The sequence below is a fragment of the Cryptomeria japonica genome, chromosome 5 (assembly GCF_030272615.1).
Source record: "Cryptomeria japonica chromosome 5, Sugi_1.0, whole genome shotgun sequence".
In the NCBI taxonomy this organism is placed as follows: domain Eukaryota; kingdom Viridiplantae; phylum Streptophyta; class Pinopsida; order Cupressales; family Cupressaceae; genus Cryptomeria; species Cryptomeria japonica.
In genome coordinates this window covers 725,708,864-725,835,321 of record NC_081409.1, presented here as the reverse complement: position 1 = coordinate 725,835,321, position 126,458 = coordinate 725,708,864, and the positions used below count along the sequence as shown (strand labels likewise).

At 35.9% G+C, this 126,458-nt stretch overlaps 2 protein-coding genes across 7 annotated transcripts; one reads left to right on the top strand and one right to left on the bottom strand.

Moving 5' to 3' along the window:
• Window positions 1-25,473: 25,473 nt before the first annotated feature.
• Window positions 25,474-27,601, bottom strand: LOC131032834 (probable UDP-arabinopyranose mutase 5). Of its 2 annotated transcripts, none has more exons than XM_057963879.2 (3): window positions 27,346-27,601; window positions 27,089-27,254; window positions 25,474-26,896 (listed from the first exon to the last, which is right to left on the bottom strand). In XM_057963879.2, exon 3 carries the CDS (start codon window positions 26,893-26,895, stop codon window positions 25,843-25,845), a length of 1,053 nt encoding a protein of 350 aa, XP_057819862.2. In that variant the 5' UTR covers window position 26,896; window positions 27,089-27,254; window positions 27,346-27,601; the 3' UTR covers window positions 25,474-25,842. The 2 variants fall into 2 exon arrangements, with proteins under 2 accessions (XP_057819862.2, XP_057819863.2); XM_057963880.2 differs by having other exon boundaries at window positions 27,089-27,272; window positions 27,346-27,592.
• Window positions 27,602-41,352: 13,751 nt separating this feature from the next.
• On the top strand, window positions 41,353-118,447 carry LOC131032842 (3-hydroxyisobutyryl-CoA hydrolase-like protein 1, mitochondrial). Of its 5 annotated transcripts, XM_057963912.2 has the most exons (14): window positions 41,353-41,678; window positions 43,720-43,788; window positions 44,001-44,067; window positions 44,155-44,234; window positions 54,270-54,353; window positions 64,890-64,974; window positions 94,389-94,474; window positions 94,578-94,699; window positions 117,007-117,067; window positions 117,371-117,469; window positions 117,555-117,656; window positions 117,744-117,785; window positions 118,068-118,202; window positions 118,312-118,447. In XM_057963912.2, the coding sequence occupies exons 1-13, from the start codon at window positions 41,478-41,480 to the stop codon at window positions 118,185-118,187; spliced, it is 1,218 nt and encodes a 405-aa protein (XP_057819895.2). In that variant the 5' UTR covers window positions 41,353-41,477; the 3' UTR covers window positions 118,188-118,202; window positions 118,312-118,447. The 5 variants fall into 5 exon arrangements, with proteins under 5 accessions (XP_057819895.2, XP_057819897.2, XP_057819896.2 ...); XM_057963914.2 differs by having other exon boundaries at window positions 43,720-43,746; window positions 118,068-118,447; XM_057963913.2 differs by having other exon boundaries at window positions 118,068-118,447.
• Window positions 118,448-126,458: the final 8,011 nt, after the last annotated feature.

Sequence of the window (126,458 nt, the reverse complement as noted above, 5' to 3'; positions counted from 1 at the left end):
ATCAGCCCTTCGTCATACCTCAGAGGCCTTGGGAATGTTTGAGCATGGATTTTGTGTTAGGCTTGCCTAGGACACCGAGAGAATTTGATAGTGTGTATGTGGTAGTAGATAGGTTCAACAAAATGGCACATTTCATACCTTGCAAGAGTACCAATGATGCCACCTATATTGTAGGCCTCTTCTTCAAGGAGATAGTCAGAATTCATGGTCTTCCAATCAGCATTGTGAGTGATAGAGATGTAAAGTTTTTGAGCCACTTTTGGAGGACACTTTGGAGGAAGTTGGGCACCAAATTATCTTTTTCATCTTCCTATCATCCTCAATCAGATGGACAGACAAAAGTAGTCAACCGATCATTGGGTAACTTACTAAGATGTCTTACCAAGCAACATGGGCAAACTTAGGATCTAGTACTTGGACAGGCAGAATATGCATATAATGACTCGGTGAACCATAGCACCGGTAAAAGTCCTTTTGAGATAGTGTATGGATTATATCCTAGAGGCATATTAGAGCTCAGAGATCTCAATTCAATGTCACCCAAGAGTGCACAAGGGGAGAACTTTGCAGAAGGCATTAAAGAGGTGCATGATAAGGTAAGGCAGTCCTTACAACAAAAATCCCAGCAGTACAAGGTTCAAGATGATAAAACAAGGAGGAAGCTACAATTTCAAGTAGGAGACCTAGTGTTGGAATACCTCAGGAAGGAGAGACTTCCAAAAGGGCAGCCTATCAAGCTCATGATGAAGAAAATTGGACCTCTCAAGGTGGTGCACAAGTATGGGTAGAATGCCTATGAGGTTGAACTTCCACCTACCTTGGGGATATCTCCTCTCTTTAATGTATGTGATCTCTATCCATAAAAGGGAGAGTCACCAATAAATCAGAAAGACATGCCATCACTGCTTCATGAAGATTGGGTAAAGGAATTGCCACCTAGTCAACCAATTGAGTTAAAGAGTATCTTGGATACCAAGAAAGTTAAAAAACAAGGAAGGGAGTTTACAAGAACTATCTTGTTAAGTGGAAAGGATTACCAGATTTAGATGCCATGTGGATGTTAGAGGTAGATATACTTCAGCATGGAGTTGAGATTCTAGACCTTATAACTTAAGGGACTTGAGTTCTTTGACCCAGGGGAGTATGGTGCAGGGCACCTAGCACTTCAAGAATGCAAGCTTTGATTTTATTTTAGTTTGTGTGTTAGTGTGCGATTTAATAATGGTCCAACCATTGAGAACTCAGTAGAGCCATGGTTGAGTTGTCCAAATTTTGGTTTGAGTCAATTGTGCTCAGGATGTTGTTAACCTAAGAAGTGAGATGCTTAGGTAGTTCACAGGCAAAATACTTCAGTTGAATGTATTTATGAATTAGGAGTCAATTGAGTTGTGTTTATGTCTTGTAAGGTGTTTGAGGACCTTCAAGAGTCCTAGAATGCAATAGAATGCAAAACTGCATCCTGGAGAAAAAGTTGTCAAAAGTTGTTGAGCAACATTTTGCAATTTCTTGTAAAAGTTGCATTTTTGGTTATGGGCATTAGGTAGTTGGTTGAACCGACTGAAATAAGTGGATATAAGAAAAATTTCACTTCATTGTACGGGTGGGTGGATTGGAAATGCAAGAGAAAGTTTTTGGTTTGTGAAAACAATCCAGTTTTCATCAGGTTTTTTATAGTTTTGTCTTGTTTTCATTGCTTGTACGGTCCAGTACGAACTAGATGGTGTAAAATCATTGCCATATCTATATGTTCATTGTATTTTATTTCAATAAGGTTGATTTGCAAGTTTGATTGTTCCAGGTTGTGAAGATTTCTCTCATTCTTTACAACTAGGAGCAAAACCCTTGCAAGTAGGGTTTAAGAGCAAGAAATGGCTCTAGCCTAGGCATTCTTTGAAAGCACTTGTTGAAATCATTAAGAATGCTAGGTTAGGGTCTATATAGTTTTGGAATAGAGTGTGTGATGTTTCAGGTCCAGGTTGAGGAGAAACAATGAAGACCTAGGCTCACCGCTGGGAGTAGGTGAGTTAGGACAGTCGGCAAAGTACGATTTGTGAGCACATGGATATTGATGCATTCCCAAGTGGAATATGTATGGAAATCCCTCAGAGTGTACTTGAATTTTCCAAATGTTTTTAGAGAATTATTTTTGACTAGTGAAAGGTTCTAGACCAAGTTTGTCAATCCATCGATTAAGCCTAAAAACCCACAAAATAGTGCAGCATTGGAAACCACACCTATACGGATAACCCATATGCACTTTTTCAGTATTGTCTACAACTTCCAAAAGGGTATCTGAATCCATTATTTATTCCTAGGCTTGTTTGGGACGTTTGCAAGTTAAACCGCTTAAGGAGGGCTAATGCAATTAGGCCTATTTAGGTGGCGGTAGAGACCTAGAAGGCTTGAGAAACCATGGCAATGGAGTTGGGGAGTCCTAAACTTCAAAACACAATGAATACACCTTATTAATTCATTGGGAAACCATAAGAAGAGTTGGTGTGTTAAGATCCTAGCAGGAGTGGTTGGAGCCCAGGAGAGGTGAGTGTGAGTAACTGAGGTGACAACCTCAAGTGGTGGATTTGATTGTCCATAAACCATTGGCTATACCTACTAGGCAAGTCAAGAAGGTTCAGACCTTGGAGGTCTCATTGTCATAACCCTTACCAAGTGCCATAGGGAGGACTTGAGTAGTAGTAGGGTTGAGTAGGACAAGTCACTCAAGAAGGTGAAACCAACAAGGCTCCAAGACTCTCTGCATCACTGCCCTTGTTGATCACTCCTCTTCAACCAAACACCACATTTGTCTTGAAAACACTAAGATCTTATTCAAAGAAGACAACTTTGTCAAGAGGAAGCTCAAAGAAGCCATAGAAATCTATAATCACCCCTCAAACCTTAACCGAGATGATGGGTGGAGCCTCAGTCTCTCTTGGCATCCTTTGTTGTCCAACCTCAATAGGCATCGTCCCCCCTCCCCCCTCTCCCCTTCCCAGGTGTTCTGGTCATCTCCCCCTCTGAGCTACCTCTGCCTCTTTTTGTGTGGTTATGTTTTATTTACTTTGGTTATTTTTCCTTTCTTTGGCTCCCTTTCCTTTCATTTTCTCTCTTGTCATTTGGTTTTATTCTTTAATTGTTACATGCTTTTGTTGACTTTTAAAATCTCTCTTTCTTAAATATGTTTCATCTTGGTTGTTGTTGTTTTTATCTTCTATTATTCCCTTTTTATATTTTTTACCACCATCATCATCATCACCATCACCATCACCGTCACAGTCACCATCACCATCACCATCAACAGTATTTATTTTTCTTTATTTATATTTTTTTGCTAGTTTTTAGACATTTAATCTTTTCTTATGATTAGTAAGTATTATTCTTTCTGCTTTATACCCAATTGGTGAATTTTTCTTTCTTAATTTCCTCCTTATTGAGTTTCATTTTGTTTTTATATTTTTAGATCTTTAAATATATATATATATATACTTTTATTTAACTTATATTCTTTATAGCTTTATATATTCTTATATAACTTATTTTTATATTCTTATAACTTTTATTATATTTTTATAGTTTTATAACTTTTATTTATTTTGATATTCTTATTTTTATTTTTGTTATTGTTGTTCCTTCTTCTTTCTATCCTCCCTTGGGTTATGTGTGCAGCATCTACTCTCTCCCCTCCTCCCCTCCTTTTTAGTCAGTCTAGGCCTGCTACTAACCATTTTTTTTCTCCCTATGCACTTTTTCATCCTGATGTTGGGTCATGGAGTGTGATCTGAAACATTGATGCAAAAAACTATCACACGATCAAATCCAGAAGCAATTATAAATAATAGGTGCTAAAGGAGGTCAGTTTTGATATTGGTAAAATTACTCTAGAGGAGGGAAGAAGGTTGGTATAGAACAATGGATTGCTCTTGTTGCTAGATTAGGACATATCCTTTGAAATTGTCTTAGACACAATAAGAAAACAAGATGAGGACATATTTTCAATAGAGGAGCAAGATGAGAAAGCTTTGTTTGGGTTTGAATTCGATACGAAATTTGAGACCTTGATTATTTGGGCAACAATAAAAAACACAAATAAGTCCCCAAAGTTGTTGATAAAGTGCAAGATTTGACAGGGAGCCTAAGTTTGAAAAGGTTGTCTAATACTAGTGCATCTTAGTTTGCATCCCTGGGTGTAAACATAACTCTATTCAATGAAGGAGTAGCTAAGAAGCTTCGGGTAGATTTTGGTTTGTTGCAAGATTAGTACAAGAAGGTTGTTCTTGAGCTAAATCAAGTGAAATATATCTTACCTTCACCTTCAACATTTGTTGTGGTAACTATTGTTTGCACTCCTCCCATCTTTGTAGATTTATCAACATAAAAAAGGGATGCCATGTTCTCAATGATGAAAGAGTTGAAAGAGCATGTATAAGTAGCACAATTTTGAAGTCTCCAACCATGCTCAAACCGTCTAACAGATTTTGGCCTTATTTTAGCTTAAGTGACAAAGGTTGACATCTTCTCCAACCCACTCAATGATTATCAAGGGAATCTACAACAATTTCAATAGCTTATGAAGCACATCTCTCTCAAGCACAAAGAATGTTTTTTGCATTAAATGGGATGGTTATGCATTAATAACATATTATTGTTGTAACGATGGTCAAACAAAAATAAGGCATGTGTAGAAGGCTTTAAGCTTTTTTTCTCCCTTTTTTAGATATAAAATGGAATTTAGAGCCTCGTATTAGGATTCTAGAAATTTTATTTTGGACAAGTTATAGAGTAGAGTAGTCAGTCATTTTGATAATAGAAGATTATGGTATGCAAATGAAAAATTTATGTATGGTTAGTTTCAATTTAGGTTACAATATGAATAGACACATTGCAATTGTCTCTAAAATGTACTCTCAAAGTTCAAGGGCTTTTAAGTTCATCTCTACAATTTTCTTATAGTGTATGTTTCATGCTTCTTTCCAAGGAAAGGATTAAATGCTTTGAACAAGACATAGAAAATTTTAAGGATCTAAAAGAAGATTTGAGATAAATTATAGTTGTAGGATGCATTACTATAAGACATTAATGCTAATAACCCACTAAATTGAGTTAAGTTGCTAGAAGGAAGCATTTGCATGACCTAATTTGACTTTGGTATCCTAATAAGGCATTGGTCTTTTGTCTTTTGTTTCTTGACGTATATTTGTGTTTGTTAAGTTGTATTTGAATGACCCTTGTTGCTTTGTTAGCACAAGGATTGAAAGGGATAAACTCTATCGTAACATTTCTCTATTTGTATCATCATTATTCTATATGTCATATATACATGTTATGTCATAAATGTGCTTTTGTAGTAAATGTTCTTTTGTGTTGTCTTTTAGGGACAATGCAAAGCATTGAGATCTTTTTGGTCTCTTCCATGTTCACCCAAAAATACTTTTTGTTCATCTTATGTACTCTTATTCCATTGTGGTTGTAGTTCCACTACGCTTGAGTGATGAGGTCAATATAAAATAATCATACACGATATACATGATTTATTTGATGTGCATACTTATCCCAAATAGTGGAACACTTATGTGCCCTTTCATGTCTTGTGACCATCAACTTTGATTTGGCTATGTTTGGGGGTATATCATTGTTGTGACATGCTTGTCTTTTGGATGTATGTATGCTACCTTTCATCAATTGCTCCCAATCAGACATACATAATGTCTTTAATGTGGGGCCATACACTCCACTATATGTTACACTTTGTGCACACACCACAAGATTGGTTTTATACTTTGACAACACACCATGATTTTCTTGGTGTACAGTGCAACACCAATTTTGTAGTCGCATTTTTAGTTTATCTCGCAAACACAGGTTTTTCTTTGTAATCTTCCTTAGCATGAGTCAACTAGCATTACACACCTTGCTAGGCCTATTTGACTCTTCCTTCTCTAACATGACTCATAGTAAGCATTCCTTATTAGTCCTAGATGTCATGTCTCTTTCTTTATGACTCCTAGCAAGTTTCATATGGATCCTTACTATATATACGAGCATGTTCTACCCTTATTTGTTATTTCATTCTTTGTGTGTAGTTGTTACCTATACTAATCATGTTGCTCCTTTTATATTGATATTTTAGACTAATAAGATCCTAAACCCTTGGGGATTGGTGTCATCTTGTCAGTTTAATGCCTTGATGATCTAGTTTCTATGGTATCCTATACTTTACCAAGAGTATGAGTGTAAGGTGATACTCCCACTAAAATAAAGGCTAAATGTAGTGTTGTAACTTGTATCCCTCTACAATTTAACTCATTTTGGGCTCACTTTAGTAGTTGTGACTCATGCCACTAATTCATGCCTAATTTTGCTCATCCCATGGCCATGTTTGGAATATCATCACAATCCTTTTCTCACTAACCCTAATTTCAATCTAGAATGCCAACACTATGACACCTAGCACTGTGGTCTAGCCATTGTGGGCCCAAATTTGAAATCATAATAGTCAATATTTTGAATAGTAGGAAAGTGTTACTCAACATCGACCTTCTTTGAGAATTAAACCTAGAAAAGGTGTAAGTTGTGTATAAATACAACTCACTTCCTCCTTCAAACTCCTATCCTATCTACATCTCTCAAATTATCATTCCAATTGAGCATCCAATCAAGCATCTTCGAGGCAATTGAGGAAAAATCTGAAGTCAAGCATTCAAGCATTCAAGTTCACCAATCATGATCAAGTTATGTGTTCCTCCATGATGAAGGCATTCATTAACTCCTATCAAGCAATGTCAATCTTTGTGTGAGGCTTTAAGGGAGGAAATTTATATCAAAGGTACCATTCTTGAATTCAAGCATTACCTTAAGGTTTTTAGCCTCTACCTTAATAGGTATAATCTCTCTTCCATCCAACAATGTTGCAGTGGAGGTGGAAACACCAACATGGGGTTCGACTTAGGCAAGCCCCTAAGCAGCACATCATTTTCCCTCTCTCTATGTGCAGTTCATAGATCTAATTGTTAAAGGTGACCAAATTGTGTAGAGCAGATTAAGACACAATTCCAGGTTTCAAATAAATGAAAACCCTAGGATTGATCCAATTAGTTGCATACTATGATGCTTTTAGGATAAAGATTGGAGAGAGTGACCTATAAGGCATCCTCATTTGAGATATGCTGCCTCAATTAACAAAGAAACTTGTAGGACTATAGTTCCTATCTCCATATTTTGGCATTTTTCGGGCTTAGATTCTAGATACAGGTTCCTCTTGACATCTTATTTCTAGATCTATACTTTTGAGTCGAATTCTAATTATATATCTATCTATTTATGTTAAATATTGTCAATTTTGCATCATTTCTCATCATAATCATATCCAATCACAATCATTCAAATAGAAAAAGAGGAACAATTGATCATAGTGCTCAACCCTCCTTGAGGACTAAATTTGAGCCTAATTATTTGTTCCCTAATGAAATAATATCCACAATTGGAAATGGTTCCCAGTTTGCACTTCAAGGCTAAAGACAACCATTTCCATCATTTCAAGTGTCACATTGAATGTTACTTCTACCACACCCAGCATTGATGTCACTTCGTATAGATAGTTGGTGGACAAGCTCTTGTATTTGATGCACACACATCTTGATATCACCTTTGTTCTTGGGCTCGTCTCTCATTTATCCATGACTTGCATGAAAGTCAATGGAAGGTAGCCAAGAACATTTTGAGATATATTTGGGCCACTTCACAATTTGGCATTCAGTGCACAATAGGAGCTTCAAATATAGTAGGCTTCATCGACTCAACTTGGACAAGTGATGTTGAGTCATGAAAGTCCACTTTTGAGGTTTTTTGGCTTGATTCTTATTTATTTGTTTGGTCTTGTTAGAATAAAATCATTATTGCATTATCATCCACCAAAATAAGTATTGAAGTGTAGTTCTTGCTATCTATAAGGTTTTGTGGCTTTGATAGATTATGACAAAGTTTGGTCTACCACTTTATAGTCCAACACTTCTTTGGTGTCCTCACTAAACCTTTAGCATCACCTCATTATCTTCAATTGCAATCAATTCTTGGGGTGAATGAATTTGTACTTGTGGGATCTTCTTGATTCTTCCTTCACATTTTACATCTATTTTTTCCCCCTAAGGTTTTCTTCTTTTCTCTCACTGTTTCGAGAGATTTTTCATTTGTATCTGGATACCTCATCAAGCCTAGTTTGTGGGACCCATTTCCTTCTTTATTATACATTGATCTATTTCCTCCCCAAATTGCACTTAAGGGAAGTTTTGGTTTGAATATGGTACCTTATCTAAACACTTAGACTTTAGGACCTACTCACACCTTTAGTCTTAAGCTTACTTATGTTATTTTTTATCGTCTCTATTCACAAGAGTGAGACACTTGATACAATTTTGTTAGCTTTAGTGATTTTCTGTTGTTGATAAAGAAAGATTGTTTTCTTTAGTTTTATTATTATGTAACTACTTTTTCTGAGTTATAGTAGAATTTTCTCTCTGTAGCTCCCAACTATGAAAGTTTTTTTGGCTTTTTCTAATAGATTATTACACCTGGGGTTTCATCAATTCTCCAATAGTTTCAAGGCATCAAACATGGAAAATTTGAATTGTTAGCACTAGAAATATATTATATAACTCATGTAGAAAGGAACTTTGATATGTAACATCTTCATGTAATGGTATGTCTCCATAGAAATTTATAATGATTCAAGGAGCTTTATAGTCGCAGTTGTGTATTTCCTCTTACCACATTTACTTGTAAGAATTTAATAAGGATTTGATGTATGTGTGGCATGTAATATGTTGCAATACTATTAAGCTAGTCATTCCTTTTGTACATGTGAGTTATTAAAATTCTAAGATAGATTTTTAATTATTCTATTCATGAAATATAATCTTTAATATGTACATAAATGCTTATCTGATTTTAATTAATGTTTTACTAGTTGTATTTCCTCCTTCCTTGTTGTTATTGAATTTATTGTTCAATGGATTAGGCACTAATCCATATTGTTGAAGGACCAAACATTCATCATTTAAAGAAACCTCTATCCTTTATATAATAACTAATAGATTATATTTAGTTAAGTATGCATGTTGTTCATTATTTATAAATACAAACTAGGCAACAATCTCAAGCAAAACTAATCAACTAAATTATTAGTGAAACATGTCATGCATTTTCACACATTTCCGTTATGTATGTAATGTCAAATTAGATCATATAAAGGTATTAAAACACTTTTTATTTATATGTGTGCATGTAAAAGGTTTGTTATTAGCCTTATAAGAGGTTTTATGCAGTTATTTTGTCTTGACCTAGTGACAAATATAGGGGTCAAGTGTTCATTAGACATAGTTATTATTGTTGCAATTATTCTACTATTTAATTGGTTTATAACTATGTTAAGAATACCTTAAGGAATATCCTCCTAATTCTAAGATGAGCCTAAAGTGAAAGAGAGACTACCCACTCTCATCAATTGACTTTGAACACTACTTAATCTATTAATGAACCTCATTTTCTCCTTTTTCCCTTCTTGATGAAATCTCCTAACCTCGAAGGTGAAACTAATTTCTAGGATTGTGGAACAATGATTTTAGGACCTAATAGGTCATGGGAAGGTAAAAACTTAATGATGGTAGAGTTAAGACATTTTTTTATATATTCAATATTCTAGAGTTAGCTAGAGATCTCTTTTTTGTTTCTCAAATGAATGGCAACGGTATGTATATTACTTTGACAAATATAGTTATAAAATTACAATGTGGAATTTAGTTTTATCAAAGGATATTCAATTAGTAATATTATTTAACATGAATGTTGGTACTTTGTCATAGCTCCCACAAACGTAACTAATGAAAAGTCAATGTTGTGATATTAGAGAATATATTTTATAGGAGAGAAGGGCATGAAATTTTTTTAAAATAAAGATATGGTTGAGGATCTTGTCAATTATTCTTTTGAAATTGTTTTTTGTGATCACTATGTTTGGCAAACAAAATAGAATTATATTTTCTTCTAGCAACACTACAATAACTAAAACTTTAGAATTGATAAAAAGTGATGTTATTGGTCTAGTGGATGTACAACTTCTTGGGAAATATCTCTATTATGTTTCCTTCATAGATGGTTTTCTAAAAGAACTTGGTTTTATTTTCAAAATCATAAATATGATATTTTAATAAATTAAAATAATTTAAGGTACTTGTTCAATATAAAAAAGATGGAAAATTAAGTCTTGAGAACGAATAATGGGGGAAATTTTGCAATAAGGACTTTGATGAATTTTACAAACAAAATGGCATAAATAAATATAGAATAAATTTGTATGCACCAAAATAAAATGATGTTGCTAGAAGAATGAATGAAAAACTGATGAAAATACCTATAATTTAATTCTTAGTGGTGTTAAATTAGAACAAAAAAAAAAGGATTGATGTTATTAGTTTTACTTTTATTTAATAAATAAGCCTCCCACTTCTACTCTTGTTGAAAAAATCCCACAAGAATTTTAGATATGTAAAAATCATTTTCTTGTACATCTTAGAGTTCTTTACTATCAAAATTTGGTTCATGTTTCGTGGGAAAAATTATCTAAGTTAGATTTCAAGAAAAAAGATGTATATTGATTGGTCATGGTTGGCATGTAAAAGCTTATAAGCTTTCAAATCCATTAACATGGAAAATAATTTACTTTGATAGGGCATTTTGTTAGGAGGGTTCCACCCAAAAAGTATGCTTCATGGTTGGGTCCCCAATACCTAGGCCCCTCATGGGGTTCGTCTTGATGGCATTCAGAATCTCACCAAAGGCTTTTTTTTGTTTCACTTTGCTAAGTCTAATCATGTTCAAGCCATTCTCCAATATGGGTCTTTGTATGTCCAATCACGTTTGCTTGTTTCTCAATCATGGTCAAGAGACTTCTTCGTCTTTGATGACAAGAAGCTTAAGGTCCCAGTTTGGATTGAACTTTTTGATCTCCCTTAAAATTGTTGGTTGTTTTTGCAAACCATTCCCCAGTCCATTGACCAGTTTATCTATGTTGAGCTTGACCAGTTTTACCATGCTCGCCCTCAAAAGGGTCTATGTGGAAGTTGATTTGTCTCGAGACCTCAAAGAGACTATTGATATTTAGATAGGAGGTCTCTATTGCTTACAACGAGTGATCTATCTAAATCTACCCAATACTTGTTTTCGGTGCTAGTATTCAAAGCACAAGATTAAGGATTGCCCTCCAGCCGCTTCGCAAGTTAAGACTTCCCCCAAGGAGTCAAAACCTTCACACTTTTTTGAGAACCCTAAAGTCGAGGAGGGTTGGACAACAATTGCTTGTAAAGGCAAGAATTCCTCATCTACTTCAACTTCTCATAAGCAACAAGGTTATGTTGCCCTGTAGTTGTAGCCTCAACCACAGCCACAATCACAACCCACTATTTCAAACCCTTTAGCTAAGGGGAAAGAGTCTTCTACTCCTGCAGTTGGTGATGGTGTTGTTCACACTACTTGGGTTTGAATTCCTTAGCTTGCCTCATTGTTAACCTCTCAACCAAACTAAATATGTCGCTCTTGTAGCCCTTTGAGGTGTGTGAAGCTTCGAGATGGAGCTCCTAAAAAGCACATGGTTTCTTATTCTAGCTTCTACATGGTATCTGATTTTTTGTAGAATATTAGTTTCTCCTCTCTTGGGGATGAGGATACCATGTATGAATTTGAATCATGAATTGTATGTCATGAAATGTCTGAAATCTTATTGACCTCACCAAGAAGTAATTTGTGCAAGATACTCAACAAAATATCCTAGTTTAGATGGTTTTTTCCTTCGGGAAATCAACATTGCTTCATTCATGCTTGTTTTTGCATGTCAGATTATTTAACCAGTGGGCTTGGTTTTCGCCTCCAATCATGAGGCAAGGTCGGGAGTTTTCGTCACTCTCCTTACACCACGTTGGTAGTCTTTTGTTTTGGCTCATGGGTTAGATCCTACTCAGTGGCTAGTTTGGATCCTTATGACGATGGACAATCATTCCTTTGGGATAATTAATGTTTATGCTCCCAGTGATGTTGTTGAGTGATCTTTTCTGTGGCAGTAGATTGCAAATTCATGACGACTAGGTACTTGGGTATTGTGTGATGATTTTAACATGGTTGAGGTTGCCTATGACAAAGAAGGCTTAATTCTCTTTTGATGGACAACTGGTGAGAGGGAAGCGTTGTTTTACATGCATAATAAATTGGGGGTCTTTGATCCCAACATTGACCATTGCCATCCCCATTGTGTTTGGCATAAGTGGAGTAATTTTTGAGTTGAATTGACAAAGTTTTTAAATGGCTTAATCATGCTATGATAACGACACATTCTTTTTTCTCTTTTGGGGATTGTCAAGATCTCCCAATTTTACCTCTCTTTGAGATTACCCTACCAGACCACTATCCCATCAAGTTCAACATTGAATGGCAAGTGGGTTGTGTACGACCATCCAAGAGTCATTTTTTTTAAACACTTCTTTGATGAGTCATTAGCCCACATTTAGTGAGTTTGGAATTTAGAGATTTGTTAGACTCGGCAAGTTGGGTGGACTACTTGGTGGAATGGTTCTATTTAGTGTACAACTCGCTTTCTTCGAATTTATGATTGGCAACTAGCCATGTACTAGCGGTGATCATATGAGGCTACCACCCTGGATCTTCATCACACAACAAAGGAACTTGCCAATCCTTTCTCTCCCACCCTGCAAGTTACAATTGCTCAACTCTGGCATCAGAAGCATATTATTAATAGCCATGTTGTTGGTGGTGCCTAGATCAAAGCTAGGCTTCACTGGCTTAAGGTTGGGGATCATGCTTGTAAAGAATTCTTCTTGGCTATTTATGCACGTCACTCCTCACCAAGCATCAAAGGAATCAAGGAAGGTTATATGGTTCTCTCTAAGCTATATGACATTTTCTAGGCGTTTATTCGCCATCATGAGAAATACCTCACTACTCAAGAAGCTTTGCCTAAGTGAGATAGAGCTCTGCGAGAGTTGTTCCAACTCGACTCTCTAGAACCCAAAAGTTTTTTTGTGATCAATTACTCACCATTAAGTACCTCAAGGAAGTTTCATTCTCCATGGTCGATAACAAGGCCCTTGGGTGTGATGGTTTTCCTTGTGAATTTTACAAAGTTTTTCAGCCTTGTGTGGGACCTGATTTGCATAAGGTCTACTTGGAAGCCTTTCATTCTCAATCTCTTGGTTAGTTAATTAACAAAGGGAACATCAAGTTCATACCTAAGGTGAGTGACCCTGAAGACATTTGGAACTGGTGTCCTATTACCTTACTCATTGTCTCCTATAAGATTATTACCAAGGCCATGGCTCTAAAGATTCGTCATCTTCTTCCATAAATTGTCTGCCCTAAGTAAACTGGTTTCATTAAGTCTATATTAATCCCAGATAACATCATTATGGTGTGGGAAGATATGGAATAGGCCCGTTGGTCTAAATATAGTGTTATATTTGTCAAGATCGACTTTGCCAAAGCATACAATCGGATAGAGTGGCCTTTCATTCTCTTCATGATGGGAGCTCTTGGTTTTGGCACCCAACTCATCCAATTTGTGAAGATACTATTTGGGGATGCATTTGCTTGCATCACCATCAATGATCGCCAATATTTGGCCTTTGGGTTGTTCAAATTTATTCACCACAATTGCCCTTCGGCTCTTTCCTTAGATGTTTTGGCTGGTATGGGCTTTGTCTATTTACTTGCTAACTCTTTTTAGAAGTACAGTTGTCATTGCACCAAAAGATTGACCTTTTAATGCCCGATACAACCACTACACTTATAGAATCCACAAGAGGTGGTTAAGCCATGTCACAAACTTGAGCGTTGCACCGCACAACACAAGGAGACCAAGGGCACACACCTTGCTTTGTATATTTGCTTGCTAACTCTTGTTAGAAGCATGGTTGCCATTGCACCAAAAGATCCACCTTTTAATACCCAATACAACCACAAGAGGTGGTTAAGCCATGTCACAAACCCAAGCGCTATGTTGCACAACACAAGGAGACCAAAGGCACACACCCTGCAACAATCCCCCCCAACTTAAGAAAGGGGGTTTGAACCTGTGACCCAGGCTTTGATGCCACTTCTTAGAAGTACGGTTGTCATTGCACCAAAAGACCGACCTTTTAATGCTCAATACAACCACTAGACTTATTGAATCCATAAGAGGCGGCTAAGCCATGTCACAAACTCGAGCGCTACATTGCACGGCACAAGGAGACCAAGGGCACACACCTTGCAACAACTCTATCTCCACTGGGTGGGTTAGGGGAATCTCCTTGCCTAAGTCACCTTCACAACGTGTAAATAGTCATTTTATGGTTGACTCTTTTCTCACCCTCATTGAAGATGAGCACAATGTCCAGGAGGCTCTCCAATGTCTTGACACTTTTTGTTTGGCTTCTAGGTTGGTGATTCAATGGCACAAAACCCATTCTTATTAGCAATTATTTCTCTCGACTCCTAAGTGGATGCTCTAGTATGGGTGGAAGTGGATAGGTCATAGTAAAATATTTTGCTTTCTAGGTATCCCTTTTTCTTTCCAAGGCTCTCCTATGGACCTCTAAAATGCGGTCCATGCCAGAATCAAGAAAAGGTTGGTTTACTATCTCACCAAGTCACTCTCTTTAGTTGATAAATTTTAGATATACTTTAAGATTCTTACGGCCACTCATGTTTATTATACTCATCTTGTCGGGCTCCTTCCAAATCTTAGGAAGATATGAGAACCTAGTTCCATCTTAGTAGACTAGATCGATAGACAATTGGCACTATCGTGTTTAATCTACCTCTAAATATGCTACACAAGGTGAGTATTCATTCTATGAAGCCCTGGTGGAAAGATTGGTGTTGGTTCCCCAATACCTCTTTTTGCAGTTACAAACCTCAGGTCAAGTACCATTGGCTCTCTCTACACCTTCGTATGGTGCCTACCTTAAATTTTCAGTGGCATTTTCAGCCCTCCTAAGCAGTTTAGAGTCGCAAATTCCATAATATTTGGTCTACTATCCTTGAACCCAAGCTCCTGCATTTTGCTTAGTGTATTCTTTTCCAAGGATTGTCTCTAGGCTCTTGCCTAAGGCATATGGGTATTCTTGATCCGTGTTGCCCTTTCTGTGGACCACTTGAAACTTTCATACACTTCTTTTGGTTCTACCGCCATGCTCAAAATTTGTGGAGTTGGATTCATGATTTCTTTCAGCCTTTATGGCCAAAGCCCTTTGCTTGAAATATGGCCTTTCTGGGGGATTCACCTTGCATCCGCTTCAAATTTACCCAAATTTGGCATTCTTTCAAAGTGGAAATCCTCTTTGCAATGTGGAAAGATAGAAATGCTATTTTGTTTTCTCACCACTCAATTGATATTCATGTTTCACTTTTACTAAAGCATGTATATGCAATAATGTGATGCTTCATATTCAAGTGCAAGCCAACAAGGTTGTGTTGGAGGTGGCCCACTTTAGACCCTTCTGGAGCATTGGGGAAATGTTCCTGGTATAGTTGTCAGAGTGCCTCCAAATCCTTCTATCGGTACCTTTATTGGTCCTTCTACCTCTCGTGATCAATTTTTGTCATGCGACCGCCGACATGGACGTAGCTCTTCTGCTTGTTATTCCCAGACCCCACAATCTCAAGCTCCCCACCACTCGTATAATAGGCCATTAGTAGAAAATTTGCATGCAATCTTGATTTGGACATTGACTTGCATATTTAGTAAAGTTCTAACAAAAAAACCTTGTTTAAAATTTGGCAAAAAAAGTTATTGACTTGGAGGGGAAAATGGTTATGTTTGGTTGGACATTGACTCTCATTAAAGAAAATTTGCATGCAATCTTGATTTGCACATTCTCAATCCTCCCTATCCCTTCTAGTGCTCTAGATAAACTTAATAAAACTTGTATGGAATTCTTCTAGAATGACATTTCTAAGGTGAAATTCTCATTGGTGAAATGGGAGAAATTTTGTGGTTCACTCTCCCAAGGCAAAGAGATACTAAAAATCTTTGTAATTCATAATAGATCTCTTGGTACTAAGTTGGCTTGGAGGTTTCTAGTGGAGTAGGATCATTCATGGTGTAATTTTTCTAGAAGAAAGTACATAGCAACTACTCTTTTCAAAGACGCTTTGCCTCAACGTGGTTCCAATTTTTGGGTTGTGTAAAAATGGTAAGTAATAATTTATCTCAATGCATGATAATATTGCTTCTTTTGGATTTTGGGAACACTTGTGGCTTGAGAATGCATTGATAGATGCTTCCTTGACCTTGGCAAAGATAAAGGTTGGCATTTGGAGCATTAGGGATCTAAAGTATTAACTACTTTGTGGGAAAAAATTGCAAGGGATCTCTCTTTAACATCCTGGTTTTTACAACTCAACAAAACTTGCTTCAAAAAGTGTTCATAAAATTTTGAATCCCTTCCTTAATGCAAGGTGGTAGGTTGGTGTGGACTAGTAATCCACATGGTACATATTAGTATGCCTTGTTAGGAGCTAACATTCTTCTATAACTCCCAATGTGTTGATTGAGTTTGTTTGGGGAAGTGATGCTCCTCCAAAGAGTTGTGTTTGTATAACTAGGTGGGAGCAATAGAATTTTGACATACGATAATTTGCAAAAATGTTGCTTTGTGGGTTCTTCTAGATGTTCCTTGTGCTTGGGTGTCAATGAGACCATTAGTCATGTACTCTTGCAACACAGGTTTTCTTAAAGAATCTGGTTCAACATTTTACACTTCATGAAAATGAATTGGGCTCTCCCAAAAAAAATTAGTGAGCATTTTTATCAATGGCCATAAGCTTCTAGTTGGACATCTACCTATGGCAAATTTTCTTCTATTGTATTGTTTTGGGGTTATGGATTGAAAGAAACAATTGTCATTTTCAAAATTTGGCTTCATCATGAGGTCATTGTCAAAATAAAATTCATTTGACAATTTAATGCCACTCCATGATTACACTTATGAAAGTGAATTCTTCGTTTTCTATCAAGGAGCTAATTATCCTAAAAAATTGGTAAATTGTTCTATAGTCAAAGAGGCTAGGATGTTTGGGGAAAGCTTATAAGGATTGTGAAACTCGACAATAGCCCCTCAAGTATGGTTATTTCAATTTAAACATTGGTAATTCTCTGTAAATAACCTAGGGCTAGTTGGGACAAGGGTGGGATTTGAGATAGTTTTGATTTTTTTTGTTTAGGGTAGCTCTTTTTTTTCTTGCAATTCAAATATAATAACAAAGTTGAAGCTTCATACTAGTATTCGGGTTTCTTTCCATCATGGCAGTCTCGATCCCCGGTTAAGGGAAAAACCACGGTGGGAACCTACCCACAATAAGATGATACTCTGCAGTAGTATGTGAAAATAGTTACAATGGGGAATGCACCAAAATTCAAGCACACTGCCTAGAGCTTATAGCTCGAGATACAATAACTTAGAAGGCTACAACCCTCAGAGAAGTCTCACTGACTTACAACAAGATTCGGACTACAATCCAGAAGGAGTGAACTGAAAGAGTAGCCTCTGCAAATGCCTGATGACAATTCCGGTTAAGTACATTTATTTGCTCTGCAACACCAATCTCTGCTCAATACAGCACACCAAAAGATGAACCCCTTGTTCGCACATACATCTCTTTCTGATAATGCAGACACAACCCTTAATTCCCAAATTACATTTGTGCTTTAGTTTTTATTACTTCTTTACCATTGAGATGATTATTCCATTATTGTTTGTTGGATATGACTTCTTATGTGCTTTAATTTTTATCACTTCTTTCCCATTGGGATGACTAGTTTGTTAGATATGACTTCTTATTTATTTGTGCTTTAGTTTTTATTACTTCTTTACCATTGAGATGATTATTTCATTATTGTTTGTTGGATATGACTTCTTATGTGCTTCAATTTTTATCACTTCTTTTTCATTGGGATGATGGATGATTGTTCCATTCTTGTTTGTTGGAAACATGTTATCCGTAACTTTATAATTGAACAATTAACCTCCCAATTTCATTTTTTCTATAGAAATGGGTCCAACAAAATCCTTTTCTTCTCAAAAAAAAAACCATTTAGTAATTATCAATCAAACTCTCCCTCATGGGTGGTAGCTTGAGAATGGATTACCACATATGAGAAGTGGTTATAGTCATGACCAGAAAAGAGGCATGTCTACGATGATTAATGGTCAGTGATTACAGCAATTCAGTACATCAATATCCTTATTAACATGCTAATTAGGATGGGAACTAGGTCCAAAATGTAGAAACATTCAAACAAAAATGATTTAGTGCATGCACCGATCCGCGTTCAAACTAAATGTTCCTAACAAAATTCCAATTAGATGAGTTTCCAATCTCCATACATTGTTGTCCACAATAAAGAAGAACTACAAAACCCACAACAATATGTCGATGTTTTTTAATGTTCCTCAACCTGAAGAAATTTGAAGAGATTAAATTTATCATTTCTGTATTTTGGATATGCTGGATACTACAGAATATCCAGAATGCAGTTTCGGTCAAAAACAAGTAGACAAATCAAAAATCGCTTGTTTGATTACATTGGGGAAACTGAGGTCTATATTAGAGAATCTACCCTAAAAAAACCTTTAGAAATGACAAAAGTTTTAATTTTGTTTTTGTTTTACCCTAATTATATTTTGTTTTATCAAAACAAATATTTAAACTAATCTTAAATAATTAAGAAAAAAATACATTTATTTTAAATATTACAATTTTAAAAATAAAAATAAACAGTCATTCTTGTTATTTCAGTCAACTCTGGAGTGAATTCAGAGGTTAAGGCACAAATGTACATTGATAAATTACAGTACTTATGGAGAGAGATTCCTTTGGTTTGATCCTGATGTCTTGCAGTTAGAAACCCAAGTACATGAAGTGCTAAACCATAAAGGTACAACAAAAGAGGGCATACTTTAATAGATGATTCTTTACAACTAGATTTGCTGTGAAATGCTGCCAGTAATATTCCAACCCTCAACCATTACAAAACATCCAAAATTAAGTTTTTCTATATCCTAATGTACATAGACTTTTCAAAAATCCTTCTTTAAAAACGAAGTTTCTTAATATGCTTCTTAAGCAACTTTATGTCTTCCCAAGCTGTTATAGAGTTGCCTAGAAAGTACTTACTCCGAACTGCTCTAGCTACTCTCATTTTGTTTAGCTTGAAAACAACTTCCACCATAACTTCGTAGAAAACGCCCTCAGATTTCGGCTACGTCAATTGTATTTTAGACAATGGTTTTCTTGGAACCTCAATATCTAAGTCCATTGTAGAAAATCAACACTTGAAGACTGAAACCCATACTCTCTCAGTTGGAAGGATAGGTTGTACATCGGGAATGAATTTCTGTGCTCTTTCCCGTTGGGTTTTTGACCAAAAAAGATCCCTCAACTGAAGAATAAAGCACAACTTTTTTAGTAACATTTCTGATTTGTATAAAGATGGACACCAGTTTCATCCGTAATAATAGACTTTAACTCTTCCAAACAATCCAGTGGCACAGGGAAGCCACGCCTCTACCCTAGCAATAATCTTCATATTCCTTTCCACGTGAGTTTCCAAAGCAAGCTCATTTCATGAGGTGAACATTATTGAGCTTAGTTTGGGTAACTGGAGCTTCTTCAATGGCTTTTACTTAGATGTAATAGTTCTGTGAGATATTCAATTGTGTAGTTTTTCATCTCTTTGATGACCAATTTCCATGAGTAGCTACTTCTCTTCCACGAATTTTTGTGGCTCAAAAATTAGTAAAACTCACAAGGCAGTGGGGCCCACAAAGCACTCAAACATATCTAAGCAGTGTTTGTACCAGAGAAAAGGAAGATACTTACATATCAACGCTAGCCCTTTCCCCAGCTAAGCCAATTAAAAGTGTTGGTTGTGATTATCCCACATTACTCACTATAGTGAGACAAGGCAGGATCCTTAAGGGCATTACAAAGACTAAAAAAGCTTTGTCAATGCAGAACAGTATTTGGGGTAAAAATTTCCACGTCGACCTGCTAGCATCTTTCTTCTATTTGGTACTGAAATTGCTTAGAGGTCACTGTGTTCTTTGTAGGTCAGTTATTGAATGGTTAACAAGCTTGTAAAAGAATTTTGGAAGCGTTAAACAGTCCCTCATCTCCAGGGATCATGTATCAGTCCAAAGATTTGCAACCAAGAACCATCTTGCCCCAACTCAAAATGGCACTGAACAACTTTAAGATAAAAATCCTCATATCAAGTGCAAATCAAAAGAATGCATCTAAGATGGTATATACTATAATCCTTCTACGGTTATGCTTCTCGGCTCTTTGGACTTTCATCCAACTTGGCTCTAGATTATTATTCAAGGTTTCCACGTTTTTGTTGCCAGACTTTAGGTCATCGCCAAATACACAGCCTTATCTCTTCGTTCAGTGTACTCCAACACTAAGGCAACACATCAGATTTTTATTCCCAAGCAAAACCATGTACAAGCCCCTAAAAAGTTTCTCCTTCAAATATTCCCATAGTTGAAACCAACTGTGATGGATGAGTTCACGTCTCCTTGACATCACTAATTAACTTCTTTGATAATCCTCTAAAATATTGCATGCACCATTCAGTGAGATAACAGCAATGTCTGCAATCAATTATATTTTAGGTATGTACTACTGCTATCAGTTTTACAGTTATTCATTTCAACAGCAATCAAAATCTTTAAAGAGAGATGCTCATGTGCCTATCAATTTCGATGTCGATTACAGATATTTTTTCCTTGTACCATTTGGCCTGTCAGCATCCCATGTCAACAATGGCAGAAATGCCTACAAATTCTGATAATTGTCTGAAATGAGTGATACCATAAGAATGCAAAGCTCTTAGTTGACAATTTTAAAAGAATATTATAACATCACAGAATTACAGCTGACAACATTAAACCAGCGAGTTCCCCTTTAGCTTGGTACCCCAAGGATACTTCTAGAACACCAAACCCTTGAAGAAAAAGCAACGCCCACATTCTCTTCATGGGCAAAATAGGGCCCACAACCGTCTTTAATACATAGATCGGGGAAGAAAGCTCTGCTAGGTATTGAAAAATGAGTAGTAGTATTCACTATGATCTCTAGCAGGTACCCTTCAAATTTTTTTTCTCTATTAACTCATAGAACATCTCTAAGAGGGGGAATTTGCATAAGAGAAATCTTCAGCACTATTATGGTACCACGAAAATTATTTTTTGTTTTTGTGAACAACACATACAGTCGTTCTATCAGATCAAGCTTGCAAAATTTGAATATTGAAGCAGCATACAATTGAATCATTTTTTTTATTTTTGAGTTATTTCTGTAGGCTGCACAAGATGCTTTCACATTCATGCAAGACCCATATGAGGATTATTCAAAGATACCTTGGCACGTTCACAGAAGAATGTAAAAGAAACAAAATCATGCAACATCCTTCTGTAAATACCACACATTGCTGGTGGCACTCTTAAAATAGATTCTACTGCAGAAGACAATTCAGTGTCTGGAAAGAAGTTCTAGAAATCAGGAAACAAAGAGAGAGGGGATAATTTTTTAAGTGCTTCTATGAGATTTAAACAGGCATTTTCTAATATTGAACTTGCAACTTGGCAATTTCTCCTTCACTACAAAAACTATGGTCAAGCAAAATGGTGCTCGGTAGGTGAAAATGCCATTCGTGAGTGAACAATTGGGATCCTATATAGGTGTTCTTTCTTGTATTGAGAACACTAACACTGACAAAATATCCTAAATACCTCAAAATAGACCATATATGAGGAGTCTGTTGAGCTGTGGTCTAGTAGTGTGACGGGGCAGTTAACCCAACATTTACCCAGGTTGGAAACCTGACAGCCATGTCCCCACACTAAACGGCCTTGTGTTAATGCAACTTGGTACATGAGGTGGACTATTTAGCTTTCAGAGAATACTTGCATTGCCCTATGGGCAGTATCACTAACAAAGAACCTAAACCATGGTGGGAGTGTATAACTTTCAGATAATTGATGGACCAGTTTACATTGCAAAGAGAGACTATATATACTGGGAAAATCATAACATACATTGCAAACTTGGAAGCAATACCGATGGCTCCTTGGTTCACTGTTGGCTTCGATCACACCACCTGAATGGCACTAGAAACGAGGGGATGACCCAAGGGGCAGGTACCAGGCAACTTTGGCAGGACAGATACCCCCCAGACCCAGCATGAAAACCAAAGAAAGACTCTGCTTTCAAAGAAAATATTGAGAACAATTAATTAGTAAACAATGACAACAATAACACATTACATCATTTTCCCGTTAAGGGCTGATAGCTAGTAAGAATAAGAGAAAAGAAAGCAAATGACAAAAGCTGCTAAGAGGGGTAAACCTTTTTTATGGCACCTCGACAGTTAATCACAGTTTAGCAGGAGCGAAAAAAAATTTAAGTGATGAGAAAGGTAGTTTCATACTAGGTGGCTTGCAAATTCTTAGGAACGAAACTAATAACTATGTGGAGTGGATTGCCCTCCTGGCAGGTAATCATGCTTCTTGTAGAGCTTGTTATAGAGATATTGAAATTTTAAGGCATTTTGTTAACAGTTATTAATGTTGTTAACAAGGGGTACTGTCCAAAGATGGCACCTCAAAGCAATCTTAGTAGAAATTTTAATATTGAAAGAAGTTTCGTTCCTTTAAAATATTCCATTCTTTTAGAGAACAAATTAAGGCTGCTGACTTGTTAGCAAACCAGGGTGCAATGCAAACATCTTTCTCATTGGTGGAAAGTACATAGCTTAAAGATTAGGATAATTTGAGCAAAATAATAGAAAAGGAAATGTCTGTAAAATGCATTGTTCCTTTTAATATACAATTAGTGTTTTGTTAGAGGCTAGCTGACAGCCCTATCATAGCTTCAATACTCTCACAGATGCTTGGAGTCTTCCCATTTACTATAAGCAAGTATAAAGATCTTCATCTATAATGCAGAGTTGCCAAAGTTGCCTAGTGAGGTATCTGTCCTAACAAGGGGTTATTAGGGTTTGTGTTGCTAGTGAGGTTTGAAGCTAGATTTTATTTAGCAAAGCAAATGACCGTGATCAAATGAAGCTAAGGCTGGTTACAGATAATAAGCTAACGATTGTTTTTATTAGTAATTCAGCTGCCAACCTAAAAAATATTAAAGCCAGTCAAGGAAAATCTTATGCAGATGGTCAAGATGTGGAGCTCAGGGAAAGCCTGTTGGAGTTATTAGTGTCGTCTTTAACAGCTGAATATGTAGCAAGTTGATTACGGAGAGAAGAATGGAGTAAATGCAAAGGCAAAGGAATTATTGAGAATGGTGAAATAGAATGCAAGCTGAAAGAATGCAGACTTATATTACGGATTTGAGGATATGTGTGGAGATTTAAGATCAGTTATTATAGGATATGAGAACAGTAATGCAGAATATGCTTGTCTCTTTCCATAAGGGTACATTGCATATAATGAGTGGTTACACAATGTCATTCTTGGAGCAGAGAATGCTGACTTGTGCAGAGCGACAGGATGCTGTGGTTCTTGGTCTGAAGTTTCAGAATATGCTTGTCCCTTTCCATAAGGGTACATTGCCGATAATCAGTGGTTACACAATGTCATTCTTGGAGCACAGAATGCTGACTTGTGCAGAGCGATAGGATGCTGTGGTTCTTGGTCTGAAGTTTCATCATCTGGTTAAAGAAGAAGTGAAGCCAGAAGATGCAAAAATTTAGCTTGTCTTCAAGTTTACAACAATGCCTATGAGCATCCGCAATTTGGTGTTCTGGGGAGCCATTCTAGGCAGAGTGGCCAAAAGGAGGATAGTTAAATGTGTTGTTTGTTATGGCAGTCCTGTTATACTACAATGTTTACTTCTATCATTGGTAGTTTTATCTGCAAAGCATTGGACTTTGGCACTACTCCACCCTGTTAAGAGTTGTTAACACAGTTTTACCTTATATATGTTTCATTTCCTAAATAGCTGGGATGGAGCCCCATTTATAGAACACCAATGTTGAGATTAAAATAAATAAAACATTATTTGCAAAAATAGAACAGACCTTTCAATACATTAAGAAAACTCAAAACAAATCCCAATCAAACAACAAAAAGAAAATATGAAAATGATCCTTAACTCACGTTAATCTCCAACTTAACATTTTTTATACACTAATTGAAGAATAAAATGTTAGGAATAAGGGAATCGACATTGACCCATGATTCACCTACATTCTTTCTACTACATGCCAGAAAATATTGTGTTTAATCAAAAACAAAAAGAGATCAATTATAAAACAGATCCATTCTATTTGCAAATGAATGTTTTTAGACAAGTTATAGCAAATATAGCTATCTATGAATACTGTATTACAAAAATCTAGAAATAGAACCTCTAGAATAAAGTAAATGACTAATAATTCAAATATATCAATCTTTCTTCAATTTAAAGTTTGCGACTGATGTTCAACAGTAAGTTCGTTTATTAATTGATATGGTATGTAATCATATTTTTAGGCAATATTCCATTTCATGATATGAAGTTTGAATCTCACAGGAAACCAAATAGAGCCATCCGAATCAAGCATTCATTTAGTTCTCCCAGAAACATAGTATTACAAAGAACTAAATTTCTCAGGTGAGGAGCTCCAATAAAATCATTTTAGAAACTCAAATCTAAGAAGATTCCATCTAATTTAGGCTTATTTCAAATATTTTTTAAAAATCTGCACTAGTAATAATGCTGAATTATCAATTCATTCAGCATTACCTATTCATTCTCTCTAACAACATTATTAATTATCTGTAAATTAGTTAAACATCACAGCAAACCGAAGACCTGCCAGAACTAAACACTGGTTTAATTGCAGCATACATATCTCAAATGAGCAACAAGAAAAGCTTAACAGCATATTTCAGAAACTTGTATCTTAAATCGTCTCTCCAAGTATTATGGCATCGAAACACTCTCTTGGCATACAACACATTGTTAGTTTTGACATCAAAGACATCTCAAGCAGAAAACTTAAACAAAAGTACCCATACGGTTACCTAAACACATCCAATCACAAAGGGAGCAACTGTATATAGATGCCTATTATTCTATAACTCTATAAATTTATTTTTAATATAAAATTTCCCATACTTCAAAAGAACATATGGTATTGTTGAGGAAAAGAAATTTGTGACCGAGAAAATGAAATAAACCTATAATTCTTACCCTTCGGCTTTTATATATGCTGTTCAACTAAAACAAGATTCCTACATGATGCATTTACATTCTCTATGACTCATTTGATTTTCTGTAAAGAATTTGAAACTCATGTCAGAGTTGTACACTCACATAAATGTAGCAAGATCTAGCATGACCAAGCGCCAGATGTGTCAGAGAAGCAGGAAAAAAACGAAATAACATGTTTCATACTTAAATCTTAAAAAACTTCTTTCCATCTCACGGAATAAATTCCTCAAGCCTGAGGCCCTTTAGATCATTAATTTAGTCTTCTCAACGTGCACTGTTATCAGCATTAGCAACAGCGCCAATGCCATCATTTATTACACAGATTATCAGCTTATTACAATACTTTCGTACCCAAACAAATAGAGCCGCACTATTCAGATAGCTATAGCTAAATATGCTTGTATAAATTACCCGATAGAAAAAGTAAGCGGAAACTAAGCTATGTCTGCAATAGATTCTTTATAAGAATAAATGTTCTATGGGCAGAGATAAATGAGAACCTTTAGTCTTTCAACATTACTCAATGAATTAGGAAGAGGCTGCTTTCCATGCTTTGGCCCAATCCTCCATTGATGTACCAACTTCACTGAAGAGGGGATCCAAATTTCTGAACTTGTCCTTTACTTGTTTACCAATTTCTGCAAAGCAGTCTTCAACAGTAAGCGCAGTCCGAGGCAAACGAAGCGCCTGGAAAAATGGTACAATCTCCTCAAGCCACTTAACACCCTCATACTCTCTGCTAAGGCTAACCATTGGATCTCCAAAATCCTCCTTTCTCCACACATAAGGCAGACCTGTTTTGATTCCATAACCAAGATGATCGCATATGACCTTGCAGCATAAACCACACCAGATGTCTTCTAGAGTATCATACCTGGATAAGAGGGGCTTGCCGGCTCCAGACCTAGCAAGTCCTGAAAACATTGCAGGACCGATAATTTCCCTATTGAACGCAATGTTGATGCCGCTCATGGGAAACAAGGCGCCATGGGGAACTGTCAAGACAGCATCAACATACCTGGTGTTTCTTTCATCGGGCTTCAGGATCTGTGTGGGTGCATCATAATCAGGCAAATTCATCCACAACCCACATGATATAGCACAGGGAACACCCTGTCTGAGACTAAATGGGTAACCCCTTACAAAATCTGACCCATCCCTGTAAGGATCATACAACGTATTGAAGAAAAATGGAGTGGAAGGGTTCATGAGATTCACAATGTGCTGCTCTAGGGGATTGATTAAATACCCGTTTGGATCCTTGGCCGGAATACAATCGTCATCCAATGAAAAAATGTACTTTTTCTTAGACATAAGGTACCCAAATGCCCTGCAACTGTGCCCTCTGAAACCTAGGGAGTTCAAAACTCCGATACCTAGTATCCTTTCCATGTCATGTTTTGTATACAGAGTGTGATTCAACCCGGATGGGACTTTAACATTTTCTTCAAGCTCGGGCTCCTGAACTACAATCACATGATATGGAGAGAAAAAGGGCATCCAGGCTTCTAAGAAACTCGGATCTGGGCGAGTTACAGATACCACAATGTCCACTTCATTTGCATTGATCTCCATCGCCATCCTGATACATTTTGTTGGGTGTGTGAGAAAATACCGTTTTAGGCAGATTTAGACTAGAAATTCACTTCAAACAGACCAAAAAACCAAAAAACATATTTTCCACTTACAGATTTAGAAACTAGAATTTCACTTCAAACAAAACCGAAAAACAAAAAACATATTTTCCACCTAAAGATTTAGATAAGAATTGTACCTGTTTATTCTACTCACTGTTTCTTGATACCTTAAACAGAACTGATATGGGTGGTGGCGAAGAATCCCAAGGTTTTGCTGAGCTGATCGAAAGCAGATTTCTATAGGGACCACAAACAAGCCTTTTATATAGCTCCACACACTTCACAACAGTTATTGACTTTTCTCTGTATTTGACAGCATCTCTAATTTGTCAGAAAAGATAGTTAGTAGACAGGCCTATTGTGTAGATTAAGACGTCGGAAAAATGTTTCATACCAGATCTTGACTGTTTTTTTAATTCAACACTTCCCTGAACGCCTTCATCTCCTTCAAGTTACAAATAAATAGTCACCGAAATTGGCTGAGATCGCATTTGTTTCTCCGAGTGATTATATAAAAAACGAATAAGGGTTTGTTCCAGATTTAAATATAAATAGCAGGTTCAGTTTTCCTCCTCATCTATGCCGTCAGCTGCGCATGCTTGTTGGGGAATGCTTCCCGCCTGTTACGGTGAACTTTATTCTATGTTATTAGCCTACCCGCAATTGACGGATGCTACTGATCTTTATGGTATTGCAATAATAAAATTTGTTATCTAATTTTTGGACAAAATTTATGTAATAGTTGTTTAAATATTTTCCCACACTCAATAAAATATAGACCACTTCACCACTCACGTGCTTCTCAATTAGCCCTTTTGCCTATCCCCTTGCTCTTCTTCCTAGTGAGGAGGGCATCCATGGTCCATTGGTCCATTGTGTGCCATCATCAAACGCATCATGACCTTCAATATTTAGCTTCTTAGCTTCATATCTACGTCCCTTCCTTTTTTTAATTGAGATGTTAGGTGTAGAGATGGCACTAGTTGTTTGAGTGATGGTGCACTTTTTCACAGGAACCACCACATCATTTATGTCACGAAAGTCAGCAAAATCATTATCCAAATCATCCATAAAGGGATAAGAGCCCTTAGAGTCAAGCTCGTTATCAACAACTTCATCAATCTGATTAAGACCGAGAGGGTCTTCAATAGGCGGGAATGGGAGGGATAGAATGGGGACAACAATGGGTTGAGAGGGGGTAGGCTCCATAGCAAAGGCAGCCAAAATAGAAGCTAGAAAAGTAGGGTTGGAAACCACATTAGTATCAAAAAAATTCTCATGATTTAGCTAAACAAAATCAAGAATGGGGGTTCTTGGCTTTTTGACCCATTTTTTGAAACTAAAACTCTTTGAAGCATCAAATTTTGACGAAGAGCACTCGACCACCTTGTGGCCAAGCATGTTGTAGTGAAAGCGTCTGAAAGGAAGGCCTTCATAGTTTAAGAATTGGGTCTATGTGTCATGAGAAGAGTGGATATGAACATAATGGTGCACAGGTTTAGAGATGTTAATAATGGCACAAACCTTGGTGTATTTACAAAGTAGTGTCACCAATTTTGAATCCAACTTCACAAAGGTGTTGATTTGCCTGATCAAATCCTTAATAAGCTTTGAATCTTGCATAGTGAAAGGAAGATTATATAATCTGATCTAAATGCGAACAAAAGTGATAATAGCAGCAACATGATTAAAAAATGGATGCTAAGAAGAGATAAATAGGCCCAACTTCCCAAAAAACCAAGGGTCATTATGTTTAACAAAAATGCAATCTTCCATAAAGGCAAAACGAAGCCAAGAAAATCCAAATCAAGGATGTCAAAATCGGGAGTAGTCATGTTGCACGAGGTAACCTTCATCCACTCAACAAACTGGTTGATTGGAGGTCGTATACTCATGCAGTGACTGAGAAGGGAGCGACACCCAATATCGGCAGAGATTGAATCGATGCAAGAATCTAAAATGTGGAAAGTAGCAGGTTCATTAGCCATCCACACCTCAAAGTCTCCCATTGTGCAAGTTTGTAATTCCACTGGCTCTTATGAGAACCAGAGTCATCGAGGCCCGAAGATAGAGGGTCATGTGAAGTATTAGGGCTCTTCTTAAGCACCTACAAATGTAAAAAAGTGTTGTAAGTATGGAATGGATAGCTCCAATTCTTGCAACCATCAATAAACATTGGAATCATTTCATGAGTTTCAATAGAAGCAGACATAAGAGTTGGAATGGTGCCCCCTATAGAATCCCTAATAGGATATGCAAGTTGATTGCGTTGTTTGTGCTTGCCCGAGCGGCGGCTGGTGTCCTTCTTATCTAAAGACTTTGGCTTCCCTTGCTTGATGGCTTGCACCTCCACCTTCATTGAAAGATCTTGCACCAAACCCTTACTTAGTGAGCCTTCTCCCCAACTCCCATCTCCATCATCTGCCGCCACCCCTCCTTCGTTGCGCATGCAAACTTTTTCTCTCATCTCAGAGCTTTCCAATAGGCTACTAATAACTATTTTACATTTCTATCTTGTTTGACATTTAGCTTAATAGTTGTTTAAAATTATTATAATTTTAACATATTAGAGTAATTTTTACTTAAAATTTTTAATATAATATATATTATATTAAGTTAGATATTTATTAATATATTCAAATTAAATATTTATTAATATATTAAAATTATATGTAATGTATAATTTAATGTATAATATTAAAAAAATAATATTTGTGTAGTGTCATAAAATTGTGACCCTTGCAATTTTCGACCACATTGGGGTCTTCACATTGGTGAATCGAATCCCCAAGCTTGATTGGAGACCCGAAACTTGCTCAATCCTTGAAAAACTGCACTTTTTCCACACTTTGCACTGCCTAAACTTGCTTCATGTCCTGAATTTAGGGCAGGACAGGGGCGTGGCACCCTTGTCCCTACCCTATTTTGGGCCCCCTCTGACCTATCCTTGCATTGGGTCTTTCAATTGTAGCGAGAAATCAGTCCAATAACCCTAATTGATGAATATATATGTCGCATTTGCCCTCCCATTTGCATAAGTTGGACAAGGTGGAAAGTCGCATACAACATCCAGTTATCAAGAGTTCATTCATCATTTGTCATCTTGGAAGCTACAACCAATGCAATCTAAGAGCAACATATGCAACAATATCAAAGATGCTAGGACATAATGAGACAACAAGCGGAGGTTTACTGTTTTAAGTATTTCTCTTTTAATTGTTTCATTGGTAATTTTGGAGTTTCTTGTAGGTTTGTATTATTGTGAAACTAACAAATCTTGCAAATTCATTCTTGAAATATTTTCAGGTTACACACTAATATGGATGAACCTAGATTTGTAGAAGAGGCATTAAGTATGAATGATGCAGAATTTTGGAAGATTGCTATGGAAGAAGAAATGGTAGCTTTGAAAAAGAATAATACTTAGGATCTTGTACCATTTCTTGAAGGACGGAAGCATGTTGGTTGTAAATGAGCGACCGAGAAAAAGATTGGTTCAGATGGAAGCATTGATAAGTATAAAACAAGGTTGGTTGCAAAAGGTTACTCTCGAGTTGAGGGTGTTGATTATGGTGAGATATTTTCTCCTGCTGCAAAAATGGCATCCATTAGATTTTTGCTTTCTATTACTATTGCTTATGATTTAGAGGTTGAGAAAATGGATGTGAAAACTGCTTTCCTTCATGTTGATTTGGAGGAGATATTTATATGACACAACCAAAGCACTATGCGGTGAAAGGTAAAATTAATTTGATCTGTAAATTAAAGAAATCTTTGTATGGCCTCAAACAGAGTCCTAGGATGTGGTGCCAGAAATTTGATACATATGTGTTGAGTTTGGGATTTGAGCATTCTAAATCAAATCACTACGTTTATTATAAATCTGATGTTGATCATTTCCTGTAAATTGCATTGTATGTTGATGATATGTTGTTAATTAGTAAAGGGAAAGGTATGATTTCAGAACTAAAGTCTCAACTCGCTACTAAATTTGAAATGAAAGATCTTGGTGTTGCAAAGCACATTCTTCGGACGGAAATTAGAAGAGATATAGTGAACATAAAGCCATGGCTAGGATATAGTAAGTATGTGAATTCTGTTTTGCGAAGGTTCAACATACAGGATTGTGGACCATTATGTGTTCCTTTTGTAGTTAGAACAAAATTATCTGCTTCAAATTTGTCCTACATCCCCATCAGAGATGGAATACATGAGTAGAGTGCCTTACCAAAGTGTAGTTGGAAGTTTGATGTATGTTATGGTCTATACCAAACCAGACATTGCCCAAGTAGTGGGAGTTCTTTCCAGATATATGTCTAATCTTGGTAGAGTTCATTGGGATGCAGTCAAAAGATTCTTCAAATATTTGAAGGGTACCTCAAATTATTATTTGTGTTATTATGGTAATTTAGTTGGATACATGACTTCCCTTGATATTCATGGTTATGTGCATTCAGTCTAGGCAGGTGATATTGATAGCAGAAGATCCACCAGTGCTTATGAATTTACTTTATTTGGTAGTACAATTAGTTGGATGAGTAAGCGACCTGGTTGCGGTTGCTTTGTCCACTACATGAGCAGAGTATATGGAAGTTACTCATGCTTGTAAAGAAACCATTTGGCTTAAAATATCGTGTTCAGATATTGGAAGAAAACAAGGTCTAGCGACAATTTATTGTGACAGTCAAAGTGCAATATGTCTAGCTAAGAAACCAACATTTCATGCTCGAACCAAACATATTGATGTTTAGTATCATTTTGTCAAAGATATGGTCGAAGATGGCAGGATGAAGTTGGTTAAGGTAGAAATTTTGATGAATGTTGTAGATGCTTTAACTAAGGGTGTGAGTACAAAGAAGTTCAGATGGTGTTTGGAGTCTATGGGCCTCATGACCCCTAACAATTGATTTATTGTGTTGATACTCCCTTTACTCTTGCAAGGTGTTCGACAAGTGGGAGAATGTTGGGAAAATGGTGTCTCAACATTGCATTTACATGAGGTTACTATTTATAGTAAGTTTTCATTTGGGCAAAAAATGGTGCAAAATTCTCCCCGAAGCTTCTAGTTGGCTAGATAAGCATTCCGGTAAAGTTACGTTGCAAGATCACAACTAGTTTTGAATATATAAAAGTATGTGTCCGGAGGGGTGCAACGAAAGGTTTAAATTTAATTTTAAGGACTTTAGAGGCCCTAAAACGCCCTGAAAATGGGTGTAAGTGGCATAGCGACTTACGAGGCAATTGAGCATTTCATAGGCTTTTTGACGCTTCAAATGGTTCATCGGTAGGACACATGGTTCTCAAGTTATGACCTCTACAAGTTTGTACTCCTAAAATTGGAAATATAAAATGTATCAGACACATAAATGAGCTATAAAAGGGAGGGACGCATGTTGATGTGTGTTTTAACACGTCACAGGGCATCTAGAAAGGAGATAAGGTCGACTCTACTTTATTAGGTGGGTTTAGCCCATGGTTTTGTAATACCGTTCGACGGTTTCTTGTATTGTATCTCCTATATATGAGGTGTGTGAGATAGAGGTTGTGTGATAGAGTCTTATGGCGATTGAGTTACCTTTGAGTCTTTGATTAGTGGTACTCCTACAAAGAGTTTGCTCTGCAAGTATATTGTAATTTGTTATTGATTACTAAATAATATATTGAGTTGCTTTTGGAGCATGGGTTTTTTCTCCCGAAAGTGTTTTCCTCATGTAAATCATTGTGTTGTTATGTTGTGGTATACATGATATTTTGATTGTTTCTATTAAGTTTCTGTAACTGTTGTATCGATTTGTAAAAGTTTTTACATTACCCTCCTCTCAAGGTTCGTGTAGGAAGTTGTTTTGCTACTTAACTTCCTTGCAAAAACATCTATAACTTTAAAATGGTTAAACATTTCTCAAATCTAAAAAATGTTGCACATTTTATGCTTAGTCTACTATAAGAAAAAAATAAAATCATGGATTTTTGATCAAGTGATGGCCCGCAAACAAAAACAATTTTTTTTTGTTCTAATAAAAAGTTCATAACTAATCATTTACTTGCAAAAAAATTACAAAAAAATGTGGCACACTCGAACATGTGTCCTCTACTTATATTTAAAATTTTGAAAAAAAAAATTATGTTTTGTTTGTACTTAGGTTCCACAAACATACACCTATTTTTTTTGTTTTTTCCCTTGAATTTAAGTACTATTGCATTAAAATTTCAATTTTTCACCAAATAGATTTAGATATTTCCAAAAAGTGACTAGTAGCTTAGAAACTAAATCCAATCTACTGTAAATTTTCGTCTTACATATTTTTCAAATTACGTTAATAACCTATTCAAATTTTTATGTCAAGTTGCCTAATTTTGATTTTCTAAATTTTCATTATCACCTAAGGGCCTTTGCACATACCCTCTTCTAATTTGATTAAATCAAAATCACATCCTTTAGCTATATTAATTGATTATAATTACAATTCACCAATCTCAAGCACATTACTGTGATGTAAATGGATCTTTAAAATTATATTATTATATGCAGTTTGAATTGTAAGGAAGTTAAGTAGCAAAACAACTTCCTACACTAATCTTGAGAAGAGGGTAATGCAATTTTTTTTATAGATCTTTACAACAATTACAAAAACTCAATAGAAATAAATATAAATAGCATGCACGTGATGTTGAACTAATGTCTCTAATTTATATTTCTATTTTATTTCATTTCAAGAACATTACGACAATGAATGCTTGTGTAGACACAATATAAATTTAATCTCAGTTAACACAATAATGCATATCTTGATGTGGTCCAAAGCTCACACACACGGTTTTATTAGAAGCACCAAAGAAACAATCAAGGAAAGTTTTATTATAAATCAACCAAGGATTTCCAAATTCAAGGGATTTCCCCCAACTTAACTTCACACCCCAAAAGTATGAGGGAATTATGATAAGACACATAAAATATGGTGAAATATTTAAGAATACCTTGAGCCTTTTTCAATGAACAATCATCCTCTGTATCATGTTGGGTATGGTCATTAATGCATTCAAAACCCAGCTAGTTGTGCTTAATCAAAAAATCATTTATTAGTGGGCCTAAATCAATAAGTGTACGAGGAATATGCATTTTGATCATAGTCCTCCAAAGATCTATATGGTTGAGTATAAACATGTTTATAAATGATAGATCTCATAGGCTTTCATCACACATTTCTTGAATGATTAATGTATAAAGTATAACACCTCTTTGTTCATGATAAATATCAATATGCACATTTATGAGTTCAACCATAAAATTAGATTCAGTTTGAAATGTTTCTTTATGTGTGTGAATTCCTTCTAAAGGTTGTGATTTTCTAAGTAAATAAGAACTGATTTGAGTATCTTTCAATTAATCCTATTGTTCTTCTAATTTGATTAAATCAAATTGACATCCTTTTGTTGTATTAATAGATTTTAACTGTGATTCACCAATCTCAAGCATGTTACTAAAATGTAAATGGATCCTTCAAATTATATTATCATATATAGTTTGAACTATAAGGAAGTTAAGTAGTGAAAAAACTTCCTACATCAATCTTGAGAGGAGGGTAATGTATAAATTTTACAGTTTTACAACAGTTACAAAAACTTGACATAAATAAACATAAATAACATGCATACCACAACATAGTAATTTACGTGGAGAAAACCCTTTCGGGAGAAAATCCCACACTTCAAAAGACACCCAATATCTTATTTTGAAATCAATAATAGATTACAATATACTTGTATAGCAAGCTTCTCATAGGAGTATTACCAATGAAGATCCATACATAATTCAATTGCTATAAAACTCTCACACATCTATTATATAGGAAATATAATACATGAAACTATCAAACACTACTATAAAACCATGGGCTAAAACCACCCAAGTGTGGTGCCGATGTCATTAATGAAATCACAAAATTAATCTGTCCTGAATTCCCATCTCTTCCCAATAGATTGGTTAAAATTGACAGCCCTTCCTTTTCAATATTAGCCCTATCAGTGAGTCCTTATCCTAAATTTGGGAAACTCTGTTCCAGCTTCTTCTCGTTTTATTTGAATTATGAAAAATCTTGGTATTAAGATCACCTTCCTTCAATCAACCAGCCTGTGATTTGGACTTCCAATAGCATTCTTCGTGTGCCAAGATTTCGTTGTATTCAAAGAGAAGTTCCTTTTCCTTCAAAAATTTAGTTTCTGACATTCTGTTTTTTTATGACATATTGACTCGATCGATCCATCTCCCCTTCAATCCTTATCTTTTTTTCAAAAATGTTTTTGATGACATTCTTATTCCAGTCCTTGATTTTTTCTTTCAGTGCTTGAAGTCTTTTGTAAAAAAATAATATTTTCGTACCTTTGATATGCCTCGATTCCGTCCACCAATCCTTTATGGTATCGATGAATCCCAGACATCGAAACTTCATTTTTTAAAATTTGAATTAGCTCTTGATAGAGCAATACTATTCTACTAAATTAAGCTCTAGTAGAAAATGATTAGAAATTGGGATTGATTTTATGATAGTGCTTGGTTGAATGTTTGTACTAGCCTAGATGTTCGAAATGAGGAATTGATCAAGTTTCTTTGTGATGTTGGAGTGACCTCTTCTCTTATTTTTCCATGTATATTTCCCATTGGTTGGGGCTATATCTTAGGATCTTTAGAATTGATATAATTCACTATAGATTTGGTGCAGGAGCACCCAAGACAAGATTGGCCACCACGAGGCCATAATGAAGATTTATGCGATAATTAAGTCTATGAGGTTAAAATGACCATTTGATATTTTAAACATGGATAATAATGCCATTTGGAGTCATCAAACTCATGTAATGAGTCATTTTGTAATAAGTTGTCAAAATTGCCATGTTGGGCAAATAATATCAAAATGAGTAATGTAATGGGGTTCAATGGGTATAATAGGTTTTTAATGAACATTTCAAGTTTCATAAGGTCTTATGTGACCATATTAATGTAATGAAATTGATTAGAAAGTTTCAAGATGCAAAAAAGTTAAAAACTTGTCAATTGACAACTAAAAGTGTCAATTTGACAATAAATTAAAGTTGTAAACACCCAAAAGTGGTTGTATGGGTGGTTAAGAGTTGGTTTTCAGTTTCCATGAAGGTAAGAGGTTTAAATATGTTTGTAATGATCCAAAATGAGAGGTAGAGGGTCAGATTTTCTGGGCATTGTAAGAGTTTGGAGTTTGGCAATAAAAATACAAGGTTTTCCTTGCAATTTTGGTCTAAAATCTGCACTTTATTGGTCTGAAACTCTTCTTCTTTTCTTCATTCTTGATTGGAAATGGATTTGGAAATGTAGAGGAGTGTTTGTACTATAATTTGATACTATTATTGAAGGTGTTACATTCAAATCTGATTCACTTCTATTTGTTGTCCTAAAATCTGTTGTAGGTGATTATTTTTGGGAAGTTTTGAGAGTCACAATGCAAATGTGGCCCATTCCACTTTATGTGATGGTTGTTTCTTATGGAATGGGTCAGGAATATTGTATTATATGTGTCTCTAACCTTACATGTGCGGGGAATAATGTGGAGATGAAGTGTTGATACCCCAGGCTAAGAGATTGAGTGAGGAAAAGCATGAAAATGGAGGCATGAGTATAGCAACAGAAGATCTACCTTAAGGAGGTAGTGATTTTATGTGAAAAAGATTTAGGGGATGGTAAATTAATGGTGAATACCAAGTTTCAAGATCTGGAAGTGAGTTTTGGGGTTTGAACAAGGAGGTTCTAGTTTTCTAGGCCTAAAAAGGGGGGCTTAGTATCTAACCTATCAAATCAATGTTTATTGTCTTGAAACCTGGAAAATATATGGTTTTGGAACATTTTTCAATACTTTTTTTTGGTTTTGATTTGTGGTCATACCATCTATTGGTACTTGCTTTGAAAAAGAGGGCTAATTGGGCCTAGTTGGTGTGTAGTAGGGTGCTGGTATGAGTATTTCGTCCAAAAGATCAATAGTTTATTTTCACATATGTTGTGTTGGTTCCAAAAGGGTATCCAGATATATAATTTATTTTTCAAGTGTTTTGGGATTATTGTGAGTAAAGGTTAGAATACCCGCTGAATAGGGCTACTAGGGAATTGGCCTACTTAGGGACCCAGGTAAGGGTTTGTGAGAGAACCAGTTGTTAGGGTGAGTGAAGCCTATTGGGTAAAGTGGAATAGGGTATGTATATACCTTAGGAATTGTTGGAACAAGTTGGTGAGGTTGATAGTTCTATTTGAGCATCTTAGTGAAGCCTAGTGAAGGAAGGTGAAACAAGAAGAGTTGAGTTTTTGAAGAAACAAGAATGAAAAGTTGCAATGTGATTGTGGGAGGGTCCATGATGCTCTGCATCATAAACATATCAGAGCAAGGCAGTAGGTCCTTGCAGATTTCAGATCGAAGACTGAGAGATAAAAGAGGAAACCATCATGGAAGAAGGTGAAGAAATGTGGGCAAGGTATGCTCAGGGGCACTCTATATTCCAGACACAATTCAAATGCAGGGTTAAGGTATGCAAGGTTGTTGTTAGCAGTGGTTCTCTTGAAAATATAGTCTCAATAGAGATGGTTGAGAAGTTGAACCTGCCAAGGAAACCTCTTGAGTCACCTTACAGAGCATATGGGGTAAGCAATGATCAATGGGTTGATGTTAAAGAGCAAGCATATGTTTCTTTCAGCATTGGTTCATATTATGATACTATTCTATGTGATATTATTCCATAAGACTCCATCACACAACCTCTATCTCACACACCTCATATATAGGAGATACAATACAAGAAACCGTCGAAAGGTATTACAAAACCATGGGCTAAACCCACCTAATAAAGTAGAGTAGACCTTATCTCCTTTCTAGATGCCCTATGACATGTTAAAACACACATCAACACGCGTCCCTCCCTTTTATAGCTCATTTATGTGTTTGATACATTTTATATTTCCTATTTTAGGAGTACAAACCTGTAGAGGTCATAACTTGAGAACCATGTGGCCTAATGATGAACCATTTGAAGCGTCAAAAAGCTTGTGAAATGCTCTATTGCCTCGTAAGTCGCTATGCCACTTACACCCATTTTCAGGGCATTTTAGGGCCTCTAAAGTCCTTAAAATTAAATTTAAACCTTTCATTACACCCCTCCGGACACATACTTTTATATATTCAAAACTAGCTGTGATCTTGCAACGTAACTTACCAGAATGCTTATCTAGCCAACTAGAAGCTTTGGGGAGAATTTTGCACCATTTTTTGCCCAAATGAAAACTTACTATAAATAGTAACCTCATGTAAATGCAATGTTGAGACACCATTTTCCCAACATTCTCCCACTTGTCAAACACCTTGCAAGAGTAAAGGGAGTATCAACACAATAAATCAATTGTTAGGGGTCATGAGGCCCATAGACTCCAAACACCATCTGAACTTCTTTGTACTCACACCTTGAAAATATCATTCCTATTTTCTTCATTGTCAAATTCAACTATACAAAAATGTTTGGGGATGAAACTTATGTTTCTTTTGCATTATGCCAATTTTGTTTGATCCATTCGCTGATTTTGTCTCGACTCAAAGCTTTCCCCATTATTCTTTAGATAATAGCCATGTGTTTGTAAGCACAAATATCTTTCTCCATGATATTAGAGACATTAATTTCACTCACTGTGCTTTATGATTCCTTCACTCTAGGGTTTGTAGTCTACTTGAGGGTTTCAAATTTTTGTTTCACTTTGTTTTGTTAACATGCCATCTTAATTTCAATCATCTATTAGTTTAAATTAAATTTTGAAATTTAAAATTGTAAATATTTTATCAATATTAAAAAAGTATTTTATGAATTATTTTATGAATGTTAAAACACTATTATATTAAAAAAACAAGAATGATATGGATAAAGATATCCTTAAAAAAAGAGAATTTTCTTTAAATTACTAAATAATAAATTGTCATTAATGGATAAGGATATGCTTCCTTAAAAAGATTTTAATTTACATACAACACACTTCTATCCTTATTTGATCATTTCATTTGTAAACTAGAAAGTTTCAAAACAAAATATAATATAAAGATCTATTCAAACCCATTCTAAAGCTCTCGATCATAATTTTTTTTTTCTGTGTTCTTTATGTCAACATCAGATAAGTGGATAAGAATTTTTTTATTTCTTCTAAACGCTTCCAATGAAAAATAATATTTGAACAAATAAACAATAGAGAAAGGTTTATTCAAGTCTCCTCTCCACTCAGTTACTTCCAATATTCATCTAATCCATTTTCTATTATCATTATTTTTTTGCACTCTCAAAGAACTGTTTGGGCTTTCAAGAGGATAAGAAAAGCTAAAAGCAACGATTGTTTTTAGAGGATTTGCCAAAGAAGATTATAAATTTAACACAATTCATCCCTTGTGAACATATTTTTGTCATAGATTCACTTTCATTGGAATTTCAAATCTTGCACCCAAAAATTGATGGTTGACTCTTTTACTCTCACTATAAAAGAGAATGAGAAGTTAGCAACAACATGCTATTTTTGGTTGGAACTAATTCTATTCTTTTATTGCTCATGTTAGAAGGGTGGGGATGGGAGTCATTATTTCTTAGATTTAGGTAATGATCATTTTAGATTATTCAAATAACATCTACAATAATGTCCATGGAGAAAATTCTCGAAGACTTCCTTGCAGGATTAGGGCAAAGCAATAATGCACAATAGGACAAATTAATGGCAATGACCTACATAGTATTACTTCCCACCATGCAAATAGTATAAAATATTGAAGTGGTTTCTCCAACAAGAGCTTTCTCACCCACACTCAAGGAAATTATGATACATTGAGGCTACCATGATATAATGCTTCAATTGTTGTGCATTGTTGTTTAATTTGTGAGATTGATTTCTCCAATGAGGTTTTAGCTAGAGTAGGATAATTTTATTTGATATCATCATTATTATTCATATTTCTAACCAATGTCATTTTTGTAATTTTATATTTCAAATTCTTTTTGGTTTCCTCTAGACTCCATGTTAACTACATTTGGTAGAAACATCTATGTACTAAATATTATTGGATGACAGTTTACATGTTGTATAGAAGTCTCATCAAGTCTACCAATTCTTTGAATATGTTTATATTTATTCTATAAACATTGCAAGAAGTTTTTAAAATATTTTTATTTACACCTAGTCTATTAATCTTGTGATTATGTAAATGTGTGATTCTTTGATTGTTGCAGGAGAGTGTGACTTTGAGACCGGTTTTTTATTAACAACTAGACTAGAGGAATTTGCATATTATAATCTTAATGTAACATTTAACTTTTATTAGTCATAGAAGATGGTCAACATGTGATGATGCAATTTGCCATAGATTGAGGATTTGCAAATGGCTCTTGGTGTTATCTTGTTTTCATTATGAAGGCACTAATGAAGATGGACCTATCATTTTTTAGTCCCTGACCATTCTTACATTTTGAGAGCTATTATTAAAAAAGAATGATCACTTGATGTTATTTTGGTTTAATATAGTGTGGCTTTCTTTGTCGATGTGTGAAGAGTAACATGATATTGATCGAAAAATTATGCACCTATCTATTTAAGTTTTGTATGCTTCACTTTTAAGCTTGGCTTAAAGCAATATTACAAATGTATTTATAATTTATAAAGAGAGTGTGTATTAAGAGATTGCCTATGTTGGACTTCTTTTGATATATTAATGAAGAGCTCAAGTCCTTATACTGGGGTCACCATGTTGAAGCAAACTTCCTGTCGACTGCCATCAAACATTCAACTCCAATATTTTTTGTCTACTATTAGAGATGAATCAATCACTAACCTAGAGCCTGCATTTTTGACACTAAAGAAAAATGGTGGAAACATTGACACAAAAAACACATTTGGATCAATTGAGGAGGATTCATTTGCCAAAGGTTAAGAAATTGCTTGGTTCACTTTAATAACGATATCTCTTGACATCTTCTCCATAGATTTTTCTAAATATAAATATGATAGTTAAATATTATTATTTTAATGTGAATGGATGTAAAATTTAAGAATAAAAATATTTTTTTTTAACAAATTCCGACTCACACCAATACATTTAATCCTTTCTACCATTATAAAATAGCTCTCAATATTAAAAATATTTATTTAATTTAAAAAAAAAATATCTTATTACAAATTAAATACGAGAAATAATATAATTCCTCATATCCAAACTCCAATGTATAAATCTTCTATTCTATTTTGTACACATTTAAGCCAGATTAATCTAGACATAAATTGAACTTTTAAAACTTAAAATATCCTCATATCCAAACCTCAAATATATAAATCTTTCTATTGTATTATGTACTAATCTAAGCGAGACTTAATCTAGACGTAAACTTTAACACCTCTCTAAAAAATTAAAGAGGTTCATGGGTTAACTCGGAACTCTGGAGGTAACAGATTTGAATCCCACAGCAAAAATCATAACGAGGAACCTTGTTCGTCTGAAAATGCTAAGGCTAAAATGGATTGGGTTTCGCATTTGTTCTTCTTCTACTATCTTTTCTAGTCGGGCCCTTTCCATTTGCCCAGACACGCAAAAATCAGAGAGCGAGAACCCAGTTGAAGTAGTGTCAGCCCAAGGATTAGGCAGCTCAAGAAAAGCCATTCTTAACAGGCCTTTTGTTCTAAATGCGCTGACAACTTCCATGGTAACATTTTTTGCTTTCAATTATGAGATGAAATGGTTTCTAACCTTCTTGCCAAATTGGTTTGTAGAGCCCATCAAAATGTATTTACTGTAGAATTTGTCTTGCCTGATTTTTCTTGATTTCAGGTTTCGTGATTCAGGTTATGACTGCAAATATATGCATAAATGCCATTTATTTTCGTTTAAGAATTCATAATTTACCAGTTTATAACTGCAAATATATGTATAATTGTACGTAGCATTACATTTCGTTTACTTTAGTTCTGTTTTACTATGTTACCACTGTAAGCAGCATTGTAATTGTAGCAGCATTTTATCGCATTCGTTTAGGATTTCTGGTGCCAGGTTAAGTAATGTTATATTTTCTTCATTTAGGATTCCCAAGCTGTAGGCTATGAGTGTTAATATTTGTAATTATGTGGTATGCTGTTTTGGCCATGTTAAACACTTGGGGAAATTTTTAACCTGGGTTTCAATCTCCATCCAAGGGATATGCCATAGCCGCGAAGCGATTCATATTGAGATTCTCCCAAATTTTATTGAATCACAGCCCTCCTGCTGGTCATTATGGTGATTCGCTGCTATGCCACTGTCCTTATCTATTTCATGTTCTACGCAATCACTGTATATATATGTGTAACTGTGTGTAACATTATGCTATTTTCATTTTTGATTTCATACTCTACATATAACTGCAAATACCTGTCTATAATTATGCATAATGTCATATTGGTTTTAGTTAGGATTCCATAACACACTAGGTTATGGTTGCAAATATCTATTTAATTGTGTTCCTGGTAATTTCTTGTTTAAGAGTTCATAGTAGACTAGGTTATGACTACAATATTTGTATTATTGTGCATACAATCTTGTGGTCTTCTTTTTAGATTTTATGCGCTGGGTTAGGACTGCAAATATCTATGTAATTGCGTGCACATCATATTTTCTTTAGTTAAGATTTCATTATGCACTAGGTTATGACTGCAAATATCCATTCAATTATACTTACAATCATATTGTCTTGATTTAAGAGTAATATGCTAGGTTACGGACACAAATATCTATGTAATTGTGTATAACATTATGTTGTCCTCGTTTAAGATTTCCTGTCGTAGGTTATGACTGAAAATATCTTTTTAGACAACCTTTGACATCATGTTGCCTTGATTTAAGATTCCATAACGTCCTACGCATGACTGCAAAATTCAAATATCCATTTAATTGTCCATAAAATTATATTGTTTCATATAAGATTTATTTCCTAGATTATGACTACAAATATCTGTTTAATTATGTTTAACATCACATTATCTTGACTTAGGATTTCATGTATTAGGTTATGACCGCAAATATATGTTTTATTATGCTTAATATCATGTTATTTTTGTTTTAAATTTCATGTTTTAGTTTATGACCATTGACTGTAGACATCCTTGTAATTGTATGCAACAGTCTATTGTCTTTTTTAAGCTTTCATAACGTACGAATTTATGACACACATCTGTACAATTGTTCTAACTATCATATTGTCTTGATACAAGATCTCATCATCATGTACTACATTGATATATTGTTTTCATTAAGGCCTCCTTTCATACATTATGACTGCAAATATCCGTGTAATTGTGCCTACATCATTTTGCCTTGATTTAATAATTCATCATGTATTAGTACCTGTAAAATTCAAATATTTGATAAATGTTCCTCACAACATGTTGTCTTGATTTAAGATTTTATAATGGATGGGTTCTAACTGTAAAATTCAAATAACTGTGTAAATCATACATAAGTTATTTTGTTTCATATAAGATTTCATTAACTAGGTCATCGCCAATACAATAAATATGTTTGTAATTTTGTGATTTAGAGTAACTTATTCAAAATTTCATGTGCTAGGTTATCACCGCAATTATCTGTGTAATTATATGATGTTATTCAGTGGACATGTTTTAAAAAAAATCATTTCTCATTTAGTGCTAACTAATTCCTTTTATTCAAATTTATCTAAATGCTCGGTCACCATCTGTCGCTCCTTTTTCTAGGTTTCTCAACTTCATAAACTATACCAGGCATGGGAAGATCGTCCAGATATTGGTTTTGTTGTAATGAAAGTAAGCATTATCTTATAATTATCTTTATGTATGGTTAAATTGATTAAATACTATATATGGACTAGAAAATTATGTAGACCATACCCTTGAAGGATGTCAAGGGTCAAATTCCATTCCCAACCTGAGTGTTAAAAACAAAACATTACTGAAAAAATAAATTCGTTTTTCTTCTTGTTTTTTATAACTGGCATAACTGGGTTCACTTGTTGAAGGGTGCTGGTGACAGAGCATTCTGTTCTGGCGGAGATATTGTTAGGCTTTATCAATTCGCCAATCAAGGTAAAAGGAAACAAACTCTTTTTGCTAAAGAGGCTCTGGCTTTAGAAGATGTACTGAACGACTATTATTTGCCTTTGTCTGTGTTAGGGAAATTGGAAGAATGTAAAGACTTCTTTATCAAAGCATATCAGTTCGTTTACCATGTTGGAACATATCTGAAGCCACATGTAAATTCTTTAGTTTATTTAATGTTTTCCTTTCCTGATTGCCTTTACACACTTGAATGTGTTGAATTATGAATGCAAACTTTTATGTTGGTAAATTTATAATTATTTCTAAATGAAATGGGGATATAAGAAATATTTTGAATTAGAAGCCTTGTCTGATGTTCTTTCCTGTCAAAATATAGTCTTGACCTGCACCTGAGATTACTGGCAGTGAACCGCTGCGCAAGCCTAGAGGCACTTGAGGCCGGGCCATAATCATGCAAATTGCTTGTAGCTAATGATTTTGTTAAGAGCCGAGTAGCAATTGTTTTCTTTGAGCACCTATATATTACAAATTGCTGTAAAGTTTAAAAAATGGATGCTAGAGGCTTTTTTGTGGAGGCCTTAATTTACATTCACTATTGTGGCTATTGTGAAATAATTGACTTTGAAACATTTCGCAAGAACTTGTCCTTAAATGCCTGCATAGATGGAGAATCAAGGTTGTAGCCATAAAAAACTCACTGTATATATTGATATTCGCAATCCTGTAATATGTAAGATATTTAGTCTTTAAATAAAAAGGATGTCAGAATTTAGAACGTTGCAAAGACAAAATCATAATTCTGACAGTACTATAATCAAGGACTAATTGAATCTCATGTACCCAGTGCTCAATCTGTAGCTTCTTTTACAAGGTACTTGCAAAGCTACCAAGATCTTGGTCACTGAATTCAGATACATACTTAAAAGTGTGCTGTTGTATATAAAGTTGTTTTACTTGACTGTTTATCAAATTCTAAAGTAACAAGAATTTGGACCTATGATCTTCTCGCTTAGGTTTTAGTGCTCTCTGTTTCAACTATCAAATTCCTTTTAAACACAAAAGGTACTGCCATTGACTTCGGATTTGCAGTCTCCACTTAGATTTATGTAATTTTCATTAAATATAATATGGGTGTGGGGTGCGTTCTCTCTATACATACATACATATATGTATACCTATATGTACATATATACATATATGTGTGTGTGTGTGTGTGTGTGTGTGTGTATGTATGTGTATTTTTAGAGAGATCTGTATGTAATAATGTATTTGTGACATAGATAGATAGATAGAGAGAGCCGTACACACATTATGCTTGATGAAAATTACATAAATTGAAAGGAAGACTACAAATCATACATATATACATACATATGTACACATGTGTATATATATACACGTGTGCGTGCGTGCGTGTGTGAGATATTTAACAGTAATAGATCATTGTAAAAATAATCTTAAATGAACCTACCAGTAGGAGTTAAGAAGATCTCCATTGTTTTTTAAACAAGACTATGATCAAAGAACTATCAGAAAGATTAAGTTTATGTGTGTATGTATATGTGTATAATTATATATGCATATATAGGTTATACACATATTTATACATAGATATACGCACGCGTGTGTACATATACTCGCGTGTGTGTGTGATCTCCATTGTTTTTTAAACAAGACTATGATCAAAGAGCTATCAGAAAGATTAAGTTTATGTGCGTATGTATATGTGTATAATTATATATGCATATATAGGTTATACACATATTTATATGTACATATACATGTGTGTATATATATATATATACATTGGTTACAAACTTTCGACCCTATGGAGTATCTTGCAATAACTGTCCCAGTGGTATACCTTCGACTCTACACTCTTGATTACTAGCTTGAGTCATGTCTGGAAGACATTGGATTGACAATTGCTGAATATGTGACTGCCTTTGAAATCAAAATGACAATAATTTTGGACAGTACGAACGATCTCTGGGCTATGAAAATGTCAGTTTTTCTTTGGCTTTCTGGGATAGGGAGGCAAGATTTCAGGGATGGCAAAATTTCCTAGATTTTGGGAAAGGCAAAGGGACAGCTAATAAACAAATAATTGTTTATTTATATAAATAATTATAAGTTGTGTGTTTTTTAAGTGAGATCCGAGTTTGATGGGCCAGGGATGTTTTAATGTCCCTGGGACATCAGTGTATGCCAGGAATGGCAGGCCATCCTCACAATGTTTATGCAGAAGGGGGGGGGGGGTGCCCCAGGAATCATCCCCCATTTTGGGGAGAGGTCTGTAGGTTGTTCCTCAAAAATTTCAAATAACTTTCTCTGGGTACACTGGAAAATAACCCTTTCCAATAGAGAATTTGTCATGAGCATAGCCATTTTGCCAAGGTCTACTCTTTATAGGAGAACCAACACCTAAACAAAGGCAACTTACACGTACCCATCCTTTATCTGATTAAAAATATTCTCCAGCTAAGATTCAGCATTAGATTTTTCTAAACTGTGATCTACCTAGACCTTCGAAACCCCTAACAACCCCCAAGCCTTTCGTGACCATGCACATCCCTCGGTATATACTTCCTCTCCATAACACAACTCCATCTACACTCTTTTTATTCTTTCATCTTGACATCTCTTACCCACATTGGCTCTCATTTCCAATTGCACTAGACATTAGTCCTTTCCCCTTTCATTAATGCCAATATATATCTTCAATAAATACAACTGCAAGTTCTGTAAAAACCAGGGCGTCCAATATAAAAATTTCAAATTTTCTAGGTATCAACAGAGAGAAAAGAAAGTAGGTCATATGAAGTTTTAGTACAACATTCCAGTGCAACTTAATACCAAGGTTCAAATCAATAGCTTTCAATCAGTTCGTAATCCACTGCCACACTCCAATCTCATATAGCAATTTGACAGCTTCAACATTTATTCCCTGAAAGATAATCATTAAGGTCTTTGCAAGCATTGAATGCCAAAGTCAAAAGAAGTGGATTAGAGTGAACGAGGAGTCAAATGATAGATTTGTTTGTTAAAACGTTGAAAAAATTTCCAGGAAGAGCTCTGAAGTAGTCCTCATCTTATTCGACCCATTTCTTTCTCTTTTCCCCAAATCTCTCCCACTTTCAAAGTGCCAGCTTTGGCTTCCGTTGCAAGATACTCATGATTGATCATCATTGAAAATTCCCATAAATCAACATACAAGGAGAGGGAAGAACAAACGAAAAGGCAGCAAGTTTTTTCTGGTGCAATGCTATAAGAGACAGAGTTAGGAAAAGCTCCAAGGCTGACATGAAGAAGGAAAAGATTCTTAACCAAAGCTCTCAGCAGCCTATTGCTGCAAATTTCTGCAAATGATGAGCAGCAATAGGATAGTAAAGCATGTAAAGGATTCAATTTCCCTTGCCAGTTCTTTAGTCCCTCCTCATAAAGAACTAAGCTTCACTGAACTAAAGGAAACCCTGTCAGCTCTTGACACTACTTCTACTTTGCATAATTTTTTCTCCAATGTTCTTCAGCCACAAATTTTCAGTATGTCCAAATTCTCACATTTGCATTCCAGGATGAGAGCCACCCCTGCCCCCACATTTGCCTGCTTTGGCATTGAATCTAGCTAACATTATCCTCTCCCATAACTTCTGCCTACCACTTTGAACCATCTCACTACCGTTATTGCTAATATCCCATGTTTCAATCCATAGATTCCTTCCCCCAATGTCACATCACTCTATATATCTATATAGTCCTAAATAGGTATTGTGATAGTCATATCCATACAGTCCTAAATATGGTTTGTAATTTTTTGGTCTTAACTGTTAACTCCTTAGTTTGCCATTTCCTTTTAAGAGTAGCTTTTGGGCCCCTTGATTGTAATTCCCAGCTGGGCGAATTTCTATGTTCCAGTTATCCATGTTTTTAGGTTTAGGTAGTGGGCTTCTCTAGAATATGATATGGTGTTCCTCAAATATTCTATAATCTTGATAATGGCCTGATTTTGCCCTTTTCATGCCACTTTCGTTGTAGCTTTTTCACTATTAATACAGTATTTAATTTATGAAAATAATTTTTTCTCATTTGCTATATTTCTTTTCTATTTAATCTTCCAAAGGGTCTCAACTCTCAGGTTGGCTTATTTAAATCCAGGGAACTGAAGCATAAAAGAAGCAGGACATCTAAATTGCAAGTTATCAAGAACACATAGATCAATTGATTTAGATTTTGAAATGGAGCTGGATTAATGTTTGTTTATCATTGGCAAGCATTGCCATTTTTATTTTTCTAACACATGGTTCACGTGTAGCTTTTTTTTACAATCTAATGCAAGTAACTCACTTGAAGTCATTTCTCTCTTCAAAATTCTTATGAATCTAACTTCATGTTATCTAATAATTGGTAAATGCTAAGGAGGACAGCTGCATAAAAAATGAGCAAGATATAAAGATTGTCACTACTGTACTTAAACCCTCATTGTATTATACACACACACACACAAACAAATAGACATAGATATACAGGAAAGCTTCAAAAAATAGAAATATAGGCGACTTCCTAAACATAGAAATTCTACATGCAACTTTTACATTTGCAGTGAAAGTTTACATGTGACTGAAAGACAAAAAAGTATATACATCTGTGATTACGGGTGACTTTTTAAAAATCAAAATGCTATATTTGACTTTTCTCATCATTTCTTCCCTGCTTAGTGGAAGCTGTTCTCAACTTCTATTTTGGTGGGGTTATCTTTTTTGCAAAAGCAAAGTCAGAGAATTACATGGACTATGTTGGTGTAAGTGTTCTTTTTGCCAACCAAGTATTAGTCGTTTGTTTTTTGTGATTCATGTGAGTGTGAACATTAAGCAAAGTTTATCAACTAATTATCGTTGAAAATCTGGGTTTGTATATTCAGGATGATTGATGGAGACGTCCACATCCAAGTGAAAAGAATTGGGATCCCCAAGTGAAGCCAAACACAATCACCAACTTAGAAAGAATAAGGTGTTTGATTGTGGAAGCATATCTTGGTTTTTGGTCTGAAATTGGGCCAAATTTTGTACAAAGGAGAAGCTTTATCTTGCAATTTCTGTTGGTGGGATGTAGCTGGGGATGGAAGAGCAACTGGAATCTCACAGGGGGGCAATGGCTAGAATCCATAATTGACTTCAAAAGGAGAAAATGCCTTTTAGAGGCTTAATTAGTTTAGTTGTGACCATTCCAAAGCATATGCAAATAGTTGTTCCTCTGCTTGATCTGACAATGGTAAATGCAGGGAGCATGAAGTAAGGTGGGATTAATAGCCTTATTTTGGCCATGATTTTGTGGATGAAAGAAAGTGAAGAAGTGCGATTGACAGCTAGGAAGATCTCACAACAGTTTCTAGAAGTGACTTTAGAAGTGAGAATGATGGCTGGAACAGTAGTGAATGGTAGCCTAAAATTGCTTGAAGAACAAGTCAGCAGCTTTGGGCATCATTTGTCTTGGTGCAAGGTGCAAAAAAATCTATTTTGGGAAACCAACATACCAAACAAAGATGCAATTATCCTAGTGCTAAGTCGAGGGTAGGATACCAATGAAATCCATGGAAATGGATTCCCATGGCTATGAAGGAAGTGGAATTGGTGGATATAATGCAAGCATTTAATTGGAAGGCTTAGACTGGATGCAAAGTGAGCACCAGTGAATGAATTCCTCAACTTTCCTCCACATAGAAGGCCGACAAAAGTAGTGCTGCAAGTTTTCCTAGGAATTTTGCATGCTAAAGTGTCCACCATTTGAGGATGAATAAGCCTTCTTGAGTAGAATTGGCGAGAAGGGTTGATAGGAATGCATGTTTAGTTAACTTGTAAAATAAGCCATCTCTCAGAATTTGGTTAAGAAAGGTGTTTTATTGATCACTATGGGTCATTGCAAAGCATCAATAACTAGACTGGGATGAGGATAAGAAGATAGTGTTGGAAATGTTGTCATTGATGTCAAGAGCATATATAGATGTTTGGAAGCTGTCATTAATATTTTGTCATTGATGTCAAATGAAATTGCAAAGGAAACGTCTAAAGATTGCTTATGCTTGAAGTTGGATAAATGATCTCTATTAGTGCTTATGATACAAATTGGTTTAAGCTAATTAAAGTGACACAATTTTTATGGTAGCTGGTGGGTCCCATGCTTACCACAGGATCTTCAATTAATTTTATGGACATTCATTATTGCAGGCTGAAATTATTATATTCACTGGTTCATCAAGGAATAATTGGCAGATAATGAACTTTGAAGACATATTAAATTGCAATTTTAACAGGTCGATAAGGGAGGAGCAGCAACTTAATTTGTGCAGCTATCTTCATTCAAACTATGTTGAAGACATATCAAATATCATGTTAAGGAGTTGGTGTTATAAAACAAAGACGTGAGCAGAGAGAGCAGCGATATATGAGACGTGTACGGATTACTAATGAGTGACTCTTCAAAGTAAATTTGATCAGTGATAAAGTCAGTGCTTAGCTTTTTTTAAGACAAGTCAGCAAATGACAAGTCAAAGTGAATAGTGTTTTTAGTGCAACTTCATTAAGGCAGTGCGTAATGATTAAGGAAGCAATAACAAACAAAGACAACAATCTTCTTTGGTGTGATTTTAGAAAGGTGCGACTATATCTAGAAGCTGAAGGATATTGTTTAAGATAGGGAAGATATTCATTAAAATTAAAATTAAAATGAAGATTGTTTAGAAAATGGTGATCAATTATAAATGACAGCCATTACAAATATAAGCAGCGACTCATTATCTGAATACAAAGTGAGATTTATTAAGAGGTTGACAAAGTTGACTAAGACAGTGATTGATAAGCAAGCCCAACTATGATTGTTAAGCAGCATTAATTAAGGTTCAGAACAGCGATGAAGGAATACATAAGGTAGCAAACTGTTCATTAAGAACAAACAATCATGGTGATATTATTGAAGCCCTCAGGAACAGTGAATACGAAGTCGACTTAATTAAAGACTATGGTAAGTTTGTTACAGCAGCGATGGACAGCAAGAACATGATGGCGGTTTTATAGACAAAGACAAAGGTGTGATTCACTAAGACATGAAGCATATAAGGAAGAGAAATAAACTCCTAAAACAACAATTAAAGAAGGCAATTCAATTGATTAGAAAGACAAGCAATTTGCAACTCTACAGATATGATATGAAGTTGGTTCTCTATATGAAATGTGTCCGATTAAAGGAAATATTTGATTCATTAATGTGCAGCGATTAATAAGATGAGAATTGTTTATATTAATTATAAACAAACAGCAGTTAATTTGAAGATAAACAAAAGTGTTTCAAAAAGGTGGGGAGCGATTAATATAATCCATTAAAGACAATGATTGTTTAATAATAAAGAGGGACTCTACAAGTGTGACTTCATAAAGGTAATATTATTCAACAAACAAATCATTTGTCAACGTGTATGCTGAGATGTTAATGCAGCGATTCTAAGTTATGAGTTCTAAATGAACAGATGTGATTTCAAGGTGTGACTTATTTTATGATGGCTGATTTAATAATCTAAAGATAGTTTGATAAGGTTTGATTTGTTTGGGGTAAAGTTTTTATGATTTGAAAAGAGAAGAGGTGCGATTACAAAAAGGTAGTTGTGTTTGGAGATGACTCTTCAGTTGTGAAGAGATACGTCTTTTGATAGAATGCAGATATAAGTAGAGATCAAAGTTAGTTGGAGTGTGTGGGTTTTGTATGTGGAGAATTAGAAGATCATATATATATCAGAAAATCTGTATATGGAGATAATATAATAGACTATTCAAAAAGATATTTTGGAGCATTAAAGTAAACTGAATGTGTATATAGAGAATATTTGATAAAGCATTTGCAATGATATTCATGTGATTTTGGAGTAAACTTATGCAGAAATTGAAGAGGTACAGATGCAAATAAAAAGAAGTTATTAAGAGGACTGGCTGCAGATTATACAAGGAGACTGAGATGTTGCAGAAGCAAATTTGAAGGAGATACGAGAGCAGCATTATAGAAGACTTTTGAAGAGACTTTTGTGGCAAATTTATTGTCATAGCAGATTGGAGAAAAAGAGTTACAGAAGAATTTGTGAAGAATAGGATCATCCATTGTCCATTAAAAGGTGGAAATTTGAATGAGTGTTTGGTGCCTCTAATTGAATGAGGGGTTGGTGCCTCTAGTGGGAAAGTGTCTCACAAATAGAATGAGGGGTTGGCGCCTCTAGTGGGAAAGTGTCTCACAAACAGAATGAGGGGTTGGTGCTTCTAGTGGGTTGATACCCACAAGTTTGTAAAAGAAGCTTTTCTATATATAAGGAAGCTATTTTTACCATGATTTTCTCCTGTAAGGGTTTCCACATATATGTCCTGTGTTCTACATGTGTTACATGGTAGTTAGAATTCATGTGAATGTTTATATGAAATAAATATGCTTTGGGATTTAGTTATGCGCTTTTATTATCAAATTGAAAAAGTAAAAGTTTGATGTTATACCGATTCACCCCTCCCACCCCCCTCTCAGTATAACCATGTTCTCAACATTCACCCGCAAGGGTTTCCACCTATGTTACCCCGAGTTTCCGGGACGGGGGGATGGGGAAATGGATTTCCAGGATGTTTTTTTTCCTCGGAGTAGGGGATGGCTATCTAAAATTTATATAAAATTGTAACACAGTAAACATTCATCATAGCCACATAATAAATTATAACATTTGTAGATCAGAATCTAGATTCTAAATCTAAAATCATTGAATCAATGATCATTCATCAAATATCATATGAAGTTTCATCATCCTCATCAAGATCATACTCTGACTGTCAATATAGTTTTAAAACCACAAAGATATAAGCTGCACTTATATTATGGCAGAAAAAAGCAGAGGGCAATAGTGAAAAGCTATTATTTGACCCATAACGATAATGATGGACGAGTCTTTCTCTTGCTATGATTCTGGATACCTCAACACACATACATTTAAATTGATTACCTTCATGTGTACTTTTGAGTATTGCAGAAGAATTCTAGGAAGAATAAAAGCTGCTGCCATTAGAAAAAGTCCTATTGAAAGACTTTGAATATTGTGATGGTTTGCTAATTGATATAAATTTCAAAATCCGATAATTAGAGGAAATATCGTAATACACAGCTTCATCAAATCTAAGTGTCCACATGTTTCTTTAATTTTATTGTAACATCTCACACCACTGTTGCAGAATTCAGACAGATAAAAGAAAAAACTTGAATAACAGCTGATATTTCAGTTATTTGTTTGATCGTGTGTGAATAAATTCCATTTTGGTTTTGTAATTTGTTGCAATGCAGATAATCGCTTTCGCTTAATGAAGTTTATGATCATATGAAGTTTCATTAAATTATTAAATCGCCTTAATTAAATTTCTAAAATAAAAAATTTGCATATATCTCATATCTATTGCAGTGATATATATTATTAAATTTATCGCTATGACTATCGCTTTCATTAAAATAAAAAATTTAATAATAAATATCGCTCCAATAAAAAATAAATTTTATAAAAAAAATTGTTTTTTAAATGCCTCTGCCGTCAGAAATGGCCACCCATCCCCGGGACGGTCAAGGGACGGCTTGGCCATCCCCAGCTGTCTTGGGGATGGTCAATGGTCTTTGACAAAATCGTTGACCGTTTTCAAGTTTCCAAGATGGTTTCCAAAAATTTTACTAGATCAGGGACAGTTTGGAAACGTTTCCCGTTGTCCACCCGTTCCTGAAACTGTTTCCATTTCTAGTACATGTGCCTTTATGGTGGAAACATGTTTCCGGATGACATTGGTTTCCATGTAAATCGTGTGTTCCTAATTGCTAGATCTTGCTTATGTGTTATTGCTGTGGATGATTAAGTTTTTAAGTATTGCTATTGTGGTTATTTAAATTTTTGAAAAGCAAAAGTTTGTTTCTACACTGATTCACTCCCCTCCACTCATCTCAGTATAAATGAGTGTTCTTCAAAGACAACAAATTTATCATTGATCTTGGTGGGAGTGAAAAAGCCTTAAAGAACAATTTTGATAGTTTTAATAGGTTGCTATGTTAATTCAACAGGAAAACTTTTCTTATTTGTGCTGATTGAAACTAAGATGTTATTGAGTGTATGATGTTTGGTTTTTTGTTGTTTGAGTGTCTAACACATTAGATTTTAACAACATTTGATAATTGGTATGAAGGTGGCGATATTGGATGGATTGACAATGGGGGGAGGGGCAGGTATCTCTATTCCTGGCACATTTCGTGTGGCAACAAATAAGACGGTATGTGTCATTCACAACATGACTCACTAGATTCATTAAAATTTTCACAACACATTTATTATATATATTTACAGTATGTGAGGCAAAATCAGTACTTTCCATGTCTCTTTTTTTATTATTTTCCATGACTTTATCCCGAAGAAATCTTAACCATCGGCACACCCATTGTTTTCTTTTTTTTGTTTCTAACTTTGAAGGTGTTGAGCTTGTCGGTATATTCAGTGAAACTATCTATAAGAAGCTTCAGATTTAAAGCTTTTAATGTAATTTTTATAAAATATTCATTTTTTCAGTGGGGGAGGCAAATTATTCTTGTCCATATTTTATTCACTTTTATTTTCTGTAAGCTGATCTTGAAGAAATCTGAAGCATCATCATGCTCTTTGTTTTCAAACATTTCCTAAGGTGCAGAAATTAAAATTCTGTTTTGTGAAATTCTCCGAGGCTCAAATCTAAACCTTTTAGTTTTAGTCTACAAAGCATAATTTCTCTTTCTGTATTTAATACTTTCTGCTATATGGTTAAGCCTGTCATTTAGGACAAATCTTCCTAGCCAAGGTAATGTGGACAGATTAGTGAATTATTTGGTCTATGGATGATTCATTGATCTCTCCACAGGGCCATATTAGAATTAGACAAGTAGCACACAGATTAAACTACTAGTATTGTTCAGTAATTGAATTTTTTTAACAATTATTAAACACCCATACATATAAATATTGATTTACATAAACTTCTTTAGGTCTTTGTACCCACTTTCATTGTAGTACAGCTTGTAATGATAACACCAGTTATACTTAATAGTAGTTTTAACATTTGCCTGTACACAGCATATTGTGTTTTATTACCAGGGTTTTCTTATTACATGGTTGGTTGATTAGTTTACTTGATTATCATTTTGCTAGAGTTGGTTCGTATCAGATGGTTTTGGTCTAAATGACACACCTCTTGGCCAAAACCAATAAATATATCTAGATGTTGGTCAGGGTAGGGGAGACTTAATGGATTCTTATATCTCTCTATCTCACAGTATTGTACACTAATAAATAAATTTATACTATTTGTGTTGTGCAATTTCTGCATGTTTACATCTTCAAGCATTTTTGGTTGAATAGCTATTGACACAGCAATTTGCTGCACCTTTGGGCTATAACCTGTGGTGTGGAAGATAAATTGCCGCTGTAGAAGTAGACGAGCTGAAAAAATCCTGATAATGAATAGTTTCAAGTTCCATCATTCAATTTCTTTCCTTAAGCTGGTGTGCTCTTTTTTTATTCTTTAGGTTACTATGAATATTTCTATTCGAAGTCTCCAAATTGTTTGTTCTTATAGCACTTAGAATGAGGTATATACCAAGGTCTGCTGATAGCTTGCATTTAGGTTATGGTCCTCACAGTATTGCCAAATTTACTTTGCTCTCTGTCTCATTCTCCTAATAACTTAATAAAGTGATCCTTTTCTTATCAACACTTACCCCTGTAATTTATTTGGGTGTCTGGTTAAGCATTTCATTTTACGTGAACTTCATTTTGAATTCACTTTCTAAAGAACTACTTCTTACAAGAGTAGAAGAATGTAGTTTTGCCTTTCCTTAACATGCTCACCCTCACCTACTTTCGTATTTACGCATTACATGGATAAATTTGATCCTACATGTACATTCTGTGTATGTAGATTTTCTTGTTCTCATAATGTTCTACCTTTCATGGAGTATGCTTTATGACATGCATACATGCGTTTAAATGTTGATCCACATTACTGTAGTGATTGCATTAATAATTAACTTTTTAGCTGCAATTATTCAGCATGAGCATGCATTACTAAGTGTAAAATGATATTAGCCTTCCACATGCATAAAATTTAAAAATTAAAACCTTGCTTGCCTGCATCCTTGGAGGTGAGGTATGCATTCCATCTTTCTTGAAGGTATGGTTAACTGCAATAACTCTCACAAATATGTTAGTTTTGAACAATATTAATCAAGAATATTGGCACGGTTATTATTTGGTATGGGTATTGTGTTTATAAATTGTATGCAGAAGCAGACTAATATATGCTATATATGGCAAATAATGCTTGTGATATAATTCTTGATAGCATATGCTGATTGTAGCTGAAAACAATTCTAGAGAACACATGCAAGCTAGCTAGTAAGCAAGCAATCTAGGTTGTGCATATAAATAGAGGGTTGGTCATTCAATTAACCAGTCCATAACATAATCAACTTTACATTACACACATGTACACTTCACTATTCTTTGACTCTTGCTTGCTTGTACCCTTGACTTACTTCAACATCTCCATATACTCTTGTTGTCATAGAAAGGAGTTCAACACTATAATATTTTGGACTCAATGCAAAGGCAAGAGATGTAGTGGAGTGGTCATTTGTGCCATCTCTTTTCAATGATTTTGTGTAGTTGTTTGAAGAATTTATCTTCAAGATCTTGCTTATTCGCATTTATGATAACTTCATCTTCTCAATCATTGAGTTGATGCCTTCAACCTCACCCAAACAAGGCTTATCCATGATGGCATAACAAATTGTGCTCAATATAGGCTTAGCTAAATTGAGGAGATATTGAACATGATCTCACCAAATGTCATAGAGGATCATTTGCTTAACTTTTGCTGCCCTTGTAGTGTTAGATAGCCTCCATAAAGACCAACTTGGGTTGATGACCACATTAGAGAGTGCCTCACAAACTTTCACAAGTTGTCTCAACACAATTGTGTTGGAGGCAAAACAGGTCTCAACAACTTGTTGAAAAAAGAAAAAATAGCTTTATAAAAATAAAAATAAAAATAACATTAAGAAGGATACTAAAATAAACATATTTATTATATTACCTAACTTCAATAGCTCTAATTTTGAGAATATCCTAAACATGCCTTTTGGCATATGATGGTTAGCAAAGAAAATTTAGATCTCTTTGGTCTTAGCATACACTTGTTTGATCCAATCAATTTTGATGCCAATTTTTTGTAGCATAAGGTTTAGTGAGTGGATAACACAAGGTGTCCATAAATGTGTGAAATGTTTGAATAATGCTTTTCAATCAATAACATAGTTGCTCCACGATTTTTGGCATCATTTGTTATAACTTGCACAACATTTTCAGGGTGCACTTCCTCAATGGCTTGACAAAGAATGTTACCAATAAATGCACCATCCTTTATACCCCCTTCACAATCTAGCGCTCTCAAAAACATTGCCCCTTACCTCACCCAAACAAGGCCTATCCATGACGGTATAACAAATCGTGCTCAATATGGGCTTAGTGAAATCGAGGAGATATTGAACATGATCCCACCAAATGTCATAGAGGATCATTTGCTTAAATTTTGCTGCCCTTGTAATGCCAGATTGCCTCCATATGGACCAATTTGGGTTGACAACCACATTAGAAAGTGCCTCACAAACCTTAACAAGTCGTCTCAACACATTGTGTTGGAGGCAAAACATGTCTCAAAAGCTTGTTGGAAAAAAAAAAACTTTATTAAAATTAAAATTAAAATAACATTAAAAAGAATGCTAAAATAACATATTTATTATTTAACCTAACTTCAATAGCTCTAGTTTTAAGAATGTTCTAAATATGCCTTTGACATATGATGGTTGGCGAAGAAAATTTAGATCTCTATGGTCTTAGCATACACCTGTTTGATCCAATCAATTTTGGTGCCAATTTTTTGTAGCATAAGGTTGAGTAAGTGGATAACACAAGGTGTCCATAAATGTGTGAATAATGCTTTTCAATCAATAACATAGCTGTTCCACGATTATTGGCATCATCTGTTATAACTTGGACAACATTTTCAGGGCCCACTTCGTCAATGGCTTGACAAAGAATGTTACCAATAAATGCACCATCCTTTATACCCTTGTCACAATCTATCACTCTCAAAAACATTGCCCCTTTAGGGGATACTACAATAACATTGACCAATGGCCATTTTTTTGCATTTTTCCATCCATTAGAAACGATGAACATCTCTGTTACAAACCATGAATCCCTTATGGGCTTCAAGGAGTCTCTTGCAAATTTCACCTCTTTTTTCAATAAGGTGCTACCCACCTTCCCAAATATCGAGCTCTTGTACCTTTTTGGAGTCTTGTTAATTGCTTTCATCATTTGTTGCCAATATGGTGAGCTAACAACATTGAATGCCAATCCATTCTCATAGGCACATCTCTCTATGTGTTGATCAACAATCTCTTGAGACTTGTTATGAAATACCATTTCCAACATTCCTTTTGATCTCTTATGCGTAGAGGCCACATGTTGTTCTGTAGGTTTGGGCAAAAATGGGTGACTCTTTGTAGGTTGAAAATGAGGTGGCGGTGGAGAGGGCTTCATCCTTGGAGATCTTTCTTTAAAAAAGGAGGATTTGATGTATTGCTTGATCTGCTTTTTCTTGCTCTTCAATAAATGCCAAGACTTGTACTTTTGGAATTGCATACCATTTTTGCCTAGACAAAAATTTGATGCCTTGTGCAGGGATCTTGCACAAATGGCATTTCACTTGACCGTATGAGCTAAAATCTAACTTTATATTCACAACAAATCCAAGCATAACCTCCACCACTTGGAAGCTGCTGTACCATTTTGACATATTTCCAAAGGGGAGAATTTGGGCTTGTTTTGAAGTGGGGTCAATTCATAGTGCTAAAATTGGTTGCCATTGTAATACCTAAGACAACAAGTTCAATCAATAAACAACACATTTGAAGAATTAAAACAAATGAAAACAAAAATAAATAAATACAACCTAATGAATTTTAAAAATTAAGCATGTTTTATAGATGCCTAGAAGAATGAAAACAAACAAACAACTTCAAAACAAAATAAGAGAGTTTATTTGTTAAAAAAAGGTGGAAAAAAATTAGAAACTTCAGAAAGCCTACCTCTTTTGAAGAAATCTTCCTCTACAATCTTCTTGACAACAAACGAACTTTTGCAAATGCATAGGAATAGCACAACAACCAGCTTGGAATTTTCAACAATCAATATTTAATTCTATTTGTGCAATGGCAAGCAAGAAAATAAGTTCAGCGATGGAGGATAATATTTTTAATTTTTGTTCACAATATGAAAAATGAGTTTGTTTTTGCCTTTTGATGTTTGCTATACTGCGTTTTAGGGTTTTAGCTGCGGATTGCACTTTTTAGGGGAAAAAAAGGCAAAATTTGCCCATTTGGCCATTTGGTGTGGATACCTGCCAAATTCACCTTGGGTTCACTTGGGGCGAATTTGCGTGGAATTGGTGGAACCCATAATGAACCGGATACAAACCTTGAACTTGGGTTGGATCGGATGGGAACCCAAGTTGTACAGGCAGCAAACTGGTAATGTATTTCTCATATATTATTGCTCTATGAAGTGGGGACACCATCTTCTATTGCACTACTTTTTTCTAATGTAAATTTTTTGTTTGATATATAAGTACAAATCTACATCAAGTGGATTCTTGATCCTACATCCTACTTGTGATTAATAACCCTATCACTAGACCCACCAATTCAATGAATAGATAATTTGCAATGTCATATCTTTGTAAGTAATTTTTCCTTCAAAAGGAGCATCAATGGAATACCAACTAGCTAAAACTTGTAGAGATTTTTTAGTTCTAAATATTTGTTTATTGTAATGTCCCCTTCTCCTTAGCACGTGGACATTCACTAGGTTGGCCTATAATTGACCCTCGTAGGCCAAGGAGTTGTGTAGGGGGGTCGACGTGGCAGTGATTGATGGCTTCACATCTCATTATTTTTTGATGTTTTGATGTTATAAGGGATAGCATGTATCATGAGACGTGTGTTCTTTTTTCAATTAATAAATTAAAGGTACATTAAAAATAACATGTATAATTAAATAATATAAAGTGTACCTAACCTTATCATCTAGAAGATGAATATGATGAGTTATGAAATGAATAAATAGAAGAGGGGAAACACATGTTGGGGAGGAGTTGTTGGGTTATCTCTTGTTTTGAGTTGTGGAGCCGAAGGTTGTCCACATAATAGATCCTAGGGAACGATACCTCCCTTTGATCAGCATAACTGAGGAGGTGAAAGACCCTCTGAAGGGTTGCGTAGAGAGTGAAGAGCATTCAGATTTTCATATTGGGCTTAAGGAGAATTCATGACAGTGGGAGATTACCTCAGACCTACATTAGCCATGGTTTTGACTTGGAGGCAAGTTTGTTGCAAATCTTCATAATTGTGATCAGCGATTTATCTAGAGAGAAGGGTGATGTTATATTGATGATTTTTGAAGGTGAGATCCATCAAATTGCTGGCTTACATCAGTTTGGCGCAGACCTCATGTCACCCGCGATTTTGTTCATTGAATATTGTTGATGCATCGATTTTCACCTTGGTAACCAGCGACTTCATCTTGGGAGCAAGGCAATTCATTTTGAAAGTGTTTTGACTGAGATTTGGCAACCAACACAAGTCTGAAACAATTCGTATCAGACTGATAGGGACCCTTGATTTTGCATGTAACTCATTGTTGGAGCTTTGAACTACCTCTTGGTGAATGGCACTACACCTGGGAAGCTAAGGCAATCAGTTTGGAGTGGCATTTGGACACTTGTTTGCAGATTTCATCTAGTTCTCAGACCTAGTAGCAGCAGCAGGGTCGGCACCTGTCTTGGTTTGATCTAGCACACTTGAGGTTCATTGCTAGTGGATATTGCTTGCATCTTCATTGCTTTACTTGGGCGGATTTATAACAGGTTCCAAGACATCTCTTTCATTGTAATTTTCAGTATTTGCATGGTACTTGTTCTCAGAAAATCTGAGACATAATTTTTTTATCAGTCCATATGATGATCTTGTAGTGGCATTTTGAGTTGGCATCATATTGTATAATCAGTTTCTGAGGTTGCATATCATCTATTCGACAAAATGTCAGTCCATAGTTATTCATGATTGTGAGCTTTGTTTGCTGTCTATACATTACTTGGTCATCACACTTCACTTTTCAAGTTATTTATGAGTGAACTTCATTAAAATTTAGTGTTCAATGTCCCTTATACCACACTGAAAATTAAGGACAGCAAGCTAACCTTTGTTAGACAAGTGTTTGACGAAATATCTAAGCCAAGAGAATCCGAAGTTTTATATCAGAATTGACAAGGGACATTACATTTAAATACTATAGATTTAAAAATAAAAAAGTGTAGTATTAAAAAAAAATACTACATAACTTTAACTTGACATGCAAATGATATCAATGTTGTTCTTTCATGCGATGGACTTGCATTAGAATGCAACATCAACACATATATCCATAGTAAGTATTCATTAAATAAAACCCCATGATACATAAAAGTTTATAGTTCTTCATTTAGTTGTAGTGGTTCTGTCTTTGAACTGTTGTGCGATTATCTTAATCATGATTTAGATGCAATGTTTACAATAGAGGTACTGGTTTGTCTTCTTGAAGAGCTGTTGTTCTGGTGGACTATAGGAGTCATGAAAGTCTTGGTTATGAATGGGTTCTGCTTTTCCGTTGCCTCCTCTCCTAGTGGTGGTCCTATTGCTGGTCAGTATTAGGCTTCAATCCATTTTAATTTATGATACATTAGTGTTATTGATTTTCAATACTTTATGCAATCATGACTGTAATTTTTAACATGTGATTGTGTTAGGGGTTATTGGCCTGCATTTAATTTGTCACTGCTGTAGCAATGGTATTATTCTTTTCTCCCTTTCTGTATGTGAACATATTTGTTTACAATTATAATACATTTCTACATTGGTATCAGAGCTGTGTTCATGAAAAACTTGTTCTCTAACTGGGCAAACTGAAGATGAGCAGAGGAGATAATTACTAGGTCCACAGAGTTGACGATCCACGATTCAAAAGTGCTGCTCTAGAGATATCTACCTGAAGATTGTTGTCAGTGGCCAGTAATATTGTGCATGTACAAAGCCTTGTGGAATCAGATGTTTTGTCTATTGCAGACGGAATATTCTAATTGGCAACTTTGTGGCAGTTCAAAGACCCGCCCGTTGGCTCTTTAACAAGCATCCAACATTGATGCTAGTGGATGCCAACAAAAGGCTTCACATCTAGTTGAAACTAGCACTAAGTGCCAATGCCGTTCTCTACCTTTGCATCCCTACGGCTTTGTAGGGTCTTGCCTCCTATACTTTGAGGGAAAAGGATGCTACAATGAATATGAACAAACATTTGACAGTGTGATGTGCAAGTAACACATGAGAGGCAAATAGACAAAAGTGTAGTTGTTTCAGCTCAATCTTCTACAGCTGCTACACATCTATACATACATTATGGTAGAGTATCTGAATGCAGAGCAGAGCAGATGGGGGCTTGTTTATACTCAAAATTTTCCCTGTTATATTTCCAAAATCATCTCCCCTGGAGTAGAGATACCAACATACAACATGGCATAACATTTTCAACTCACTCATGTTTGGGTTTTCACTTCTAGTTCTAGGTTCTATTCTTTAAGTCACATCCCAACAACAGAGTACATGGATCTCACAGTATCACTTGGTGCATACAAAGTGATATATAACACTGTGTACTCTTCTCATGTACAAAATTTATGATAGTACCTACAATTTCATGTACACTATCTACTCTCTATTCTCATGTACTATTTTATTCATTTAACATTTAGTTTTGCAATTATCTTTATTTTGCAATTATTTCTATAAGCAGCTTCCACTTGTACCATATCTAAATTACTTAGTGTTGCCCTCTAAAAACTCCTGGGATCCGGATCATCTTTGAAGGGTGAATTTCATAGTTACCAGGAGACCCGTCTCCTACCTCTGGAGACCCATACCGGTACCGGAGACGTAATGGATAGGCGTCTCCGATACCGGATACTTCTCCGGAAACTTCTTGACGCATAAGGTGCTTTTGGCTGCCGTCTTCAAAGTCTCCCGACCAAAAATTGACGTCTCCTCCTAGAAAATTTAGGGCAAAATGCAGTAAAAGGGCAAAAAAAATAAAGCAAACAAATAAGATAAGCTTGCAGCAAAGCAATGTCGTAGGGAAATGACTAATAAGGAAACTGTTTCACAGGAAGCCAAAAATCCATTCAAAGTTATATGATCGGATCTATTGACAGTGTAGACTTTTTGAGAGGACTGATTTCTTACCATTGTAATAGTCTAAAGGGGAATTGCCTTGACTATTTAGCCAACAATATTGAGTGTGCTCAACATCTATATTACCTTACTTTCACTAAACAATTTAGACTGGCTATGGTATCAGGCATCAGCAATATAAGCAATTTTAATTTCAATTTTTGTTAAATTTTAAAGTTAATGTTAAACTTTACCACTGTTCTTGTTTTCAAATTTCTCTGTCATATGTTTTGGAAATTATTAAATATTATTTATTAAAAAAATTGGTGTTTTCAAGTACCCCCCATCTCCTATTTTTGAAAATTAGTCGTACCAGTACCGGTACTAGTCTCTGGAGTCTCCAAGTACGACCATCTCCTGGTAACCTTGGTGAATTTTCCTGTAGTTTTACCTTTGTAGGTGGGAGCTGCGATCTCTCACCTTCACAACCATCATATTGGCAAGCATCACAGGGTTTGTTAGCTAAGTAATTGAATATGATGCAACAATCCGCATGAATGCATCTGGTAACTTTGTCAAGAATATATAGTTGCATGTAAAACAAACATAAAGAAACAGGTTTCCACCCTACAAATTAACAATGCTGTCTGGCAGCAAGCCACTATAGCAAGAATGGAAGGTGAGTGGTTTTGGCTGCAACCTTTAATATTTTGGATACTTCTCATCTTTAAGTTGTGGCATGGCAACAAGCAATAGTATGCATAGTCTTCCTTCCTTAACTGTACCAGGACATGGCATTAGGGAGAAGTAATGGTACAGCAAATTTGTTTTTTTTAAAGTTCTGTAAATAGTTAGGGATGAGCTCCTTGTGATTTCTAAGGTATACTCACAATCTTCTTGACTTTCCTAAATCTAAGAGTCAAGACTGAAGGTTTCTCAACCTGTTATGGTTTCAAAGATATCAACTTTGTACAATATTGCCAATTTCGTTAATTTTCATGAACATGAATTCCCTTTTTAGTTGCCAAGCTATCAACTCCTTGTACTATTTTTTATGTCAAGCTATTTTCTTCATACTAGGTAGTGCTTTTCATCTAGCTTCATTACTTAAAATTCAATCAATAAATTGAAAACAAAGCAGATGGTTAAGGTACTAGATTTGTTCTCATATTTACTATGATCTTGTGTACTCAAATCAAATAGTTTCTGAATATTTGCATATGATAAGTGTAGAATTAGGGTGATCTCAAAGTACATAATGTTTTGGATTTTGGAGAGTTGTGTCATTTTAAGGATTAGATCAGAACTCATTAATTTTTGAGGATTGTTGGAAATTAAATTTAAGTAGTATTTTAGTGCTTGTTAATATGTTATTTCTTCAGGGGCTCTATGAGTCCTTGGATCTGATAGATACTGGTTCAGTTTAATAATTATTTTCCTCATTATTTGGGATCTTTTAGGTATTTGGTGCACCAGAAACACACATAGGTTTCCATCCTGATGCAGGGGCCTCTTTTTTTCTATCACACTTGCCTGGCTCTCTAGGTAAAGCTTACAACATCTCAAAGTCCATAATTTTTCCTAACAGCGTTTCAGCATTGTAGTTTTACCTTTTATGTCCTTAATTCAACAATATAAGTGAATGTTCTTTGCCTTAATTCTCCAGTTGATTTTTAAGTTGCTCATGGCTTTTTCCAGAAAAATGATTAATTTATTGATTCTCTTAACACATGTTAATTATCTTTTGCAGACATCATATTTTTAGTTCTTTGTTTTGTTATAGGAAAAGCATAATGATGAAGGAACATCTTCATATTAGCTACCTTGATCTGGAAGTGAGAATTTGGAGCCAATGTTTCATTTTCCTATATTGGAGAAACACTTAATTTGGATCCTTGTCAATGGGAGCATCCAATGCTTGGAACATGCAGTGGCTTCCTTTTTAGATGCTGTCGCATGCAAAAAGAATGAGGGAACTGTATTTAGAACTTCTTGTTGAAAGGGACGGAATTTTGTTTCAACAGATTTTTCTGGTAATAAAATGATTGTGTCATGTATGAGACATCTAATAAAGGTTAGAAAATTCTTAAGAGTTTTGGTTAGGTGATTGTAAATGCTTTTAAATTGACAATTTATCATTTATACAGCCAGCCTATTAGATTCACACACTTTTGATGAGCTCCCAAAATCTGGAAAACTAAAACAGAGTGTGTTCATAAGCTGAGTTACAGCACTGCCAAAATTATACAAAATTATACCCCTTGTGAAAAAACTTGTGACACCACAATTCTAGTATTTGCATCATAGATCACCTTATCTCCACCTGCATAGAGATGGTGGAGATGCGTGTGCTGATGTATGTATAATATTTGTTGCATCCGAAAGCAACTTAAATCTATAAGGGTTCAACATGTATTAAGAGTTGTACTAAATTCTCAAGGTGAGAATTAGAGCATGACTATCACCAAATCTATTATGGATAAATGCCATTTGACACTCAAAGCTGTCATCTTGTTTGGATTTTGGCTCATTAAAATATCAGTCCAAGCATCGCACCATTTTAACACACTCAAATGATAGACGTTACTTCACATAATTAGGATGAGTGGGTACTATTGTGACCTTTTTCACACATCGCTCCATTGCAAATGGGGACCCCCTTTTTTTGCCTTTTAGGGTTTTTGTTAGAGCCTTGTGACCTTCCTGTATCGGTATTGCCAAGTTTTGTTAGTTTTGAATGGTCCGAGTTTTGGAAGTCATGGGTCAGTTTGTGCAAGCCATGGTTAGAATAGAGTCTAGACATCATCAAAGTGCCTAGAAAGACCAAAGGACGAAGATTGCAATTGATTTGAGTGGATTTGGACAGCTTTCTATTTTTGAATTTTTTTGATTTTTTTCTTTTTTTCCTATTTTTTAGGAAGTATCGTTTTTGGCATTTTGAGCACGATCCCCGAAATGGCTATTTTTAGAAAGTTTTTCCTATTTTTTAGGGATGCTTGCTTTTTCTATTTTTGGAAAGGGGATCTAGGGTTTGCACTTTTGGCTCTGAGATTCACTGAAAATGATCGACAAATTCCTCCTTAATTCAAGTTTTGATCCAAAAAGCCAACTTCCTAAATTTTAGGGATCCGGAGGAATTCGATGGATAAATGGAAAGTGGTTTTCAAATTTCAAGATGATCCGACAAGAATTGCACAAGTTATGAAGATTTTGGGTTTTGAGTCCATGGTTCTTGAAGCTCATAAAGTCCACCTACTATGCATTGAGTGGTGCATGAAAAGAGCAAAGTCTGCCCTCATGGTAGGGAAGCATGGTCATAACTTTCTCAAAGTCCGCCCTAGGCAATGGTTGCAAAGTGCACAAGTCAAACAAAGTCTGCCTTAGGAAGAAAGTTGAAGGGTCCAATGCAAGGTAAAGTCTGCCATGAGTCATGAAGAGAGCAAAGTCCGCCGCCCTATGCTGCAGATGAAAGGTTCCTAAGTGAATTGAACTCGGCCCAAGGTAATGAGTGAAGTGCAAAGATCAATCCAAGTCCGCCTTGAGATAAGGAAAATATGGCTAAGTGTATGAAGTGGTGCCAAGAATCAGATCAAGTCCGCCCAAAGGTCAAGGAAGTAGCATGTGGGAGAAGTACACAAAGGTTCGAGCAAGTCCGCCCTCCCAAGGTTCTTAAGATAAATGAAGTCCGTCTTGAAGCTAGATAGGAGTGGCATGAACTCAACAAAGTCCGCCCTATGAAGAGGTCGAGTGCATAAGATGAACAAAGTCCGCCCTAGCATGATATGTGGTGCACAAACTCAACAAAGTCCGCTCTCCTACTTGGGAAAGAAACTCACAAAGTCCGCCCTTGATTGGATATGAAGCAAGTAAATGGTGCACAAACTTAACCAAGTCCGCCCAAGTTTGGAGAATGAAATCAATGAAGTCTGCCCTCATGAGGAACTTGTTAAATTTGGAATAAAGGAATATTCCCATATGATGTCAGCAAAGATCTTGATCAAGTCCAAACTAAGGCAAATTTAGAAAGTTTTTTTGAAATTGGAAAATCGAAGATTAAGTTCGAATCATGGACTGAAATTCAAAATAGAAACTTTCATTTTTAGAAATCAGAACTTTCTTAAGTGATTCAACTCAACTCAAAATTCAAAATAGAAAGTTTCTTAAGGGATTAAATCAGACTCAAATTGAAGGTAGAAATTGCCTTTAAAGGACCAAGTTCGACTGAGCATCAAAATTGGAAACTTTCTAAGAGATTTAAATCGAGCTCATTAAGTGAATGTCCAAATTCGATGTATGAAGGACAAATTAGAAACAAATTTGAAGAGATCTTCTATGTTTCTAATTAAGAATTCGAACTTCATTACAAATACAATTCATTCTTTGATTTTCTCATACGAAGTTCGAACTTTGGAGAACAAGTAGAGAGAGTTTTTGAGAGAAGTTTTCTGCAGGTTGAAGATATTTTGAAGGAGACTTTGTGCAGGTCTGAGATTTTCAACAATTTTTCACAAGCTCATACACAGATTTTGGAAGAACCTTGACTGTTTGAAGGACAAATTCTCTAATTTTCTAAGATAGACCTCTGAGTTTTACCCCCAAGATGGTGAAAATGAATCTTATGGGCAGATTATTGGGTTTCTTACCTGATTCTTTTTAAAGTTTTCAAAGAGAAAGAACCATTTCAACTAATTTCCCTTCTTTTCTTTCTCATTTTCTGCCCTATAAGCGAATTAGAATGAAATTAATTGAATCTTCTTGGGTTTAGTTTGTTCTTAGATTCTGATTTTTGATTAAAATCAGACCTTCAAATTCCTAAGTTTGCTTATCCTTAGGAGTTTTTCTTGAGATTTCCAGAATATCCAAGTGTTGAAAAACCCCATTTTAAGGCTAAGTATTGGAGAAAGAGAGAAAATCATGATATGCCTAGCTATCAAATTCCAAAATCACACCCTAACTTAAATTAGTTTATTGTTTTTGCAGATTTGGATGACAACGGAGGCAGGATCATCGCAGAAAACAAAAATGGAGTTTTGAGCCAAATTCAGAATTGAAGATAGGACCACGAGCAAGGTTCATCCGAGCATAAGATGGCCAAAATTTTGCTAAGTATGGGAAAACTATTTCATAGAAAGAAATTCCAAATTCCTCCATTATGGCGAAGGCATAGAGGAATTCTTATCCAAATTCAAGGCACTTGAAAGAATCTCAAAGCATCAAGAAAGAAAAGTTCTCAAACTTGATGAAAAGAATTTCAGTGAAAAGAATTTCAGACTTCTTGGGAAATTTCATCTACAATCCCAGACCTATGGAAGTAATCAAGACAACTTCTTGAAGGATTTCATCTCTTGAAGAAATTAATGACAAGCTCCCAATCAAAATTAGAAGGTGACAAGAAGAATCATATTTCCATACTTGTACGATTTCTTCACACAAATTGGAGAATTCAGGGAAGGCATCCAACATGCTGAGGTGGCGCCTCGTCATCTTCTGACCAATTAGATTGTTCCAAGTCAACATGTTCAGGTTCAATGAACCCGACTTATCCACAAAAGCTTCTAGAGGGCATACTTCACAATGCAACAACCTTCTATTTTTATTGTTGGTTCATATTTAGCGAGGAGGACAAGTGTCCCCAAATGTAATTTTCTCATTGGTCGAGGGGTATTTAGTTGTAACAAACCCTAATTAGGGTTTTAATCTTTCAATCTGAGCCCTTGATCACCGTTTGATCTCGGTCGTTCACAACTTTTTTGTGCCTATATAAGGTTTCCTCCTCTCATTTAGAGAGTGAAGTTTTTGAAACATTGTTGCAAGGTCATTTTTGGATAATACATTACTTGTGTGCTTTCTCTTAAGGCCTTGTAATCTCTTTTATTTGAATGATTGGCAAGGTTTTCAATTTCTTCAACACAATAGTTTAGATTTTATTTCATATAAGATTTGATTAGTATTAATTTATGGTGTATCTCCGCTCATACTTTTGATGGACAGATGATTTTGTTCATTGTGTAAAGTTAGTCTGAGCTTTCCTTTGTGTATGCTTAACTTCCGATCATAAGCACATCCCTTGAAGATTGCATCCACTTTGTGTAGTTTTCCTGAGCGAGGCGAAGCAAAGTGTGGTTGTTGAGTTCACCTAGTTAATACCGTCTCTTGAATTCTTAGGAATAGATTAGAACTTCTAAACCCTTATCTCCTTTTTAGTTTTTTCGTGATCCAAGTCCCAAATGATAGAGCTTCATTATCTAAACCTTCATTGTGAATTGAACAATCCAAGTGTAAGTCCCTTTGTGTATTACTAGCATATCACAATGCCCATTGAGCTTATCCACATGTCAAGACCTGACAAAAGAAACTTTGGAATTGCCATATGATCTTCTAGCAATCTTAGCATAAGCGGTGATTTTTCAAGAGGATAAATTATCTTTGGGTACTTGTTGTGACCTTTTCACACATCGCCCCATTGCTAACGGGGACCTCCTCTTTTCCTGCTTTCCACGTGTTTAGGTTAGGGTTTTGGCAGCTTAATGGGCAATTTTGTGTTTCTTGTGCCCGAGTCTTGGAGTTTTGATCATGCCTAGTGTCTTTTAGGGTTTTTTGAAGTTGTAGGATCAAGCATGTAAAGATGAGATTTTAATGATCCTAGTTTTGTCTAAGTGTAGACCCCTTTTGAGCGTTAATGTATTTTTGAAAGTTCACTTCGGTGATTTTAAAGTGCCTAAGTGTTTCAAGACCTTTTGGACTTGTTTTCTCGCTCCTAGGAAGTTATTTAAGTTGATTTTGCACTTTATCCCGATAGATTTCTTTATGTTTCGCTCAAATTTTTGATAAATTTGCCCAAGTCCAGATGAGTTTTATTGAGCTTTGAAGTTTCATAGTGATTTTGAGTGGAAAAATCATCATTTTCTAGATGAAAATCCACATTTTAAGTGTTAAAAGGTCAAAATTCCATTCTAGAGGTGCATTTCCCCTCATATTCCTGATTTCCCATGGTTTTTCCCCACTCAGAATCCAAATTGGACATGGATTTCCCTTGAAATCCATACTTGACTCATTTTTCCACCACTATGAATCCATACTAGGGTTGATTTTCCCCCGGAAGCATTAAATTTTGACTAAGTGTTAGGATTTATCCTGACCACCCATGTTTTTCCACCGGGGAGTATGGATAGGATTGTGGATGATGTTTGTCTTGATTCCACACCTAGATCGATTTTTCACTAGGTCTTTTGTGACAAGTTTTTGAGGACTTTTGTGCAGACTCTTATTCTTGACTCAAGTCGATTTTCCATTGAGAGAAATTTTTAATGTTTTGAGTCCGGATTTTCATCTAGACTGGGGTCGTTTTTCCACTAGAGGGGTATTTTCATGTAAATGATGTAATTTTAAGTGGAATTTTCATTCCAGACCTAAATCGATTTTCCCCTAGACCCCATTTTGTGCACACTTGATGAATTTTGTTGGGAAATTTTATCCCTATTGGGATTGATTTTCCCCTAAGGGGTTGTTTTGATGATTTTAAATGATTTTAATAGGATTTTTAATCCTTACTCAAATCGATTTTCTCCAACTGGCCAAATTTTGATTTAAATTGAAATATTTTAATAAAGTGAGCCCCATTTAATTGTTTTTTTTAATGAAAAGCAATGATTGTTTAAAAAATTCAAAAAACAATTAATGATGTGCAATGAGCATTTAATGTTTTCAACCTTCTAGAAGCAACTCGGTTTCACCAAGCAAGTATAAAGGCAAGTATTTTTATCCCACATTGCTTGTGTGGTGAGAGTTGATGGTGAAAGCAAGTTCAAAAGGGAGAGAGCCAACATTATTTTATTGTTGAGTTAGCCAAGTATATCCATACAAAGGGCGATTTTCTCCATTGTTGGCGATTTTGGAAGAAGTGTCTAGGAGGAGTGATTGATTGAAGACTATTCTTGCTGTCATTTTCCTCCATTTTTTTCCAGCTTTGGTGACATATTTGGTGGCTGCCATTAATGGCTTAGTGCCACGATTTTTGGTGAAGTTCGCCATTTTTGGTGAAGATAGTGATTTTGTGTGAAGGGGTGATTTTTCTTGACTCCACTATCCTTGCTTGCTGTTCTCAGATTTGATTTGGCAGATTGGAGTATGCATTGAAGACATTTTCAGACTTATGTGTTTGGTGCCATAGCTGGAAAATTTCGATTTTGGTTTTATAGGTGTTTTATGCCATATTTTGGTGGATTCCCTTCACGCTTGGTGGCTGCCATTGTTCCCTACTTGCTGTGATTACTTCAGATCTGAGTCTTGACGTCATTGCTACAGCTGGTGTGACCTCCATTGCTGGCTGATCATTGATTTTCAGACTTGTGCTTTGTTGCCCAGCCAACCACAACTTCAGCGATTTACATTTGGAGACATTTTGGAGGCATTTTTGGGATCATTTTCAGACCTTTTGAGGGCTGTCACAGGTCTGCAACTTCATCATTGGTTGCTTGTCCTCAGAAATTTAACTTTTACCAGCCAAACCTATGTTCCCGAGTTTGATTGTTTTTGTCATCAAGATTGATTTTCATTGAGTTTGTGCATATTTTAAATGATTGCAACATGTTTTGAGAGGTTAATTTTATTAGTTGCAGGTTGTCTTCAGATTTGTTGGCAGCCATTGTTGACTACGGAAGGTGTCCTTAGACATAATTTTGTGTGAAAACACAACATTTCACGCCTTTCCTTAGTCATTATTGATCCACTATACTTCTTTGCACTTTAATTTGAAAGAAATTTCTAACTATAAGGAGGTGTTGATTTCATGAGGGTTTCATACCCCAACTTTGTCACATTTTGTATTTAAATTGTTGAAATCCATCTAGAGTGTGGATTATTTTCCTAATTTCCATACCCTAATTAGTCTAAATCATTAAGAAGTTAGGAAATTTTATCAAGAATAATATATTTTCCTAAGTTCTAACTTCAAGCTTCATACAGGTGCGATGTCGAAGTTCAGACTTAAGGAGAGAACAACAAAAGATACTTGAGACTGGATTCTATCTTGAATCCAAGATGTCATCCAGATGGAAGGAGATTATAGTTGCGAGCACATGCATTTCTTGAACCTGAACTAGATGCGACAGTAGATGTTTGGAATTGGAAGCCAGATTCCTTCGCCAGCTTATGTGAATATTATGAAGAGTGGCATTTTTCAGGTCATTGGATTTCCACAATCGATACAGTGCAGTGAGCTTATCGTGGAGTGTGCACGATGTTATGATCCTCGCTTCCAAATGATAAAGACTCCTAAGGGTGTTGTCATTGCCTACCTTGCTGAGGTGTTTAGAATTCCACGTGGAGCAGACATGAAGGATATAACTAAAGATGAATATGAAGACCGATATAAGAAGAAAATGGATGCGTGTAAGACCATGGTGAATAAAGAGTGGATGATCGAGCCTAGGCCTCATCATTCCAAGGCTCCCAAGACACTCATGTGCACAGATTTCAAAGAAGAATACAATGATTTAGTATTCCTGCTTAATTGAGTGATGGGGATGCTGCAGGGTGCAATATACGATGGATGGATGTTCTATTTCATCCAAGATTGTCTAAGAGGAACATTGATAAATTGGTCTAGAATCATAAGTGACAATCTGGACTTTCAACTGAGGAATGTGGAGCGATCCAAGTCATTCACCATGACTTCCTATTTGGTGTACTTGCTTGCACGGTTTGTTACATACAAATGATTGATATGCAGAGGTGAAGTTGGGAATGGACAAAGACAATTTAGGAGTTATGAGTGCTATCCACAACTGAACATGTATAGAATTGAAGATTATGAGAGAGTGAATAATGTATTCACAATGTACATCACGCGGATGTGTTGACGTGGATGAAATCGCATTGCTGCAAACTCCATACGGCCAACGCAGAATAGAATAGCCGACTGATTATCCTACTCTCTCTTGAGATAAGGAAGTCTCTAATGCTGTTTTCTAAGTTTGATCAAAGGAGACTACCTCAAGGTTTCTTTTGTCAGGTCTTGACTGCGGGATCTCTCAGTGGCTTGATGTGTTTATGCTGGAAACACAAGGGGACTTACGATTTGCAACAAGCTAGTCTGCTGTGATTCTCGAATTACGCAATAAAGAGCAAAAGGAAAGGTTTAGGAGATCTAAAACTAACAACACGGGTATGCGGGTAGACAGATTCAACATAACCAATTCCTGCTTGGCCAGAATGGCTCACAACCTTGCAGGAACGGTGCAATCTTCAAAGGAACTTGGAAGATTTTCAGATTGGAGACGCACGGCTAAGCACCCAATTTTGGCGCAGCTTAGACGGACACCTGCAATTGAACTAAGCACAATCGAAGGCTCAGGTTAACCACACAAAAGGATACACAATTAGCATATCCTCAGTGGTATGAGCCCGAATCTATCAAATACCTGCACACCCAAAATAGAAAGATCTATCTAAAATGCTGAAAGAAACCATGCAAACAGGATGAAAACAAGACAATAAACACCAAATCAATGTTTATATATTGATTTCAACTGCCTATTACAACAATTTCTGCAGCATCTCTATGCTACTGCTAAGATCTAACCTATTCTAACTCTAAAATCTAACTATCTAACCATCTCACTATCTAACAATCTCTCAATCTCTAACAATCTAACCCTTTACAGAAGAAAGGCCTCTGCCTTTTATAGATATTACAATTTTGAATCAGAGGCCAGGATGGACTGCATCCAAGGGTCCTGATCTGTCTTCCAGAAGCTGACAGCCTTGACCAATGCCGAATTAATTCTCAGTTATCCAACCAGCAACTATCTCAACTACCTGCCACTATTTGGCTTTAATTCAAGCCTATCCAATTTTCTTGGTGGTTGGGAATAGTTATCCACAAAAATATCTTGCACGGGACCCATAGGCAGTTTACAATAAAGCAATTTCAGCTTTAAAACTGAATTTCTGGACTTAAATCCAACTGTGTGCTTTTTGAGAATGCATAAACTTGCAGCATTCAGAGTGTTCTTTGGTCTGTGGTCCTGGTGGTGGACTTCATCTTTGTTCAGCGGCACGGTTCCCAATGTTTGGTTGCTCTTGCGCTCCTGCATCTTTTCTTTTCCAATCTTCAGCGCCTGGCCTTGAATTGCGATCCTTCCTCGATTTGCATTTCAGGTCTTTCTCCTGGTTCTTCGATGACGTCCTGCGATCAACCAATTTCATTTCATTAAATTAATTTGAAAAAATTAAATAATTTAATTTTAACAAACATTAAATTTAATTACGACGTCTGGCTTGAGAAGCTCTTTGCGGGATGTATCTTGAAAATGCTTCTCTTTCTCTTCGATTGTGAAATCTGATCCTTGGTCTTTTACTTCTGCGTATTTTACCTTTGGAGTCTTGGACGTTTTAAATGGGTTTATGGCGCGATTCTGGAGGTTTGAAGAGCTTCTGCAGATTCTAAAACTCTAACTCTCATGCTTTTCTGGTAAATTTCGGAGAACGGAGGGCACCTTTTGAAATTTGCAAAAACTTCGGACCTTTTGGCGTTCTTTGCAAATTCGGAGCATTTGAACTTTTGAATTTTCAAAACCTTTCACTTTTGGCTCATGGGTCCGAAGTTTGAGGACTTAAGGCGAATTTCGGACATTTGCCATCCTTTTGCAAATTTCGGAGCTTACATATATTTTGCAAAAATTGCGATTTTCAAACATTTCGCCCCTAGGGTCCAAGAATGGGACTTCACGTTTTACCTTTCCCAGGGGTCCGAAAATGGACTTTCGCGCTTTCGGAGCTGGAGGCGCTTTTAAAAGATTTCGCACTTTAAACTTTTCTTCGGGGGTCCGAAAATGGATCTAAGTGCCTTTTCGGACTTTCGGACCTAGTGTGTCCTTTTTAAAAAAAAAACATTTCGCCCTTTTGAAAAACCTCGGACTTGGGGTCCGAAAATAAGGTTTTAAGTGATTTCGGGGGGCGGAGGCGTTTTGTGTTTTAAACTTCGGACCTGGGGCGTGTTTTAAACATTTCGCGATTCACTTTAAACGCAGGGGTCCGAAAAGAACTTAAGTGACTTTTCGGAGCAAAGCACTATCTTGTTTTAAAAATTTCACGATTTAAACTTCGGACCTGGGGCGTGTTTTAAACATTTCGCGATTTTGTCATATTTAGAAATTTCGGCCCTAGGGTCCGAAAATGATGTTTAAAGTGAATTTCGGACCTTGAGGGTCGTTTGGCAACTTTTAACTTTTTCAACTTTTGGCTGCTGGGTCCGAAATTGAGCATATGGAAAGTGACATTTCCATATGTGTTTCTCCTTTCTTATACTTTAAGTTATATTCCATATATACTTTCAGGATGTTTGAGAGTGGTTTCGGCCCTCCAGGAGTTATATTGCAAATTCTAGTTTTTGGAGGTTTCCTCAGTTTTTCAGAGTTAGCCAAATTTCAGGATCAGGAAATTCCAGACTTAGCCAAATTTCAGGGTTAGGACAGAAAGGCACAAACTGGGGGGGGGGGGGGTCCCTGTCCAAGACGGGGATGGGTGTGCGATTCGCACAACAGGATGCTGCAAGGAGGAATCTACAGGAGGTTGTCCAAGGAGGCAACAGAGCTAATAGAGAAATATGGATCGTGGTATATTTAGTTTCCCACTTTCACATACCTCAAGATTCATGGGTTTCAATCCGAACCCTACAGGCTTCCTAGGTATCCTTCTGACAGAATGATCTTGTTGGAAGTGGTGAGATAACTTCTGGAGTTTGATTCCATTCAGAAAGAGAAGCACATGACAGGCATAACATTCCCTATTTCACTTGGGAAAACATTGGAGGTTTGCCAGTCTGCCTTAGCCGCTAGCACTGCGAGTGATGAGCTTGCATTCTATCGATTTGCAACTAATAAGAAAAGAGAAAGATTTGATCCAGATAAGAAAGTTGGAAGGATCAGGGGAGAAAAGTTCATCCACAAGTTAGACATAGAAGATTATTGGGCCAACCTAATGGATGAGTAGGTAGTAAACAGACGATGTGGTCCATGATGTCAATGGATTTCATGAGGAAGTGTGGACTTTTCCTCATTCTTGATCATGTGTTAGATGACAAAGATCATACGCATCCACAATATGAAAATGAAATGAAGAAGGCGATCTTATTGCCTAATTGGTCAGAGTCATAAGAGATAGATTTGAAATATTGATGAGAGAGGTCTTGAGTTTCTCCCGAGCATGGGTGGATATTCAGAGGATAAAGTTAGTTGATATGGGTGTTTCCTTCACTTATGAAAAGATGAAGCAGGAAGAATCCACTTCTGAGGATGATCAAAGGACTATCAGTGATATCAGGATTCATGCAGATGAAGAGAGTCAAGCTCCCAAAAGAAGGAAAAACACACCAGGAGAAGTCAAGTCTAGAGGGAAGAAGATTGAGGAGGTCAAGAAGAAGAAACAAATTACTACCATCCCTTCACCTATCATTCCTTCACCACTTCTCACTGTCTCATCAATCAAGGAAGTTGAAATGATAGAACATAACAAAGGAAGAATCCACTTCTGAGGATGATCAAAGGACTATCAGTGATGTCAGGATTCATGTGGATGAAGAGAGTCAAGCTTCCAAAAGAAGGAAAAACACACCAGGAGAAGTCAAGGCTAGAGGGAAGAAGATTGAGGAGGTCAAGAAGAAGAAACAAATTACTACCATCCCTTCACCTATCATTCCTTCACTAGCTCTCAGTGTCTCATCAATCAAGGAAGTTGAAATGATAGAACATAACAAGGAGACCCAACAATGCTCCAACACAGTGATACTACTAGAGAATATTCAGGAATTACATGCCACAGCGACATCTGCTCCACCTAATTCGAATGATGATCAACTAGGATACCCTATTGTCCTTTTGGAGGCTAGTTTGGGAAATGATGTATACGATTTGACCAGGAATAATCCTGATGATGATGATGATGATGTTATCTCGGCATTGAGAGGGCTTGATTGAGAGACCTGCCTCGATGACGTTATGGAGATGGCCGCTATTCCTGATTGGCTGATGAAAGTATGGAGAAAAGTAAGAAAATGATAGAGGTACATCCTATTGATGACATTGATGACTACTTAGCTAGGAGCAACAAGGAGCCAGAACCTAAGAGAGTTGAGATTGTGTCACAAATAGCTAGAGATGAGACAGAATGCGGATTGCGCAAGTGGCTGTTCCTATTGGAGGTGTGACGACGAACATTGCTACTCCTATGGATTTCTAGATTACTTCAGTTGCCCTTGGCCGTACTACAAGAGAGCAAGAATTTCAGGAGGTTGGTGATAACCTTAGGGCGATTAGTGCAAGATTGGATAGAGAGATTGAAGAGAAGGAGAAGTACAAAGAGAATATCAGACTTAGAGAGTAAATTGCATGGATAAGGCGTGAGAATCTCACCCTTATTTTCTCTATTGCAGTTGATCGTGGACTACATTCACACTATGGGGTAGCGAGAGATACACTCTCGGAGGTGGAGAAATGGATTGAAAGTGCAAGAAAACAGGCAAATGATTTCCTTACTCAATTTGTCCAGGCATACGACAGGACAATAGGGCTCATGTTTAGAATTCAGTATTTGGAGGGAGTTTGGGAAGAATTCAGGCCTATCCAGGAGAAGACTATTCCACGCCTCAGAGCTTTGAAGAAGATTCCCAAGTCCACATTGATCAGGGAGAATGCTGTGCACAGTGGACACAGATACGATTTCTATGGCTGGTATTGTTCATTAGCCATGAAGAAATCAACTTTTGAGAACGCCTAGCTGAGTTGTACAGAGATGGAAGGATCAATTCATGACATTCAATTGAAGATCCTTGCCTCAATTGAGGAATTATTGGGTGTTGATGTTAGTGATGCTAGTGGTTTACACTTAGCCGAATTAAGAGACAAGATGAAACTTGTGTATTTTTGCCAGTTGGACTCTTTAAAGAAGAGTTGGATGGATGATTTGGTCTCTTTGTTGATTCATGTTCATAGTTCGCAGAAGCTCATGCCAGATTGGGAGAACACTTTGGATGCTTGCTTGGATGCGTTGGATGTGATTGATTTACAGCAAGATACCTTACCCAACATTTTCATGGAGGAGTTAGATTCTGTATTGGTTAGATTCTTGGAGTATGCTAGGAGAGAGAGATGCAGGGAGGAATCTTCTAGAAGATTCCCTATTTGATGACTAGGTATCTTTTTATTGGGCCATATGTTGGTGGCACCATTTTTGACGTAAACCCTAATTAGGGCAGTTCTAGGGTTTTGTTGGCATGATCTTGGCCCTTGATTTAGTTTTAATCTTGGCCATCCATTTTGTATGAGACTCTATATATATCGCATTGTCTCTCATTTGTGAGAGAGTTTTTGTAGAATTGTTGGTATATGCTGCAGGTATTTGAATCTAAATCATTGTTCAATTTGTTGGTGATTTTGCTCTTCAAATGTTGTTTTTGCATTCATGGTTCTCAATTCCTCCAAGTTAGATTATAATTTGTTTTCATGTTTGTTAGATTGAGTGGAAGATTTGTTGAGTATATTTGTGTGGAATCCTTAATCCATACCACTAGCCTCTTGCCGTTGGTAAGTGTGCCTTGTGTGGTCAACTGGAAATTTATGCAATCTTAACTTCAATTATTATGCATCCCTTGACAATCATCAACTTGGATGGTCTCAATGTGTGATGGTAATAGTTTGAAAATCAATAAGTATACCTTAGATGATTGCACTAAGCTTGTGTCAATACCTATTTGTGAGACCTTGCCTAGTTTGATTCCACTAAATTTGTTCATCATTTCCTACATTCCTAGGCTTAGAATAGATTTCCCTGAACCCTATCCCTTTTGTCACTTTTTTTATAAGTCTTGTTAGAATTAAGTCAAGAGCTACATTGCCATATCCTAAGTTGTCAGCACATCTATTCCGCAAGTGAACACAACAATTCACATCTATTCCGCAAGTGAACACAACAATTCACATCAAGTGAACAAATCCTAAGTCAAGAGCTACATTGCCATATCCTAAGTCCCCAAGTGAATACAACAATTCACATCAACCATTGAGTTACCCACTCGTCAAGACCTGACATGTAGAAATGTTATGTGCATAAAACACACATCAACAATACTTTATTCTAATGTTCGGTATATGATAAAACATACACCAACAGGTACCAAATTCATCAAAAGACTGATCCTTGCATAATGTTGTTACATGTTGACACTTGATGCATCCACATAAAATCTAAAAGGTATCAGTGATCTAGATTCTAGGAGACACTCATGGGACAACACGCTATAGCATTAGAATCTAGATGTGATATGCATGGAAGCAATATTTCATAAATGATGAGCAAAAATTCAGAGAATGATAGAATTGGAGCAATTTTTTTTTAATCTATTTGTTTTGTACATGGCACATTCTTGAGTGAGATGTATGGTTGTCTATCTTCCACTTTCTACATCTATGTTCTTGCCTCTTGTTGTTGCTAAAGAGGAGATCATGAAAGTATAGACACATGTCATGTCACAAAAAACAAATGGTTACAAGGACCTGTTTTTTGTGACATGACATGGTTACAAATGGTTGCAAAAATTCAGAGAATGATAGAATTGGAGCAATTTTTTTTTAATCTATTTGTTTTGTACATGTCACATTCTTGAGTGAGATGTATGGTTGTCTATCTTCCACTTTCTACATCTATCTTCTTGCCTCTTGTTGTTGCTAAAGAGGAGATCATGAAAGTATATGCACATGTCATGTCACAAAAAACAAATGGTTACAAGAACCTGTTTTGTGTTGCAACTGCTTCAACTTCCTTGAGCTTGGATTGAAATATAAAGTGAACTGTGTGAATCTGGACTCTTGTGCTGTGTGCTACATAATGTTTTGCAGTGTTATGTAAGTCATGAAGTTTGGTCACTTATAATTAGTTTTTTGATGTTGATAAACATCTGTCTTTTAGTGTATATGGAGCTTGATGCGATGGTTTGTGTTACCTATTATTTCACATTGTTATGCAAGATGAAGTTGGTAATGATATGCTATGTGACGACTGGAATTTGCAAAAGGCACAAATTCAATCCTAGGAGGTGTGAACCCAAACCTAAAATGCTTGAAGGTGTGAACTTGACCCTAAGGTGCTTGCAGACTTGTCTTCAGAAAATGTAAATCCAACCCAAAGTTGCTTGTGCTCAGATCATTTTCCTTTTCTTGAAAAGCAATAACCTCAATGCAGTAAGTCTAGGAAGCAATGCAAAAACCTGTATTCTAACTGACCCCTGGTGAACAATCTTGCTTGGTGAATGAGTTGGCCTTCCTGACGATTTGATATAATGATATAACGCAATTGTGTGTGGGTGCATTATATGCAGAATATAATCTGTTTTATCCCTTTTAGTTTTTGTGTTAGAGACTGGAATTATGAATGCAGAATATGCGTCATTACGTGGCACCATTCTCTGTAGATTTGTGGCATGACATGGTTAGAGTGAGGAACCACTTTAGGAATCCTATATATCTTACTGTCTGTCTGTTGGTACAATGATAATTTGATAAATGGCTATAAATATATGCTAGTGATTAAGCTAGTATGAATGTGCAAATGCCCAAGGATAACATCACAAATATCAATTGGGACTCTCACATGTTATTTCATTTTTGAATGGATATATAACAGATGATATAAGTCATTAAATAGTATTTTTCTATACCTCAATGTTCACGATTCTCTTTAGATTCATGGCATGACATGGTTAGAGGGAAGAACTGCTTTAGGAATCCTATTAATCTGATTTTTTATTGGTACGATGTTACTTTGATGTACGACTGTATATATATGCTAGTGACTATGCTAGTATGCATTTACAAATGCCCAGGGATATCATCACAAATATCAATTGGTGCTACACCATAGATAATTTCATCTTTGAATGAATATGCCGAAGATGATATATGTCATTGATGGGTTATATCCTAAGTCACCAGGTTCGGCCGAATTTCATCCTTGAAGTTCGAAATTCGCCAAACTTAAAAAAAAAAAAAAAAAAAATCGTTGAAATTCGAATTTAATTTAATTTTTTTTTAATAATTTTTGGCCATCTTCTTTTGTTAATATTTTTTAAACACATCTTCAGTCTGTCGTGAGTCGCGGCTTGCAGGAAAAGTAGTTGCGGACCTGTGATAGTCGCAGCCTGCAGTTTTTGCCGCTGTTCGTGCCCTAGCATATGTTTCCTATGGTTTATATTTTATAAATATGTCATCTTTTTGTAACGATTTCAAATCTATTTATCAATGTTAAACTATTTAGGCAATTTTCTAGATATATTACATATATTTATTAAAACAATTTAAAAATTACATATGGTGAATTTAATTCGAATTTTATACATTTTGAATTTTTCCCTCATCAAACTTCATTCGAATTTCAAAGTTGTCGAACTTCGAATTCGAATTCGAACCTGGTGACTTAGGTTATATCTATACCTTGGTGTTGCAGTAATTGAACCATCTCAATTTGTAGGGTTGAGTGGGAGGCATGGTTCACAAATTCTGCCAATTCATGGTTTCTTCAAAGATGCCATTTCCATAAATCAGAAAATGCAGAGGTTGCCCTTGCAACCACATTTTCAAATGGAATGGGCATTCTTATTGGCATGTGGTATTGGTGTAGCTTGTGTGTGGGCCATTGCAATACTTAGATTGCAGTCAATGATCCTAAATAAGGGTTTGAATTTAGAGTCCTTTTTTACTTGTTTATGTTGTGTTTTCTGAGTATGACACTCTTGATCAGAGTGGCTTCTTGTTTTAATGATGTATCTCGCACAATTTGCTTGTTTAGATGGTTTTGGTTTCCTATTTAGAAGATGAGATTTGTTCATTGTAAAAGATGTATCCAGCTCAATTGGAACATATTTGAGGCTGCTTCCATGAAGCAGCACAGTAGGTCAACTCAAAAGTGCCCAAATGACCTCATATTTGTACAATAGAAACTGTGCGTGTCAAAAAGGTGGAGGGAAAGGAGACACTTGAATCGATTGGATGACGTCAATTTATGTTCAAATTGGATTGCCAAGTATGTGGAGCCCATGTTTTCTGTGGATGAGATCACTAGTGTTGAGAGGGAAGCAACATAATGGGCAGTAAATGTAGCAGCATAGGTGAATGCAGTAGGAGGGTGTTTACTCCCGCAGGGTAATTTTATTTGACATACAGAGTAAACAAAAATATCACTTACAGAACATAGACTATTAGAATATGACAATACCAAGTACATAGAGTTTAAAAAAGATAGTTCATTCATTTCAGTATGCAGTGTGTACAATAATGAACTGGTCTCCGACACAACAAAATGAGTACATAAATACTATCCCCCAGTTGGTTAAGATTACCAATTGCTAGGAACTGCCAAACACAACTACTCGCTGCGAACTATTAAACAACATCACATAACATAGCTGACTAATAATCGTTGTGATCATGATATGCTTGAGAATGATATTGTTCCTCAATAGAAATCATTACCATCTGATTTGAGGGCATCCACACAGCCACTGAGAAGCTTTAGTTGGAGAAGTTTGTGAAGTATTTATACAAATTTGTAATTTATAGTTATGACACTATGATGTTCATTATACTCCTTTTTTGGTCTATAATGAAGGAAAAACTACTTATGAGTTCTCTAAATTCAGTTTTTTGCATGCTTTTAAAGTTCCTTTTACAAATTCATGTATTTTTAAAAATTATCGCTTGGTTTTTGCCGAGTCTTGAGTCTGATTCAAAATTTAGGCTTGCCAAGTCTTGTGTAATGCCCCCACTTTGAAATATAATTTAATAATAAATAATGATAATAATATTAAAATACAAAAGAATAAAAATATAATTTAAATTAAAATATAAAATAATATAGTTAAATATAATTAAAATTTAATTAAGTTAATGAATGGTCAAAAGACATGAAATGAAAAGTTGTGACTCCCTCAAACATGAGATATAAAAGGGAGAAGATAACCTCATTTGAGGGGGATAATTTGGGAATCAAAAGTGCAGATTTGGTTTAAATAAGAAGTGCAGAACTGATTGTGAAAGTCTGTGTCCCTTTCAAAGGACAGAAATAATAAAGAGTCACACTCTTTTAAAGGGTGCTAAGGGTGAAGGGTGCGCCTCTTGCCAAAGGGCATACATGATGAAGAGGTGTGACTCTCCCTCACATTGGAGGATATAAAGTGGAGAAGTTTTCATTTGAGATCCGTGGAATAGAAAAAAATATATGAAGCATTAGAAGCAGATTTAGAAGCAGACCTAAGTCAGAATTATAAGAGAATCTGGAAGAATGATATGAACATTTATCAAAGAGATCAGAACACAAATACAAATCTGCGAATAGTAATAAAGCAGGCATTGAAGGAAAAGAAGAGGAAATATTAAATCAATAACCAGAGAATCAGATTTGATGGAATAGAAAGGATTTTTCATACACACACACACACACATATCTGAGTATAGGCAGCAGATCAGATTGATATAAACAACAGACTTGTGCATTTAAAGAGGGAAACAACATCAAACTAAATCTGTCCAAATTAGCACAATAGACTGAAAATAGACAACCTGCAATAATTCTACAAGTATATTGGGCAAAATTTAGTGTCCTCCCAAAAGGGGACATTACATCTTCAGTCTGATTCAAAATTTAGGCTTGCCAAGTTTAGTCCAAATCTGAGATTTTGAACTATGACATTAGCTATAAGCTTAGGCAAGATAAACTTGGAACTATGGATGCATTATTGATAGCCATTGTTTTCCAGTTTATCGATATTTAACAAGCATTTCAAATTAGCAACTAAGATTCCACAAAACTAAGGATGTGGAGCACTAAAACGCTCATAAAATCATAATCATGTATGAGCAGCTGTTTTAGGGTATTGCCACAGATGTTTAGGATCTAAAAATAAAATGGAACATTATATAAATGCATTCAGTTCATGATGGGTTAACCCACAAGTTTGTTAATTTTATCAGATTTGAGAATGCTAAGGGTTATTTTATTTATCAAAGTACTTCTTTTATCATATGTTGATTTGATCTCTTTTGAATATAAGCAAGTAAGAAACAGCAATCAGAATTTGTGATTTGTATTTCAATGAATATGTAACAGCAATGTTCGTTTTTTGTGCAGGCCGGCTGGTTCAATATTTCCGATTTCTATATTGTCCCTTAACCGCAGCTATACACCATATATACAATGGTGTGGAGCCATGCCTACGTAGCGGCATGCCTCTACGTGGAATAGCATCCATGTAGAGACATGTCTCTACCACGAACCCGTGAGGGTTAGACCGATAAACATTAAAGACAATACGCTAAGATGCAAGATGATATAATTAACCATTTGACTTTAAGTTGACTAATGTTTTTCAAGTGATTAAATGTAACAAGTTGATTATATCGACTATTGGTTTTAATAAACATATTTAATAATCAGCTTTTCTTTATTACAAAAATGTATGTATATATTATATATACATATATATCAATAATGTAAATCACAAACATTATTGTATATATAGATACATATATACATTTGTAATATATATTAATTTATGAGTATTAAATCCAATCATCAATTACAAATACTTCAGTGACAATACATATAAGCTAATTTAACATAACTTGCAAGGATAAAGCAACTATCAAATGCTTAAGGTCAATTGGCCACTTAAGCATTTGATTTCGACGATCAAAATTATTTGACTGAAGCTACACAACATTAACACTCCCTCTTAGCTAGGGAGGATTAATTCTATCCCAAACAAATGACATCACCTTCTCGTGATATCAAAGAATCATGACATAACCACAGATATCATGTCTCATGATATTTTGTCATAGTTCTCAAAGTGTATCCAAGATCCATGATATGTGCACTGGTATCAAGTCGCATGATACCTATCATGGGGATATAAATCATGGCCTATCCATGAATATTACGTCTCATAATATTCGCTATGATCATCTCAATCATTATGATATCTCAAGATATCAAGTCTCATGATATCAATCATAATGCCTGCAGAGATGCAAACTATCATGACAAAGTTGTAGATATCAAGTCTCATGATATCTATTCATGATAGTGAGGTTAGAGTACTCTGAAGTCGTCACTCTACAATATTAACCAAAATAAGTGAAACTTTGAAAAATCGTCATCTTTCAAAGTCACACAAAGATTAAATAGTCATATAGTTTCATACATGACAAAAAAGAAATAGTACAATAGATCAAAAATTACAGTCTCAATTTAACTTACATTTTCAACCACGCCAAGTTTCTTACGAAAGTACTCAGCCTTTGCTTTAGACAAAGGTTTGGCGAGAATGTCTGCAATCTGCTTGCCTGTACTCACATATTTTAGCTGCATAGCATTCCTTTCAACCATGTCTTTCTAAGGCTTCATTTACGCTAGATGGTTTTGAGTTTATGATTTCACTCATTAGTGCAATATAGCTGGATAACTTATGGGGTCTTTTGCTTTCCCTGAATGTCCCTGGAGGTGCTGCATAGTCTTTTGCTTCTTGAATCATTTTTCTGGCCCAAAGAGGCCTTTTACGATTCTCAGGGGGGACATGATTTTGAGGATCTGAGTTATTCTCATTATCATCATTGTTTATAGTTTCTGGAGTCTCCCTCTAAATCCCAGGAACTGGATCTTCTTCCATGTTTTGAGGAGGATGAGGGTCTTCTAAATCTCGAGAGCTTTTAGATTTCATGAAGGCAATATCTTTTTCAAATATCACATCTCTACTTAGTTCAATTTGCTTTTGACTTGGAATATAAATCCTGTAAGCTTTGGACGTTTCACTATAACCTACAAAAATGCCTTTTCTGCCTGAGGGATCTAGCTTGGTCCTCTTTTCTTCTGGTTTATCAATATATACAAGACAACCAAAGATTCTTAGATGGCTTATGTCAGACTTAACTCTAGAGAAGGCTTCTTCCGGGGTTTTATTATCTAGGAGAGAGTGAGGGCTCTTGTTTTGAATGTATACAACAATGCTAGATGCTTCTGCCCAGAAGAAGGTGTTTAAATTTTGGTCATACATCGTGGCTCTAGCAGCTTCTACAATAGACCTATTTTTCCTATTTATTCTGACCCTTTACATTTTAGGAAATAGATTCATGTCTTCCTAGAATAGTCATCAACAAAAATAATGTAATATAAAATCCTCCTAAGGAGGTTACAGATATTGGTCCACATAAATCAGAATGAACAATTTCTAATATATTTGTAGTTTTGCTAATGCTGGAGTGAAAGATACCTTTTGTGTTCTTTCCAAGAGCACATCCTTTGCACGTACCTTCATGATTTTGTTTTAATTTGGGTAGACCAATCACCAACTTTTCAATTGTGGGAAGAGCTCGGAAATGTAGATGCCTTAACCTCCTGTGCCAGATTTCATTTGAGTCTAGTGATTCATGTAACAAAGCTTGAGGGAGAGACGTGCATAGTTTATAAAGACATCTGTGCCTTACTCCAATTGTGTAGGCTTTCTTTATGGTTGAATTCTTTGGCCAAGCCAAGACTTTTCCTTCCATGAAGGTGACTCTATAACCCTTGTTTTCAAGTGCTTAAATGGAGACTAGATTTCTTTTTATCCCTGGTACATATAGTCTAAGTCACCGCATTCGAATTCGGCAACCATGAAATTCGCATGAAGTTCAGCAAGGGCAAAAAAATTAGGAAAAAAAAATCGGCATTAAATTCGCCTTATATAATTTTTAGTTTTAAAAAAAATATAAGTAGTATTTCAAATAACTTATCAAATAGTTTAAGATGCAACATTTAGATACAATGAGCTAAGATGCAACATTCAGATACCATAAGAAACATTTGAAATCACAATAATCACGATTGCTGATATGTTTTTTGTCAAAAAGATACAATCAAAAGTCGAGACTTAAGAACTTCAAAAAGGCTACAAGTCATCAAGAGTGTGAAGAAGTCTTTTAGTCAAAAAGGTACAATCAAAAGACAAGATTATAGAACGTCAAAAAAGTTCCAAGTCATCAAGAGCACATGGCTGAGCTGCTGTAGCATCATCATCGGTATCACTGCCCAATTCATCATCCAAAAAGTCAGGCTCATCTTCAACTCCGGCTGCTATGTCTTCTGAAATTTGTTGTTGTGAAGAAGATGTGGAATCATTTGCTGATCTGTTCATGAACAATTTTAGATTGCTGCGAATGTAGACAAGATCTCCCAGCTTTCCGGACAGCAACTTATTCCTCTTTTTGGAATGGATGTGGTCAAAGCAACTCCAATTCCTCTCACAAGCTGATGAACTTGCTCCCTGACTCAAAATTCGAATGGCAAAGCGCTGTAGTTTAGGAGTATGTGCTCCATAGCTCATCCACCATCTATACGCAGAAACCTCAGCTCGCAACATATCTTCTTGGGCTGCTTCTATTCCAAACAATCCTTCTCCTCTCTTGTATTTCCAGCACTGGTCTCTAATTAGAGTTGAAGTTGTTTGATTTTGTTCAAACTTGCTAATGGCTTCATAAAGCCCTGACATAATTTCAGAATCACTTTGTCTATCAATATGAAATAACTTAGGCTCCAAATAGCAAGTTGCTGCATGTAAAGGTGTGTGCATCATTTTCCATGTGGCATCAACTATCTGCCATATCTCCATTTACTCTGCTTCTACATTATTGAGTGCTCTCTGAATAGATTCATTACAACGGTCCATGTTTTCATAAAGCATGCCAAGGCAAGGAGTGTCACAATCCACCATGCGAAGAACATCAACAATTGGCCCACATATATTCAAAACCTTTGCTCCACTTTCCCAAAAACTAGTGTTTAAAATGATTTGCTCTATGTTCTTTCCCTTGGCACTTTTAGAAAGCACTGAACTTTTCCACTCATTGGAATAGATCACTGATCTCAAAGCTGCTTTCTCTTTAATCACTCTTTTCAAAGTGATATAAAATGAAGCAAACCTTGTGTCACAAGGCCTCAACAACTCCCTGGTTGCATGTTGCCTGTACAAGCTCAATGTGAGGCGATGATTTCTAATAAAATTTGCAATTGCTCTTCCTCGATGAATTGCTTCATGTATCCATGGGAATTTGGCCAAGTCATGAAGCAACAAATCTAGACAATGGGCTGCACATGGGCTCCAATATATTTGTGGATATTTCTCTACAATCAGCCTCCCAGCTCCCACACAATTTGCTGCACTATCAGTGACCACCTGAACCACATTTTCTGCCCCTCCTTCAAGAATGGCTTCCTCTAATATCTGAAAAATATACTCTGAAGTTTTCTTATGGTTCATGGTGTCAATCACTTTCAAAAACACAACACCTTCAAGGGAAGCTACCAAAACATTAATCAATGGCCTTTGACATATATCTGACCATCCATCACTCAAGATAGTGCAACCTGTTACCTTCCAAGAGGGTTTGACCTCAGCTAATTTTGTTGTCACTCTATCTTTTGACCTCTCTAAAAGAGTTGTCCTGAAAGCCTTTGAACTTGGAGGCGTGTACCCTTTGCCAAACTCTGCAACTTTCTGGATTGCATTACAAAAATGAGGGTTTCTTGCCACATTGAATGGGGTGGCACTTGTATAGAACAAATCAGCTAATGCATCATCCACTTGTTGTTTTTCTACTGGTTTCCAAAAGCTGTTCAATGTTCGATTTTCTTTTGATGCACCTGTGGCCTTCGAAAAAGTGGAAGAAGACATAGTAGAGGTGAACTTGGACACATCCTCTTCAATTCTTTGTTTTTTTGGTGTCTTCTTCATCATTCCTACAATTGAAGAGGATTGTTCTCTCTCTAAAACAACTCTTAGATTGTCAGGCATGTCTGGACATGCTTCAACACCTCCACCTGTACCTGCAGTAAGACCAAGCAAGTGGTCTCTTGCCCTTGTTTTACTTCCAGTAAATTTTTTCTTACACCTGTTACAAACGAGATGAACACCATTTCGAGCCACATGTTTCCATGCTTCGGATTCTGATTTTTTTGGAGCCATTTAATTATGATCTGCACGAGTCAATAAAAAAATAATATTTAATATTTAAATCATTTACTGCATTTTATTTTAAAAACATTAAAATGCAATATATATGAAATTTACATTTTTAACTCTAAAAACAAAATAAATAATACATTCTTTATTAATAAACATAAAAACAAAAATTTAATACATTTTTTTATTTTAAATTAAAAAACAAAATAAACACTACATTTATTTCATATTTTCAAAATAAAAATATTAAATTTTAACATAAACATTTATTAATATATTTATATTTTAACAAAAAATAAACAAATACTAATTTTTATTTTTGGTTACAAAATAAAATAGTACACTACAATTTTTTAAACAATATTATAAAAATGTATTAATTTTTTATTTTAACTTTATAAAACAATTAAAAGACTAAAACTAAAAAATATAATAATAAACAATTTAATAAAAAACCATTAATATAATATTAAATAAAATATTTTGTTTTAATAAAAAACTAAAAAATAAACAATCTAATATTACATTGTATAACAATAATTTATGTCTTAATAAAACCTAAAAATAAATTTTTAAAAATTTAAAAGATCTGAAACAAACGCCTACATAATAATAAATAATATAATAAAAAATCATTAATATAAATTATAATATGAAACAATATATATTGTTTTAAATTTTTAAAAAATAACTAAAAAATAAACAATTTAGTATTACATAATGATAATACATTGTAAAACAATAATTTGTATTAATAAAACCTAAATTTAAAAAAAAATAAAAATTCATAGATGAAGCCGAAGCCTACCTGGGCAAGTCGGCTCTTCGAGGATGAAGTGACGGAAGGCAGGGAGCATTCGAAGGGTGGCATGCTGTGGCTGCGTGTTGTGGCTTCGAAGGGCGGTGTGCTTCAGCGGCGAAGGGTGGTGTGCTGCGGCGGCTGCGGCGGCGTGCTACGGCTTCGAAGGGCGAAGGGCGGCGTCTCCGGCTTGGAAGGGCTGACTGTGTGAACCCTGCGGCTTTGACGGATTGACAGAGGCAGTGATTTGGCGAAAAACCAGATCGAGTGATTGAGATGCGTGTTGCATCAAGTTTCAGGCCATATTTATTAAAAAAAAAGACGAAACCCTAAAAAGCATGACACAAAAAAAATAATTTCGGAAAACACGTCATCTATTCCCTCCGTACGAATTTCATCCGAATTTATGTGATCTTTTGAAGTTCGGCGAATTTCGAACCTGAAGGCAGAAATTCGCCGAATACGGTGACTTAGCATTTAGTACTCCTGAGAGTTGAAGAGTAATCCCTGATTTCAGATTTATGGTGCAGGTCCCAATCCCTTTCACAGGGTAGCTTGAATCATCCCCAATGGTTACATCTTCATTTGAATTTTCTTTTAAGTCATCAAGATGTTCTTTGAATCCAGTAATATGCCTGGATGCTCCATTGTCAATTACCCAAGTATTAGGGTTTGTTGAAACTTGACTTGAAAGGGTAGAGTAGAATACAAGCTTTTCTGATTTTTCGTCTTCCCTTGATCTTCCAACTTCTGCAATGGAGACTTGAGTCTTTAATCTGTCTGGGCACTTAATGGCATAGTGTCCATATTCATCACATCTAAAACATTGGACTTTGGTCATATCTCGTTTCCTTTTGTGAGAGTATTTTCCTTTATTTCCTTTAGGTTCTTTGTCCTTCTTCCCTTTAAAATTTCTTTTCTTTCCCTTTTTGTGTGAGGAAGAATTTAGAACACAAATGTCTTCATTTGAAGTGGTTTGATTATCTCCCCTTACAATAAGTGTTGTTTCCTCCGGGATGTAATCAATCTTTAATCTATCAAAATCAGGTAGCTCGGCATGAGCACTGATTCCTTGTATGAATCCTTCCCATGATCCTGGTAGTCCATTTAGTGCTAACAGGGTTAGCTCCTTACTATCTGCGATATGACCAATTGTAGAGAGTTGGTCTTTTAATTCTGTAATTCTCATGAAATATGAGGTGATAGATTCACCCTTATGTATCTTTATATGATGAAGTTTTTGTTTTAAGGATAGTACCTTGCTGGTGTTGTTAATTTCATACATGTTTTCCAATGTTGAAAACATTTTGCTTGCTGTATCCAATTTGGAGATGATAGGCACTATGTGATCTTTCACTGCATCTACCAATATCTTCATAGTTTTGTTATTGTTTTTAATCCATAGTCTTTGCTCATCTTCATCTTCTGGCATGGATGAATCTTTGTGCACGAGGGTTTCTAATTCCTGTTCTCTTAGTGTACTCATGATTCTAAATTTCCGTGAAACGAAATTTGATGCCCTTCAAGGCGGTCCTCAAATTCAACCCCATTTGCCATTTTGAGGTAAGTAAGAGATAGGGGAGTTTATATGTAATTTCAATATAATTCCTATTCTTGATTTAAATCTGACATGATCTTCCTTAGACTGGCTCTGATACCATGTTAATTTTATCAGATATGAGAATGCTAAGGGTTATTTTATTTATCAAAGTACTTCTTTTATCATATATTGATTTGATCTCTTTTGAATATAAGCAAGTAAGAAACAACAATCAGAATTTATGATTTGTATTTCAATGAATATGTAACAGCAATGTTTGTTTTTTGTGTAGGCCGGCTGGTTCAATATTTCCGATTTCTATATTGCCCCTTAACCGCAGCTATACACCGTATATACAATGGTGTGGAGGCTCTACGTGGAATAGCATCCACGTAGAGACATGTCTCTACCGTAGAGACATGTCTCCACAAACCCGTGAGGGTCAGACCGATAAACATTAAAGACAATATGCTAAGATGCAAGATGGTATAATTAACCAACTCAACTTTAAGTCGACTAACGTTTGTCAAGCGATTAAATGTAACAAGTCGATTATATCGATTATTGGTTTTAATAAACATATTTAATAATCAGCTTTTTCTTTATTACAAAAATGTATGTATATATTATATATACATATATATCAATAATGTAAATCACAAACATTATTGTATGTATAGATATATAGATACATATATTAATGAGTATTAAATCCAATCATCAATTATAAATACTTCAGTGACAATACATATAAGCTAATTTAACATAACTTGCAAGGATAAAGCAACTATCAAATGCTTAAGGTCAATTGGCCACTTAAGCATTTGATTTTGATGATCAGAATTATCTGACCGAAGCTACACAACATTAACAAAATTGGTAGGTGTACTCTCAACTTTTGGCTATATATCTTTCCCAATGTTTATTGTCTTTTTTACATATAATTTTTAATAATTAATTACAAATTTAACAATTCTAGAGACAATGATTGTGAAAATTTGGACTTAGAAATATATATTTATGAGTTCGGGATCTATGACCAGAACCAGAATTTGATTCATCAATCATCTGAGACCCAAAAATAAAATATTGTACATAAAATAACCAAAAGTAGACTTATAACTGGATGAGTGGAAATCCCCTTTGGAAACCTGAATGTCCCCGTGGGATGTTGGAATATCCTCCAATGCATTTCAAGATGCCCCCCTATTTGTTTTCTTAATTAAAGTGATCTATATTGAGCTCCAAGACATCCCCCAACCCAAATACATCATTCATCTGTTGTGAATGGAAGTGGCCATGGGAACTCTGAAAAACATTCTCTAGAATTTGCAATCAGTTATTGGATAAAAGGCTAATGTTGATTAGTGCTTTTATTGTGTGTGCTAGTAATTATTTTTAGTTAAAAGATAAAATTAATGTATACACTTTTGGAAATTTACTTTATTTTGTTCTTTTATAGATTTGAGGTGGGCTCCCTGATACATCTTCTGCCACTGTCTTGACATTTTGAGCGTATTTGACCTCCCTGATACATGCTTGTCCCTCCCATGATCTACCTTTTGGAAAGTTGTGTAACATATCTTTCCAAATATAGTGTGATCTAGAATCACATTACAGCTGATATGATTGTGTTAAAATTCTATTAAAACATAGAATCAATAGTTTGAAGAACCATAATCTTTCGCAAACTTTTTCTGCACATGCTTTTATTTTTTTGGTTTGGAATTGCGTATCATTTTGTTAAAGATAGCACTGGTTTCTTATACTGTGGAAAGCAATAGCTTGAAAAGTGCAAAACTTGCAACCATTTTTTATGATAGATTCCAGATGGAAACTATTTTCGTAACTTGAATTTCAGCTTTTATTTGTCATCCATGCCGTTGCTATTTGTTGTAGAGCAGTTTAACTACTTGGTATTTTCCCTCCGCAATTATCATTTGCGAATCAAGCAACCTTCATGTATTTACCATTACATGGATGAATAATTTATTTCACTACTGAATATTCTATATTTATTATTTACCATTACACGGAGGATTAATAAATCTTACTACTGAATATTTTGATGCTTCTCACTTGTATATGCTTTACTTATACCTATATTACCTGTATCAGAATGTACCCTTTATTTGGGTAATTATCAAATGTCATAAAGTTAATATATAGGATTATTATCATTTTATGATTTTGTAAGTTTCCTTAGAAAGAAAATATAATAAGATTTCATGTAATATTTTCTACTAAACAATTTTTTCCTCACTCAACATAGTTAGGAAATATGGTAGTTATATTAAGTGCATCGCCTTGTTGATTCCCACGAGAATATTGGAGTTTGTAACCCTTCTGTACATAGCCGTCATATGCAGGAACTTGACACCTAGTATGAGTGAGTGAGTTACTTGCTCTTCACTTATATTTGTATAGGTCTCTTCACCTATAACTTTGTTTGCAGTGTTGAGCTTCTTTGCATTTCATGCTTTTTGTACATAAAACCTATAGCTTCATGAGCAGCTTCCTTTATATGCCTGTCTAATGGTCAGGAGCTTAGCTTTTATCAATTTAACTTTGTAATGTAGGGGAGTACTTGGCATTAACCGGGGAACGATTGAATGGAGCAGAAATGGTTGTTGCTGGTCTTGCAACACACTTCTCCATGAGCACTGTATGTTTCTTTGCTAACTTGATAAAAAATATTGTGCTGTATATTTACTTTTCAGTTTGTTTGTATTCATTTTTTCTTGTTTCATTTGTTGTTAAGCCGACAGAGAATTAGTTCGATTGAAGAGCGGTTAGGAACACTGGTTACAAATGACCCCTCAGTGCTGGAGAGTGCATTGGATGAATATTCTGACGTTGTTATCCCAAATTCCAATAGTTCTCTTCGAAGGTGTGTGTTGAATGCAATGTAGTTCCTAAGCTTTTGCTTATGCTAGTTTTAAATTCATTGGACATTTTGATTTTCACTTTTGAATTTAAATGACAGGTAATTGTAAATTAACCTCAGCATCTTCAATTCCATTTGCAGCACTACAGAAGCATTTTGTTTAACTTAGATGATGAGATTTCAATGCGTTGATTTTACATGTTATTAGTTTTTCATAATTTAAGGATGTCATATCAGAACTTCATCATCGATAAGAAGCGTATAATTGATCAAATGAAGAAAAAGAAAAGAGCCATTTTCCAAGTGAAGTTCTAAAAAGGTTGACCATACATTTTTTGGTAAATCCTACTAAGTCAAGTCTAGCACAAGCTTTGTATTATAGTCCATCACCTTGTGACATGCTTAGATATTTGATAAAATAATAATAACTCGATGATTCATAACAGTCAAATTATAGTAAATGATTACTTAAAGAAGTAGAATAAGCTACTTAAGTGCTTCACCTCAATTCACTAATATTATTATCAATCTTAATATAGCATGATTGAAGGTTTTGGCAATTGCTCAAGTTATTTGAAGCTTTTGCACAAACTGTGCATTAGGTTTAATACAGTGCGAAAACACGCAATGGATTTCAAAGAATTGATTGAATAAACAGAATGAGCAAAACGCTCATAAATAATACAAGCTATTTACAAGAATAGCAAGTTTCTAAAAGAAACTGCTGAGAAGATCGAAGACGATCTTTCTAAAATAGAATATACACTGAATGAGCATTAATACTAAAATTAACATATTTTAATATTCTATTACCCTCCCTTAATGCTCAATCTATTAACTACACCTATAGACCCCCTGAATTTTACAAATTTATCAGGACCAAGGGGCTTGGTGAATATGTCTGCTGGCTGCTCCGAGGTAGGAACATACAGCAACTGGATGGATCCGTCTTCAACCAGCTGTCGAATATAGTGACAATGCGTTTCCACATGCTTGGTTCTTTCATGGAAGACTGGATTCTTGGCGAGTTTGAGCACTCCCTGATTATCACAGAACAAGGGAGTAGGACCTGCCTGGGAGACATGCATATCCGCAAGCATTCGCCGAAGCCAAACCGCCTCACAAGATGCCTTAACTGCTCCCCGATACTCTGCTTCCGTCGAGGAGAGAGCCACTGCCTGCTGCTTCTTACTAGTCCATGTGACAGCACCAGATCCCAAACTAAACACATACCCTGCTGTAGACTTACGGTCATCAACCGAACCTGCCCAGTCAGAATCTGTGTAACCACTGAGTATAGGATCAGAACTCCGAGTGTACAGAAGTCCATAATCAGAAGTGCCACTCACATAACGCAGCACACGCTTCGCTGCTAACCAATGATCAGCCTTGGGAGCTGTCATGAAGCGTGAAATGTAGCTCACTGCAAAACTGATGTCAGGTCTAGTAGCAGTAAGATAGATGAGACTGCCCACTAGTTGCCTGAACAGAGATTCATCCACAACTGGTGAGGATGACTGAGCTGAAAGTTTGAGCCCGGGTTCCATAGGAGTAGAGGCAGGTTTGCAATCCTGCATTCTGAACCTGTCCACAAGACTTCTGGCATACTTGGACTGAGAGAGAAAGATACTGGTCTCAGTCTGCCAAACTTCAACTCCTAAGCAGTAATGTAGAAGTCCCAAATCTGTCATATCAAAAGTGCGGCACAAATCCTGTTTGATCCCAGTGATCAAATGTGCTGAACTGCCAGTAATGATTAAGTCATCCACATAGACAACTACAAACAGAATATCATTACTAGTATGCTTGATATACAGGTTTGCATCAGATGGACTCCGCTGAAAGCCATGATCTGTCAGGTACTTATCAATTTTCATGTACCAAGCCCGAGGAGCTTGTTTCAGACCATAGAGTGCTTTGACTAGTCTACAGACCTTCTGTTCTTGACCAGCAACCTTGAATCCTGGGGGTTGCGTCATGTAGACTTCTTCCTGTAAGTCACCATTCAAAAAGGCACTCTTTACGTCCATTTGATGGACTTTCCAACTGAACTGGGCTGCTAAGGCAAGAACGAGCCGTATGGTACTCATTTTGGCTGTAGGAGCAAAAGTCTCCTCGTAGTCAATGCCTTCTTTCTGTGAGAACCCACGAGCAACAAGACGAGCCTTATACTTGTCTAGGGTTCCATCAGCTTTGTATTTTACTTTGTACACCCATTTGCAGCTAATGGGCTTCTTCCCTGAAGGAAGATCAGAAAGGGCCCAAGTGTGATTCTTCTGAAGACTCTGGAACTCAGCTTCCATAGCCTGTTCCCACTCAGGTATACCTTTAGCCTCTGAATATGTCTGAGGTTCAAAAACACTGTGTATGTTAGCCATGAGAGCAAAATTGACTGTATGCTGCTGTTTGCTCTTATTACGGGAGGTTCTACCCTCAATGAGCTCAGTATCCCTGAGATCACCAATAGTCTTGGCCCACCATTTAGGCCGGAGAGTAGAAGTGCTAACATCTGGAGGAGCTGGAAGAGGCTCAGGATCAGGAACAGGAGCAGCAAGAGGAGGATTATTCTCCGGAGGGAACTCAGGTAGTGCATCATCGAAAATAGATTCTGCATCATCCCTCCCATCAGGCGAACCTAATGGAATAAGAACACTGTGAGGCTGACCATCAGAAATCTGCTCAGAAGAAGGGGACTGAAAAAATCCACTGTCTTCATCAAATACAACATCACGACTGAAGATAAGACGTTCAGTGTCTATATCTATCAGTCTGTAGGCCTTATGGTGATCACTGTATCCTGTCATCATAAGTTTCTGGCTTTTGGAATCCAACTTGGAGCGCTTAGCATCTGGAATCCAAACATAGGCAACAGAGCCAAAAACCTTCAGGTGGCTGATCTGAGGCTTCCGACCAGACCAAACCTCTTCTGGAGTCTTCCCCTTAACAGCCTGAGTAGGAGAACGGTTAAGAAGGTAGACAGCAGTAAATACTGCTTCAGCCCAATACTTATTCGGAACACTCCTGTGTTGTAACATAGAACGAGCCATCTCAACAACCGTACGATTGCGACGCTCGACAACACTGTTTTGCTGAGGAGTGTAGGGTGTAGTCAACTGGCGTTTGATGCCATGGGTATCACAGAAGTTGGAGAATGCAGAAGAACAAAATTCCCCCCCGTTATCTGTCCTAAGAGTAATGATACTTTGTCCAGACTCTTTTTCAACAAAGGACTTAAACTTCTGAAAGATACTAAATACATCTGATTTATGTTTAAGAAAGTACACCCACATCTTTCTACTGAAATCATCTACAATAAGCAAAAAATATTTGCAACCAGTAACAGAAGATGTATTCATAGGACCACAAATATCAGCATGAAGTAATTGAAGTACCTTAGATGCGCGCCAAGACTTTCCATGTGGGAATGAAGTTCGATGCTGTTTGCCAGCTTGACAGGCGCCGCATACTCCAAGATGCTGAGTCTGAATATCAGGTAACCCTGAAACAAGTCCCTCCCGAGACAGCTGAGAGAGATACTGAATGTTGAGATGTCCATATCGCTGATGCCACAAAGTGCTAAGAGGAGAAACACGAGCTGCCAGAGCCACTTCAGGAGAATCACCAGTGTCAAGGAGCCTATATAGGCCATGATCCTCTAGACCAACAGCAACAGTAAGACGAGTCTCCCGATCAATGATGGAGCACTTGTGAGCACTGAACACCACATCTAGTTGAGGAGAATTCCTCATAATCTGGCTGACAGAAAGCAGATTAAGTTCCATTCCAGGAACATAATACACATTCAGAAAAAGAAGAGTCCTGCCACCAGACTGTATCTGAACAGTGCCTCTGCCAACAACTGTATACTCCTCACCTCCGCCAAATACAACGGAATCACTGAAAGGTGAGAAGTCTGTAAACCAGTCACGCCGATGAGAAAAGTGACGTGATGCACCAGAATCGATGTACCAAGCAGAAGACCTGGCATGATCTGAAGACCTCTTAGCCATAAAAGCATAAAAGGCGGACTCCTTCTGCTCGGAATGTTCTGCAACATGCGCCTTCTGGTGTGACCCTCCCTGCTTCTTTTGTTCAGAAGCGAGCCTCTGACGGCAATCTTTCTTCATATGGCCGTACTTGTGACAGTAATTGCACTGCACATTTTTCTTCTTAGCTCCATCCTGTGTCTGAGAAGAGCCTTTCTGCTGAGAAGACTGAGAGGACTGAAATTTGCCTTTATCCTTCTGAAAGGATTGAGCTGTGAAGGCATTTTCCGAGGAGGCTGATGTAGTACTACTACCAAATTGCTGTTTCCAGCGATCCTGCTGTAGAAGTTTGGTGCATAGGTCTGAAAACTTCAGATCAACATTAGTGGAAGTAATATTGAGGGTTTCAATGAAGTGTTCATACGATTTCGGAAGACTTTTTAAAGTGATTACAACCATGTCTTCTTCCTCCATAGTCCGACCAATAGCTTCGAGTTGATCTCGAATGTCCTTAATCCTCGTGAGGTGCTCCTGTAAGGACATACGTTCGTCCATCATAATGGAGAACAACTGATTCTTCAGAAAGAATGCTCGGCTCTTGTCGGATGTCTCATGCAATTCCTTCAGATGCTTCCAGATGTCAGAAGCTGTCTTGCCAGAAGGAATCTGCGGTAACTGATCATCAGTTACTGAGAGTTTGAGAAGCATGACTGCCTCCCGATTGCGTTCATCAAACTTATCTTGATCTGCACCAGGTGTACCAGGACTGAGTTCTTTGCCCAAAACAAGCTGGTCAAGACGCCTATATTCAAAAATGGTCAACATACGCTGCTTCCAGATGTTGTAGTTATGACCATTAAAGCGTTGACTGCCTTCGAGCATCAGATTGGTGAGAGAAGCCATTTGCACGGTTCCCAAGAAAAATTCCTGGCTGACCCAGAAAAATCCAAGGACAACCCAGAAAAGCGTGCAAAAAACCCAGAAGGATTCTCCTGTCAGAATCTAGATTCGCGGGCTCGAAAATCGAGGCACAAAAATCGAGGCACCCAGAAAAATTGAACAACAACCCAGATTAGGTTTCGAAAAACCCACCACGAATCTGCAAGAAAAACTGAACTTCGATAAAAAACGGAAGGAAAAACTTCAATCGAAGTTTGCAGAGGTCCGTTTCCACGCGATAGTGTAGAAAAAACAGTTGCAGGTGGCGCCACGGAGATGACAAAGGCCGAAGCCTGCAGACACAAACAGATTACGGTTGCAGGTGGCGCCGCGGAGGTGACAAAGGCCGAAGCCTGCAGACACGAACAGATGACGGTGCCTGCAGACGGGTTCAGATCGCGACGCGAGCAGATCACAGTGCTCGCGGGTTGCTGGTCGCCGAACTGGTCACGAACACAGGCACTGTTGCAGGTCGCGGGAAGAGATTGCAGGTCGCAGCGCCGGAAACCACGAACCACGAAGCCGAGGACGAACACAGGTCGCGAAAAAACGCGACAATCCTGCAGCTCGCGCGGTAAGACACGACGCAAACCAAAACGACGATCCCGCCCAGAAGCCAAAAAAATATTTTTCTTTCAAAAAAATAATTTCGAAAATTTCCACTAATTGGAAATTAGGATTAAAAAATTTTCGAAAAAAATTCCTGTAGCTCTGATACCATAATACAGTGCGAAAACACGCAATGGATTTCAAAGAATTGATTGAATAAACAGAATGAGCAAAACGCTCATAAATAATACAAGCTATTTACAAGAATAGCAAGTTTCTAAAAGAAACTGCTGAGAAGATCGAAGACGATCTTTCTAAAATAGAATATACACTGAATGAGCATTAATACTAAAATTAACATATTTTAATATTCTATTAAGGTTTTTGTCTGATGTCTTTGGTGAGCCATCTCAGACATCCTTAACAGATCAGTGTTGGCTAAACATTATTTTTTTGTGATTGGTAAATAAGGGAATCTATTGGGGCTCTCACACAGAAATTCTTAAAAAGCTTTGATACAACCTTAAATATTATAGAACTTACATCATCACCTTTCATGAGAGTCCATTGAAATTGACATATGTTGGTGTTTCCAACAGATTGCCTAGGTTTCTCTAAGGATTAGCCAAGTCCTATTATCAAGAACCCTAGATCAGTGGCCAATGAACGGAAGATTGATCACACTCATCTCCCCTGCACTTTAGGCTTTGCAAAACCAAGGTGGATTTCTCTAATTGCATTGGATGTAGAATACAACTCAAGGTTACAATATAGAGTCCAATAGATAAACTTCATACAAAATAACAAGGGTTCGTATGGCTATAGTTATTACTAGTACATCCCTTGTTCTTATTCACATCTGGTATGAAGTGTAGTAGGAAAAAAAAAACTAAAACAAAAATGCAGAAAGTGAAGGTATTTTGATTTTAAGGTTTTGGTGGTTTCTAAAATTGGAACACACCAAGACAAAGTTGATGTCTATCCTAGGGGTACAAAAGTCATATATCATGCATCTTATGCCACAATGCTAAACATGTTTTGAAGATATTTTGCTATATTATTACCGCCTTATGATTATAAGATCTCTAAAGCTTACAATGCAATCATGCTTAGTAATCCCTCTGAACCCATAACAACTTCATCATCTTTTTGAAAGCATTTACTCTATCCCTTAGGCAAAAGGTAATCACAAAAAATAGCTCACTACAACAAACGTGTAGGAAGAATTTCAGCAACCCTTGATTATTCCATTCAAAAGCTATTATAGTGTAGCTTGGAGATAATTTACACCATAGTACAATATTCATATAATTTAATACAAAACACAAAATCATTGTGAACTGATGATCTACAGCTAGAAATCTTCACCTTAAAACAAAAAAACAAATTTTCCTTCTACACACTTCTAGGTCTCATAACCAACCCCTAACAAAATAAATAGAAGTCATGTTGTGACCCTTTCACTCATCCTAACAAAATAAATAGAAGTCCTGTTGTGACCTTTTCACACATCACTCCATAGCAAATGGGAACCCCCTACCATTTTTGTTCACTTGGTCTTTTGTTTGTGGGTTTTTGGGTAGTCTAGCAATGATTTCCTCATATCCCTAGGTGTTTGGATGAGTTGTGATGATTTATGCTGTCCGGAAGCAAGCATTTTCTATTTTAGGGTTTCTGTCTTGCAGACTTAGAAAGGAAGTCGGTAATCTTGAGCATAGTGAAATTTGGCTAAGTGTAGAAAAGAAAATCTTTCAAAGGGCCTTCCAGTGAAATTTGAGTGTTTTTCATGAACTTACTATTTTTAGTAAGTTACACTATGGCCATAATTGGCCTAATTTTGAGTTTAAACAAACTTACTATTTTTAGTAGTGTCTATTTTAGTAAGTTTCACTATGTCCCCATTTGCGCTAATTTTGAGTTCTGAAGAACTTAGTATTTTTAGTATGTGTATTTTTGGAAAGTGTGTCCTTTACAATAGGTGAACATTGATTGCAGAAAGAACCAAGACATGTAGTTCCAAATCCGGTGTCATGTCCCCTCCTTGATCATTATATATATCATAAATGGAATAATAATAATTATTAATTAATATAATAATTACCAAAGAATGATTATTTGAAACTTAATTATTATTTAAATAATAATAATTTAATTAATAATAATAATATTCTTGAAATATTCAAATCAAATAAATTAATATTATATTATAATCACTCGAAAATATTATAAAAGAATATTACATAAAAATTAGTGTACAACAATTCAAAATAGAAATCAAGGAGAAATCTCTAAACTTATCTTACAACTATGATAGTGCTCTATGATGGAAAAGATATTCAACAGTTCGTATGAACTATATTTAGTTTCCATTAAAGAAATAATTCCTCTAGAATGAATTCAAATTCGAGTAAGTTGCAGAATGATCTGAATTATTTTGTCAATTCAGAGGACAATACCCAAAGCAGAATTTGTGGTATTGTAAACACATAACAAATCATATAAAATTTCATTTCATTGAAAATATGTAAGAACCATACAATTTTTGGCAAACTCTGTGAAAGAGAGTTGTGTGCCCTTGAATTTATCCCATTTGGGCAAACTCTGTAAAAGAGAGTTGTATGCCTGAGCCTGTACAATTTAGGCAATCTTGTGAAGGAGCGTATGCCTATAACTCTGTAACTCCATAACTCTCCAACTCCTTGCAATTGGCTTCGAATTGGCCTTATTTATAAGGCTTTCAAAGAAGCTGAACAACCACCACATTTGTGTCCTCATCGGAAGTCGAAAAGACAATCTAGTATTGAAAGGTTATTACATTTATATGAGGACAAAAATTAATTAAAGATTAAAATATTTAATACTATCACTTATTTCTGATCATTACTCCCTTCTTGAAAGGCAATGGGCCCCATTGCTCGATCATCTTCCAAATAAAATTCTGCCATGTAACTTGAAAGTGCTAGTGAGACTCTCGAGAGAATAATCGCTTCTTCCTGATCTGCTGTAGCAGCAGGAGCTTGGTCAGCTTGAGGCGTAGCAGGTACTGGTTCCTTGGTAGATGCTGCAGTAGCTTCCTCGTTTCCTTCTGCTGAAGACGAAGACAAGGAAGAGTTTGGCATAGTATGGGCAGCGGCTCATTGGCTGTAGATGCACCTGCAGCGATCGAAAATGGCTCTGATACCACTGATCTGAATTATTTTGTCAATTCAGAGGACAATACCCAAAGCAGAATTTGTGGTATTGTAAACACATAACAAATCATATAAAATTTCATTTCATTGAAAATATGTAAGAACCATACAATTTTTGGCAAACTCTGTGAAAGAGAGTTGTGTGCCCTTGAATTTATCCCATTTGGGCAAACTCTGTAAAAGAGAGTTGTATGCCTGGAATGTATCCAATTTGGGTAAACTCTATAAAAGAGAGTTGTATGCCTGAGCCTGTACAATTTAGGCAATCTTGTGAAGGAGTGTATGCCTATAACTCTGTAACTCCATAACTTTCCAACTCCTTGCAATTGGATTCAAATTGGGCTTATTTATAAGGCTTTCAAAGAAGCTGAACAACCACCACATTTGTGTCCTCATCGGAAGTCGAAAAGACAATCCAGTATTGAAAGGTTATTACATTTATATGAGAACAAAAATTAATTAAAGATTAAAATATTTAATACTCTCACTTATTTCTGATCACAGAAACATTAAAGACGTGAAGTAAGTTTTACAGCCCAAAACAAAGACATGAAATGGTATGTGCACGTGATCATCACCAGTCACAGTTTTGTTTAAACCAAATTACGAAGGATTGAATATATTGTCTTAAGAGTATATCTGGGCAATAAGAAAGTGTTATTGAATTACTTATTAAAATCGTGAAGAGAAAAGGCTTTACTAGCATCGGTAGTAATGATGTTATGATCGTGAAGTAAAAAGGCTTTATTATTGATACTAATGATATTAATCAAAACTGTTAGTAAACTTGACTTAACCGATTGTTTTGAGTCAGTTTAAATAGAAGATGTGATTATTATCACAACCTTTGGGTTGGAAAAGTATGCAACTCTTTCTTGAATGGGTACGTAAAGGATATATAAGGGAAATGAAATCAGTTAGAAAGGGGGGGCACATAGGAGAGGGGAATCGGAACTATTAGGCAAGCCATAGGCAGTAAACATTCTTGTTATCGGGGGTATGCATGAGGATGGCTTAATACGTATGCTTATATATGAAGCCTGATAATGTTTACGCAGACTTTAATAGTAATATTAATGTAAACTACAATAAGTATGACAGTCATATTTAGAAAGGGGGGGCACATAGGAGAGGAGAATCGGAACTATTAGGCAAGCCATAGGCAGCAAACATTCTTGTTATCGGGGGTATGCATGAGGATGGCTTAATACGTATGCTTATATATGAAGCCTGATAATGTTTATGCAGACTTTAATAGTAATATTAATGTAAACTACAATAAGTATGACTGTCATATTTAATATATAGTGGCAGACCAGATCTGACGCATGTCAGATCTGTCTGCCTTTTTCAGCCATCATTATACTAACCTTTTATGTTTTTAGGCAGTAGTGGTATTAGTGATTTGTAATTAGCAAATGTATTAATAATTGGTAAATTAATAAATAGGTACTAATAAATATATATATGATTTATAATATAATATAATGTATTTATTGGTATATGTGTTCAAATCAGAATAAGGAATAATATAAGGGTTATAAAGATAGGTATTGATATAATAATAGATATTAATATAATAATTATAATCAATATAATATCTTTAGAAACTGCTCTGCAGTAATGCAGAATAACTCATACAATTAGTAATTAATAAATAAATAAATGATTTACAAATGAATCAAAATAAGTTTAATTAACTTGTATGATAAATTGGCAAGTACTTGATAGACTAAAGAAAGATAGAATATCACAGATTTGATTCACGTTACAATAGACTTGACTCTTATTATGTCAAGTTAAGTTAGTTTAGGTCATGAGTACTTTGAAATAGATTAATTATGGTTAAAATAGACCAAACCTTAGTAGGGACATTACAGAATCCAAAACTATTTATTCTTTATCATACAAACTCTTATCTGTAACTAGCAAATGAACAAGTTAGAAAAATTAAACAAGACATAAACAAATTGTTAATCCTTAATATGAATGTAGTCAGAAGGTTGTATGAATGAATAGGGAAAGGCCTGTGTAAAACCATTGGGCGTCTATCCCAAGATGGGTAGAGATCAGCAACCCATGCAAGACCTTGAGGGTGTCGTCCCAAAATTAGGCCTGGGCTTGGATCCAAAAACCCTGAGGGAGTCGTCATGCTGAGGTATCAAAGCGTCCTATTCAAGATCATAATCCTCTCCAAACTTACATTGGTAGTAAGGTTTTTAAGTTGAACTCCATCATGATGTTAATTTCTATTTCTATTTCTATTTGCTTTGAGAATGTTGGAATTATGATGTCTTAAATGGTTAAACTTACTTGGGGACATTACATCCGGAAAGACAAATGAAGCAAGGAAATGATCCCAAGTTTGGAAATCTTACTTCAAGGCGTGAGCACATCAAAGAACTTTCCTTGGACGCAAATCCCAAGAGGAGGATTCATCCTTTGTTCAAAATTCCTCCTCCAACCCGAAGTGCGCTAGGAATGTCTCCTTTGGCACAAATTCCAAGACAAGGAGGATTGCCTTTGTGCTAAAAAATCTTCCTCTAGGCCCCATATGTGCCCAAGTCTCAAGATAGCATGGAAACTCGAAATCTTACTATGGGAAAATTCCTTCCCCAAGCTCCAAGTGCTCCCAAGCATTTAGGAAATCATGGAAACTCAAGAATATGGTTAAGTGTTGGAAGAATTCCTCCTCCAACTTGAATATGCGCCCAGGCACTCAGGACATGGAAATTCAACTAAGGCAAGGAGAGAATCTTCAAATCATCTCATATGCACCCTAGCAAGAAGAATCCTTCATTGTGGAAAATTGGCGACAAGTGTTGAATGCCCAAAAGGAATATTCCTCATTAATGAGGCGTGACACGACATAATGTTAATTCCTATTTTGAAACAAGGTATGACTAGTGGGGTCCACCGGAATGAGAAGTCGTTTCCCTCTTAACAATGGAAACACAAAATGTGTTTTGGAAGGAATTAATGAAGTTACTAAAATTATCCCAATGCCAACTTGGCAGCATAGTGGGCGTCGGGCGAATCCCCTATTTAAAGAGAGCAAGAGATTTCATTTCTCACATCGCATTTTGGAGAGCTCAAGCAAAAACAAGGCATGCTAGGTAGCTAGGGCATGGATTTTTTCATCCAAGAATCTAGTCCTCAGAGGTTTTAATTTATTCCAAGTCTGGTATATGCAACGTGGAATTCTTCCCATGATGGATTTTAAACTTCCTTAGCATGATTTCAATGTTAGTCATTTTGTTTTGCAAGAAGTTAGATGCCAAAATCAAGTAAGGTGGCAAGCACGTCTAGGCAAACTCAGATAAAAAATGAACAAAAAGGATTTCTCCTAGAATTGCGGATCATTTCAAAGTGGAAGGAAGTTAGTGACACCAACTTAGGAACGTTCAATTTGGAGGAATTCAAGAAGAGAATGTTTGGTCATGATGGACATCCTCTATCAGCTGTAGCCAGAAGATAGCTTGAAGTGGAATTGTGGCAGCAACTGGTTTTCCTCTTGCCATACAGTGCTCAGAGCTGATTATTGAATGTGCAAAGTATTACAACTCTGAGAGGAGAGCAATTGTAGCTTCTAATGGTAAGACTCCCGGCGAATCTCATAGTTGAGGCAATTACAGAGGCATTTGGAATTTCCATGTATCATTCCATAGTGTACAAGACAAAGGAAAGGGTGGCAAAGCTCTATGATTCCGGAGTAGATGGATCTACAGGTATCATCAAAACAATAAATGGATACAAAAGCAAAAGCCTCATCATTCCAAAATGCCTAAGCAACTTACTGGGATGGACTTCAAGCAGGAGTATAGTGACCTCGCGCTGCTAATGAGTTGAGTCATGGGATGTCCACAAGCATTCATCTTCGAGTCATGGATGTTTTACTTCATTGAGGAACTGATGGATGCAATAAAGATGGTAGATCGGGCAGGGTTAATCAGTAACAACCTAGACTAACAATTGAAGAGTTTGATGCATTCTTTTATTCCTTTATATGGGCTCATACATTGTTTGTATGTTGGCAAGGATGGCCAAATTTAGCGGATTATTAAGCAAAGGACCCATGGGATGCGGTCCGTGACAATTCAAAGTATACGAGTGCTATTCTTAATTGCATTTGTATAGCACCTCCTATTTCAAGAGAGCTAACAACGCCTTCACCATGCACATTGGCCGGTCCCTACAAGGAGGTGTTCACATGATGTTGTCACAGGAAGCAAGGAAACTGATAAAGAAGTACGGAGCACGGTTCATCTAGTTTCCAAGATTCACCTATATTTAGCTTCAATGATTCTCTTCCTATCCTTACAAACTCCCAAGGTACCCAATTGATAAGATGTTACTGCTTGAAGTGACAAGACAATTAACACCTTACAAAAAAATCCAAAAGAAGAAGAGGAAAGGTGGAATTGAGTTCCCGATCATCATGGGTTTGTTGAAGTGTGTCCATCGTTAGCAGCAGTGAAGAAGTCGGTGGAGGAACTGTAGTTCTATCACCTCAAATTCCACACTGAGATATCAAATTTTGATCCATATGACAAGATAATAATGGTGGTTGGTGTGAGGCATAGGCATAAGATATAACTCGAAGATTATTGGGCTAACGCCAAGGTTGATTATGAGGTCAAGAAGAGAACGTTTTCAAGGTTACGCCTCAGAATGATGAGGATATGTGAAATCCTCTCGTGCCAGATCAGGTGGAAGAGGATTTGAACAATGTTCATTTGGATTTTGAAAAAGAGAAAGACAAGCCAATCCAAGCACCTAATTGGTCAGAACTAGAGATTGTTGATCTTGACACACTAAGCAGGCCAATTACAAAATTCACGAGACTTTGGGTTGAGCATCACATCAACAAGATGAAAGCAAAGAACGCTCACCTGACTTACGATTTAATGGGAGACTTGGAATCACAAGATGAGGCTACTGAGGAATCATCAAGAGTTCAAGCCAAAGAAGGAACAATTCCACAAGGAAAGGCAAAATGTGGAAAAGAGAAGAGCATTGCCTAGGATTAGCAGTTGAAGAAAAGGTAGTGTTGTGACCTATTCACACATCACCTCGTTCCAAATGGGGATCCCCTACATTGTTGTCCACTTGGTCTTTTGGTTGTGAGTTTTTATTTGGTAGTTTGACAACAATTCCCTTAGTCTCCTAAGTTTAGAAGTGTTTTGGTAAATTTTGGCTAAGTTTGGAAGCATTTTGGTAAATTTTGGCTAAGTCTAGAAGTGTTTTGATGAATTTTGGCGTAGTTTGGAATCAAGTATTGGCTATTTTAGGGTTTCTATCCTACAGACTTAGAAAAGAAGTCAGTTACCTTGGGCATAGTTAAATTTTGGCTGTGTTGAAAAGAGAATCTTGCAAAGGTCCTACCAGTGAAATTTGAGCATTTTTAGAGAACTTACTATTTTTAGTAAGTTTTATTGTGGCCCGGATTGGCCTAATTTTGAGTTTTGGATAAGCTTACTATTTTTAGTAAATTTTATTGTGTCCCCGTTTGCCCTAATTTTGTGTTTGGAAGAACTTATGATTTTTAGTAAGTCTATTTTTGGAAGGTCTATCCTTGGCAACAAGTGAAGCACTGATTGTAGAAAGATCCTAAGCATCGAGTTCTAAATTTGGAAAAGCAAATGAGCAAGTAGGTGATCAAGTTTTTACTAAGTTTGGAAATCCTTCTTTGAGGATTGAGCATGGGAAAAATCTACTCTTGGGTGCAAATCCCAAGAAGGGGAGGATTATTCCTCCATTCCAAAAATCCTTCTTTGCTCCTTAGGTGCACCCAGACTCCCTCCTTGGGCACAAATCCCAAGGTAGGGAGGAATTGGCCATTTGTTCACAAATCCTCCTATGCTCCTCAAATGTGCCCAGATAGTCTACTTGGATGCAAATCCCAAGGAGAGGAGGAATTTTCCTCTTTTCTAAAAATCCTTCTTGCCTCCACAAATGTGCCCAGAATCCATCCCTGGGTACAAATCCCAAGGCAAGGAGGAATTATCCTTGCATGCATCCTTTGGATCCAGAATGGGCCCAAGGATGCTAGGAGACTTGGAAATGGTAAAAACGGCTAAGTATTGAGAAATTTCCTCCTTTGGACTCCAAATGTGCCCAAGTCTTGGAAATCTGAAATTTTACTAAGTGTTAGAAAAATCCTCTTTGGTATCTCATATGGGCCCAAGTTTGCTTGAAATCATGAAATGAACAAATTTGGCAAGGGCATGAAAAAGTCCTTCAAGTCACCCCAAATGCGCCCAAGCATTCATAGGGCATGGAAACGATAAAATTTCAACAAGTACAAAAATTCCTTCTTCAACTCTGGAATGTGCTCAATCTCATGGAGGAAATGATTAAAAATTGGTTGTGTTTGAACTTTGAAGAATTCCTCCCTGCCATCTTAAATGCACCCAAGCTAGAAGTGTCTTCCACCAAAAATAGAATTGGCGCCAAACATTCAAAAAATCCCCCTCCCCATCTAGAATGCGCTCGGGATAGAAAGAAACATGTGGAAGACAAATTTGAATGTCCAAAATGGAATATTCTTCATTAATGGGGCGTAACTCAAGACATGATGGAAGTTCCTATTTTTGAAGCTAAGTATGACAAGTGGGGTCCACCAGAATGACAAGTCATCTCCCCCTCACAATGGAAACACAGGTTTAGTTTTAGAAGGTATTAATGCAGTTGTGAAATTTATCTTAGTGCCAATTTGCAACTTGGTGGGCGAATTTCCTATTTAAACAAGGCATGAGAGTTCACTCTTCACAAATGCATTTTGGAGAATTCAAGCAAGAGCAAGGAGAGTGGAAAAGTGACTAAGGCGTGGTTGTCATTGATGTTACAGTAAGTTATATAAAATTGTAGCAGATATTTAGTGGTATTGAGTGTTTAAATGTTGTCATATTGCTTGGTCTGTTGATGACAGTTGTAGTAGATGTTCAATGGTATTGAGTGTTTAGATGTTGTCATATTGCCTGGTGAAGATGTTGTGCTTACATAAGGAGTTTTTGGAAGAACGGTGTAGCAAAAGTTTCAATATGCAAGAAAGAGTATTCAATGCCCCAGTGGAAGAATGTTTTATTCCGAATTGAGAAGAGTATGGTGTACGAACTTGGATATAATGTTAATGTTTTGTGAATAGTGTACTATTAGGTTTGCAAGCTCTCTAGTTGCTCAAATTTTGGATATGTGAATTCAAAGTGTTGCAGTTTGGAGGACATGCTTATTTGGTTTGTGCAGTGTTAGTTTGAATCTTTGGTGTTGTTTTTTTTCTGCATGTGAGTTATGCTAGTCTGTGTTTGGCATGGTCAATTGAGCTGGGTCTCAATATGCTTGGATGGATTATCTTGTTTGGATCATCCTTTGTTGGTCCGAATATGCATTGGAGGTTGAGTTGGAATATTGTTTTGGGTCTCACCATGGTGTGTGGAGATTCGCATTAGGTGTTTTGCATTGAAAGATGCTTTTGGGTCGATTGGTTGTTGAGTTTTATTGTTTATCTACATGTCTCATTTGGAACCGGCTTTGGAAGATGTGTTAGGGTATGCAGCTCGTTGGGATCAACTTAGAAGGATGTGTGGTGCTATATTTGGGTCCTCTCTTTCTCCTGGATGTGTGGTGATATTATTGGTCCAGATGGCCTAGTTTATGTAACTTTATATACTCTGTTTTGGGGCAACCTAGTTGAGAGTTTTTAATGAATATTTGCATATAAGGGTGAGTAAATGTATGTGTTGAGATGTACAACAGGGTGGGATGTGTTTGGAATGATGTGATGATATGCAGACAACATTGATGGAAGAGGTGTGTGAAAGTTAATTGAGAAGAGCTTTGACAGTGTTCGGTAATAGAGGCTGAGGTCAGATGTTTTTGCCATGATATTGGACACTTGACATAGAGGTTCAAGGTCAATTTCATGATTAGGAGATTCTATTTATTTTCAGTTCAGCTATTCCTGCCAGAAGACAGTGTGTCTCTCTTGGTAGCTCTTTGTATCTTGCCTTGAAGCAGTGAGTTTTAGTTGTGCAAGTCCTTTGTATCTTTCCACAAGGTTGTGCGCCTTAGCTAGCAAGTTCGGAGCAGTGAACTCCTTGGCCTGTGGCCTAATTATTTTAATCATTTACATCTATATTGCGAGTGTGATTCTCATTGTGGTTTTTGCCTTCTTGGGTTTTTCACGTAAATTTGGTGTTAATGAGTTTATTTTGTTTTGTGCTTTCATGATTTCATTAAACTAATATGTTAGCAGTGGTTTGAAGTTTAATAGATCAGAAATAAAGTTGTGTTAGAGATCCGAACTGATCCCTCCGCCGTCCCCCCCCTCTCCACCCCCTTCTCAGTCCTGCTGTGTGTTCAACTGTACTACCTAGTCTTTAGAAAGTCTTGGGTATAACTGTTGTAATGAGCCCCCATAGGGATTATTATCATGCTTAAAATTGTGGATTGGAGGAGTGAGGCTGAACTAAAAGAAGCTGCCATGGTTCTGTGAAATGAAGTCTACATCAAGGGTATTGTTTTCTTAACCCATTTCTGAAGACAAAAAGGAGGAGAACTAGAGTGTGGCAGAGAATTGCATTCTGAGTGCCCCATCTGGTTGCATCCAAAACATCGGAAGGGCCTAAAATATTGAAGTCCTAACCAATCTGCTACATGTTCATGATAGCAAGGCCTTACAAATTGAACTTAAATCCTAATAATTTTTATAGAGAGGATGCCTTTACTTTGTGTCAAACTTAGAAACCTGTAATAAATAAACGTTTTTGAGCTCAATTGATTTGAGCTATTAATTAATTAACTTTTCTTTAAATCAACATAATTTTTTAATTATTCAAGAAATGACTTAGTAATAATCTGAAAATATCTGATTATTTAAAAAATATTTGATGAATATAATCAATAAACTATTTGAGAAACTCTAAATTCTAAAGTTCCTAGCATCAGTCAATTTCACAGTTCTATTTAATTAAATTTTCTACTTATGTCAACCTAAAATGTCCCATTCCTTTTTCCTTTCATTATAACTTCTAAATTAATTTTTCCCTAGCCAAATTGAAAGACATAAATACCAAAATTCTTCTAGTAAGTATATTTTAATGAAATAAAACATGTATAGTTCTCGAGTCAACTGTGTTTCATGATGGGTGACATGAATAACTTGAAACTTAATACAAAATCTTCCAGTGCAGCCTATTTAGAAGCTTCACACAAGTCATTTCTTTCAGTACTTGCTATTATTGCATGCAACGTTCACATAATTTTTTTCTCATTCTGATAATGGATCATAGAGTGTGATAAAAAATGTTAATGCAGAAATTCATACAGTTTTTTGCCAAAATCTCTCTAAATCACTCTAATGTATTGTGGATATATCATGTCTTTAATTATTCCATGCATTTTTTTATTGTTGGGTGCTGCCAGTTATACTTCGTTGTTCAACTATGTTTCTTCTTCATTTTTCTCTTTCTCATGTCATTTTATCTTTTTTAAGTCTTCATTTTATGTCATCCTTCTTTAGTGTGAGTTCATGTTGAGTCCATTTTCTTGACTTAGAGTTCTTTGTCCAATGTTAGTTCACAAAAACCCATCTCACATAAACTTGCATAAGTTTGAAAAGCACTGTTGTGCAAAGTCTTCAAACGTGATTGAAATGATTTAGAGATGTCATCTCCCTATTGGCTCTCTTATTGACTATATGACAATGTTAAGAACTTAAGACTATATTCATTAATGTTAATTGTATGGGCTTTCTGTATTTGTAGTTTTGTTCATACTCCATTGACTTCTTGCTGGATTACACATGAACTCATTTGACATGCTACATGATAACCCTAGTCTGGCTCAGCACCATGCCTCTTGCCATGATGGCCTTGTCCAACATCTGCCAGGTTTCTCTTCCCATTACTGCCAACATGGAATCCACCTCACGCTACACTCCAAACATCTTACTGCCTTTCCTATTGGCCAACACAGTGAGCCTTTGAATACTTCGTATGCTCAGTCTCCAACTTTAAATGCTTTTTGCTCTAAGGTGTCCAGAAGATTGAATATAAACATTTCTTGTGCCAACATCAAGACACTTCTTTTCCTCTCCCGAACACCTACTATATGTTTATTAGAGAAACAAAGAATAAAATCACCAGTATCATAGCCATGACAGGTGTTGGTTCTCCTCCTCTATTTTAACAGAGCACCATTCTTAGTGATGTTCAAATCAGCAAACAATCTCCTCTGGAAAGTGATGGTTCAATGCCACAGTCTATTCAGGTAAAGAATATTCTTCAGTCCCCCATCTTGTATTTTTAAAAAACTGTAGGAGATAGTTGTGCCAAATCAGCATTCGTTGTTTGGAATTCCACCAGCTCCACAATCCTTCCCTTGCCAATACATGTTATGTGAGTTGCAGAGTTATTTAAGTGGACTCACAAATCCCATTTTTCCCTTTTCTCCCCCTCTATGACTAGTGTTAATGCCTCATCTTTGTTAAAATTCTAATTAATTTTTTTGATACTTATAAATTTTTAATGCATCTCTTATCATCCTTTGGCCCAAAAGTGGTTGGAGACCTAATTGCTAGTCCTGATGAGTGTCTTATTCATTTGCCCTCCATTAGAGCAAGTACTCAGCCTTAAAAGAATTGGTAGTCTTCATTGCACATTGCTTTGGAAAATTTTAATGGTTCCTTTCAAGGGCCTAGCAAATACTCAACCTTCAAAGAATTGGTATTCCGCTTTTGGAAAATTTTGATGGTTCCGTTAAGGCCTAGAGCAAGTACTCAGCCTTAAAAGAATCAATACTCTTCTTTGCACATTGCTTTGGAAAAATTAAATGATTCTTTTAGGGGCTCTTGGCTCCTGTGCAGTTCAAAGAAAATGATTGCTTCTCTTCATATACTTTCTCTCTCTTGGCTGCTTACATTCAAGAACAAAAATCCCATTAACTTCAGTTGCAAGATTGCCTCATTTAGGTAATTTGTACCAAGCTTTCCTAAAATGGGTGGATTTCATATCTCAATTATTGCTTGCAATGTTTGGCTGGTCCATATAATTGGAACTAATAGGAGGGCTGCAAATCCACTTAAATAATTTCAGCAGAAACCTTCAAAATAAAAACACAATATAAATTTAAATTTTGGGTTGTGAGAGAATCATCACTTGCTCTCAAGTATGAAGAAAGTGTTTTCGTTACTCTTTAGCCTTGGAAGTATATAGTAGAGTGATTAAACAACTCTTCAGCTTGGCTTAATATCCTCAGGAAAATTCAAGATTTCCCTATAAATGCTGAAATGCATTTTCCTCGAGTTCAATAATGATGGGAGACATATTGTTGGAGAGCATTAACTTTCTTTGAGTTTGCATTAGGATTGTTAAATGTTGCGCATGAAGATGTTGCATCCAAGATTTTCCCTGACTTTTGAAGACATGGTATGGTTGGAACTTTGGTGTGCTGTTCACCTGCAGAGTGTTCTTGAGTGAGATAATGTTTGGGAGTTGCTAGTTTTAGCTAACAAGTTTGATCACAGACTGGTAAAATAGTGTTGGAAGTCTGCGCAATAGAATACAGTGGGAGTTATGCTTTGTGGTTTGGCATGGGAATGTATTGTAGCCTAATGTTGCCATGGTAGCAACCGCATGAGGTCTAGTTAAGAATTGGTTACTGCATCTTGAATATGGTATGTTGTTGGAGTATATATAATAGTGCAGGTGCACATGTGACATTGTTGGAGTGCATGCAGTGATAGCCAAGGACAAGTAGGTGTTCTAAGGGATACTTTAGAGTCTAGATTACATAGCTTAACTCAGGAGTTTGGTCTTGGTGGTACTGCAAGAAGACATGTTCACTATCAGGTGTGTTTGGTCAACGCCTGATAACTAAGTCATTGTGTTGTTATCTAAGATGATTTGTTAATTGTCTGTTTGGAGAAGACTTGTCGGAGTGATGTCATGATCCGGTCATGGTATGGCTGTGTGATGGTTGGTATTCCGTAAGTGTTTAGAACTTTAGAGTGTTGAGTTGGTTGGGATTCCAAACAGACGACGGAAAGTTACATCTATTCCATGGTGTAGATGGAATAGGTTGATGCAAAGGTTGTCCATAAAGCATATTTTGAGGTTGTAAACTGAAGTCTCTAGATTGTGGAAAGGTTTAAGGAGACTTATTGTATTTGGATTCTCTATTATACACAAATTAATAAAATTGTTAACTCTATTTTGCTGGCGAGGTTTCACTAGAAAGGGCTTCCCGCACAAATCCTTGTCTCGTGTACGTGAATTGTTTATGATTTCACGTTTTCTATCATCTTTTTGCTAATTGAATTGTAACAACACCATTGTCGTTTGGATCAGAGTTGTTTATGATTTCATGTTTTCTATCATCTTTTTGCTAATTGAATTGTAACAACAATATTGTCATTTGGATCAGAGTTTGAGGCTTTGGATAATTTCTTATTAGTTTTTATCAGGATGAAAATTCTCAATTGGTTTACCATTAGTTTTTGTATCTAGCCGAATATTTTGTAGTGAGCTCTCAAAACCATGTCAATCTCAAAATATGTTGATGCTACTGATCCTGTCATCTTTCTTCATCAGTTAAGCCCGGTTAAAGGAGAAAATTCAGAATAATGATTAAGCCTATAATCAAAATTCAAGATTTAAAAGGCAATGCCATAGTTGAATAGAATCTAGACTTCTAGTACATGGGAGGTCCACACCAATTGGAAATAATGGCTTAATATGCTCGATCCTTTAACTTGAAATCTTCATCCTTGAGCTTTACTCTCTCAAGTTGCTACTATAAATATCCCTCATTTGGCTTTTAATTATGCAGGTAATGCTGGCAATGCTAATAACCCTTCAGCTTGGCTTATAGAGACTCTTATAAATATCCATGGGGAAAATTAAGATATACATAGAAATACCGAAAAGTTCAATCATGGTGGAAGCTGTGTTGACTGAGCGCATGACTTAAAGTTTGTGGTAAGAACTCAAGATCGTTTAATGTTACACATGAAGATGTGGCATGCAGGCTTGGTCCTTTCAGTTTTGAAAGCATGGTTTATGATTGGTTTTCGCATCCAGTTAAACATTCTGTAGTGAGCTTGAATGTCTTAGAAACTATGTTCATCTCAAACAGATAACGATTCTACTGATCCTAGCTTCTGTTTTCAGCAATTAAGCCTGGCTAAGTGAGAAAATAATGATCAAGTCTGCAGCATAATTCAACATTATAAAGGTAATTGAATAGAGTACTAGTAGATAGGAAGTCCACAGTGCACCACAATTACAATTGGACATTTACCATAACATGCTTCATACCTTAACCTCAATCTTTGCTTGCAGAACTGACGTTAATAATTTAACTGTAGCTTATATAAAGGTGATTGTGGAAGAGAAACAATGACTTCCTGTTTAACGAAATGTACCACATGTACATAACATACATTACACACATACGATTATAATCTCCTTTAGGTATTAGATGTGAATTTTAATTTCCTGTTAAACACCGCAAGCAGCAATCTTTACTGCATGGCCTCATATAGAGATTTTTTAATTTTTCCTGTTTGTGACAATTGTCCTTTTGCCAATAACAGTCTAATTCTGATTTTATTATTTTTTGTTTCTCTGCCATCTGTAATGTGCAGAATGGATACTATTGATCATTGTTTTTCAAAGGAGACTGTTGAGGAGATTATATGTGCTTTGGTAAGTTTCATTTCAAGAGTCGCACCTAATCACTGATCAATTATGTTTTTTGTACAAATATTTTTTCGAATGATATTTTCATTATTTTCATTATCTTGGCATTTTATGGCATCCGAAATTTATGTTTGTACTGGAAAATTTCAATCACTTTGTGAAGTATGTTATATGTCGAGCAAAATGATCATTCAGAATGCTCAACATGTGTCGTAGTTTCTATTTATTATGAAATGTATCTTTTACATAACCCACTCAAAAGATTCTTGTACTGTGTAATTATGAAGTATAGCTGTGTAATTTCTCTAGGAAACTGAGGCAGCTGGACAAAATGATGAATGGTGTAGAAAGACCATTGGGAAACTGAAAGAAGCTTCTCCACTAAGTTTGAAAATTGCTTTAAGATCTGTAAGTCCATTCTCATAAATTTCGGTAGGTTATGTTTTGTTAAAGTTTAAACATTAAATAAGTTGTCAGAGAACCTGTTGGACAGATACGCGAAGGTAGGTCACAGACGTTTCATCAGTGTTTGGTTCGTGAATATAGAACGACTTGTCATGTTCTTTCGAAAAGAGTTTCTGGTGATTTCTTTGAGGTATGCCTCTCTAGTTATAGAAAATTCGGTTTTTTTTTGAGAGGTATTCCGATTTTAGGTTGAAACTTGTTAAATTTGGTTGTGTAGGGTATTAGAGCACGTCTGATAGATAAAGACTTTTCTCCTAAGGTATGAAAAGATGTTCATTTTTATTCATTTGCAACTTATAAATAAGATCGAACTGATTTCTAAATTATCAAACGAATTATTGTCATAGAAATGTGAAAATTTATTTCTAATTACTAATTAGTGACATCAAATGACAGAATTATTCTAATCTCTCTTTTGAAGATTGATTAATGATGGTTTATGCATTTAACAAATAGAAGATTGATTAATGATGGTTTATGCATTTAACAAATAGTTCAAGTAGTAAGAGATACGATGAAATGTCTGATATGCAAATTGCAGTGGGATCCACCATGTTTGGAGCAAGTGTCGAGAGAAGTTGTGAACCAGTATTTTTTGCCACTGGGAGAGGACGACCAGGAACTAGAACTGCCAATTAAAAAACGGGAGGCTTATATTTAGTGAAGTCCTGTGAATGTAATGTGAAGTATACTTTCAATGGAGTTGCAAATGCTGTTAATGATTTTACTATTTCCAATTCTTTTGGATATGATGTTTCATTCTTTGTTCTGTTTGTCAAATTCAGGTTGGACTCAACAATTATTGGCAATGAATTCATACCCTTCTATTGGCCTTTAAAAATCTATTGCATTTGTAATGCATTAGATCTTGTTATCTTTGTATATTCAATAAAAATGGAGATGAGCAGCTATTTATTGTCATTGAGCTTTGTTTTTCATATTCCCTATGCACTTATCTGCTGCTGTTCAATTGTAGATCTTTGGTGTGTTTGCTGTAGCTTGTTGTGCTGATACTACTGTTGAGAATTGTTTCTTTACCGGCAAACTCTCGTTGGACAGCAGAGATAGTGTCTCTATGCTGCTGTTTAGTTCTTGTTAATTGATCTATCTTTGTATTCTGATATTATTTTTCTTAATCCAATAATAAAAAATGTTTTTTTAAAAAATATTGACATACTCAAATTTCTATCCATTATGTGTGGTCATGTTTGAACATTATGATAGTTTTCTTCATTTCCATTGTATGTATTAGTTTATATCATGGTTGCCCAGGACACTGCTATTGGTACTGGTATAGGAGATTGGCATCGATACCGGTACTTATATCTTTGGAAAATAGGAGACGGGTTTAGTTGGAGATGCCATGTTTTTAATGTAATTTAATAATTATAAATTTGCAACACTAAAACTAAAAATATCATCACATTGAACTTTAAAAACAAGAACATTTCAATTTTAACATGTTGTTGGCGCTATGGACTGGCCCAAACCTTCTTCTACTCGCAGATGTAGCTTTGCTCGTGTGGCCAAACCTGCTGCCCAGCCCTCCAAGGAGGTTCGTCCTCTTCCCCGTGCCAACACTTCCCCTGTGGTGGTTTGTGGACAGGATGTGGTGGACAACATTGGGTTCTACCAATGTTGTGCTCTTGTGTGCAGATTCTCTGGGCTCTGGCCTTCACTACTGGATCTCCATCGCTGGGTGAGTGACTCCTGGAGGCCTTTGGTGGCTCACAATATTGAGCTATTTCCTTGTGCTAAAGGCTTTTTCATTGCTTCATTTACTTCTCCGCCTGATTGTGATTTGGTTTTGGACAAGTTGTGGGCTTGGGGAGTGCATTCCCTCTCTGTTAAGCCCTGGTCGTCCTCTTTTAACCTTCTCACTGAACCACTTAATGTGCGTCCAGTTTGGGTTCGCCTCCCAAATCTCCCTCTTCATTTTTGGGAGCACTCTTGCTATGAGGCTATCGATAACTCTTTTGGCCAATTCTTGAAGGTCGATGATGCTACGTTCTCAATGGACCACACTACCTTTGCTCGCATCCTTGTGGACATTGACATCTCCTTGCCTCTCCCAGGGGATGTTGTTCTCATGGTGGGGGATAGACCTTGGACACAACTGTTGGATTTTGAGGGCCTCCCCTTTTGTTGCTGGAAATGCTTCTCTACGGGTCATCTTGTTTCAGATTGCTCTATTTCGCGCCACAAAGGTGCTGCTACTTGGTGGAAGGACGCTACTGCTGATCACCTGACCATCCAGGTTGTTTCAAATGGCTCCTCTTCAGAGGATGAGGTGCCTCTTATTGCTGTTGATGCTGTTGTCAATGTTTTGGCCCCTCTGGTGGACTCCTCTTCTGCCCCTGTGGTTTCAACTCCTCTCGCTCCAGCTTCACTGCCCCTTTCCTCTCCTATTGATGTTGCTGATTCTGCTACTGCTACCCCTCTGCAACAGCCTTTTGCTGCTCGACAACAACACTTTGTTGGCACTTCTATTTGTAACCTTACGAGGTCCTCCCCGCTGGACCTATCTCTTGCTAGTCCTAAAAATTGTATCGCCTGGACTGTGGTTTGTCGTAGGCGGAAGGGGAAGTCCTCCCCGCTCCCCCAAACCCCTCCTCTTCTTTGAGTGGGTTTGGGTTGTTTTTCTTTCTCCGTTCCTTTCTATGGGTCTTCACCCTTGTTTTTTTTGTTGTTTTGACAGTCTCTAGCTATGTTTAGGGTCAATGCCCTGGTTCACGCTGCTTTTTTAATAAAAAAACATTTAACTTTAAAGTTTCAAATCCAGAACACTGTTGTTAACATTAACTTTGAAGTTTTAAATCCAGAACATCGTTGATTTTAACATTAATTTTAATGTTTCAAAACAAGCCTACCGGTCAATTTTAACATTAACTTTAAAGTTTAAACACTAAAATGCCAAAGAGTCAAAGAGTTCATATTGCATATTGAAATTGAGAAATGTTCATAGCTTGATAGGTTGATATGCATACAAAAAGTAATAATAGGAAATCAGAAATATATTGTCTATAGTGGTGTAGACTACACTTTTATGTCATCTATTTTTAGGTCCATAGCTATGATTTTCTACATATACTCATGATACTCAAGTTTAGGTTCCTTTGTTGGTAGTAGTATTGGGGTTAAATCATCAAGGCCATTTGCTTCAACCTCTTCATACAACAAGTCTACAACTTTTGTATTAGGTGAAATTTGGTCCCATTTTGCTAAGGACCCTTGTTGTACTTGGGCTTTACATGAGAGACAAGGTGAAGGAAGCTATGAATGTACACTTGGTTCTTTGCTTTGTTTGACTAATCAATTCCTCTTTAGTAAATAAATAAAACTAAGTACTACATTGTTTTTTTTAAGATGAAGAGTTGTCTACTTGCGAGAGCAATCTTATTACGAATGATTTCAATTAAGGGTTTTCATATCCATGGTTCCATCACCATCACTCCATAGGTCCTTCCTTTGCAAGCATATCATATAAAGCTTCCAACAAAAGAAAATTCACCATGCCCACATGAAAACTTATTCCATTGAGTTCTCATAATCCAAGCATCCTCACCTTGGCCATAAATCTTTTTTATTTTAGCTCAAAATCCTTTTATTACCTCTTTATCCACATATACAACCCTCTTATTGGTCACTTGCACATTATACCATTTAGGATTTAAGGCATAGGCAACACAATTAAGGCTTGTTTTAAGTTTGTTTCATCTTTCATGTATCTTTTCTTCTATCAAAGGATATTGAGAAAGATTTCTTGCATTTTTAATTTTTTTAACTTGTTCACATATGAAATCTATTTTTTAATAAAATTTCCCCCAACATGGTTTGTTTGAATTTGCAAATTTGATCACCTCACATGTGGGCTTAATAAAGTCCACAACAAATTTAGCATCAACCTAAAAATGCTCGTCAAGGATCATACTCTCACCTCAATTGCAATATTTGATGTAGTCTCCAAGCTGCACATGCATCACTAATTACAATGGAACATGAAACTCTTTTGACTTCACAAAGATGGTCAAGAAGATCAAAATAAGAAGCAAACCATGTATCAATAGGTTTGATAAGTTACACTTCAGTTAATTTTCAACAAATGTCTTGTGTGTAGTGATGGTTACATATGAACATTTGTAATTTTTTGCCCTTTTCAATGAGATTTGTAATCCATTGGAACTTGCCAATATCTTTGAGTGTATTATTTAACAAACCCATACAACATGGTGTCCAAAATATATGCCTGCATTTATTTTGCAATAATATGCTTACTCCACCTCAATGTAGTTACATAGTTGGTTATGAACTCTACATTTTTTTCTTGCTTTGAACAATTTATTGCCTTAAAAATATAAGGTCATTTGCTACATGTTACCATGATATAACTAGTGGATGATTTTTAACATTTGTCCACCTATTTATCACAATATTGCATACTTTTGTAGACCACACTCTTTTCATTGGTGCAACTTGTTGCTCTAATCAATTTTTTTCTTTGTCAATTAGAATAGTGTGAAGCTTTTCATACTTAGGTGGTTGATACTTGGTTGGTCCATTATTGATAGGTTGGATCATAATTGTATAAAGGCGAGTGAGCAACATTAAATGATATTTCATTTGCATAAAAGAAGCATGCAATTATTGCATCAATCGCTTCTCGACCTTGCACATCAAATAATCTTCCAATGGGGTTTGAGTTGACAATGTGTTCTTTTGCGAAAATATTCTACTGCTACATCTTTTGTTGTAATATGAACATCCCTAGAAGACACATCCACTTTTGATTCTTTTGATTTTGAGTTGTAACAGTTGCTCTTGTTGTTGAAGTGTGAAAGCTCAAATTAGACACTTTCCCATTAGCCCTTTCTTGATCCTTATTATTGTCATATCTTTCTATCTCATTTACACAAGGATTAACACCTTTTCTAGGTATGTGAAGGAAATGAGTCCTCACCCTTTATAATGTCTTGTTCTCAGGCCTAATCAACAAGGGTGATTGTTAGCCTATTCCTTAAGTACTTGTAGGCTAATTAGTATTGGTAAGGGGACTTTTCTTGGAATGCATCGTTTCAATCTTTCTTGTTTTTTCATGATGGATTTGAGCCTAGTTGGTGTTATGGATTGTAGTGACATTTTTAGAAGCATTTTCTAACCCCTAGAGTGTTCTCCAAACGTCTTGACGAGCATGTCTATTTTTAGCAAGTCTTCTAGTTGGCATCATTCTTCATCCTATTACCTTAGTTACATCTTGATATGCTCATATTTGGTTTTTGATGCTTTGATAGTGCTTTCCACAACTCAAACAAGAGTATTTAAATATAAACTTAAGTTCTAATGTTTAATGTTATATTATTTTAAGTGATATTTTTTATAGTCATTTTATGTCTCAAGTGGATGCCTAGGGGAGGGGGGACTTACCCACGACTCATTTTAATAATTTGAAATGTGCTTTTGGTAGGAAATGAATTATTTATAATTTCATATTGGTTTTATTTTTCCTCCAAAGTTATAAAAGGAATTTTTGACTCTCATTTTAGATATGCTAAAGAGTACACATGATATGCTACCCGCATGTTATTTTTTTGAAATCTTGTGAGGACAAAAACCCTCATTCGATTGATGATTTCAAATTTGGAAGATAATTCCTAGTTGGTTTGGAGTGGTTCTACTTAGGAATCACCATTGTTATTCATAGGCAAATTGGGGTTTTAGAATGAAGATTTTTGAAGTATTTGATTTGTTAATTTTGGGGGCTTATTCTCTTAATACTTGAGTTCTTTTGGTGTGTTTGAAGGAGCTTCAAAGGTGTTTCAATTAGTTGGTCATACCATTCTTGGGAGTAGGCTGCACCATTTTTTTGTGTTGAAAAGTTAAGTTAGGGTTTAATGTTATTGAAGACTGTGAGAAAGGCCTTCTTCTAGTTGTGTGACTCCTTTGTGAAGGGTTTGTGTGTTGTGTGGTGCTAGCACGAATCTCTAGGTGAGTCGTGCCACAACAAACTTGTAACATTAATTCCTATCATATTAGTCATATCAGTTTTAGAATATTCCAACCTAACATTTTAGGTACTTCTTGTTGGACTTCTTTGTATCATGTTAATTTCATGTATTGGCTTCCTTGCGTGAGTGATTTCCATCAAAACAAGTGTAACAATCTCCCATTTGAATATTTTGTATAAATGAGCTATCTTATTCGTTTGTAGTAAGTTGTTTTAATGTTGAATTTCTTCTAATACTTGGTTTGTTGTTTTCTTTCTTGGCTTTAAGAGATGGTTAATTTTTTTTTTTTTTTTTTTTTCTCTCAGAGTGATTTCCTTAATTTAGTTTTATGAATTATTTTTGTATTTTTTAAAAATGAACTATGTTTTCGGGTATCTTGTGTTCTTGTGTTTGCATGTTAAGTAACTATTCTATAATGTGAAGATGAATCTAAATACTAAATCAAAATGATGAATTTTTTCTTTTTTAAATTAAGTGCAACTTAATCCAATAAATACACAATAAATAAATTAAAGCACTTAATGACAAAGTTAAACTTTCCTTTTGTTTACTTTTCAGTTGAGTTAAAACTTCTAAAAAATAAATAAATAAAAATGCAACAAATTATGAATGTGTAATGGATGAAAATTAGGGTTTCAAAAGTTATGTTTTGTAAACTAGGAAATGGCCTAACTTTCACAAACATTACATTAAAAGGATGATGAACTCAATAGATCCAACCTCAATTCTATTAAGAAGAGGGTTGAATGCTAATTGAGGTCCTATTTCCCCTTTTGTTTGAGTTGAAGTTATGTTTGAATTGCAAATGTTAAAACTATAACAAACAATGAAAAATTGAAATGAAATGATGGAAATAGAATGTTACAAAACTCAAACAAAGCTGTAAACTGAGATCTGAGAAGAAGAAGAGGGTTGAAACATGTACCTGATTTTTTTTGAAAAAAATGTCGGGATTAGAACACCCACCACCTTGGTCCTGTAAATTTGCCTTGGTCTTGGAATTTCGCCTTGGTCTTGCAATTTCACCTTGAACCTGTAATTTTGCCTTGGTCTTGCAATTTCGCCCTCGTCCTGGGGGATCTTTGGAAGTTCTGCAAAAGCCAAATTTATTTGTTTTTCTTCTTTATCCTTTTCCACTTATACGACTTTGAATTTGCTACCTGCACACCAAAATAAGGGAAATAATGTTGTGGATAGGGGTTTTTTTAGGTCAAACCATGGGGGCTTCACTTAGTGAACCTGGGTTATATCATGTGCATTCATGGCATACTAAAAAATGCCCCTATTTAAAAAAAATACTGCCTTAGAATCCTTTTCTTCCACCCCCTCCCAATACACAACCTAGATTAAAAACCCCCTATATTCACCAAATACAACATTTTTCATAGCTTGAATTAAAAACCCCCATATTTTCATGATAGGAAATATATTATACTCTCATTTTTGGGATATTAAACCCCCCAACATGAATGCACGTGATATGATATTGTCCAACTAGTGACGCCCCTATGGGTCAAACCCCGGGTTTCGAATTAACTCTAGTTGAAATAGACATTGAACTTGAATTGGAAAAGCTTGCCTTTTGAGAGCAAGGCTAAAATGCTTGGATGTAGATGATTATACCTTCAATAGGTGATGCAATGCTCTTAGGATAAGTCCTCCATGTGTTGATGCAATAACATGATAAATCATATAAAATCCATCATGAAATCATAGATAAAACACAAATTGAAGGTGCCTTGATGTAGCTTGTTGCTCCTTGAATCATATCTACTCATGAATTGATGATAATGTTTGCATAATGTGTAGTTGTTGTTGGCATTTCAATAAGTTTGTTATAAGGATATTGAGAAGGTTGCTGAAGATTGTTGATATAACTGATAAATGATGATTACTGTCTTAATAATAATATTTTGTCATTGATGTCAAGCAATTGATTTTCTGATTCAGTATGATGTTGCCATATCTTAATGAGTATGTTGTTGCGTATAAAGATGTCGGTAAGTGACACAGGAAGAATGAAAATGAAGGGGAAGAAATAAGTTATTCAATGGACAACTATTACCGAGTTAGAAAGTGATGAGATTTTGTTGTTTTGATATCCTATATATGAGTATTTGAAGACTGAACAAGAAGGAGAAAATATTTCAAGCAATAGCATGAGTAAAGGTTTGATACTGTTCTATGTTACCGAGCAAGAAGCTAGTCAGTAAACACTAAGGTTATCGATATCGGTTAAAGAAGGTAGAATGTCTACCGAGTAAAGTTCAGTATTAACCGAGTAACAACCGAACAGTAACAGAATGCATTGGATGGATAAATACATTATTAAATGAAGGATGCCAATGAGCTAGAGATGTATAGATGATTGGTATACCATGCAAGAAGTTTGTTGAGGATCTATGACAATGAAAATGCAAGAGTTAGATCTACAGTGTAGATTGAACTGTCATAACCTAGCACAAGTACCAAGGAAGAAATACAAGTTCCAAGGTGAGATAAATCATTTTTTAGATCGAAGGATTCAATGAACCTAGTAAAGTTTGAAGATCTGATGGCTAAGATTGATCATGGGAAATGTGATCAAGGAGATTAAGTGGTTAGGAATTGCTTATAAATAAGGAATTGTTGATAAACAATGATGCGAGCAAAATAGAAGAACACTGATGCTGTTGTAGTGATCATCGAGCACAGAAGATTGAAGAACAGATTGAGAAGCCCAACAAGGAGCAAGATAAGTCCTATGACAAGATTATTTTGAGCACATAGAGTTTGCTTTAGCATTTCAGATGTGAATTTGCAGATATATTCTATTACTGTTATTTATTTTGTAAGTGATAGGAAATCTCTTAACCGAGTGGACCTAACAGTCTTATTTGTAAATCCTCTAACAAGGTAACATTTTGAATGAGTGTTTGAAATCCTTTGAC

Bases quoted from the DNA above. Each gene is read 5' to 3' on its own strand.
- LOC131032834 (XM_057963879.2), bottom strand. From the start codon at position 26,895: ATGGCGATGGAGATCAATGCAAATGAAGTGGACATTGTGGTATCTGTA.
- LOC131032842 (XM_057963912.2), top strand. From the start codon at position 41,478: ATGCTAAGGCTAAAATGGATTGGGTTTCGCATTTGTTCTTCTTCTACT. The intron at 43,789-44,000 runs GTAAGCATTATC...CACTTGTTGAAG, and splicing joins TTGGTTTTGTTGTAATGAAA to GGTGCTGGTGACAGAGCATT. The intron at 64,975-94,388 runs GTAAAGCTTACA...TTTGTAATGTAG, and splicing joins ACACTTGCCTGGCTCTCTAG to GGGAGTACTTGGCATTAACC.